Source organism: Dermacentor albipictus, chromosome 7 (assembly GCF_038994185.2).
Source record: "Dermacentor albipictus isolate Rhodes 1998 colony chromosome 7, USDA_Dalb.pri_finalv2, whole genome shotgun sequence".
Classification (NCBI taxonomy): Eukaryota; Metazoa; Arthropoda; class Arachnida; order Ixodida; family Ixodidae; genus Dermacentor; species Dermacentor albipictus.
The window spans coordinates 86,209,671-86,331,566 of NC_091827.1; the positions used below are offsets into that span (position 1 = coordinate 86,209,671).

General features: G+C 47.8%; 2 protein-coding genes across 2 annotated transcripts; one reads left to right on the top strand and one right to left on the bottom strand.

Moving 5' to 3' along the window:
* Positions 1-12,366: 12,366 nt before the first annotated feature.
* Positions 12,367-13,466, bottom strand: LOC135899713 (NPC1-like intracellular cholesterol transporter 1). Its single transcript, XM_065429035.1, has one exon. It carries the CDS (start codon positions 13,419-13,421, stop codon positions 12,738-12,740), a length of 684 nt encoding a protein of 227 aa, XP_065285107.1. The 5' UTR covers positions 13,422-13,466; the 3' UTR covers positions 12,367-12,737.
* A 42,351-nt stretch (positions 13,467-55,817) lies between these two features.
* On the top strand, positions 55,818-120,946 carry LOC135899629 (juvenile hormone acid O-methyltransferase-like). Its single transcript, XM_070521354.1, has 4 exons — positions 55,818-55,937; positions 70,525-71,132; positions 108,970-109,126; positions 120,636-120,946. The coding sequence occupies exons 2-4, from the start codon at positions 70,554-70,556 to the stop codon at positions 120,806-120,808; spliced, it is 909 nt and encodes a 302-aa protein (XP_070377455.1). The 5' UTR covers positions 55,818-55,937; positions 70,525-70,553; the 3' UTR covers positions 120,809-120,946.
* The last annotated feature ends 950 nt before the right edge of the window (positions 120,947-121,896 follow it).

The window sequence follows — 121,896 nt, forward strand, 5'->3', positions numbered from 1 at the left end:
ACTCTCCCCGATTAAAATGTGCCATTACATGCATGTTCAATTCCACATATTCTTTAACAATGTCATATATTTGCATGTACTAATTTTCACACAGCTTAAGACCTTGCATAGCTCACTTGTGAACTATCCATTTCATAGGCCAAATTGTACACTTTGTCCTTTTGTGTTGTATGAAAAGCGGCATCCTGTACAGTTGGATACAACTTCAGACGACAAGAAAGGCCCCGCCCTGATGACCAAAGCGCAGCAGCCGATTGCCTCCACGTCTAAAGAAATAGCCCTCTCCAACGAGCGGGTATTAGTGCGTGCGGCGGCACAACGTCAGTCTAGTGTGCGTGCCCATTCGTGCGGGCTTGTGTTCACCTGCATTTGAAGTGCAGATTCCGCGGCCTCCTAAAGTTGTATCCGACTATACACTCACGTAATGCCTTGCACCGGTTGCATAGACTTTAGCAACTTGATAGCACACAATGATCAGGAACAGAAGTCTATAAATGCATCCAAGCAAAGCTGGCTGGCCCCACTTCCATTATGAGGAGCTGTAAAAAGGTCTCGCCAAATATTCCCATGACGTCTTTGAAAAACAGGTGGTGTTTGGCACTTCATTAGAATCAAAAACAGATTACAGGGAATGTTGTAGACCACGTCAAAATAAACTGAGCTTGGTTATCTGCACAGCATGTAATGGAAGCTTGTGTTTCAGATAGGATACAAACTGCTCTGTCCAGTGCAATTGTTGAGTCCGGTGTGGCACCTATTATGTCAACAGTGTCAATATACAAATGACACTTTTCAAAGGCCATTCATTTTACCAATATTTTTGTATGAAGGTTCTTTCAGTCAGTGCTTGTATTGCATGAATAGGTGGATTTGAAAGCAAAGCTTTCTTTGCAAACATTCAGACTTCCATAATTGGGTGGCAAGGCACTGGCATGTTGTCGAATAGCTTACACTTCCTCAGTCCTTCACCTAAGAAGCCGGATGCTCTATTTTAAGTTGGATCGCGCAACAATTCGACGGCACACAAAGAGCGTTCTGCTGTAAGTATTTTTCTTCTTTGTGTCCCATCGAATTTTTGTGCAATTCAACTTCGAGGTTCTATACCAATATACCCACTCTGCAACCTCACCAACGCTTTAGTTATTAGGCCACAATGGTGCACATCTTTGAAATGTCCCAACTAAAATTAGCTCTCCAAAAAATCACCACAAGCGTTAAATTTTGCTGCACAGGTGTATGCACGTGCCATATTCTTTACCATTAAACTCACAGGAAACAAAGGGGCAAGATTAACCAGCCCCACCACTGCCGTTATCATCATCATCATGATACCAATGAAAAGACAATGCCACGTTTCAGTAATGGGAGTGCCATTGGGAAAGGCGTGACAGCGAGGCTTACAATAAAAATAGCAGTTACAAGACATGTATAATGCCAAAATATCCTGCATGTCGCTTATTCTACTTTGGCATTGCGGCAAGCTTTTACACGTTCCAACATATCACGTTTTGTGTAATCATTGCTCGAAAGCTTTACAAAAGGTCTATTCGCTTTGCAATGTTTATTTTTGTCATGGCGGGTTAAAGACCCACTTTTTATTGGCATCTGCACCACATTTCTCCCGATATGTAATTTTGCCTTGGTGGTTCGTGACATCTTCACGCACACAGAGTTCTGCATAGCTTTGGATCTGCATTGTTCCACTGCTTAAAAATTAGAGCCCCATTATGAGACGAAAATATATGATTTGTCCATCCAAAATAACGCTGCCACCCCCCCCCCCACCCCCCTAAAAATACACTGAACCTGTGGTACATGCATCAACAGTGAACATAACAAACGCTCTGAAGTATTTTCTTCATGCAAGCCAGCACACCCAGATTCTCAACGCATTTTCATTTCGCCACAAATGCGTAGGCACATCTGGCTTGGCGCAACATACGCATCTCTCGCTGCAACGAATTGTTCAATGCCTCGCTGTTTGACAGTGCGGACGATAGATGACGCATGACCAAAATTCAGAATTATGCGTACTAAGTAGCTTCACCCATGAAGAAATCCAAGTTCTTTATGAGATTAGCATTCATAGGGTACTTCACACAATTTCTGATATCCATTTATCCATTTATACTCAATTTACCTATTTCTCAAGAAAGTGAGCAATTTGGAAGGCACCCTGACAGACAAGTAGAACTATCGGCAAGAAATCAGCAACGAGCGAAAAAGCCGCTATCATAGGCAGCCACGTGTTTGTGTCAGCTGCACAGAAGTGACAAATTTAGGTCGGCTACACAGAAGTGACAAATTTGGCGATATGTCGTGTCTAGACGTTGCTTCAATGCTAATCAGAGTAACGCTGACATTGAAGGCACCTTAATTCCTACGTACGTTGCGTCGACACAACCGACTGCGTTCGTAATGTTCCCGTGAAGTAGGAAGCGTTCTTTTATATATGCCCGCTCAGCCGCAGTCTTCAGGAAAGCCAGCCACCGCTTACGCACTGCTGCATCGATAAGTGCGTCAGACACATCTCTGACACAGCGGCTCCCAGTAGTTTGATGACGTCCAATGTAAAGCTCGGCGCCGACGCTTACCTGAAAGCTCCCACTCCCGCAGAAACGGAGGGCGCAGAGGACTTGCTCTTCGACGGTGAGCGAATGAAGCCCTCCATGCTGTCTCCACAGACGAGTGTTCGCCTAGCTCGTCAAGCAGCCAGCGCACTGATGTCTTTGACAGGCTAAAATGGCGCTGAAGCTCACGTCGGTCATGTACGTGAAAGGGTCAAGACGGACATACTGACGCTTGCTGCAGCTGGATGCAATGATACAGGCTGCTACGGCCGCCGCCGTGTTCCCGAGTTGAACTCGGAGGTGGTTTCGCGATGCACGAGTGTAGCACGAGTTCACCTGTCAATCAAAACCAGAGGTGACGCCCTGCGCGAAGCATGTAACGCCTGTGCGCCCACCCACCACGGTTGGGCCACGCCCAACTTATTTTGTGGCAACAGGGAGGCGGTGCCCAGCTGGGAGGCATCAACAACCTTGACCGCCGACGTAAAAGACACACAACGCACTGTCATCGGTGATGTACCGAGCATCACTATCAAAAACAAAGCGTTGACTGTCGCTGGCTTATGCATATATCTTTTTGGGTTGGGAAGGCCCCACAACACGGTTTCATTGCCTGCATTGTGGCTACGTAGCGCACCGTAAATAATTATCGGCACGTCACTGTAGCTGCTTGCAAGGCGTCGATGAGCCGAGGGTGACGACGATGCTGAGAAGCGCGTGTCGCAGCAGTCGTTTGAAATGGCTGCTCTGTCATCGGTGATGTATCGGAGCCACAGCGTCGTAAACACGATCAGCGTCCGAGAATCGCTCGCTTTTCTAGACCCAGTGCAATGGCATTCTGTTCATCATAAGCACTGCGCACTCAACAGTTCCAACACCTTCCTCTGTTCGAAGTCTCATTTCATAACTGCGCACAAGAGGCCTCACTTGCCATAATGCGATTGCTGCGGAGTCGTTACGATATCCATCTGCGATCGCTGCTGGCTCCAGCAGAGGTAATCCGCAAGCACAGGTCTTGGAGTGCACAACACACTCAAATACTGCGTACATGCGCTCAGAGACACCTTCACTGGGCAAGCGATGACAAGTGATGAATTGTGTCGCTGGGAAGCACGCACTTCTTCGCAATGCATCGAAGAGGCTTCGCGCACAAAGATAAACTGGTACATTTTCACTGAACTGCGTCACTACGGACCCTAAAGCAACCTACGGCCGTTTTACAGTGACAGCCCTTGCTGCTGTGTCTATTACTAGCGTGTCGTTTTCAATCGGTAAAGTGTTACATAGTTACGACGCACGTGGTGTGTCTTACTGTATACGACAGCACGCCGTTCGAAGGTTGGAACATGAATCTTTATTCCTTCCATCTCGGGGCGTATATATACGAAAGAGAGATGGGGAAAGGGGAAAGGGAGAACAAGTGAAGGATATCAAACGATAAACGCACTTACCGTCAGCGCTTGCAAGGAAGTCTGATTGCGGCTGACGTCACTTTACAGCATCTCTTCTTCCTTAATACTGAAGTCGCTGTACTAGTTTTCTTTGGCGTGTGGAGCGCCGCAAGGCCTGCGGTCTGGGAGCGCCGCAAGCGGTAAACTGCGTTCCATTATCAGATACGATGGTTCGTGGCACGGCAAATCTGCAGAAGATTCCACGCAGGCACTTGATCGTGCATGAAGCGTTTGCTTGTCGGAATGGCACAGCTTCAATCGACTTACTGTTCGAACCTTCCTCCGTTCGAAGTCTCATTTCATAACTGCACACTAGAGGCCTCACTTGCCATAATTTGATTGCCGGGGTGTCGTTACGATATACATCTGCGATCGCTGCTGGCTCCAGCAGAGGTAATCCGCAAGCATAAGTCTTGGAGTGCACAACACACTCAAATACTACGTACATACGCTCAGAGGCACCTTCACTGGGCAAACGATGACAAGCGATGAATTTGGTCGCTGGGAAGCACGCACTTCTTCGCAATGCATCGCAGAGGCTTCGCGCACAAAGATAAGCTGGTACATTTTCACTGAACTGCCTCACTGCGGACCTAAATATAACGTACGGTGATTTTACAGCAACAGCCGTTGCTCCCGTATCTATGACTAGTGTGTCGTTTTCAGTGGGTAAAGCGGGGGCCTTAATAGCCTAGTGAAGCACCAACGATGAACAGCCGTCCCGCGACGCGGCGTTTTTATTCCCCTATAGAGAAAGAGCGGTCATGACTGACTTTATTGGATGTATGGATGCTATCAGCGTCCCCTTTGGAACGGGCGGTGGGTTGCGCCACCAAGCTCTTGCTATTATACTGCCTAATGTCCTACCTATGTTAAACAATAAAAAAATAATATACATAAACACTATGAGCTCACACAACCAAACTTTCTGATCCCCTATTGCTAACTGTGCTTTTGTACGTCTCCGTTTTTTGTTGTTTCCCTACTTTTCGTCCACCAATCCTCCAATCACCTCTTACTAATGCCTATTGCGGACATGTCTACTTTTCCACTGCTCCCGCTGAACCCAAGGGCTTCAAGGAGGCCAATGGTGCCTAAATCGACCACTGGGTAGACGTCTTCACATTCTAATAAAACATGCTCCATATTTTCCCTAGCTTTACCGCAGCAAGCACATGCTTCTTGTTCCTTCTTATATCTCGCTTTATAAGTGCGTGTTTTAAGAATTACCGATCTGGCTTCGAAACGTAATGAGCTTCCCTTTGAGTTATCATAAACTGTTTCTTTCCTGATTTCGTTTTTTCATCTTAAGTAGTTACTCATGGCAGGTTTCCTTTCATTGCCGCCACCCATGAGATTATTTCAGCCTCTCTGACTTTCCACTTGACCTTCTTTGTTGCTGTGTTGCCCACCCTACAAGCCACATACTTGCTGGTAAGCTTCCTAGTTCCTTTCCTTCACTGTGACTCAATGTTTTTCCTCTACAGATACCTGAACACTCTCCCAGCCCATTTACTTTCTTCCATATTCCTCAGGCGTTCATCATACCCAATTTTACTGCAACCTGCCCTCACTTCAAAACTAGTCCAGCCTATATCACCCTGCACAGCTTCATTTGTAGTCCTCCCGTGAGCGCCCAGTGCGAGGCGAGCCACTGACCTTTGGTTCCCATCGAGTCCTGATTGTACCCCTGATAAAAAGCAAACAACCGCATTTCCAAAAGGAAGTCCTGGAACCATTGCACCTTTCCACATACCTCGGAGGACCCCGTGCCTATTGTATCCCCACAGCGCTCTGTGCTTTATTATGGCTGCATTTCTCTTCCCCTTTAGTGTTATGGTTTTTTCCTGTGTTTCCATATATCCATTGCCCTCGTTAATCCATATACCAAGGTATTTATATTCTGTTACCCGAGGTATTTCGTGGCCCTCTATCTCCACTCTCTGTTCACTGTTTTCATTGAGTACCATAACACCTGATTTTCTAACACTAAATTTCAAACCTAAATAGTTGCCTTCCTGTCCACAGATATTAGCCAGACGTTGCAAATCACTTTGCTGGTTAGCTAGCAACACAATGTCATCCGCATAAAATAAACCTGGGAGCTGCTGCTCTACTACTGTACCTGCCTGTTTGTATGAGAGATTAAGCCCGATATTACTTCCTTCTAGCGTCCTCTCCATCCTCACCATGTCCATCATAAACAGCAGCCGGGATAGATTGAGAATAGCACTGCAGCGCCCCTAGGTGACTGCTCCCCGTATGAACTTCCTCGTGCGTGCGGCCCACTTCAATGTCGCGGCAAGAAGTGCAAAATTCAATAATTTGCTCGATCTCCGTTTGTCGTCAGAAATTTCTAGCATTCAAAACAAAAAACAGACACTTAATTGAAGAAATGAAAATGTTCGCTATTTTATTTGTTGTATTTTAACGTATTCGTTTGAGGGAAAGTGTAGGTGCAAGAATGCGCTGCATGTACCCTGTTCGCGTTCGATGGAGGATAGAAAGATAGTGCCCAAAGGAGGAGGCACGCCCTTGACGCGCCCGGGAAAGGCGTGGCAAGCGGCTCACGGCAAGTGTGCAGGCAGACCGCGCGACAGTCACGGCATTGCTAAGTAGCAATAATCCGTTGATAACGATACGCGGCGCTGGCGCGTTTCGTTGTGCAGCCTCCTGCGCTTGAAACGTGGAAGCAGCATGCTGCGCAGGGTGAGCTCATGTTGTCATACGCGGCTTTTTGTCTACATATTTTTGTGCCTGTAGCTTTCGCGCGTTCCACGCTATCTCCGTTCACTGACTGCCGTCGAGCAAACTCGGGTAAAACTCGGGTGAACGAGAAACTCGGCGCATCCTGCATAGGACCCAAGTACCGAGTTTTCAATCTATGCCTCAGAAGTAAGGAGTGATTTTACTTTTCTGTACACTGCATCTATTAAGGCGTGTAAAGCGCACAAGTTTAAAGGGTCACTAAAGGAAAACATTAAGTTGAGATATATTGATATTGATTCGTCTAAAAATCTACCACTGTTCTTTGTGTGCCAACATGTCACTTTCTTTTGCAGAAAGTAGCCACCGAAGGCACCAGTCCTGCGCATCAGTTTGAGCCGCCCGTGCTGGATCAGACGAGCTGGCGTATTTAAAGAGAGCTCGCTTTAATCAAACCTCGGCATGGTCTTCCTCTATGCGGCATTCTCTGAGTTAACCAGTGCTGACGTTACATACCCGACAATTGGCGGCAGCCAAACTTTTTTTACAGGTTTGTAACTTCTCATTGATAAAAGGTTTGTTCTGCTACGAGTGAAGAAGATTATTACAGATGCCTAATATTTTGATCTACCTCTACGTAATGTTTTCCTTGAGGTTCCATTTAGCGTACAGTTCCCGCCGTGAAATATACCAGTAATTTTCGGGCAAGACTTGCAAAATTCGCGAGAATTTTGCAAGCGCTATTAGGTTGGCTGTAATTTTGTGCAACAAATTTATCTGCTTTAAATGCTGTAACAGATGCAGTTTATGAAACTTCGATATCTGCTTTTGGTGCAAAGGAACAGCTTTGTGTACTTTGAGCCTAATTTTTTTTTTTAACTTGACAATATCCAGAAATTTCTGCTAAAGATTCCAGACCTCCAACTAAAATATTACTTACTAGATTCATTAGGGTTTACATTTCTCTCTGAAATGAAATAAATTTCATTTGAATTGGTGCATCGCTTGACTCTTTAAACATTTTCTACGTTCCACATGTATCTAAATACGGTAATAGGAGTTGGCCTGAGCCAACGCTTCCTCTTACAAATAGCTGGCTGGAAGAACTGCTATACTTTTGTTGTTATCTTTTTATTTTTCGCCGTAAGCTTGGGAATTGACGTCTTCACAAATATTCCGCGCCGCACTTTTGCCCGGTGACGTTGTCTGACATGAGGGTGTCGTCAACGCTACTCCTAAGACTTTCGGCCAACGTCTCGCCTTTTCTCAAAGCTTTCACTTACATTTAGTGCCAGTCGGTTGCTGGCTTGCAAATGCAATTTCCTGAGCCCTCGGCAAAAAATTTCACTGCCTGTAGCATGGCGCGAATAATAAAGCTGGCGAGCTAACTGAATGTGTACCCAGGCGGCCGACAACACGCTGAAAGACACTGCAGCGCCTACTTGGAAATTGAGCAGGAATTGGAACGGGAACTTGGAATTGAATAATTTAGCAGTTGTTCACCTGGCGAGCTGACGTTTACGCCTCATCGTAAAACGCGTGATGATTAAACTTCACGTCAACACGTACTTGTGTTCTTATGCCTTAAAACCATAAAGATCACAGTAAAACAGTGCCTAATCAGAAACAAGTAGGTTCAGACATCGTCACGGGCTTTGTCGTAAAAGACTATTAAATATTAATTTCATGGGTTTTACGTGCCGAAACCACAACCTGATTATGAGGCACGCCGTAATGGGGGACTCCAGAAATTCTGACCTAAATCTAAGTACACGGGCATTCTCGCATTTCGACCCCATCAAAATGCGGCCGCCGTGGCCGGGATTCGATCTCGCGACCTCGTGCCCAGCAGCCCAACAACAAAGCCACTAAGCAACCATAGCTGGTCAAGGAATATTCGTCAGAAATTCCATGCATGTCATAATGCTGACAGGTTTATTAGTTTTCGATTGCGTTTGTTTATTGTTAGCTGCAATAAATTAGATGTTGGTGCCTGTTAGACACAAGAAGAGTAGCCGAAAGAGGAGTAGCGCGGCTATACCAGTTCTTTCATCTCATAAATGCACCTGAAAAAGGTTTAAGCAAAAAATATAAATAAAGAAAAGCTGTAACGACAGCAGTTCTAAAGTTCACATACGCGTAACCAAAACAGAAATTCGGGGAGGATGCTTAAGGTTCGATTTTAAGAGTGGAACGGGACAGTATTCAATAACTCCTGACTGCTTTTCATGCTTCCCGGCAACTACAGCTTATGTGACCGTAACGTTTTCCTGGAAACGCTGGCGGCGACGGCTATGCAGGAAGGCGAGTTTTATTTATTTATTTATTTATTTATTTATTTATTTATGTACATACTCTCAACGCTCGACGGCACTACAGAGAGGAGTGTCGAGTACCAGATGCAGTGGTTGGAAATCTTCTTGAATTTGGTGGTGTCACAAATAGCAAGGGTGGAGGCGGGAAGGTGGTGCCAGTTGTCGGCCGTGCGTGGTGTGAATGATTGAAAGAGAGTTGGAGTTGCATGGTGGTACCGCCACCCTCATTTGGTGATCGTCGGGAGGTTAAGGAATAGGTTAAGGAACGACTAATTTTTAAGAAAGGGATTATTGTAGTAAATCTTGTGAAAGAGGCATAAGCGCGAAGACTTACAATTTACTGCAAGGTCTGGCAAACCAAGCGTCAGTTTCATTGATGGTACGCTTGCGTGCCGTGCATAATTTGATAGAATAAAGCGGGCGGCCACGTTCTGAAGTGAATCAAGAAGTCTTAGATTAGCTTGACCAGGGTCCCAAATGGAGCAGGCATATTCGAGCTTGTGACGCAGCAATGTTTTATAAAGTTGTGACTTAACGTGAACAGTCGCAGTGGAAAAATTGAATATGTATTGGAGATGTATGTTCCAGGAGAGATTACTAGTGAGATGTATATCGGTATATTTGTAAGGTACTACAGCAGCTAATGATGTGTTATGGAGGGTATAGTTGAGGTAAATAGGGAAAGAGGACCTCCGTGAGGCACGCATGCTTTTACACCCAATGATATGGTGGTAAGGTCGGATTGCAGGGCAGCATGGTCAGAGGCGGCAGCCATGACGCGGTAAACTACGCAGGCATCGGTGCGAGGTTTTATTGAAGAAGTAATGAACTTGGGAAGGTCATTAATAAAAATGAGAAAGAGTAGTGAACCTAAAACAGACCCCTGAGGTACACCACACTGCACAAAAGTGACTTAAGAGTCGTGTCCGTTAGCCGATACATATTGGAAGTGGTTAGAAAGGAAGCATTTAATGCATCGCAAGATATTAGTACCGATATTAAGTTCACGTATCTTAAGGAACAGCAATTTCTTTTTTTTTGTAGTGTTGCAAGAAACTGAGCGGGCTGCGCCGCTCCTTCTAAGACAGACCTCAGACGGAAGCTGGAAAAGGGGTTTGTCTTTGAGTTTCCGCGTTAAGGAATTACGTTTACTCGTATATTCCGATTACAATCCGACGCTATCATGCCTGAAGGTTCTGTTAACTCGCATCTGTCGAATTTTCGGACATATTTCACTTTGACAAGTTCACTTAGTTCATAAATGTCCCTGCGTCACGCGGAGTGCCTGCGTGATTCTGGATGATTGTCTGCGACGCAGGCCCCTTAACGTTGACGCGTGAAAATGTTTCTGAGCAATTTGCAAGCGCTCGATTGTTCGTGCGGACGTTCATGCAACCCTCGTAAGTCGAAAACACAGCGCGCACAAACAAACACATCGAGGAGCTATGGGAAAACTGTAACAAGGGTGAATACGGAAATACGTACATGTGGAAGTATCGCAACTGCCTGTCGCTATTGGATGCAGCAATGGCATGTAGCTGGTGGTCGTGACGCTACCGCATAAGGAAAGGGTGGCCCTAACTCTTTGCAAACATTTTTCGCTTTGGCGATTACCATACCCCGGTAGTGGCACTAAGAGCGGACGTTGGCTGCCTGCGTTTTGCTTTTTCTCCGTCACTGCAGTGGCAGCAGAGCAACACACGTAAATTCGCCAAATCATCCTAAATAACAATAAATTGTGCGGTTTTATGTGTCAAAGCAACAACTAGAATTCCGGGGTTTTACGTCCCAAATTCACGATACGATTATCAGCTGCACCGTTGTGGGGGGACCCCGGATTAATATTAAACCCCCGAGGTTCTTGAACATGCACCCGACTAAAGGTTTACGGCTGTTTTGTGCACTTTGCCCACTTTGAGATGCGGCCACCGCGGCCGGGATTGGATACCGCGCCCTCGGCCGCAGCAGGGCTACGTTACAGCCACTGGGTGGGTCGCCAAAGCATCCTCGGTGCATATTATGCTGTGCAAATGCGGAAAAACAGCCCAGTGCCGTGGCACCGGGATATTATTGTGCGAAGTGCGTGCCGCTGATGAGAAAAGCGGCGAGCATAGTATGCAGATTGTCATTGTAGACAGCACAGCAGAAAAGAATATATGCTGCGTACAATATGTGCCGCATCGTGTGCACATGGTGAGCACTTTTATTGCAGTAGCGATTCTATAGACACTCTAGGCGCATCTCTGTCGTCGCCGTGATCTGCCGTGTAATGTCCGAAGGCGATAACGTCGTCGCCGCCTGCCGTATGCTGTACGTGCGAGTGAAAGCGTGCAAGAGTGAGCAGACGGTGGAGGCTCACTCAAGCGCGCGAGGGAGGAATGCAGTGAGGAAGCGCGCCGTCTTCCGTCGCACGCAAGGCACCGGGGTGAGGGAGAGCGGAGGCGTTCTACTCTGACGGCGGCTGCATGTTGCGCGGCAGAGCGGGTCCTTTCTTGAAAGCGATCTGCAAATGGGGACAGATTGCGCCGACATCTGATAGCTTAGTTTGTGCGGTGTTTTCGCCGCTCAGTTCGCACTGAAGTGAGAGGCAGGGCGAAGGTGCGTTCGCTTGCTGCTGCAGACGCGTTTCCTCACTATAGCGTACTTACAGCGCGTTTCCGCGGTCGTGGAGTGAGATGCGTTCATGATTGTTCGTGCGCGCGTGACACCATGCTCGTTAATTTCTTAGAAAGCGAATGTTTACAAGTTTATACTGCCGATGAAACTGCCATCCTTACTTTGTATTGCTCTCTAATGATTTGCCATTGCAATCGATATTTCGCCTTTCGCGTGAAACTGCAACTTTTTAAGGTTTTACTTCTTTTCGCGGATTGAGACATAACCGCCGCTGAGACGTGCACAAAAACCGAACACGAAGGGAAACAAGCAGGACAACGCCGACGGCATGAAGAAGGTTTCTTCATGTGCGTCCTCTTACAGGCAATTATGCCTCACAGCAAGTACCAACCATGACGGATAAAAGAATTCGGGTAGGCTTTATTAAGGACGCAGGCGGAATAGGCTGGGTGAAACGTCTTACACTTCCCGAAGGCAGTACATCAGTACTAGGGTAGAGAAATGACATAACCAAATATACAACTGGCATTTATTCGAACAGTTGAAAGCTTGGGGTAGATCTCTAGTTTATGTTACAGCTAGTGGACATCTTATGGTGCAATTTCGCATTGCTGCATGCTCGCTCCCTGTTCACAGTGGGGCTGTTTATTTTGTTGTGAGTGTAGGAGACCTAGACTATAGAAATTGCGCCCTTACTGGTGCCGCTCCGGTTTGTTCTGCGCCACTGGAGCCTGAAGCATTCGTGGGTGCTTGGGACCTCCTGCACATTTATCAATCTCCTGCGCTCGTGAATTCCGCATCAGTCTGGAACCACCTGCCTACCTCCACTGTCGCTATTATGAATACACTAAAACTGAAAACCGAACCTCCCGAACACCTTTTTGTGAATTCGCACGTCATTATCTTTACTTTGTTTACTTTTTAGACCCACTGCCTGTATTCTGGCTTGACCGACGCTGAGAGTAAATATATAAAATGAAATGAGCAATAGAAACAAATTTCCAGTTTTACAGCTGCTGCTTGTTCAAGTAATAATTTATTGCTTCAACCATTGGTAATAGAGTCCCTGCCATGTCTTATCAGAGAAACTTGGGGTTGAAAGGCTCCAGTTTCTGGCCGGCTACCGTAATCGGGCCCTCGGTGAGAACGTGGCGGATCTTGATGGGCGAGTAGCCGCCCTCCGAGGAGGTGGAGCCCACGAAGTCGAGGAAGCGCTGGGCCGAGCAGCCGCTGGCGCCGTGCTTCCCGCACATGTACGTCATCAGCTTGGTCCAGAAGATGTAGGTGCGGATGCCTTTACAGGAATCGTACACTTTTTCGGCGAACTTCTTGTGCACGGCGTAGACCGATTCCGTGGCCGAGAGTTGGCCGCTTCCATCGCTGCTGGTGCCATTGATGGCGACGAATGCGGACTGCTTGGGCGAGCAGAACGCCTGGCAGACGAGGTTTTGGAAGTTGCGGAAGCACGGGCCTGTCTTCTTAACGCCGAGTTTTACGAGGCTCTTCAACTCAGACTTGAACGCCGCCGCTTGCTTCGCGTCGCAACAGGCGGGCACCGACTTGCCGGAAGAATCGATCAGCGCGGGACACGCGTCCTTGAGGATGCTACTCTCGATGGGGACCGGATCACGCTTGACCGCACATGGCAGCGGCTTGCCAGAGTCCTCGTCTTTGCCGCAGTAGCCGTACGTCACGCACTGAGACAGTGCCGACGACACCAGCGTGACGCTTACAGCGACGGTGAAAAGCCAGCTGCTGGACATCGTGGCGCGTGCTTGTCACGGAGCCCTCAACGGTGCGTCAGTGGAGCTCGCGCCTGCTTCTTTAATACCACGCGACGCCATTGATCTGCTTTCGCAACGTTTGCACTTGGTCAGCAGTGTTTGCCCCGCGAGTTGGATAAAGCTGATCACATGAATTGCCGATAACGCGCGCGGGTCATCGTACGCCGTTCATTAGGCAGACATGCGTTGCAGTTAGCGACCCAATTATCTGATAAAGAGGCAGCCAAATGCTGCGTTGCAGCCAAGCGTTTGGCTACAATGCGAACCCAATTTGTTGCATTGAATATTGCGTTGAAGAAAAGCTCAGGAATATGTCTTAAGGCAGAAACAGCCTGGACAAAAATCTCTGTAACGCATTACATCCATAAAAGTGTTTTATGTCACAACCACTCACACCTCTAGGCACCCTAACTAAAGCTACCGTAATCTTTAATTGTCCAGCACGTTTATGAAGAGCATGATTCCTTACTGCATCTTCTTCTGCAACATCGCGCTTGTAAATGCCGCGCACCAATTACGGCGAAATTTTGTCACTCGACAACACTTGTATTCAATCTTTTGCGCTCATCCTTTCACGTTGCGTAGTGGTGCTTTCCTGTCAAAACCGTTCCCAGGGCCTCGTCGACTTGTAGATTTCTTGGCAGGAAAGTGGCAGCGCACAGCTCTAATGAAAAGAAACGCGCATGCAACTAGTAGTGCTTAGTCGTATCACAAAATTAAGCTGAGAACACCATTCAATGTTTAGAATATGGATGTTTCTCTGCTATTATTTTGAACCTGCAGCTTCCACACATGAACGAAATAGGCTTTCAACGTTTCCTGGACTTGCAAAAAAGGAACTTATAAACTTATGTGAGTCTACTAACTCCGCAAACATAGTGATATACACTATGTTTAGAAGATACATAGTGATATACGCCGTGACGCCATGAAAAAAATATGACGTAAGAACAATTACTACAGTTCACGACAAGCTGAGTGACCTTATTGCGTACAGTTCAGCGTACATAATAACACAACAACAAACAGCAAGCAAGGCCCAAATCGCGCAAGGAAACCCCGCCTTTGAGGACGTCATCAAGGATGCCGTATTGGCCAGAGACAGGCGCACATTGCAGCGCAAATGTTACGACGACGAACGGCCACGTGGTTTGCACGAGTTCGCAGCCCTATGTAGACATCTGCGACATCTACCCATGCATAATCATCTATGCGCATTGACCAAATGTATTATCTCTCTGTGTATGTTCCGTTGAGCACAATTTAGGCTAGTTGTAAGTTCAGAGTAATAAAAAGACATGGTTTAGTCGAAATGATGCAGTATGCCTCTCAATTTTAGTTTCTTTTTTACTGGAATAAGCGTTCTTTCAGGCTAATGCTCTTCAACTATGAAAAAATATACTCATATAAATTACCTTACACTGCAACCCTTGGGTGGTGATGATACATTTCATTAAACGGGTGTCATTGTACTTTTGCGCGCAATATTAATCATCTTAATACAGCTTTAGAGCTACCCCGCCGATTGCGCAGTGCTACGATGTGGACACAGCAGTGTGGCTCAATGTGCTCACGTAAGGTTTCCATGTCTAAAACACAAATAGGAATTAATTTGGTAAAAAACTTGTTTATATATTTTTAGCTCAGCCACTTTGCTCTTCATGTCTAGGAATCTCGGACTTCGAACTACTTCAATGAAGCCAACCTCGTGCGAAGCCATCGGCGTAACTTCATGGCAAGCATTTAAAAAAAAAGCGATTGTTATGCAATGCCTCGTCTTTCGCCAATTGAAAGCGGCACTCAATCGCGACAACTCTCTCGCACTATACTGTCTCATCTAGGTTGATTCGGCAGGCTAAATGTTTCCGTGGGACACTCAGTAGATTCCTTTCATATGCATGGCGGGGTTAATAAAAAGCTGATTACCACGCAACAGGCATTCATCTGATTATTGTACTCTTGTGGCATATACTATGTAGCTTACTCCATGTGTGGGTCCAGTTTGTTTTTATTCTACTATTTGACGGAAAGAGTTCCTCTATCATGTTGAAACTGCGCGATTTGAACGTTCAGCTATGACGCACATACACGCCCTGACGTAGTAAGAACAGGTGAGGCTTTCAGATTCTGCACAATGAAGCGGACCGAATGAGTTTATGGAATAACATACAAGCCTTAAAGTGTGGCAGCGCGTGCTGTTTTTTCTCAAGTTGCGGTGCATGGTAAAGTGTTTTATATGCGTTTTCTTCTCCACTTGCCCGTGTAGATACCCTCTCGTCCTTACCTGCCTTTGGCCCAGCACCTTTTCTTAAGTAATATGCTTCATTTGGTTCTTAGAAAAAAGTGACCTAATGTTCTAGCTTAACTCATGAAAACAAATTGCTAATCACGCTCGATAATCTTGCCTCGCTGTGGCGAAGAACGCAGCAGCGAAAACTGCGCATTACGAAACTAACTCCTTATAGGGGGTACTTGAGCCCACAGAACAACACTCAAGCACAACGGTAGCCGCGGGTACAGGCGGTGATCGTCTAAATAGGATCTGCGAATCAGACGCGTTTGCTATTACACATGGCTAAATGAACCTTCCAGGGTGATCGCTTGTGCTCGCGTAAGTTCTACAATGTACACCAGTAATCCCGTCGCGCACGGAAGTTGTTTACATGAAACTCGGCGACAACACAGACAATGGGTAGAACCATCAATAACACTCCAGGAGCTTCCGAAAAAGAAAGGCGCGTCTTGCACTGAGAGATAACGGTTAACTTTTGTTAGCCGGTGAAATGCGGTCACCGCGTAATGACAAACAAGTGTGCATATCAATATGAACAATGAACGAAGTATCGACACAATAGAACTAAATAATGTAACTGTAGTCACTAGTGATCACTAGTTACTATAATACTATGCCAAGATCTCTGTTTTGCACACCATAATGTCATCAATATCAAATGAAATGTCATAAAGCGAGGGCTACCACATCTACTAGGAACTGGTATCATGAAATCAACAGTGATACTGAATCATTTATGCCACTAGTACATGGGTAGTTTTAATTCGTGCACGTCCTCAATGGTGTCCTTTCTACTGTAATTAAATGAGCATTTTCGTGACCATATGTAATGCGAACAGCGGGTCATTCTTTCATACAGCATGGCGTTATGGACATCAAATCAAAAGTAATTTAAACGGTGACTTAATTATGAAAATTATGTCGCACGGCAGTGCAAGGCAGCCCCGGTGCGCGGCACCCCGTCATGCTTAGAGATGCTGCAGATGAATTTATCTCGCGGCGGCGAGGGTCAGCGTAAGTAGGGCTTCAGTGCACACAATAGACGTAACGATCAAAGAGCGTGCCAGCGAGCGCTTACTGCTTACGCCAAGAGATCGCCGCTTCAGTCGAAGCGGCCGAATGTGCTTGATGAGCATGTGCTACTGCTGCCATGGTGGGAACGCCCATTTGTTGCTGGTGATCGCGCAAGATATGCCGGCGTTGTTTCCGCAAGCTTGGCATTGCCGTATCGAGGGTAACGATTGATATCAGCTGTGAATGACCGACGAGGTGACGTGGCATGGCGAGCGGCGCGAGGAAACGATGAACCTCTGCTACCAGCGATAGTATGGGGAACCAGCGCTGGCCAGGAGGCGCTACGACATTTTTCATGCGTTACTAAAATATGCTGAAACCGTCCGATAGGGAGGCTACGAAGATGGCACGGCATATTTAGCGATAAGAAACGTGCGCCTGTATCAATGTTTGCCTAGCCCGATGCGGCAAGCCAAGTTCTGTCCATGGCCATGCGTGCTGCGTAGAGCGCATGCGCTGCTACGTCCGAGCACGTCGGTTCCCTGCCGTTTGAGGAGCCGTGAAAAGTGTGACTCAAGACAATCGGCGAATTTGCTGACACGAAATCACTGCGTGTGCTACTGGAAACTGTGTCTACCGCTCGCTAGGCTGGGTGTTACGGCGCTGCTGTCGGCACGCGAAGCTTCAGCGCTGGTTGCCCATACAGGGTGTTTCGCGTAACTTGAAGAACAGATTTAAAAAAGACGTGGTTAGTCGCACTTCAGTGAAACCAAAGACATATGGTCTGCCGTCATGTGGCGCCCTTTCGAGTATATTTTTAAATTTCGCCTAATTAGTTAACCAAGATTAGTTATGCACGATCTTTAATAATGACTTTATGGCCAAGTGTGTTTTCGTGCGTTGTAGAGGGGGCTCAGAAATAACCGATCCAATTTTTTGTGACAACGTACTACAAGCTGTGTGACGATTTTTTCTGCGTTTAAAGAAAGCCCGCGAGATATGAAATAAAAGCACATGAGCGCGCTCGTGCGTTATCGTATTGCAGAGCTCACAACCGTGCGTCGAGCCTATTGCTTATCAGGGACAAAATCGACACAATTCCACCATACAGGCCGCATGCATCTGAACGTGCGCCCATTTCTACCACGGAAAAACATGCTGAAGAGTGCCGCGATCCTCCTGGGGACTTCAACTCCAATGACCAAGAGCGCGAAAAGATCAGTCGTGGTAACACCACTTCTGGGCCCACGTTCCTTCCTGGAGCGCTTGGGTGGTTCGCGGTTCCCTCCACTGCACCTGGTCTCTCTTCAAAACTACTCCTCAATGTATGAAGAACCCTACTGTGTCGTTGGACGTGCATGCCTCATCAATTATCTGATCGAACTTGTTAATCCATCTAGGGACATGTGCCGTCGTAGACGAGACAGTGCTTTCTAGTGGCTCCAGTGCTTTCTAGTGGCTCAGCCTCCCCAGCGCATTTCCACTACGAAACGTCGCTCCTGCTGGGAGTGCGTGCTCTGATCTAACGGTCAGGTCCCAAACGCCGGTGGCTAATAAACGCCTTTACACCCTCAACTTGCCACCGTAGCAATCTGTAAAAATGGGTTGAACTGTTTAAAGTTTTAAGCGTGAAATATAAATATACAAATGCCATCGTTATATTACCATGGCCTAAACGTTAATTGTGTGTGAACACTTAGACGCATATGAAGCAAAAATACGCGTTTCCTTTGGTGACACCTGTCTAGCGTCTGGTAAACTCACGCCGAATGACCCACTTGTCGGCTGTCGTCACACGGACGTACGCTGACGTATAAGTATGCTGCATAGACGTCTACCAACAAAATAGTTCGCCTAACACCGACACCGACTCCTGTGTTGGCTGTTTTCGATGCTGCCAGGGAAACTAAAATTTCTTCTGATCCCTCCAAAAATGGACTAGGCGCTGCACTTCTACAGTATCACGGTGACAGCTGGCGGCTGGTTGCGTATGCATTACGCGTGATGAATGAGACCGAGCAACGATATTCACAAATAAAAAAAGAGGCAATGGGCATAACGTTCGGGTGTGAAAAATTTCCCCACTTCGCATACGGGCGTAAGATAATCATAGAGACCGACCACTGCTAGCCATTTCATACAAAGGAATCGGTGACATGCCGCCACGTCTTCAGCGTTTCTTCATGCGCTTACTGAACTACGACTATGTCCTTGAATTTGTACCAGGGAAGCAACTGCTGCTGGCCGACATGCTCTCAAGGTCGACGCCCATCAACCACCCAGGGGACACGAGTGGCTCGACAGAAGAAATGGACGTTCATGCAGTTGGTGCAGTGTCGGACCTGGTAAGCAGAAAAACTCTCAACCACTTAATTGCTGCAACTGCAAATGACCCAGAGTTACAAAAAGTGATGCGCTACATCAGCGGCAGCGGCAATCTTGATGGCTGCATGAAACCTTTTGCTAGTGGCCTGTCGCTAATAGAGGGAGTGGTGCTAAAAAGAACCAAAATACTTGTTCCAAAGTCGATGAGGGACGAAATGCTTCAACGTATACACGAAGGGCACTTTGGCATAAACAAACGCGAAGCACGAACCCAACGATTGGTGTTTTGGCCCGGAATTTATGCAGCTATTGAAACTGCTCAAAAGTGGCGCCGTCTACCGCAAGTACGCATACAGGCAACCAAGCGAGCCTTTTATGCTCAGACCAACACCGGGTCATGCTTGGTACAGAGTCGGCGTTGATATCTTTCAGCACGGGGGAAGCTCGCACTTGTGCGTGTTCGATGCTCAGTCAAACTTCCCGGAAGTGGAAAAACTGGGCAACACCACGTCGAGCACGATCATTGCCAAATTTAGCTGCATTATTGCGCCATATGGAATCCCAGTCGAAGTATGCAGTGACAGCGGCCCCCAGTTCACGTCTCACGTCCAGGTACGATTTGAAGCACGTGACATCGAGTCCTGGCTTTCCACAGTCCAATGGACTAGCGGAGAAAGGCGTCCAGATAGTAAAACGGATCATGAAAAAAACACAAGAAAATCACGGCGACTTCTGGCTGGGCCTGCTGAGCTACCGATCTACACCACATGAGCACGGTCGCTCCCCGGGTGAGCTGTTGCAAGGCAGGAGACTACGAACCAGGCTTCCAGACTTCAGCTCGCAACCTAAAAATTGTGTGTCTAAGCATAGACAACTTGGCGCACACAGAAAGGACCTACCAGTACTCCGAAAAGGGGATCTGGTGAGGATCCGAGATAAAGCATGGACCCGCAAAGCGCAGGTCGTGGGACCGGCTGCGCCAAGGTCCTATCGCATTGTTACTGAAGATGACCAAGTACTTCGTCGGAATCGGAAACACCTGATTCCAACGCGTGAGCTATTTCAACACGATGACCTCTACAGCGATGGGCCGGAAAGCGAGGACGACCAGCCGGTAACATCCCCAACTGGAGTGCCCGCAAACCCGACTCAACTTAGAACACCGATCCCAAGACGGTCTAGGCGGATAACTCGTCAGCCAAGACTGCTGCAGTACGACCACCATTTCCATCAAGTGCATTGCGTATCTCGGCTTTATCCAACTATTAAGCAGAGAAAGATGTATCGTGCAGACTACGCATGCGTCGCACGTATCGGTCTGAACTGACTGACAACACGAAGATTACGGCAACACGTGCCTATGAATGCCAACAACTATATATACCCTGCGTGTTTCCTGAATAAACGTTCTTTTCATTCTTGGATTCCGTCCAAGCGATACACTTTATGGGTTACAAATACTAATTTTGTTTTGTTTGTCTCGGTGCGATTCACGAGGGAATCGTCGTTGGACGCGCCCGTTCCGGAGGAATGGCCAAAATCAGGCACACATCTAGTGCAGCCTACTGAGTGCCTAAAACAAAGAAACACTGTAAATAAAGAATTTCTTTATGGGCAGTTACCACTCGAGTGTTGGATTGGTGTTCTTTAGAGGTGCCGGTAAACCGATAATAAATGTATAGCTCTTAAATAAACTTTTTGTTTTCGCAGTACAAAGGTGGTCATACTTGATGTACGTTTTGCATTTGTGTTCTTTTGCGTTCAGATCGTATTGGCGACCACACCAAGCGGCCACCTCACTGAATTTCATAAAACCTTTGTGTTTCTATTGTTTCGTTGACGAAGTCTTATGTATAGATGTATCGACAATATTTACAAGAGAGACAACGATGCATAAGCAAGATGGTTGTCGAGACCGACTCCTTCTTCACACGCCAAATCATATTTTTCTGATTGGCGCCACTCTTAGTTGCGCCATAACGTAAACCCGCTTGTAGAGGCGCCGTCTCGGCGCCAACTATAACGGAGGCGAACTCCCGTCAATGTGAGGCTTCCGCCGGTACACATGCATAATGTCCGTGGGGACACGCGAGTCCATCGGAGCGATCTCGTAGTTGACATCACCAAGCGGACGCAACATCGTCTAGGGCCCTGTTTATCGCGGCAGCAGCTTTTCGGACAAGCTGCCGCGGGGACATGGTGTCTATAGAGGGAGAACGCAGCTAGGAGGAAATCGAACGTCCCGATGTCGGCTGTCGTATCAGATGTTCTGCGCGGCCTGAGACACATTGAGCCGAGAGCCGGCATTGTGACGGGCTGTGCGAGCCCTGTCGAAGAAGTCTTGAGCCTATTCAGTGGGTGTGTTCGTCGAGGAAGAAAGAAGTGTGTCAAAGGGCAAAGAAGGGTGGCGATCTAACAGAAGGTGGAAGGGTGAAATTCCAGTTGCCTCGTGACGGGACAAATTACAGGCGAACGTCACGAAGGATAACGTGCTGTCCCAATCTCAGTGGTCGTCAGAAATATGCATTGACAGCATATCTGTCAGCAAGCGATTTTGCAGCTCCATCAGTCCATTTGTCTGCGGGCGGTCGGCGGTGGAAAGCTTGTGCTCGACAGAACAGGAGCGAAGTAGGTATTCAACTACTTGGCACAAGAATGCAAACAGGTGAGGCGTGCAGACAGGACACAAGCGAAGAGAATAGAAGAGCAGATAATATTGTACCGGCACAGGAATGAAGATAGGCGTATTATGGTAGAGGCATGGCATACTTATAATGGTGGACGTGCGTGCGTGAGTCAGCCTTCGATTACTTTTCATAAGGAGGAGATTCAGTGCCTTAACAGCTATCTCTCATGTAGACCGGCACATGTGTTGTACTGACACGTGGTAATACCATTTCAGAGCGTGCGTAGATGAGTTTTGTGTCTTCCTTCCTCTGTTCGCCTCAGTGCTCCCTTCAGTTGATAGTCGGCGTTCGTGTTGTCGACTTCTCTTGGGTCCTGTCTGCACGCCTCACCTTTTTGCATAATGAATCCTTAACAACTAGCTCAGCATCGGTCGTTCTTGGTACAGGAAGCTGCGGCCTGCGATCAGTGAGGTGCTGTCGGGTGCGCCGTGATGGAGGATGACATCATGTAAAAGAGAATCTACCACCTCAGCTGCACTGCTTGTGCGCACAGCTCGCGTGATCACGTATCGGGTCGCGTAATCGAGCATAGCCCAACTAAGATTCTTACGTCTGCGGCGAAAGGCGGCACGAGAAAATTCTGGACAGCGTGAATCTTAAAGTTGGGCTGAATGACAGTGACACTAACGAGATGTCCTAGACCCGTAATTCGATGGCGTCAAAATTGGCACTTGGATGAGTTCAAGTGTAGGCCGGCGCGTTATAAAACAGCGAGAATAGCCGATAGACGCGTTGAATGTCTGATGGGAGCTGATGAAAAGAATATGACATCGTCGAGATAACACAGACATGTGGACCATTTATAACTTCGAAGTAAGGAATCCATCATACTCTCGAAGGTTGCCGGGGCCTTACAAAGGCTGAACGGCGTAACGTTGAATTGGTAGAGGCCGTCAGGTGTTACGAAGGCAGTTTTCTCACGGTCCATGTCGTCTACCGAGATTTGCCAATAGCCTGATCGGAGGTCCGTCAATGAAAAATACTCGACTCTGTGCTAGCAGTCTAAGGAGTCATCAATACGCGGCAAGGGGTAGACATCCTTGCATGTACTTTTGTTAAGATGTCGGTAATGCATCCAAAAGTGCCAACTGCCGTCCTTCTCCTTGACAAGGACAAGAAGGGACGCCCATGGACTGCAAGGTGGCTCGATAACCCCTTTAGTCAACATCTTATCGTCTTCTCGTTGTATCACTTCTCGTTCAGCATGTGAAACACGGTACGGCTGGCGGCATATCGGATTGGCATCTCCGATGTAAGTACGATGGGTGACCACCGATGTCTGGGCTAAAAGAGCGGCCGTCCAGATGAAAAATGTCGTGATAAGTTTTCATGAGACGGCGGATGTCAGCAGGTTGTGCCGGAAGATCAGGTCCAATCACCGTGTTAAGTTTGTCCCTGAGAGTCGGTGAATTGAAGATTCCTGTAAAGGGCGTGTACTGTCGACTTCAATAGCCGATATCACGCAATTGTTCACAGGCGAGATGTTGCCCGAAGACATGGCTCTGGGAATAATCTGATTGGAGCAGTTAAAGTTAAGGAGAGGGAGCGAAGTCTCATTGCCTCTAAAGGTGAGCACGGTATGGGGGACGGCAAAATTTCTTTCAAGCAGTATGTCCGCGCTGGGACATAGTACATAGACGCCGGCAGGAACAGAAGGGAACGACAGTAGATTGACGTACGTAGTGGCTTGAGGCGATAGGCGGATGTCTTCGGGAGAGCAGAACGGTGGTTGTGTGACTGGTGGGCTATAGCAGCCGTGGAGCAGTTCAAGATGAATGACACTAGACGCGCAATCCCAGAGGGCTGAATGGGATGATAAAAGTCCAAGCTGAGTATAACGTCGTAAGAGCGTTGTGCCAAAACGGCAAACAAAGCAGTCGTTAGGCGCTCCGTGATGCCAATGCGAGCGGTGAAGATACCAAGCAAGATAGGCGTTTCTCCGTCGGCGACGCGGATGGTGCTTGATGTAGCGTGTGTGAGAACTTTGTTTAGGCTTCGGTGCAGTTGGGCACTCATCACGGATACGCCCGGAAAAGTCGCCGCTCCCGCACACCAGTTAAGGATTTGGGCGACTGTACTACATTAGATGTAATGTGGTACATCTAATGTAGTAGCGGACTTGACCGCACCAGTTCAGGTTGACCATTCTGTCCTTTCTGGCAATAGAATCTTATCTCTTTCTTGCGAGCATGCTGCTGAGTATCGTAAGTGCTTTAATGAAATAAGATTATTGGTATCATGTGTCTAAAGCACGATGTGATTATGAAACACGCTGTGGTGGGGGACTCAGGGTTAATTTAGACCACCTTGGATTCTGGGACGTGCCCTAAAATTTAAGGTAACGAGCGTTTTTAGCGTTAGCGCCTATCGAAATGCAGCCGCCGAGGCTGGAATTGTGACCTGTAGCTTACCATCGTGACGCCATGGACAATAAAGTTATCACAGCGTCTATGGCAAGTCTTTTCTGCACTGCATTCGCAAAGCAGTGTATTGCATTCCTTTCTCCTGCGGTATGTCGTACAAGAAACAAACGGGGCGTTGCATAAACGACAGGCTCGAGGTGGATAACTACATCGTTATACAAGCAGTCTTTGGCAACTGAGCCATTTTTATTGCAATTGTAGATGCGTTGCCTTTTTCCCAAAGAGACTGCTGTGTTATGCAGATTTTTAGATCAGATTACAAGCTAAATAACGGACTCAGGTATAATTGAAAACCCCCAACGTCAGTATAGGTTCTGTAGCGCTAACAATAAAGAGCTAAAAAATGTTCACTTTCTTTCCTAACACGAAATCGCAGCGGTGATTGCCTGGTGACCAAATCTCTGTCATAGTTTTTGTGCCTTCTTCCCGTTGCTTTATTCTGTTATATCCGGCGTACTTTACTATGTGTGCTCGTGAAAAGAAAATCTAGTTTAAAGCTGAGCGCTCGTGGGCACGTGTTATGCATTTCCGTAGATCAGTTTAGACACGAAATCACGGACTCACGTCTAATTGAAAAACCCGAAGGATGCATGCGGCAGCATAGCTTTTACAAGGCTAACAAAAAATGAGTTTACATTAGTCACTTTCTTTCTCACGTGAAATCGCAACAGTGATTACTTGGTGACCTTATGTTTGCGAATGTTCTTGTGTCTTTCTTCCTTTTTCTTATACCCGACGTTATGTACATTCCGTACTTGAGAGAAAAAAAAATCTGTTAAAATTTTAGTGTTCGTGTGTGTCACATTCTCGTCTCGTCACCTGAGTCTTTTCACTTTGAAATACGTCAAAAAACACTGGCATTTCATATTCCCTTGTCGTCTTTACTTATCGTGCCATCAAACCCTCTGCTGCGTTATAGGAACCTGTTATTTTGACGTGCGTATCTTATTAGGTCCCAGAGACTTTTATAGCTCATTGAAGTTCTCCGAGGGCGAAATCCATCTAACGCGGGTCACTGATAACCCGCATGTGATGTGCAATATCCACTTGAAAGTGGCTGTGCTTATCGCGTAGACCTCCCATAAGGTGTTGGGTGTCAGCTGATAATAGTGACAATATGGGGCTCGATATGGTCCTTTATGAAACAGTAGCTGAACGAGGAATTCAGTGCAAGAGTATCTGACTGGTTTCTTATCAGCCGCTAGCCCTTACAGAATTCCCAATAAGCCGAGCTTTAAGGCTACATTGATGCATAGTTTCTAGGGGTGTGCGAATATTGAAATTTTCGAATACGAATCGAATACGAATAAGGCGAAAAACTGTCTTCGAATATCGAATCGAATATCGAATATATGTGTAGTATTAAAAAATTGCAAAACGAGGTAACAATAGCTTTATTACCCTTTTAAAAATAATATTGCATTTTACGAGGTTGCTTCAGGTTAAAGAGGCACTCATTATAGGTAATGCCCTCAGGTACTGTCAGGTAATGCTCTGTCAGGTAAACACTTGTTACAAATTATCGTGAAGGGAAATTGACTGCTCAACATGTTCACGAAGTAAGGGCTCTCTATGCACTGTGAAAACATTTGTCCAGGTAACATTTTCTAGGTGCATATTTTATTGCGCATATTCACAAAGCCCGAAAGTACATCATATATTGTTATGAAAGAGCCCTGGAATAAAGCTTGGTGAAAAAAAAAATCGAAACTGATCATGTCTCACGGGCCTGGTGCAGATAGACTGGAACAGAGCGTACACATTCATAGTAAGGTTCGTTACAGCACTTAAGATCACAGTGCTATAACGCTCTGTCGTCCTTTGGTACCTTCTTTTGTCCTTGTTTTGTGTTGCGCTGTAACGAACCTTACTATGAATCCCAACCAACTGGCCCAATTCGCCATCTTGATGCAGAGCATACAGATAATGAGCGGATCATGTGAAGCTCTCAGTGAATAAACATGTTCTTAGGAGAATGTGGAGCAAACATATAATTAGTTAATTGCTAAATTATTCACAGTCTGTCCGAATATTCGCCGTTTCGACCATTATTCGGCCGTCCTCGAATATTCGGGAATTTACGAATATGCATTTCTCGAATCGAATACGCTAAGAATAAGGAAAATATTCGATTCGTATTCGAAATTTCGAATATTCGCACACCCCTAATAGTTTCAGGTAAAACATATTGTCTGTGCACTTATGTAGTCTTTTGCAGCGTATAGATAGCATTGGCACGATGTTAACGCTGGCTGTGTGCTTGTGAAATAGCGCGTTCTTCCAGTTATCCACTGCTCAGTCAATCGTTTCACATAATTTGCGGCTCACTGGAAGCAAGAAGAATATGCTATATTAACATTGTGAAATCATGTGGAAAGGATTTAGGTTTCATTAGCGTTAACGTTGCGTCACAGCACGAGCCCGGTAGAGCTTATGTGTGAGCATGTGGCTTGCAAAAATATGAGCTCGTTCCCGAAACGAGAGGATTGAACCATTTTTTTTCGAGTTTTGCAGCGCACAACTTAAGGGAAGCTTAAGTTCGGGAGCTTCTATGTAGACATGTGGGAACGGAGAAAACGTTTTGCTCGGCAACCACTGCACTGATGATGTTGGTTGCACTTAAAAGAAAAAAAGTTAAAAAATATGAGTGACTATAGGTAGGGAAATATTTATTGAGATCGTCATGTTATTTTCCCAAAAATGTGGGAAATTGTCAACTTGAAAGAAAAAGAAATAAGAGCCCGAGTACCGAGTTTTTAGTCTATGCCTCAGAAGTAAGGAATGATCTCACATTTCTGTAAACTGCACCTATTAAGGCGTGTAGAGCGAACAAATTTAAAGGGACACTAAAGGAAAATATGAACTTGAGTTAGATTGAAATATTGTTCGTCTAGAAGTCTACCACTGTTTTCTTTGTGCCAACACGCCACTTTGCTGCGCAGAAAATAGCCACCGAAGGCGCCAATCCTGCAGCTCAGTTTGAGTCGCCCGTGCTATATCAGGCAAGTTGACGTATTTAAAGCGAGGTCGCTTTAATAAAATCTCCACAAGGCTTCCTTTTATGCGGCTCTCTACTAGTTATGCAGTGCTGACGTGACATGAGAGGTTCTGATTTTACCACTCTGATTTTACATGTTTGTCACATCTCACTTATAGAAGGTTTGTTCTCGCTATGAGCGAATGATGATGATGAAGCAACATTTACTGGGCCCGAAATAAATCGGTGGTGCACGCAGGCAGCAGACGGGGTGGTTCTCTAGTTACGGGACCCATATGTTTCCAGCAGCTCCTGCCCCCGTCCGTCAGAGCGAGCGGGCGGGGCTAGATAACAAGGTCTCCCGTCGCTCAAGGGGTTGGGAATTGGGGGTGTTGGTGGGAAGGGGAGGAGGAGGGGTCTTGAGTTCTGTGCACTCTTCCAAGACGTGCGGCAGGGTGCCCTTTTCTCTTCTGCGAAAAGGACAGAGCATATCGTATTCCGCAGGGTACATGCGGTTCATCAGTACGGGATGCGCAAGCGATCCCGCCGGCGCTCGACGCAGGATCGTCTGTTGTTGCCTAGTGAGTTTGGGGTGCGGTTCTGGCAGTCTGCACCTTTCCTCTCGGTACATCCGGGTAATGTCCCGAAAGCTGGTAACCGGGTGCGGTAGCTCTTCCGGCTCGTGCTCGGCCCGGATTGACATTTCTCGGGCATGGTAGTCGGCGATGGTGTTGCCTGCTACCTGCGAGTGAGCCGGGACCCACATGAGCTCTATGGCTCTTCCCGGAAGCTTGTGCTTGGCTAGAATGGCTCGGGTCGCGGAGGAGATTACCCCCCTGTGGAAGCTTCTGTAGGCTGTCTTTGAGTTGGTGACTACGGTGTCCGCGCTCGGCTGTGCGAGTGCGAGGGCCACGGCCGCTTCTTCGGCAACTGCGGGGTCTGTTGTCTTCAGGGACGCGCTGACGATCAGCCTCTCTTTTGAAGTAACCACCATGGTTGCAGAACATTTATTACAGATACCTGTTATTTCAATCTACCTCGACGTAATGTTTTCCTCCAGGTTTCATTTAACGTGTAGTTACAGCCGTGAAATATACCAGTAACTTGCGAGTAAGACTCTTGCGAAATTCTCACAAAGTTTGCAAAAACGATTAGGTAGGCTGTAAATTTATGCATCAAGTTTATCCCATTTAAATGCTGTAACAGATACAGTGTATGAAACTGCGATATCTGTTTTTAGTGCAAAGTAACAGATTTGTGCACTTCGAGCTTCATTTCTTTCTTTCTTTTTGAGCTTGTCAATATTCGGAATTTACCTGCTAAAAATTCCAGGCCTTCGATTAAAGTATTGCTTCGTATATTCATTAAAGCTTACATTTTTCTCTGAAATTAAATAAATTGCATTTTAATTGGTGCATCGCTTGACTCTTTAAACATTTTCTACGTTCCACATGCATCTGAATATGGTAATCGAAGTTGGCCCTGAGCCGACGCTTCCTCTTACAAATAGCTGGCTGGAAGAACTGCTATACTTTTGTTGTTGTTTTTTCGCCGCAAGCTTGAGAACTGAAGTCTTCACAAATATTCTGCGCCGCGCTTTTCCTCGGTGATGTAGTCTGGCATGAGGGTATCGTCAACGCTACTCTTAAGACTTTCTGCCAATGTCTCGCCTTTTCTTAAAGCTTTCACTTATGTTTAGTGCTAGTCGTTTGCTGGCTGGTAGTATGCACTCTCCTGAACCCTCAACAAAACACTTTTACGGCCTTTAGCATGCCACAGAATAATAAACCTGGTGAGCGAACTGACTGTGTACCCAGCCGGGCGACAACACGCTGAAAGACACAGCAGCGCCTACTTGGAAATTGAGCAGGAATTGGAAGAGGAACTTGGAGGTGAATAACTTAACAGGTGTTAACTTGGCGAGCTTACGTTTACGCTTCATCGTAAAAGGCGTGATGATTAAACTTCACGTCAACACGTCATTGTGTTCTTATGCCTTAAAACCATAAAGACCACAGTAAAATAGTGCCTAATCCGAAACAAGTAGGTTCAGACATCGTAACGGGCTTTGTCGTAAAGGAATATTAAAAATTAATTTCATAGGTTTTATGTGCCGAAACCACAATCTGATTATTAGGCACACCGTAGTGGGGGACTCCAGAAATTTTGACCTAAATCTATACACGGGTATTATCGCATTTCGCCCCCATCGAAATGCGGCCGCCGTGGCCGGGATTCGATCTCGCGACCTCGTGCCTAGCAGCCCAACAACAAAGCTACTAAGCAACCATGGCGGGTCAAGGAATATTCGTCAGGAATTCCATGCATGTGATAACGCTGCCAGGTTTATTAGTTTTAGATTGCGTTTATTTGTTATTAGCTGTAATAAATTCGATGTTGGTGCCTGTTAGACACGAAAGGAGTAGCCGCAAGAGGAGTAGCGCGGCTATACCACTTGCTTTAATTCATAAATGCGCCCGAAAAAGGTTTAAGAAAAAAATATAGATAAAGAAAAGCTATAGCTACAGCCGTTCTAAAGTTCACATACACGTAAACAAAACAGAATTTGGGGAGGACGCTTAAGATTCGATTGTAAGAGCGGAACGGGATAGTATTCAACGATCCCTGACTGCTTCTCGCAGTTCCCGGCAACTGCAGTCTATGTAACCGTAACGTTTTCCTGGAAGCGCTGGCGCCGAACGCTATGCACGAAGGCGAGCTTTATTTATTTATTTATTTATTTATTTATTTACATACTCTCAAGGTCCGAGGGCATTACAGAGTGGAGTGGCGAGAACATATGCAGTCGTTCGAAATCCTGAATTTAGTGGTGTCACAAATTACAATGATGGAGGCGGGACGGTGGTTCCAGTCGTCGGCAGTGAGTGATATAAATGATTCAAAGAGAGTTGGAGTTGCATCGTAGTGCCGCCACCATCATTTGGTGATCATTGGGTGGTTAAGGAATGGGTTATGGAACAACTAATTTTTAAGAAAGGGATTATTGTAGTAAATCTTGTGAAAGAGGCATAAGCGCTTAAACTTACGACGTACTGCAACGTCTGGTGAATAGATCGTTCGTTTCATTGATGACATGTTTGCGCGACATGCATAATTTGATAAAATGGAGCGGGCGGCCGCCGCGTTCTGAAGAGATGCAATAATATTTTCCGGATTAGCTTGTCCAGGGTCCCAAATGGAACAGGCATATTCGATCTTGCGACGTACTAATGTTTTATAAAGTTGTGACTTAACGTGAACAATCGCACTAGAAAAATTGGCACGCATGTAACCGAGAATGCGGTTAGCGTTATTAAATATATGTTGGAGATGTATGTTCCACGAGAGATAACTAGTCATATGTATGCCAAGAAATTTGAAAGGTACTGGACACGGGACTTTAATCAAGCAATGGAACAGGCGGGCTTCAGGATAGGATTCTCTACAATGGATAACATCCATGTCATTACTCAGGTTATCGAGAAATCTGCAGAGTACAATAGGCCTCTTTATATGGCTTTCATGGATTACGAAAAAGCATTTGATTCAGTAGAGATACCAGCAGTCATAGAGGCATTGCGTTATCAAGGAGCACAGACCGCTTACGTAAATTTCTTGGAAAATATCTACAGTGATTCCACAGCCACCTTAATTCTACACAAGAAAAGTAAGAAGATACCTATAAAGAAAGGAGTCAGACAAGGAGACACAATCTCTCCAATGCTATTCACTGCGTGCTTGAAAGAAATATTCACGCTATTAAGCTGGGAAGGTTTGGGAGCAAGAATCGACGGCGAATACCTCAGCAACCTTCGGTTTGCGGAGGAGATTGTTCTATTGAGCAACACTACAAGCGAGTTACAACAAATGATTGAGAACCTTAATAGAGAAAATAGGAGTGGGGTTTAAGGTTCATATGCAGAAAACAAAGATAATGATCAATAGCCGGGCAAGGGAACAAAAGTTCAGGATCGCCAATCAGCCTCTGGAGTCTGTGAAGGAGTACGTTTACCTAGGTCACTGAGCAAGAAATATAGGAGTGGAAACTCCGCTGTTTGCGGCGTCCAGAAAAGGTCACAAGCCCGCGGATATATTTTCATGCTGGCGGCACCTGGCGGCATGGGAAGAAATTACCGCTGTTTCGGTTGCCAGGGCAACCGGTCGAGTGTTGCTCCCGTTCGGCCGCGCGCGCCTGACTTCTACTGAGGGCACTCTCGCGCGCTTCTTTACCGCTTGTAGCCCGAAAAGCAACTGCTGCTACGCTTCAGCCATTTGAGCACAGTAAAAAATAAAACGCGTTTTCCATGACAGCTATAAGATGATACGTAGCTTCTGGCTTAGCCAGGGCTATCTTGCTCCGTGGCCGGCGGTTTTCGGCTTTTTGCGCTTGCGAAACTGATGGCTATCTCGTTCCTAATCGCTCAAAGGGCGACCGCTTCTTTCTCGCTCTAGTGCTCATAGGGGTGCGCTTAGGAAGGATGCCGCCGTGCATGTGTTTCCGTTCCTTTTCTTTTTTATAAGACTCGCGAAAACTAGTTGCCCTAGCTGCTTGGCGATAAGAGGAAGATTAGCGGAAGTTTGCCACACGTGTTGCTTTTTTTGATGGGCACACAACAAAACAGTTTTCTTGAGTGCGCGCACCTACGCAGTTCGGTTACGGCGTGCCCGCTGAAGCAAACACCCGTGTCGTCTGCTTGTCGTCTGCTTTGAGCGGGTGCCGCCGGTGTAAGCGCCGGGCGCTGCTTTTTTTTTCCGCTGCTGCTTCTACGACGCGCCGCATGGTGCCGCCACTGCATAGGGTAGCGTCGGCGCATGCAACAATTGTGACTTTATCTGGTCGCCCGCGCTCGCTCGCGCTGACGGGAGTTTCACCTCCTATATGTCTTACTCCGTGACCTAGGTCAATTACTAATAGGGGACCCTGATCATGAGAAGGAAATTTGGAGAAAAAAAATGGCTTGGTGCGCATCCGGCAGATATTGTCAGATCCTGGTTGGAAGTTTACTATTATCATTAAAAACAAAGGTGTACAATCAATGCATTCAACCTTTGCTGAGATATGGGGCAGAAACTTGGAGTCTGACGAGGATGGTCGAAAACAATTTAAGGACCGCACAAAGAGCGTCGGAACGATGAACTTTAGGCGTAACATTAAAAGACAGGGAGAAAGTGGTGTGCGTGAGAGAGCAAGCAGGTATAGCCGATCTTCTAATTGACATTAAGAGAAAGAAATTGAGCATGGCAGGTCATGTAATGCGTAGGTTGATAACCGGTGGACCGTTAGGTTGACAGAATGGGTGCCAGGAGAAGGGAAGCGCAGTCGAGGACGGCAGAAGACTAGGTGGGGTGATGAAATTAAGAAATTGGCAAGTACTAGTTGGAATAGGTTGGCGCAAGACAGGGGTTATCGGAGATCGCAGGGAGAGGCCTTCGTCCTGCAGTGGACATAAAATAGGCTGATGATGATGATGATGATGGTGATGATGATGGTGGTGGTGGGGGTGGTGGTGGTGATGACGATGATCATGATGATGATTATGCAATCAGATTACACACGCTTAGGTGACAACAGGCAGCCGAAAGAACCATCGACAACAATCGAGAAACTTCCGATACATGCGGGCGAGTCCCGCGCTGAGCGATAAAATTTGTTGAACGGTGCAAAGTAACCCTCGAAAAAGATAAACAAGTACACGCGTCAATATAACCTGATAAGGAAAGCACCGCCCGATCTACATTAGCAAATTTTCGCCATCGTCATTGCCCTCGGCGTCGCGCTGGGTCTGCGCATGTATATGTATGCTATATGTTTACTCATGCATGTATAAGTGGGCTGCATTGCCACACTACTGAATCATTAAATTTGTTCATACCATGTCCTAGGTTCGCGAAGCTTTAGAATGGCATCCCACAAATAAAGAACGTAACATTCACAGCGCATACCGTTTATCTTAACACTTTACAAATTGCTAAATATTAAAAGTGGAAACGATACCAAGGCTCAATCGTGAAAGTGACGTACTCTTACTGGCGTGTTTCTTTACGGGCAGCTTAGTGGTGCCTGTGCGGTGTCATTAGAGGTTGTCCACGGCGTGTTACTGGCGCCATAACTTTTGGCGCACACGCGTATTGTTGCGTTCACACTAGTCCAGCCGCGTATAGTTCGAACACCACCCAAAAAGCGCGACGTTAGACCTTGCTATCACAGTCACTGCTTCGCCTTTTGGGAGAAGCGGCCAACGTTTTTTTACAAGCTTTGACTCCTCGTCTGGCTAGGCTGCGTTATCCAGCCGTACTCCTGGCATGATAACATTGCGCATCTGGTGCCTCTGAAACAATGGTCATTGCCGTGCCACCCTGGTGATTTCTGTTTATTGGGCGTTAAACGCACATCCTGTGCGAATGTGTGTGCGCGTGCGTGCACGTACGTGTTCGCAAGCTGTCGCTGACGCAAGGTATGTCCGAAAAATTATGTCAATGACTTGACTGAAAAACTGATTGATCAGATAGGTAAAACGCATTTAACTGTTTCAAAATAGGCTCCTACTGCGTCGATACATCGCTTCCAGCGAGACTTCCAGGCATGGAAGACGCGACGGTAGGCCTCCTACAGAATGTCTCTTAGAGCCTCGGTGCAAGCCTCTTTTACTGCGTCAACTGCCCCGAAATTATGTCTTTTTATAGGCGTTTTCAAACGCGGAAACAAAAAGAAGTCTGGGGGAGCCACGTCAGCACTGTAGGGCGGCTGATGAATCGTTTGCACCTTTGAATTGGCCATGAAGCGGGTCACCAGGAAGGCGATGCATACTGGCGCAGCGTCATGGTAAAGTACCCAATAGCACGCGATGTCAGGCCGGGCGCGACGAACCCTTCGTTTGAGTCTCCTGGGCACTTCCGCGCATAATTTGGCGTTGACAGTTGTATCATGTGGTACAAACTCATGGTAGACGAGCCCCCTGGTGTCAAAGAACATAGTAGGCATGGTCTCGACCTTTGAATCGCTCATTCTGGCCTTCTCGGGACGAGGGGATGCCAAGGTATGCCACTCGGCACTTTTATTTTTCTTTCGGGGTCGTATTCACACACCCAAGTTTTGTCACCTGTGATGACATTGTCTAAAAAGTGGGCTTCAGTTTTACACAATTCCCGAAGGTTCTGGCTCGTTTCTACTCGGCGTGATTTTTGGTCGTCCGTTAACACTATGGGCACAATCTTCGCACGCACTTTTCATATCTGCAAATTATTAGTCAAAATCTCGTGAACGGAACTTTTTGGAATGTTTAATGTATGTGGCACTCAACGGACACTCAAGCGGTGGTCTCAGTCCAACAGATCTCTCACACGGGCGCGTCACAAGTTTTGGTGGTGGTAGTAGTTGATTTCCGTCCAGCACGGGTTTCATCTGTCACCTCTTCGTGACCTTCTTGAAAGGTCTTGTGCCACCGGTAGACTTGACGTTCCGACAAACAATTATCACCAAAGGCCACACCGCCTGCGTCTTGGTAGTGCATTTACGAGACACTTTTTTGTACGGGATAAAACGTGTCTCTAGACCGCAGCTTTCTTGTGGCCATCCAGACGAAGATGTGCATCATCTTCTCCTCGAGTGCACGAAATACGATCCACAAACAAGGGTAGTGCAAGCAAATTTATTGATATTACACAGAAGACCATTCACCCTAAAAAAGATACTTGGCCCATGGCTTACTGCGGGCCTTCAGGAAAGAGCACTTCTTGCTCCGAAAAAGTTTTTAGAGGACAGCAACATTTTGGGAAAATATTAATTTTCATATGATCCTAATACGCTAAACGAGTAACATAAATGTTGTTCGTGGTTCAAAATTGTTTTATGTGGGGATGGCAACTTTTACGCAATATGTATTATTCTGTTCTGTACTCGCAGTGTATACATGTGTTGTGTGTTTTGGCTGTTCAAAATATATGACTTTATATATGCGTACGTGTTCTGAACTCATGCTCAAAACTTTGCGATTCATGTACGGGACTGTATATATTTTATTCATCCAATGTTCTACTAAGTGTCATATTTTCTGTCACTATTCTCCCTTTTTATGCAAATTTGTTTACTTTGCCAAGTGACAAGGAGTAGCCGGTGCCACCATAAAGGCGGCAACCTCTCCTTTCATTCATTTCAATAAAAAAAAAAATCACCAAAGGCCGTGTTTGTCCCAGGAAAAGTTTCCACTGCGGACTTGCCAAGTTTCACAAAAAACTTGATGGCAATCCTTTGTTCCAACGAGCGTGGCACGCCTTGCGCAGAAATGAACACGAGTTTCACGAAAAGGCCTTTCCTTACTCTCCAGATAGTGGCAGATGACTGAGCGATCGCGCATGCGTAAGCGAACTTCCACTTTAACCAATTCCAACGGGGCCTTGTGCGCTGGGACTTATAGTTGCTTCACAATACAATCACTGATATGACTTTTCGTACAAACCCCGTACCACAACAAAAAATATGCGCCATAGTACCGGACGCACCAAAGTTTATAGAGGTGTATGCTGCTGATACCAACGCTAGCAATAAATTTGAAAACTGTCGACTCCATTACGCCTACATCATCTGCCATTGGCCTGTGGATTCCGTCTGCGAGTGTTACCATCTCCTGACACTGTCAGTTCCCGCACTTCAGCTTCAGCCACTAAACTAGCACACTGCGGACCGCTTTCATTTACATCATCGACCAGGCAGCTGAGTCTTGGGCCAAATTCACGAATAAAAAACGGCTCTACACTGATATGAAGTGCTGTGCCACACGTGTCAAACATGCTTCTTTCTTTTTATGTTACGTCATAGGCAAGTAGCCTATATACATAGTTCGCTGTCACTGAAATAAAACTGTGCGGTACGTGCTCTTGGATCGTCTCCGTCACTCTGCCACCCGCTACGACAAACACTTCCTGAAGTCGCTACGCACGCCAGGACAACTGGCAATGGACATCAGACGCATATGCACTAAAGCCTGCGAACTGCGTCACATCATTGTGCTGCAGTTGTTACCAGCCCACTGCGGAATACAAGGCAACGTCTATGCTAACGATGCTGCCAAAGCTGGACACAATACTTAACGAGAAGCGAACCAGCTAACTTTCTTGGGAAAAGACGCAGCGACACTGGTATTTGCACACGCTTGACCTCTCCCGCGATCCCTCTGGATAGATGCGAGTTACCAGTACGAACCCCCATACAAAATAGATCCATCGTGTGACTTTTACTTGTCGCAAGGCCCCAATAGACAAGACCAAGCATGCCTCCACCGCACAAGACTCAACGTGGCCTACACAAACTACTTCACGTGTAAGATTAAATTCACGGGTTCGCCAATGTGCTCTGAATGCAACGCATGCATCTGAAGACCTTCAACATGTACTGTGCGACCGCTGCCGCTACGCGTCAGAGAGAGACTTCGAAGGCGGCACTGCACCTTCAACGGGACTCGAGCCCCGCACTACGGCGCACTCTCACCCTATCGCAAAGCAGCATTCGCGCGTTACGCGCCACGAAAGCGCTGCTGACGATCTTGCGGGCATCCCTGCAATTAAGAAACCAAGAAAGCTACTAAGCCTTAAAGTGTCTGCATAGGCGGGCGACGTATATCACTTCAATTGAGAAACGAAGAAAGCTACTACGCCTTTTACGATTGTTTAGAGGACACACTGAAATATCCGGAGCCCTTCTAAATAAGGATAAAAACAAAGCAATCGCCTTTGGGAACATTACATCTACTCTTGACGGAGTAGTCGGATGGTCTGTGGGAGTCCTGGGAGCAGTGTTCCTCGCATCTGGTGAAGTAGCAGAGGACACGTGGGCAGACCTGAGTAAGAACGAAGAAAAAAATATGTCAGTGGCATCAGCGCAGTGGCGTAGCATTAGGGGGGGGGGGGCCATGGGCCCCGGGTGCAAGGGGCCAGTGCGGGGGGGGGGGGGGAGGTGTCATGTACGTCTGAAGACACCGCTCGTTCCACCAGCTTGACTGGCGGCAAATAGCAAAGAATGCTCTGGTATCCAGTAGCCGAGCTCATGTACCCGATGCGTTGCGCCGTCGCTTGCAGCTCTATCAACACCCCACGAAGTAATTGCACGAATGTGCGGGCTATAAATTTTACTTCGCAAAATGGACGCAGAACTACTCGCCTTAGCGGAACGTTTCATGTGGGGTGCGCTCGCGCCGTGCGTTCATGCTGGGAGCAGGCGTCGCTAAACATACAGTCAGGCGTTATAAGGCGTTGAGGCTCTTGGGTCCCTCTTCCGTTCCGAACGCGCAGCGAAAACGAACAAAGACAGCAGCGAGAGGGTGTTCAACGAACGCGCCCGGTAGAGTCACTGGAAAAAAATTTCAGAGTACCGCAAAGGTCAGGATTTGATTGGCAACACTGTGCGGCCACCGCCATATACCTTCCAAACGAATTGCGTCGCGGGAAGGCCGCCGTGTTGGAAGAGCTTGATATTCGGTGACACATCAGGTTGAGTGTTTACTGAAATACAAATACTTTGTGCGCAGAGATAATGGTTGCTAAGAACGAAAATAAAATGTTATGTTGTGCTAAGTAATGCAGCCGGTGGTTGTTTTGCACGCAGATGGTGTTTACAGCTGAAACTGTGCTATGATTGTGGGCAGCAGCTTAGCGCTGCTATCAGGAGCTTATGCACGCATTCTTTTTTTTTTCCCCGTCCGCGGAGCGAGCTACGAAGGAAAAATTTCGTCACTTCGAGCCGGAATGAGGCAAGCTTGCGCTTTTGGGCATGAACATCGTGGACCGCCGTCAGCTTCTATTGAATGTTTCCAAGCAGGACGAAACTAACACCTGACCGTGTCACAGGCACGTACGTTCGTTGTATAATTTCACAAGCTAAATCGGATACATTTAATTTAGTTTGTAAACGGATACCACGCGTTCTCGATTCTGCCGGGCAACTTCGTCCGCCGTATACGCACGACACACTGCGACTGCCGTGTCGCACCGGTGTTTGGCCGTGATCGTAAGACGATCTGTGCACAGCAGGCGTAAAAAACCAACTTCAATGACCATCTTGCACACTAAATCTTGTGGAAGGCCAATATGAGCCATTTGCGTGATTACAGCAACGTATATGTACTTCTGTACACTGATAATGAGCGAGAGTTTGCTACATTGCGATTTATGAACGCGGCTGTCTAGTGCGTTCATGAGTGGATAATCTTCTCAACTTATTTATGACTGTTTTATTAGACTGCCAAGATTCGCTGTCTGTGTAAAAAAAGAAAGCAGGAACGCCCGCTGGCGACGCAGCCCCTTTTTTTTCTAAGTTACATAGGCGATGTATAAAATTCCTGTGCTTATAGAGCGGCATAGTGAAAGAGTGAAACTAAACTACTGTGTGTTCAGTTTTGTATTTCTTGTTATGCATCAACCACAACATTATTTGGGTATGCACCGTAGCATTTCAACATAAAACATATGTATGCTGACTTCATTGCATATGCTCGGCTTACAAGCTTAAAATTTGAAACATGTGTTGTGAATATCAATTGGCCATTGGTTCCAAGCTCGAAACGTGTATGTATAGATGAGCGAAGGATAAGTGGAAGAAAGGAAGTATCATGGGTCTCGTATTGACCATGTTTTTATTGACTGCGATCGTCACGATCTGCGAAAAACAAGTGCCATATGGGTCCAGTGGCTCGAGGCGAGAGCGCGCTCACGTGCGCGGAGAATAACTGCCTGTGTTGAGCAACAAACGCGTACACGTGTACCCGCGTCAAGCGTGCAAGACGCGAACGATCCCTGCAATGAACTCCTATTTTCGTAGCATCGCTAACACCGCGTGCACTTGCTGAAATATCTTCTAAAACAGTGCCGAAAAGCACAAGCAAGGTGTACTTATACCTCGCACACGCGGGTGTTTTCTGTAGGCTTGAAGTTCTCCCGGCCGATTCTGTGTAACCACGCAGAACGACGCTCTCGGTCATTTTTCCCGGTTGGAATCTAGAAAAAAGTCTTTCCAGACTCGGTTCGGTTGCTGCATCCGAAGGCGCAGCAGCCAGGCATGATTTCCTTGCAGTCAAATGCGAGCGTGACAATCGGAACACACACACACAAAAAAAAAGAAAAAGAAACCTAGGGAACCTGCGCTGCCTGCGCTCCAACTCAGCCGGCCCGCCCGGCGCTTGGAAGGTATATGGAACCCAAGAGGTCACGTGGTATGGTTGGGCCAATGAACGCGTCGGCGGCGCGGGGAAAACGAATGCGGTACTCTGAGTGAGTGAGTGAAAAACTTTATCAGCTCTAGATTCGCTGGTATTCTGCGGTCTTCAGATGGAATCGTCCATCTTCTAACACAACGGTCGGTTGCCCTTAGTCCAGGGCTCCGCTGGATGCTGCTGCCAGTTGTGCTCGCCGAATCAAACCTTCTTGGTCGACCTGGCGATCGCTGGAGAGCACTCCCTCCCATTGTACCGCACTCGGGTTTGGTATAACGGGTGCCACGTCTATCTTCTGGCATGCCCACGTTATGTGATAAAGCGTGGGTGTTTCGTGGCACCAGGGGCATTTGTCATTGTATTATGTCGGATAAATTTTGCTGAGTACGTGTAGGTTCGGGTAAGAGCCCGTTTGTAGCTGCCTCCACGCGACAGAGTCCTCTCTGCTAAGGGAGCTGTGCGGTGGTGGATACCGCTTTCTGCAGCCCTTGTAGTAATTTAGTATCGCCGAATAGTCTTGGGGTACAGGTTCGGTCTCCTCGAGGTCGCCTACGTGGGATGCTCGGTAATAAGTGTGCCCTCGAGCTATCCTGTCCGCCTCTTGGTTCCCTGCGACTCCCGTGTGTCCCGGCGTCCATACTATTGCATGCCTAATTGGTTCTTCTTTTGTTTGGCGTTGTGTTATGTGGTCTCCGGAGCGGATTATGCGGAGCGCTCCGTGCCCTATTCTGCCGCGTAGGTAGTTGCGGCACGCTGTTTGCGAGTCTGTAAGGATTGTTAAAGACCGTTTAGAACGATATCCCTCCGCTGCCGCTAGAGCGACGGCCGCTTCTTCAGCCTCGATTATCGTACAGCCTTGTAGTGATGCGCTGGTGATCTCGCGTAGGTTCGAATCAATCACCGTTGCTACCGCGTTGCTGTTGCTCTGCCCCGCTGCTCTGGCGTATGTGGCTGCGTCCACATATACCGTCGTTTCTTGGGGTGCTAGTGTTTTTTGTAGGTATTCAGCCCTCGCTTCTCTGCGTGCTTTGTGGAGGTTGGGATCCATGTTCCGGGGTATGGGTGCTACTTTTAGAGTGTTGCGATACTCGTCCGGAATTGTTTCGGTCCTCTGGATCTCTTGCAGTTGATCGGCGCAGCCTAGTTTCTTCAGGAGCTCCCTGCCAGATGGGGTCTGCTGTAGTCTGCGTTGTTGGGAGACTAGTTGCGCCTCTTTCAATTCGTCGAAGGCGTTGTGTAGTCCTAAGGCTAGGAGCTTTTCGGTTGAGGTGTTCTCTGAAAATGTTCGCAGTGACTCTAAGTGCCCGGCGCTCGCGTTTACGGCGAAGCGCTCGTTGAGAGCGACATTGCGTAAGTGCGGCCGTGAAAAGTCGCGAATGGGATTCTCTGGATCGTCTTCAGACTCGGTGCCTGGAGTTCCGGGAATTTATCGTCAAATGAAACTTCTTACGTACTGTTATCTTTCGCTTGTTCCTCACGATCTGCGTGTGAGTTGCATCATGCGAAAAGAACTTTTCCAAGTTAAAGCTGATCAAGACGTCTCTGCGCTCCACCATGAGTGATGAAATGATGTCAAACTTGGTTATACTGACCATAAAAAAAAACATATAATATATATATATATATATATATATATATATATATATATATATATATATATATATATGTATATATATATGTATATATATATATATATATAATCTTTACGACTGTAATGAGTTTGCAGAAGCGAAGTGTCAGAAAATGAACTTCTGAAGCAAATGTGTCCTTACATTACTTTAGTGCAAAAGGCTCGATGTCTCACCATGGTTTGTGCATCGGCAATATGTATGCTATGTTCTGTTTATCAATCTTGAATCGTTGCATTCGTTCTTTATCAGTTTCGCGGTGTTCAATAAAAGATATTTCTCCTAGTCCTAGCTAACCGTCTCTTTATCATTTTGTTGTTGTGTGACTTCATGTCACAAGTACACTGTCATGTCAGCTACACGGAATTTTGTAAAAAAGATATTATTTTGTAATATTATTTCCCGATATTCTATGACGTTATGTGTCTTTGTCATTACTAGGAACTCGGTAGCGTGAAAAATATGGCATATGAGTTATAACCATATCCTGAATATTCCTTTCATTAGTACTTACAGAGGAAGCACTTCAATTCGAGAATCGAGGACTCAAAGTCATATTATTAACTTAAGAAAAACTTCTTAAACAAAATCGTTTTGGAGGCTATAGCCTGCAGTACTTTGGCACTGTGGGTGGCGCCCAGTATGGCAGCAGCGACAGAACTATTAAATAGTGGACCACTGACGTTGAGCCCTCAATCATCTCCATTGCGAGTGCAGACCAACAGTAGTGCAAGCTTTCACTGGCACGGGTTTCATCACAGCCTTTTTTTTTTATGGTGACGCCAAGAATCGACGCGAAGCGTGCTCTATTCTGCTCCCAATCCTGTGGTGGTACCGCAGCTCGGATAATCACGTTTGTCCGTATATATAGCAGCAAATAAAAAACAAAGCTTTATTGATCAGAATAAAGAGAACTCGCAATTGTCATAGCATTGGCGCCCGCGCCTCAGGGAGGCAGGTGGCATTTTCTAATAGGGTGGGGAGATCAGCGTCACTGACACACAATTTAATTTTAGTTTTCGTTCAGGGCTTCCCACAGCCAAAATACTGCGCGCCATAGTACCTACGACGATTTTTGTGAAGTTGTTGTGGAGCAAGATATCAATGTCAGGCTTCAATTTTGCAAATGCTATATTGCCGTTAAAATTTGTAATTAAAGCTCTGTGAAGATACTTTTTGTTACTTGTGACGTGAGCCATATACCACCATGCCGCATTTGTATCGGCTGCCAAGTCTTACAGTCTGACAGAAGATGTGCACATGCGCTTATCACAAGTTATCAGTGCAGCACCCTGTGTTATTTGGCGCAGAAAAAACGGCGTGTATACCTGCTGCATTCGCGATCTCTGGGAAAGCGAAGGAGAGGGGGAACCAGGGGACGTGCGCGGTATCCAAGGTGGCTGTAGTGGTGCTGAAACCCGGAAATTGTCGACATCCTCGCCTTCCTCGACTACTCCCGGGGGAGTGGGGGGGTGACAAAAGACCTATGGGCCTCGGGTGCAAGACCGCCTAGCTACGCCACTGCATCAACGTTCTCGTTGACGCTAGCTGAGCGCAGCTACATAATAAACATCTGCATTTGAGCGGCATTTTATTACGTGGCGCGCACAGCGCGTCCTCCACGCAGGGCTTCACAGAAGCTAGCTAGAGTCCGCGGTTCTTTCCTATGGCAAGGTAGAACAGAATTGGTGGCACGTCTGAACTTCCGGGTTCGAACGCACCTTGGTGGGTTTACCATACCGTGTAACAAAACAATGAGCTCTGTTTTCGCATTGTGAGGACTCTACGATCTCGAGCACAGTCCCGAATATCCAGGTAGGGAGCTCGAAGAATATTTCCAAGGAGCCTCCAGAAAGCGCTTTATATGGGAAAAAAGGACAGGCCTCACGAAGGAGCAGCCACCGCCATTTTATAGGTATATATGCCGCAGCCTTCATTTCATTAGATCAGCTTTACCAGATGCAGATTTAGTTTACACAGCGGCAACGGAGGTGTGCAAACGTCTAGCAGTTGAACACCTGGCGCATGCAGATCTGAAGAGGTGCAGCAGTGCCGCCTACGTTGGCCGTGCGCGCTGAGGTGCGCAACTTCGGGTCCGGAGGCGAAGGGTGGCGCGTTTCGCCCAGGCGGGACCGCGCTGCCGCGTGGGGTATAGCATCCACCAACCGCTGCCCTCAGTGCGGACAAGCAGAAACGTTGGGACATGCTCTGTTCGATTGTACAGCTGCAAAGGTGTTTTGGGTCTTACTGTGGCGCATGTTTCGTGTTCGCATATATTTAAGAGCGAAACCGCGAGCCCTTTTCGAGGTTGTTTTCTGGTGTGTGGGAGCATTTGTATTACGACATCAACGAGGTGCTGCTCCGCTCCAGGGGCAGCGAAGGAAAGCCATGTACCCGGTACTACGCTACGCGCACAAGCAAACGTACGAACAAGCTTGCGTTTACTTAATTAATGTAAATAAAGAACCGTTTGCGCGAAAAAGGTCGATGCACTTCATAGAGCTTCGCAGTGGGTGCATTACTGCACAGCTGTTATCGCACAACTGGCAGACCAGAACGCTTGCTGGGCTTTTAGGTCACCCAAAGGATTGCTTTTTCTTCATAACGGGCCCTGTTAATGGCATGTGCCATTGTCGCTTGTATTTGGACGTTTTCCCGTAATTGAAAACAAGCTGACATGTATTTTTGTGAATGAGTTCGTCAAAGTGAACTTCTCTTCAGCCGACACCGTATTTCCTGCGACACGGTGCCCTTAAGGCTATCGCATTAAAAGAAAGCTGCGTTATCGGTCTGACGCTTGAAATTGAAAATGATGGCGTATCGGGGTCGTCAGCCGGATGCTTTTGAAAATAGCGAGCACCTGTGATTCTGATCGCTTACACTACCAGGAAGCGTATAAAGAGAACGATCTCCTTCCTTGCGTGGCCAGCGTCCCACTAGTTGCAACTACCCGCTGTGAGCCAGTGAGCCAGCCAACCCGTCTTCCAACTGCCCTCAGATTACAGGTGAGCTAACCCCGTCAAATTAGTTGACAGCGCTATTCCTGTTTATTGCAGCGTGTTATATGAGGAAATTAGAATAGCGTACGCGATTAAAGACGCTGCCCTTACTTTTATACTGGGCTTGATGTTCGGGCGAGTTGGTCAGCACTCTTCTCCTGGCCGCCTCGGCTTGTTTCTTCCCTTCCATGTTGCATTGTACCAGTTTCTGTACGTACGTTAAGCAATCTGTACGTTAAGATCAGATAAGAACAGCTTAACATAGCGTGCGTGATGTCACATAAACCACGACCACCCAGCTAAGATTATTCGCCGGTTCGCGCGTCTGTCGGCCTCACGAGCGGTGTGGCCATCGAAGCGCCATGCTTAATGTATAAAATATATTGTCTTGCTTCTGATAGGCTTGACACCAGGCACCAGACGGTGCCTTCCCCGCTCACATTTTGTGAAACATTGAGTTTATTTTAACGAAAGCATTGGTTCTCGGCAAGTTACTATAGCTATACCGGAGGCTGATCAGATGGCGTTCCGGTACGAAAGAAATGCGATGCCATTCTGTGCAGCAGCCGCCACCCACTCGTTTCATGGCTTGCTGGAGCAGATAAGCGAACTTCCTAATCACAGCAGCAATCCACGCCAGCGTTGTAGCGCATGCCGCATGCACCAATGTAAATATATATCACGTGGAGAACATCTTGAACGTGTAACGCTTCCTCGAAGACATGATTCCTCCACTCGCTAGGCTATGTGATCTGGTGCCGCTGTCCTCATGGAAAGCTTGTGCGTCCTGTGCCCATACATGTTGTACTAGGCACACAGCACGGAGCATGAAGCAAGAGAACAGCCAAGATGCAGAAAAAAGCCACCTGCCAACTGCTTAGTTGCAGATACAAGTAGTACAAACTACAAGACAAGACTTCCACATGCATGGTACACAGAATATGTGAAATAGAACGCACCCTCATGAAAGCTATCCTTAAAGAAAGCAAATTTCAGACGCAAACAAGGTGATAAATGTCTGACTAAAATGCAAGCAGACCCTTTCTTTTTTTATATAGAGAGCTTCCAATAATTAATTTACAGTTTGGAGCCTCTGTTGCCTACAATCTTAACGAGCTCAAAGCATGACACGCATAGGCAGGCCAACCTTGAGCAGGTTTTGAGCGCAGAAAGACATGCGCCGTCCCCTACACAGTACACAGAATACATAGCACAAAAACATAGCGTCACGAAAGCTGCCTTTCGAAAACGCACATTTCAGAGATAAAGAACGCAAAAGATGTCTCACCAACGCAAGAAGACCCTCTCTTGTTTACAGAAAAGATTCCAGTAATTCATTGGCAATTTCGATCCTCCTGGTGCCTACAATCTTAACATGCTTAAAGCGAAGCAGGCATAGACACGATTTTCAGTTCACAGGAAGACCTGCGCCGCCACCTTTATCAATGCTCTCAGCGTGCTGCATCAACGGGTCATTGCTTTAGCGTCCCATCTGACTTATGTAGCAGTGGCCGCAGCTCACGGAGATTTCATACCCTACACCCACGGAACAACGCCTGAAAGGCTTTGCTTGCGTCTTCTGGAAGCCTCGCTCCTGAGCGCTAGTGAGTCGGAGATACATCTGTACCAACTTGTTGGTAGCTGTAAAACTTGTTGGAAGCTAATAGAACTACGGGAATACCATACCTGGTAGCAACCTTCTTAAATACATGACTCGCTCCTGAACATAGGGCACAACCTCTGGTCTGCCTGTCACCGTTTTTGCCGAGCGCATTTCCTCCGCCCCCCCCCTCCTCCTATGTAGGGCGCCAAGTGCGGCTTTGATGGGTGCTGAATTTGCCAGGTGGGTTGCTGTGATGAAGCGTAAGAAATACAGAAGTTAGATCTGTACTACAGTGAAGATACCAAGGAGCAACATGATGGCCTTCTCTGAAGCACAAACAACAGAACTCAAGAGGCAAGGTGGACAGAGAGTGAAGATCTTAGGCGAAAAAAATATATTTCTAAGGACATCACAAATCTGTCTCCGGCAAAGAGCATTGACTAAAAGAGTCCCAATAAAGTCAACCTTGGAACAGCATGCGTGCTACTTATTGGATTGTGAGGAAAACCTCCAGATATTTGCACGCAAGGCCTGAACTGGACGTCATGTGTTCGAACTGGAGCTTGCGGTGTCTCTCTTCACGGTCTTTGCCTAAAGCAGGCAGACGAAGAAGGTGGCTCTGCGATCACGCCTCCGCATGGATTTTAACTAAATGTGTTTACAGGCAGTCAACGAAAATTTCAAGTCTGTACATGTAAGGTTGCCGAAAGTGAAGCATATGTCTAACCTTTGAGTTAGTCATGTTAAACAGTTGAGAGTCAAACAGTTGACAGATCAGCCTGTATTTCTGAATGCATACTTGCTGTAGCAAGTAGCGGGCTGTCTAAAGGACACAGTAATCGGTTTTGCTCTCTGGTTAACTATTTATGTGACAAAAGTTTACGAGCGGTGCACTGGACAAAGAGGGTTTCTTTTCAGTCTTGTCTGAAGAACTTTATGCTGAAAAGGCCTGCACTGCAGTTGCCAAGAATTTTCGGCCTGTTGAATACAACCCGACTCGTCGCAAACAAAAGGCAGCAGCTGTGCTGTTAAAGTTCAATATAGAAGCGCTATCAAAGAAGGTAAAAAAACGCTGAGCTACCCGTTATTGAATCTGTGTTCGCGGCCAAGACGCACAAACCATAAGTCCTTTTCAAGGCAATCATGGCCGAGCGCCACACTTGGCAGATAGTTGTTTCTACGTACTTAAAGAAACATCTGTCGACGCTTATTGTGGCACACTCGCTCCTGCTTCTTAATTCGGAGGAGATCGTAAAGTTCCTAATGAAGGATAACCCAGGAGCATGTTCCGCAAACAGCGCCGCATGTGTGCCATCCTTTATTCTGTGGTTCGGTGTACGTCCTTAGCGCTGTTTTTCAAAATTAAATGTTTGTAGTTTACTGGGAAAAGCCTTGAAGTATCTTGATGTGAACAAGTGCACTTTATTGTAGAAAACCTCTGCTGAGGTTGATGAATGTTTTTTCCACCGTTACGACTAAACAAGTTTGCACTTTTTCTGTCCATGTGAATGACCATTTTTACTCCGTTCCACGTTATGAGCTCCTAAAAGTGGTAAAACCCAGCATTGATGAACATCGCGAGGCTTATTTGTTCCTAAGGACGGAATGTCAGATTCAAATGTTGTGTTCTTACTGGAAGCTTACCTAAATAGCACTTTTGTCTTTTCATGGAGGCATCTATTAGCAGGGAAAGGGCATCTGCGTGGGCATCTGCAATTGCTTCAGGTTGCTGATTGAGTTCGCTGGTTACCATCGCTTGCAAATTGCTAGACCACATAATATTCACCAGGAGTTAAGAAACGCCTAGCAGAGGATGATTTTTTCTCTTTCGTAAATAGCACCACATTCTACAAAGAAGTTCCTGCGAATCATTCCTGTTACTATAAGCGATTCCTGATGGCCGAAACTTCTTATCTGCCTAATTCTAAGTATATGTTGTGTTTGCAGATTTCAAGAAAGCTTTTGAGAAAGTTCCACATATGGCATTATTAAAGAATAATAATATTTGGGGTTTTACGTGCCAAAACCACTTTCTGATTATGAGGCACGCCGTAGTGGAGGACTCCGGAAATTTTGACCACCTGGGGTTCTTTAACGTGCACCTAAATCTAAGCACACGGGTGTTTTCGCATTTCGCCCCCATCGAAATGCGGCCGCCGTGGCCGGGATTCGATCCCGCGACCTCGTGCTCAGCAGCCCAACACCATAGCCACTGAGCAACCACGGCGGGTGCATTATTAAAGAAACTTTCGCACCTAAGCATCACCAGAAGAACCCTCAAGTAGATCAAAAACTTCCTAAACGATCACTCGCAGTGAGTTCTTCTAATAAACAGTTATCTCAGTTAAAGTTAAGTCTGCGGTTCCCCACCACTTGTGTTTCTTTTATACGTGAATGACATAAACACTAATAGATGCTCTACAGTACGACTGCTTGCTGATGACTGCATGATATTCAGGATTACTATGAACACCTCCGATGTAGAGACTCTGAACGATTATCTTACCAAACTTAATGAATGCTGCCAGATGTGACAAACAGAAATAAATGTTTCAAAAAAGAAAAGCCATATTATTTACATCAGCCGTCACAGTGTAATGTCGTTACAAAGTGAATACCATGCTCATTGCGAATACCGTACCAAACAGTGCCGAGCGTAAAATATCTATAAGGTAATTGGACGTGTTATATCTTATAGAAAAATGATATAGATGAGGTGGTTAGCGAGGCATTTTGATCACCGGGTTCATTAGGCACAACCTGCACTATGCTAACACCGATACCAAACTACCAGGTTGCACGAAATAAGTACACTCGAAAGTACCGTATGTTTCTTTAATATGGAATTCTCATCAAGAATACCCCATCCACAAACTAGAATCGCTTCAGAACAAAGCTACTCGTTTCATTGCAAGAACGTACTTGCGAAGATTTAGCGTAACGGGGATAAACGCATCGCTTAACTTACTTTGTCTTGCAAATCGCAGGCCAGTAGTCATTGCTCTTCTTATTAATAAATCTGATCATATTCATTCATCATCTTGCATCCGTTATATCGTGCCTGCTCATCGTGTCGTTCCTCGACTAGGCCATTTATATAAATGATATCTTGTCCACGCGCGAGCCAACCATTTTTTTATCTAAACTTTTTGGTGCTATCAGACATCGTAATGAGGTACAAGAAATATTGCATGTCTTATCAATCATGTTACTTTTGTTAGCAGCCTACAGAGCACATTCTAGTGAATATTATAGCTTGTGTGTTTTTGTTTTCTGTTCTGGGACTAATAGCGTCTTGGTTCGTGGCACTTGTGTAATGTTATTTCCCATGTAGTTTGAAAGCACAGAACCCCTTTTCGCTTCTGTGAATTTGTTGTCTTGTCCGTGCCAACTGTAGTGTCCCTTTAGACGTTTTTTTTTTATTTGTCCCGGGGCTCCTTTTCATTACCTCTAGTTTGTATGACAGCTTCTCTTTCAAGGTTTGCATACTCATGCGTTCATCGCCACATTTTTTTTAACTAGAGTACTTACTATACTTATTGCCTTGTATAACGTTTTTTACTTTTGGTATGGCCGCCACGCAGTAATTTTCGACAATTTACCATCTGTCTTACTTTCAATATTGACACGTGTACTTGTTTACTTTGCTCGGGTGATCGCTGCTCCGCGTCAGCAAATGTTATCGCTCAGCGCAGGACACGCTTCATGTATCGCAAGTTTCTGGAATATTATCAATGGCTCTATCCGCTCTCTGTTGGCACCAAAACTTGTGTGATCTGATTGCATACGTGGCGCGAATGGTGTAGTACTTTCTAGAAGACACGCGGGCACCAGGGATTACTCTGGAACGTTCGATGACCCATGTATAAAAGCCGACGCGCTTGACCCACTGAGCAGATTTTCGACGATCGCCGTATGTGTTCACCACTATCCTTGTGCTTTGAGTTAGCTTTCTTTTCTGGGCACAGGTTCGCCTAATAAAGAGGTAGTTCGGCCATTCACAGCTTTGCTACTGTATGCTTTATCGTCTCTACCATGTGACAATATTGTTTCCTCTCGATGTAATATCCCAATGGGCCTTTAGTTTAACTGATTGAATTAAATAAATAAATATGGAATGTCTGATTAGCTTAAGCTCCTACATTGCACAAACGGGACGCTGTAATAATGAACGGCTGAGGGAGCACGCTTACAGCATTGGTAAGGTTGACTTCGCACATCGTCTTGCCTATATAGGCGCCTCGTTTTGACCACCATAAGCGTGTAATCAGCCGCAGAAAAACGTAACTTCGACGGAATTATTGCAAGTTTCCCCCCCCCCCCCCAAAAAAAAAGAAAGCATCTGCTTGCGTTAATGCCGCGACTACAACGTTGTTATATATTGAAATGCGCTTTATCGAAAGGCAGCTTTGGTGAAGCCGTGTTTTTGCGTAATGCATTATCCTGTAATGCGCGTGCGTGGTATGCTTGTTCCTTTGGCATCTGATTCAGCTATTGAACAGTTGGCATTCGGCACTTCTCTACACTTTTGCTCTTCCCTTGCTTCATACTCCCTACTCTGCGTCATGTACAAAGTATGTGAGTATTATGAGGACCGGTAAATAGTTTTGCTCTGGTCAACAAACGTCATCAAAAATTTCATGCGAATCTTTAAACAGGAAGTGCGCCTCTGCCTCATTTATTTAAGTAGCTTCTGGGACAGTTTACAAGATCAATAAGGATGTGATGCGTTTGTGCTGATCATATGCACCGCAATGTTCTTTGATCGACCTGGCCCGCCAAGTCGCATCGGTCGCTCAAAGTGTTATAGACAAACTTGTTGTGTGATAGCGGTTCGCCGAGGCCTTCCGCAGAAACGATCGTTTCTTACAGCGTATCACCTAGCTCTCATGAATCACGAAATCCAAGTACCCCTAACAAATCGTGCGGTGCGTAAACAGCACGTGCTCGTTCTAAGTACATCAATGGCTTACAGATGGAAATTTTTACTTAGAGTCAAAAAAATTATTTTGTACATTCATGTACTGAAAGCATTTATGGTCCTAAAAAGGGCTACAAGATAGCGCGCTATAGGAGATTGCTCTGGGACCTGCGAGTCGAATTCGCACTTATCACCAAGGCTGACAAAGAAGAAGCTAGTAACAAACCAGGTTAAGCTGACCGTTAGAAACAAATAGACCTCAGTGGAAGCATCGTTTTTTCTCAGTCACCACCCAAGCACTCCGTACAGAAGGTTAAGCAGCGAAGCTGAAACCTACGCCTCGGTGCTTATCACTGGGTTAATGCCGACGGTTCAATAAACGACGACTTTGTCGGCTGCCGGATCCTCGGTAAGCAGGTGCTCCTTGTGCTTGTCTGCACGAGCCTGTTCATGTGCCCGAGCTTCAGCATCGGCACGGCGTAGACGAGCTCGTTCCCCGTTGTGCTCGCGGCGTTGCTGCTCAAAGGCTGCCTGCTCCTCAGAAGTACGTGGGACGCATGGCTTACCCATTTCGGAGCCGGAGGGAAACTGCTGCGCGCACGCTCGGCTGCGACGGAGAGCAGCGACGTGACTACTGGCGCAGCCAATCGCGCGCCTCTCATTCTCTCTCTTCTTTTCGCGCATGCGTATGGGGTGGGCTGGAGATGTTTTCGGCATACAGGCGACAGACGGACGAATTGGCTAGCCGTTTACAGCTTCGCCGTAAAAAGGGTATTCCAAACCTGCTTGGGTAGGAATCTTGATCTCAGCTACATAGCTACATATTCCCTTAGAGGGTAACAAGAAACAGCTATTGCGACAGCAGACAATAGCGTGTCACTTGATGAGGTCGTTATATCGGCTTATACAAGCAAGCCGGCCGGCCTTCAGAAATTCTAGGAATTGTGTCTGCTCGTCGACGTTGTAACGTCTAACATTCCTGTTCCCTGTGCAAACGCCTCCACAAATAACGTCTTTTAGATGGAAATGTCTTTCGGCCTTCACACACGCGAACGTGTTTCGAGTCAAAAGTGAAGCCGAGAATATTTTACCGCGAGAAGGCTCGCTTCGACGCCTCTCGTGTACGGCCACGTTAGTATGAAAACCAAACGAAAACACTTTTTCGTACGCGCCCTTGCAACAGGAGCAACACGCAGGCACACAATTGTTAGGCATGTTGTCGCTGTAACTGCGCGGGGTGAGTTGTGCAGTGTCCAAAACCATATGGTTGATCCCCTATTCGTAGTAATCGGTAGAATGCGAGAATGGTATGAGTGTTCACAGAAGCTGTTGCACGTTCGCTTCGTGAACTCACGGTCCGCTGCAGCGAAACGCGCATGATTTGCGGGTCGGCGACCGTCTAGTGGGTGTGCTTGGCGTGCGGCGTCCTGCTGCCAAGTCGCTTCGACGAAAGTACGAGCATTTTCGTCCGGTTCCTTAGTGTTTTAGGCAGCCAGTTGATTTGCTATGCACACAGCTTTAGGAATGCGAGTGGCAGCGTTCGCATAAACTCCAAGGTATGCTAGTAGCGAAGCTTCCATAGGAGCCCATACGTTCAAAACATGGTGGTTCATCGACGGTTCAAGGGGCTTATATAGTGCCATCTGTATGTGGAGGGAACACTTCCGGCGGTAAAAAAAGAATAATGTGACGCCATATCCGTTAAAAACAGAGGTGACGTCATTTTGTTTTGGAAGGCGCGAAATTTGTTTGGTTGGCCTGCTTTTATAGCTATATGTTCGAATTCCCCGCCATTCGACTTGACGGCCGTTTTGAGCTTCCTGCGCAGAAAGCCATGAAGGAAGAGGCCAGGCATGTGGTTGTTGAACTTGCACCCCTGCACAGAACATACTTTTTTTCGAGGCCTACAAAAGCTTTAGGTATAGAGTGCTGGTCCTATCGTCGGACGACAAGCCCGTCGGTCAGAGCACTAGCACGAAAACAACTAAACAATTATCTGGCGGTCGTAACTCACTACTCTTGACTGAACAAGTTAAGAAGTGATGAAGCTACTCACGTCACCAAATTCAGACAAACGTCGACAAGCAAGAAAGCACGACGTGTGAGGGGAACGTATTTCAACAGGTGAAATTTACGAGCGCGCCTTTCTGCACATTTCAAGAGCTGCGTTGCATTGCGAGTGATAGCGGCGTCAACGCCCCCTGTAACGATGGGCTATGAAATTAAATGTATTTATTATTAATAATAAAATTAAATAAACTTGTATTTTCTTAACTCATCACCAATCTATAAGATTGACGAGAAATATTATTTTATTTGAATGAATATAATTGTGCGGCGCTTTTTCTTTGCCAATGTTTGTTCCCTCAAAACATAGCCACACTTCAATCGCAGCTCCCACAACCAGCCGTGCTTATGTAGGTGACAATTTGTACTAAACCGCTTTTCACCCGAAGCTTCGCGACCTATTTCGATCAACCTTGTAAACCCCATGAATGAAGTCAAAGGTAGCGACATCGTACCAGTACCTTGCCGCCACAGCTGCTGCGAGGGGCATGAGAGAAGGCAGGACTGAAGGTCTGCGTCTCCCAATTGGTTGAGCGCCGTCACGTGCTATATTTCATGCCCTATTCTATATTTGTTCTTCTTTTGCGCGCGTTGGCGCACTGACCACCACAACGGTTGGCCGGCCAGTTGCTGCGGTGGCTCATTCGCGAGGGATTTAGCATGTTTTGTTTAAGTTTCGTGGCTACCCGCTTCACTGAACAACGTTTTTTTTTTTGTTTGTGTTATGTTAGGGATTGCTTTTTAGGGTACTGAAGGAGCAAAAGTTTATGAGTAGAGCTTTTTTCTTTTGTCGTGGCGTACGGAGCTCAGGCACGGGTAACCTTATGCGCGGGTGCTATTCTAGGTGCTCGTCGAGATTTAGGCCCGTATTCACAAACGGAACTTACCCTTAACTTATGACTTAAGTAGCAGATCAACGCTAAACGCCTTTCATACCCCCGTATACACAAATGCAACTTAAGTTGAAGCCCATGCTTGACTTCATCTGAGTGACGCCTATCGGGAACGCGCCGAAGGAAACGCAGTGAGCGTCTTTGGGCACGTTAACTCCAAGCGTCATCTAAATCAAGTCAAGCATGTGCTTCGACTTAAGTTGCATTTCTGCATACGGGGGATAGACAAAGCTTGTACTTAAACTTTAATCGACACTTGAGTGCCGGAAAGTAAAGTACGGTCATTGGCAACCTTAAGTGCGACTTTCGCTACTGTCGCCTAGCAAACAAGATGGCCGCCTGCTACAGCAGCCTCGACGACTTTGCCGATTTCGCCGGACGTGTGCGCAATATTACGGAGAACGAGGCATACCGATACGTGTCGTCATTACGGCCACGGCTTAAGGATCGATAGAATCCCATGGAAGTGTACAACGACGCGGAATTCTCGTGGCGGTACAGCTTTTCCAAGCAAGCGGTGTTACGGCTGTTATAAATGCTGCCACTGGTCCCCAAAGACAACAAACGCGGTCACCCCGTGCCGCCGCTGGTCCAGCTTCTAATCGTGCTGCGATTCTACGGCGCCGGAACATTTCAGGTTGCCACCGGGAACCTCGTTAATGTTTCGCAAGCAACTGTGTCTCGAATCATTGCACGAATGTCAAGAATGATCGCCGAGACTTTGTTCCCGCAGCTCGTCAAGTTGCCAAATGCTAATGATTTGGCATCAGTAATGGAGGTGTTCTACGCCATCGCACGGTTTCCTGGTGTGAGCGGGTGCATTGACTGCACTCATGTACCCATCAGAAGTCACGGAGGAGATGACGCGGAGGTTTTTCACTGTCGAAAGGCTGCGATGGCGCGAAACGAACTCAAGGAGCACGGCGCGTTCTTCCTCGGAAAAGTTTGTTTTCCTTTTTTGCATCGTCCGCGCGGGTTGAAAACAGGCAACGCAAATACACTTTCTGCGCAAGAACTCCGCAAATTTTCAGCAGCAAAACAACAACAAAAAAGTCGGGACGGCGACGCGCAGAACCGCAGTGGCTGCGAGAGCCAACGTGAACTTGTGGCCAGACGAGTTTGAGTAAAGCGCTAAAACCAAACCGTTCTTAGTATTTTACTCAGAAGAATGCGCGAGCAAGCACTGCAACAGTTATATCCACATTACTCTGCTGCAAAAATAATTTTTTTTTGCGATTGAACCTATCGTACACGTAAAATATTTACGTATCCTCGACACCAGACGACATACATGACTCGAAAAGTGTTACATTCGAAAGTGACACTTAAGTGTCGTTTTTGAACTACTGACCTAAAACTTTCCTAACGCTTGTACTTTTCCCTCACTTATAGACGCCCTAGTTAAGTTCTGTTTCTGAATACGGGCCTTAGTTTCCCTTATTGAGCTATCGTTAACGAATGGGGGTGCCTCGGCTGCGTGCTGTTATATATATCGTGCTAAAAGCGTAATACGCGTTATTGATGTGCTATTGAGAGCGTGTAGCTTTGTCAGTTCATGCTTGTGCTTGGCGCTTCAAATATACTTCGCAAGAGAAAGAACCTATTAACGCGTTTTACACCCGCGTTGCAGCGCAAAATGCAAATATTTCTAAGGTGTTCATTGATGGAAAGCATTGCTACGTGTACCTTTCGTCCTTGCAAACTACATCATGACCACAATTGATTGCTCAACCGTCGTAATCACGGTGCATTGATGCAATGATTTCGGCTCGTGGTAAATCAATGGAAAAAGTTTCCCCAGTTTCCCCACACAACATATGCGCTGTGGCGGCTTCGACGGGCAAAACTATGTGAAGCGTGTTTTGAAGCTGGAGCTTGCGCGCGCCGCTGCGGCCGCTTTTTCTCGAGTCACGAGTGCTGACGCATAGGGCCCGGTGGCGAACGCAACAACACATTTTTTTTCTGAGCTGCACCTCTTCGTGGCCAATCTTAGTTGTTTCTTTCTTTTTACGAACGGGGGCTTTTACCCGGAGGAGAGCATTGCAGAAAACGTGCTTTATACAAGGAGACAAGCAAGACGAAAATGAAGTCTCGATTTCCGTTGTAAAGTTTTTGGCCGTCGAAGCCGCCCCAGCGCCAACCGCAAGAGGTGCACCTCGCGGCTACATTCGAATATCGCTGGCGCCAAAGGACGAAGCGCGCAAACATGCACGCTTGCCGTCTCCGTGGGACGCGCACGCGCGCAGGCGTCGGTCTCGACACCAGCGGTGCACCGCTAGAAGGGGAGGAGGGCTCCTTGCCACGCGCTCGCGCGCCCCGCAATATCTTGTGGGCGAGTGTACGTTCTTGAGTCTGAATTAAGCCACTCTCACAAATGCAGGCCAACCTGAAAGCGAAACAATTCATCGGAGTAGCTTGAAAATTGTTCGCGTTTCAATTTTTGAGTACTACAGAGAAGCACAGCGGTAAGTTGACAAGTTTCGCACTCCTTTAATCGCGGTCGACCTAAGCAGCAGCAGCCGGCGTCCACAAGGAAGGCCTAGGCGTCTGTCCGGCGTCCACTTAGCTGCCCGTCCGCCCGGATGCGCCAGCTCCACTTTGCGCCGCTGCTGGCTCTGTCCGATGCGCTGCCATAGCCTTATGTGCGGACCTCACGACCAGGAGGAAAATATTTAAAGACCAGAGTAATCTGCATTCTGAGCTGCGAGTATACAGTTCCTGAACGGTTTAATTGCACCCTAAGGCCTTAAGGAACCGCACTGGTGGCATGTCTCCTTGCCCAGTTTTAAGGGTTTGCGCACATTAAATTCGTCATCATTTTGTTTCCGTTTGCGTTCCCATACGTTACGTTAAATATGTGAATGTTTATATTGATTTATTTTTAATGAAATAGACCTCGAAGGGCTATGATTATCATCATCATCCTGGTTACTCCTACTGCAGAGCAAAGGCTTCTCCCATACTTCTCCAACTACCCCGGTCATGTACTGTAGGGCTACAGTTCCACATAAAGGAATGTAGTATATCGCGGAACAAAGCGAGCAAGTAAACAAATATGTCATCAGCTGAATTCTTCGCAACTGGAAAAGTACATTACGCGTACAGACAAAACAAGCCTCTTTCAACTGAACCCATATGAGTTTGTAGAAAGGTTGGCTGAAATTTACATGATTGCATTTGTGTTGTTGTGTTATTCTCCGGCAGTTTAGGTGGGATAACTAGCGCGCTTCTTGCATAACATACGCCTTGATGGTCTGTGTAACGCCAGACGCTCGCTAGTGAATAACCAAATGACTGTTATTCAGGTTATGCTGGCGAGTGATATATGTTGAAACCATGAGCGTCTGAAAAGCTGACTGACGAGGCATGAAGGTCGGTTTGGTTATGGCATGTAATAGGAACGAAGGACTAGAAGTGACATTGCAGTCACGTGGTGAAGCGAACTTAGCGCATCACCGCTCTGCAGACAATTGGCAGGCTGAAACTTATAATGAATGAATAGAATTTATTGAATAGAATTTATTGAATTGTCCAAACTGTCAGGGGCCCTACGACGATTCACGAAAAGAGTGTCCAAAAGTTAAGCGGGAACTCTCCGTCTTGAACAAAATAGTGAGGAACCGTTCGACTCATCCAGAAACAGCTGCTGACGTCAGGCGAGGTTGTTCTCATTATAGACGCTCGAGGAATTACGCTGTCAGCACACAGAATGCACATTCCGCAGTCTCTTGCTGTCGAATCCGCTCCACCACTACAGCAGAATGTGTCCAAACTGTCTATTGATAATGTAGCAGCTGAGAAGAATGTCGTGGATGAAGCGTGGCCGCTACTGACAAGGATAAGCCCTGCGGGTAAACTACAACAAGAAGTGGCACTACAATGCACTACCCCTCACTCAGATGAGCTGACAAAGCATGAACGCCGAATTGTGATAATGCTCAAGTCTTTCAAAAATGCGATTCGCACGCTTGTGGGCAACAAGAATACGCCTACAGCTCGAAGCGCCGTGCAAGTGTTGGATGCCCTGAACCCTGTGCCTGCAAAACTTGCGTAACCACGATGGCTCTTCCACTGCCTTCCCTGCGTGATAAAGGGCGAAGTGCACAATTTTCCGGTGGAATGCCAGAGGACTTAAATCACGGATATCATGTTTCCGCCAATACGTTTTTACCAACTGATTTCTTATAGTGGTAATACGGGAACCAACAAACTCAGTATACTGTAGTAATGGGCGACTTCAATGCAAAAGTGGGGAAAAAGCAGGCTGGTGAACAAACAATCCGCAACTATGGCGTCGAGTCTATGAATGCTAGGGAAGAGAAGCTGGTCGAATTCGCAGAAAAAAAATAAGCTTTGAATAATGAAACCTTTTTCAGGAAGCGTAGCAAAAGATTATAGATCTGGAAAAACTCTCACGGTTTAACAAGAAATGAAATTGACTTCCTACTTTCTGCTGAAGCCAGCATAGTACAGGATGTCGAAGTGATGGGTAGGGTAAAGTGCAGTGATCATAGATTAGTGAGGGCCAGGATTCACCTAAGTTTGAAGAGAGAATGAGCAAAATTGGTCAAGAAGAAACAGGTCAATCTAGAGCAGACAAATTCAGCCTGGTACTTGCAAACAAATATGCAGCCTTAGGACAGAGAGATGATGATGACATAGAGCTAACGAATGAAACCGTAACTAGGCTCGCTTCAGAGGCAGCAATTGAAGTGGGAGGAAAGGCACCAAGGAAACCAGTAGGTAACCTCTCCCAAGTAACAAAGGACCTAATATAGAAACGACAAAGAATGAAAGTGTTTAAGTAAAGAGATAAGATGGAATTCGCGGAACTGTGAAAACATATCAACAAGGCGAAAATATGTGATATTCGAAACTACGTCAGAACGTCAGAAAGACTGAAGTCGCGAAAAAATGTGCGCTGCCTGAAATCAGTGGGAAAGAAACTTGGCCTAGGACCAATCAAGATGTACGCACTGAAAGATAAGCAGGGTAATATCATTAGCAATCTCGAATATATAGTAGAAGAAGCGTAATAATCCTATACTGAGCTGTACAATAACCCTGAGGAGTCAGGACACCTCCATTAGAAACAGTAATGAACAGGGTACAGAAACTCCTCCTATAACTATCGATAAGGTCAGAAGGGCCTTACAAGACATGAAACGAGGTAGAGGGGCACAGGATAAGATGGAATAACCGTCGATTTAATGAAAGATGGAGGAGATTTATTTCATGGAAAACTGGCGGCTCTTTATCGACTGGAAGGGTCCCAGACAACTGGAAGAATGCACACATTATACTAATCCACAAAGAGGGAGGCGTGTTAGCATTGAAAAATCAAAGGCCCATTAGCTCACTCCCAGTATTATATAAAATATTTACCGAAATAACCTCCAATAGAATAACGACAACACTGAAGCAAGGGCTGGCTTCAGCAAGGGATACCTTACGGTGGATCACATCCATGTCATTAATCAGGTCATTGAGAAATCCGCAGAGTTCAATGAGCCTCTATATATGGCTTTCATAGATTACGAAAAGGCATTTAATTCAGTAGAGATACCAGCAGTCATATAAGCATTACGTAATCAAGGAGTGCTGAACGCTTACGTAAATACTTTGGGAAAATATCGACAGAGGTTCTACAGATACCTTAATTCTACACAAGAAAATCAGGAAGATACCTATAAAGAAAGGGGTCAGACAGGGAGACACAATCTCTTCAATGCTATTCACTGCGTGTTTCGAAGAAGTCCCCAAGCTTTTAAACTGCGAAGGCTTACTGGTAAGGATCGCCGGCGAATATCTCAGCAACCATCGGTTGGCCGATGACATTGTTCTATTCATCAACAATGCAGACGACTTACAACAAATGATCGAGGACCTTAACAAAGAGGGTTTAAGAGTGGGATTGAAAATTCATATGCAGAAGACAAAGAAAATGAGGAATAGCCGGGCAAAAGAACAAGGCTTCAGGATCGCCAGTTAGTGAGCCTCTTGAGGCTGTGCAGTAGTACGTTTACCTAGGTCAATTAATGACGGGGAACCCCGATCATGAGAAGGAAATTCATAGAATAAAATGGGTTGGATCGCATACGACAGACATTGTCAGCTCCTGACTGGAAGCTTACCATTATCATTGAAAAGGAAGGTGTACGATGAGTGCATTTTACCAGTGCTGACATTAGGGGCAGAGACTTGGGGACTGACAGAGAAGCTTGAGAACAAGTTAAGGACTGTGCAAACAGCGATGGAATGATGATTGCTAGGCATAACGTTAAGCGACAGAAAGAGAGCGGTTTGGAACAGAGAGCAAACGGGGATAGACGATATTCTAATTGACATCCAGAGAAAAAAATGGAGCTGGGCAGGTCATGTAATGCGCCAGTTAGATAACCGTTGGGCCACTAGGGTTACAGAATGGGCACCAAGAGAAGGTAAACGCAGTCGAGGATGGCAGAAGACCAGGTGGAGCGATGAAATTAGGAAATTTGTGGGCGCTAGTTGGAGTCTGTTGGGGCCGGACAGGGGTGATTCCAGATCGTAGGGAGAGAGGCCTTCGTCCTGCAGTGGACAAAAAAACGAGCTGCTGATGATGATGCGTACCAAACGTATCAAAAGTGCTAATGCTCTCTGGGTACGAAGTCTTCATGGTGTCGACGTGTGGGGAATCCAGCAAAGTAATCGTTTACATTCGCACAGAACTAACCTACATTCCCTATTCAGTGCAATTTCACGATAGAAACCAATACGTGTGTGTCCACACTACAAAGAATATAGTGGCCTTCAGCCTTATCGGCGTCTACATCTCAACATCTAGTCGGTTCGACGGCGACCGACTGCGAGACATCCTGACGGCGGCTTTGGGCCATGGATTATAACTGGTGACTTTAATGCTCATCCTTTGGTTTGAGGAAGCCCCAGAATAGATTTCCGGGGCCGGAAACTTGTGGAGTTTGCTTCCGACCATGAATTCAGCATTATGAACGGTGGCAGCCCAACGTACATGCGTGGTTCGACTTATAGCAGTTGCTTGGTTATAACTTTGGTGTCACGGCGTCTTGGTCAAAATGTTCGATGGTTCTCGGATATCGAGACTCATGGCAGTGACCACATTCCCAACTACTTAAGAGAAACGGGGCTTGGAAGTTTCTCATTTTCTACTTCCGGACAAGTAAAGAGGTCAACATATAAGGCACACAAACAAGGATTTGCCTGCACCATTGAGGACCTCGCTGCAAGTGTGCTGGAAGCGTTAAGTGCACCTTCACACACACAACAAAACGTAGTGATTTCGACATGGAACTTGAGCGACTTCGAACAATTCGTAGAAGGGCTGAGAAGCGATACAGGCTCACTAAGTTATTTCATGGCCTTAGAGTCACTCGACGTATACAAAATAAAATGCAACGTGATATGTACAGGCTCGAGGAACGACGGTGGAAGACGTTTTTCGAATCACTTGACCCCGTAAGCCGCTGTATATATTATGGAGGATGGTGCGCGGCCTTGGCTTGTCTCCATTGCAACAATATCCATTCTGCACCCTAGCCCTCCATCAAGACATTCGAAGGTTGATATAGGGGAAGATTTATGTGTGAAGATCGCGGGTAGTGTGGTCATCATCAATAGGAAAATTCGGAGTAAAGTTTCTGCGACACGCTTCCCAGAATTGAATGTGTCCTTCTCACTTGAGGAATTCCGCACCACTCTGGCCACATGCAGCGCTCATCATCGCCAAGACCGGACGGTATCACCTACGCTGCTTTTGCCACCTAGGTGAAGATGGCCGAGGTCGACTTCTGGAATGTTACAACCACTCATGGAATGTTGGCCTCGTTCCTGAGCGGTGGAAGTCCAGCCGCTTGATGCCACTCCTGAAGCCTGGAAAGTCGCCTTTTGGCCTAGCATCCCACCGATGCTGTTGGGAAGGCCATGGAAAGAATAGTTCTCACACGCCCGGAGTGGTATCTCGAGTGTCACAACTTATACCCCGAGGCCATGGCTGGGTTTAGAAGAGCGCGCTCCTCTGTTGACAACGTCATCGACCTCGTGACGTCAGTGCAACAAGAAAAGCACTTCAAACGTATATTGGTTGCACTTTTCCTGGATGTTAAATGTGTGTCGTAAGATAATGTACCGGCATGAAGCCGTCCTTGATGCAAAGATCCTTCTTTGTGCAAAGTGCGGGTGGCATAACCGCTGACCATTACACTTGCCGTGGCGTGCCGCAGGTCGCGGTTTTTAGCCGACGTTCTGCCATATAAATTCAACCTTTTCATATATGCTGGCAACATATGCATATGGGCTTTGGCAGTTACGCGTCCTAGGTGCGTAACTATATATATGTAGCCTGACCACCGCAGCTCTCAAGCAAATCGTATTGGAACAGCTGCATTGCTCGTACGCTAACGGAATCCATGTTTACACGGACGGTTGAGTCTCGGAAAGTTCGACGGGCGTCATTGTTACGCCATCTCAATCGGTCGTCATCTAGCTTAAGACTTCATACGTAACGACATCTAGAGGTTTCCAACTTGCCGCTCATCGGGCTGCTGTCGAATATATTAGAAAAACGCCTAGCAAATGTGCAATACTTTGTATTTCTAAAGCAAGCCTCCTAAGCTTGCGAGTTTTTCGACATGGTAATTATGAACAGCTACTGTCCAAAATTAACGAAATTCGCCATTGAGCCTTTGAACGAGTACACGCTATAATCTTTCAGTGACTGCCACAACATTGGTGCAGCGTTGGGAATGATCTCGGGGATGACGCTACCCGACGTGCCCAGGCTGGAGCAGCGACACTCCTTATAATTTTATAAAAAGTAGACGATGCAAGAGAGCTTCGCAGTCTCGCTAGCACTACAACGTTCAATTGCTGGCATACACCGCAGAACTATAACCGTCGTTTATACAGCCTCGACGTATCACTGATAATGAAATTACCAGCAAAGCTTTCAACATGTGACGCAACACTGCTGTGCCGGCTGCGGGTAGTAGTAGCATTCACTAACTCGTGCAACTATCGCATTAGAATGGCGGACTCACCGATGTGCGCTGAGAGCAAGTGTGAAGAGACCATTAGTCATGTTCTCTGCCACTGTTCTCGCTTCTATAACCAGCGTCAGACTCTCCAGTGTGCCTTCAATAGACTGGACGATAGGCCATTTACAGAAGCAGAGGTCTTGAGAGCCTGGCCTCACATTTCATTAGTCCAGAAAGCCATTCGAGCACTTCAGTTCCTGAAGGCAACAGACTTGAGTTCCCTACTGTAGGCATCCTGCACCTAATGAATGAATAGAATTTATTGATAGGAAAGACAGAGAGGTCGACCTGAGCTAGTGCGCTCTAGTCTGCTACTCTGCACTGGGGAAGCGGGAAGGGGAGTGAAAGTATTGGGATGGATGATGATGATAAGAGAAGTGGTGAGTGCTTATGTACATGGGACAGTTGCCTCGCTAGAGCCGCTCGTCGAGTTTGGTGTCCTGCAGGAACTTCAACATTACTTTTGTTGCACGCATTGAAATTGCAGTGTCAGACCATGGGCCGAGGATAGCTTCCTCCGACAGTAGTCGTCTGCCAACGCTGGCTAGGAAACTGTCTAACGTCCTTCGCTCCAGCATATATGCTGGGCAGTCGCACAGTACGTGTTGCAGTGTTTCGGGCATCTGGCAGTGTACGCAATCAGGGTTGTTCGATTGGCCGATGAGGTGTGCGTAGTGACGGCTGAAAGCAACGACAAGCCGAATCCTGTGTAGCAATGATGTTTTGCTCCGTGTAAGCTTCGGGGGCAAACAGAATTTACCGTCTGGGTCAATCGTATGTAGACGTCTGTGAATATTATCAGAGTGGGCTCTGTAAGCCTTTGTAAGGTCCTGCATGAGTGCCTTGATGATGGAGTTGGTGTCAGGTCGCGAGTAGGCAATCCGTACTTCATCAAAGGAAGAGGAGGCCGATCTTGCCTCACTGTCAGCGAGTTCATTACCAAAGACACCACAATGGCTAGGCATCCATTGAAAGGTGATCGCGCGGCCACTTAACTCGGCACTGTGATAAAGTTCGACGATTTCCAGCACGAGCAGATAGTATGGTCCTTTCTTTAAAAAGTATTTTAGCGCCTGTAGCGCTGATTTGGCATCGCACAATATCGTCCATTTATGGGGTGTCTGCGTTCTCATAAAACGGACAGCCTCTCGTATTCCCGCAAGTTCTGCAGCCGTAGATGTCGATTTGTGGTCTAATCGGAATCGTTGAGTAATTCCAAGTTGTGGGATGACAAATGCGGCCGTTGTGGCAGATGGCGTGACCGAACCATCGGTATATACTTGTACAGTCCCACTATATGATGTAAATATATGGGACAGGGTGAGCTGCTTCAAGCCAATGGAGGAAACGTGAGATTTATTCCGAATTCCGGGTATCTGAAGCCTCACTAAAGGTCTCGGCAATGTCCATGGAGGTGTCACGGGGATGTCGGTGGTCTGGAATCTTGCAGGTACAATGCTTGCGTGAGATGCAATAGCTTTAGAAAAAGCACAGTCAACGTTGGTGCTTGGAAGTGTTGACAGTGGATGGTGCGAGTGTCTGGTTAGCAGGCGAAGATAGGTTCGCATAGGTTCACAAGACATGTATATGTCGATAGGACAAGCCCGTGCTTCCGCTACTGTGCCCTTAGTCGACGTGCAGCGTGGCAAGCCAAGACATATTCGTAGTGCTTGTGCCTGAAGGCTCTCCAGCGTGCGTATACAAGATGACCCCATGTTAGATAACACAGGCATGCTGTAGCGTATGTAGCCCACAAAAAGTGCCTGGTACACTTGGAGCAAACTTCGCTCAGAGGGACCCCATCTCAGTCCTGATATTACACGAAGAACGTGTATGAAGTTTGTCAGTTTAGCCCTAAGCGCAGTAACATGCTTGGTCCAGGAAAGGCTGCGGTCTATTATCACGCCAAGATGTCTCTGGTGGGTGACTAAACGGAGCGCTGTTCCGTCGACAACGATTGGATAATGTGACATTGATTTGCACCTGAATGCCATGACTGCACACTTAGTTCCTGAGAGTTGCAGGCCTCCACGGCGCAAGTACTTCGCCGTTATGGTAGCCGCACGTTGGAGCCTTGCACGCACCTTTGGACGTGTGACCCCAGATGACCAAATAAAGATATCATCCGCGTACGTACTGATACGCGCTGTTTCAGGTAGCTCGTCTGCAAGGCCCACCAGTATGATATTGAACAATATTGGGCTAAGGACACCACCCTGCGGAACACCCCTGCGAACGTCATGTCTAGCAGTCTCGCCATCCGAAGTGGACATGAAAATGGTGCGGCCACTGAGGTAACTCTGCAGCCATGCATACATCCGGCCACCAACACCAATATCCTCAAGCGCCTGAAGAATCGAATGGCGGAAGACGTTGTCGTAGGCACTTTTGATGTCCAGAAATATTGCGCATACCAGACGACGGCGTCTCTTTTCCTGTTGAACAGAAGATACTAGGTCGAGCACACCGTCAATTGATGATCGGCCTCTTCTGAATCCATTGATGAAATCAGGAAGTCCACCACTTCTCTCGAGTAGCCATTCCAGTCTGCTCAGTACCATCCGCTCCATCACTTTACCGACACAGCTTGCCAAGGCTATTGGCCGATAATGTGAGAGATCATGTGGGCATTTCCCAGGTTTTAGTAAAGCCACAAGACGACTGCACTTCCAGTGATTAGGCACAGTTGCTGTGTCCCACGTAGAGTTGTAGAGCGCCAGGAGAATTTCTCGAGCTTCTACTCCAAGATGACAAATCGCGGAGTATGTAATTCCGTCTGGTCCTGGACAAGTTGACCGGCGAGAAGAAGATATCGCAGCGTCGAGCTCCTGCATAGTAAAAGGTGCGTCCAGACGGTGATCACTAGTTGACGGGAAAGTCAGTCCTGAATGGGTTGGTATATCGTACGAGGAGCTCACGAGTAATTTGCAAAAGTAATCGGCGACCTCAACTTCATGCCGGCCTTGCCGTGTGGTCACAGCGCTGAATGGGTGAAGCTGTTGTGGAGGCGAGCGAAGGATTCGTACAATTTTCCAAATTCTAGAGAGAGGTTTTCTCGGATCCAGAGAGCCGCAGAATGATCTCCAGCGTTGTTTGTCAAGCCTGTCAAGGTGGCGCAGGACATGACGCTGAGCCCGGCGTGATGCAGTGACGTCTAATGGTGATTTGGTCCTTCTGTATTTCCGTTCTGCTCGACGCCGTATCGCGCGAAGTCGCTCGTACTGGTCATCAATAGATGATCTCGGTGAGGGTGCGCTGAGGCGTTTTGTTGTGTCACGTAAAGTTGCCGCGATGACATCTTCAATATTGGATGGTGCTTGGATGGCTTGACATGCATTGGTTACAGATTCTCGAAATGTTGGCCAATCGATAGAACGCACAGTGTGAGGAGCTGGGGGACGTAACCATTTCAACTGAACATACGTTTGTAGATGGTCACTTCCATGGGTGTCGAGATCAGTACACCATCGTGTAGCAGACAGCAGGCTTTTTGAAACAAACGCAATATCAAGACAACTCCTGTAGTAAGAGCCTCGAAGGTATGTTGGTGAGCCATCATTGATCACCATCAAGCCTTGACTAAGCATGAAGTCAGCCAAGTCTCTACCGCAGGCGTTCGTCGAAGCAGAGCCCCACATGGGATGGTGGGCATTAAAGTCACCGATGACTATGTGGGGACCCGGACAAGCTTTCAGTATGGACAGCAAATATGAACAGTCTATGCTCGATGTTGGGGGTATATACCCGCCAATTACTGAGAGTGTGCGCCACTTGTACTTCAGCGTTATGCAAACGTACTCGTTGGAAGCGTGTGCAGGAATGTCTTTACGAAGGCACGTTAAATTCCGACGAACAAAAGTGAGCACTTTGCTTGAATTGTGATCATTCTTTTACCACAGTGGCACATATCCAGATGCACGTAGTGAAGACGTCATGTTTGGTTCACATATTACAGCCATGGGAAACTGGTATTTGAACAACCATTGCCGAAAGTCTGCGAGGCGTCCTCGTAGGCCTCTGGCATTCCACTGCATTATTGCAGATCTTCGTAATTGGGTTTCAAAAGATAGCGCCATGATGCCTTATTGTAGAGCCGCGAGGAGCGGTTCCAAAGCATCTAGAACATGTAGCGCGGTCTTAGCAACCGGCGTCTGTAGTCCGCAGAGAAGTGAGCGTATTGTAGTTATCAGGTGTTTCAGCATACTTCGTACATTCTCCTTTTCTGTCTTATCATTCTCAACCACCTTTGCAGACACATCACCCGACGCGTTTAAGGCTGTTTGTTTGGGTGGGAGCGACGGCCAGTCAATGTCAGAGTCGGTCGGCGGAGGCGTCGTTTTATGCAGCGCATGTGTTCCACGTGCTGCTGCCGAAGAAGGTACGTCAGGCCCGCATCTTGATCGCAGAAGCAAACTTGGCAAGCGAGGAGTTTGCCATGCGGCCGATGGTCCATCTATACGGGAAGTACTCTTGTCTTGCTGTCGTCTGTGTCGCGATCGACGTCTGCGGCGGCGTATCGATGTAGCAGCCTGTCTGTGAGTGGAGTTGTCCCGCACCATCTTTCGAAGCACTGACATTTCGTCCTTGATTTTCTGGCAGTCTTTTGATGTCGCTTTATGTGGACCGGCGCAGTTGGGACATTTTAGGGCAGTAGCATCGCAGCTATCATTTTGATGGGCCCCTCCACACCGTTGGCATGTTACGCTGCCCTTGCAAGCTGCGCTTACGTGTCCTATTTTGAAAGACTTCCGACACTGCACCAGTTTTGGCACGTAAGGGCGCACACGGTGTCTTACGTATCCTACTTTTACATAGTCAGGTAATGTTTCAGAGTCAAAGACTATTTTAATACACCGGAATTGACCAAAGCGGTGAATCTGTACTATTGGTGCGGTGGAAATCAAAAGCCTCTGGAGGTCAGTGTCTGCGATTTCTTTGTCCACATCAGAGATAACGCCAGTCGAGGTTTCTTTTCCATACGCAAAGAAGGAGCACACTGGGATGTTTCCTAGTAGTGTGGCAGCCTTTAGCGTATCCAGAATTGACTTGTTGTTCACGTCCACCGAAAGGATGTTCCTCCGTGCGTTAATTCTGATCTCGCTGACTTGGCCGGGCGCAATTCGCTCAAAATACTCCGTTAAGCTTTGCCTGTTCAAGGTATTCAGATCGTCGGTAGCTGTGGTAGGGACGTAAGCAACAGTGAATGATTGCTTACCACTGTCCTGCCTGGGCAACGATTCACTGTCTGTTGATGTCCTCCTGAGTTTTCTCTTCAAACGGCGACCCACGGCAAGTGTGAAATCGTTGTCCGATTCCATTTCTTCAACCGTTGAGCTGTCGGAAGATTCAAGGGCGACAGCGGAAGGGCCAGTGCGGTCCCTTGTCTTCGATGCAGCCAGTGATGGACGACCAGGGTCAAACGCTTGGTTGGGATTCCTATCCCCCATCCTGGAGGATGACGTCGTGCCCTTTGCACAGGCTCTGATGTTGAAAAACGTCCGAGACACAGGAAAATGAAGAGACCACAGCTATAGGCGTTCTTCTTCGGAGGCACTTCTTCTTCCTCCTCCATCCTGCACCTAACTTATAGTGCATGTGAAAGTGCGATACAGACTTATGTCTTCTGTCTCTCTTTTTCTCTTTCTATTTAACTCCCCCTCCCTCTCCTCACCTGTACGGTAGCAAGCTGGACTCAGCCTGGTTAACATACCTGCCTTTCCTCCCTCCTTTCTCTCTTTCTCTCTGTTTCGTCCCGACCAGTGCGAAAAATATTTAATAAAGCACATCATGCGTCCCAAACCACCTGTGACCTGCGTCTTCTTCATTGAGTCTGTGTCCTTGCGCTCCTTTATCTCGTTAAAAGGCCCCTCACAAGCCCACATAGCAAATTTCGTTTATGCGCTGGAAGTTGTTATGTGTCCTCTAGGGAGTGTTCTGCCGCAAAATTTTTTCAAATCGGCTCATTTAATAGCCGAGATAGAAATATTTCAGTGCGGCGAACCCATGATTTCAGGATGCGAGCACCACTGCCAACCGAGACACTGACTTTCTGTCCACTTACCCCGTCCAGCGTCTGCAAGCGAAATTGATTTTTTGCGTTCTCTCATGCCGGAGCTCGAGAAACGCGTGTCGCATACGTCACGGGCCCGCCTTTCTTTTTCTTTTTCACCTCGCTTTTTCACAGCGCGACGAGCTTCCGTTGACGGCATCCCGTTTGTCTCGTTTCGCCCGCTGTTCACGAGGATACCTGTCTAGCGGTATGTCAGTGCTACATGAATACTGAGGCAGACAAAAGCCGATCACAGAATATGATCGCGCGCTGGAACACGGTAAAAATGGCATAGTTTCGGCGTCTTGCTGCGATGCATAGTGAATCAAAAACCCACAGACATTAGTTTCGTGTGTTTTAATATTTCTCTATGTTTAATTCGTCTATTCAAGCAACAGATAACAAAAATAACAGATGTTACCTTGAATAATTCTCTAGGTCACGAGTCACTACGAGCGACGTCCGAGCACAAATCCGTGCGTAGGTGCACTAGCACGTGTACGTAACCCTCCGGCTTGTAGCAATTAAAGCCCCTGTATCCACGCGCCACCGCCACTTTCTTAAGTAGCGACAACCTCTGTACTACACCGCCTTTTCTCCTCACACCAAATCTGGTTCTGGTATTTCCGGTTCCCGCATTTCCGTTTCCTGGAGTTGCGCTGCGGCAATTTCCGCTTTGGCTGCTGTTAGACGATGGTGAGACGCCCGCGCGTGCTTAGCAGAGCAGTGGCAGTCACCCTAAGAAGAATGCAAAGGGGACAAGCTGTTGTATACCGCTGAAGTAGTAGTTCGCGGTCACTTTTTTCCAAATTCACGAAAAACGGCAGTGGTCTCCAAGCGTCCAGGCACTACATTCCACTGTACGTTGTCGCTCGTGCCACAACCGGTCGCAGGTTGACGCGAGGCAGCGATCACGAGCAGATCGCTGGTTACAATAGGCGGTGGTTCTTGGATGGAATCGCATTCACAGTTTCAACCGCAGCTGGTGCAATTAAAGCCTCTCCAGCGACGCGAAAGTAAACAACGCTAAAAAACAAAACGTCACTTCCACTCGGAACAGGAAGCTGCAGCTACGTAAGTTCCGCTTGGCGCCGGAAGCTAAGGGGGTGAATGGGAGAGGAGCGTGGAGGAGGAGGGCAAGTTGGCGGTACCTAACCTGGTCGGCGGAAACGTGTAAGGAGGGGCTTTAGGAGCAATGAGGCCCCGAGGGTAAGGGCAAAGGGCGCTCGGTTTTAAATTGAAAACCGTTCCGCGGTGCGCAGTGAAGTAATATTTAGCACACGCGATCGTTAGCGAGCATTGTCTGTGTTTGTCAGCTCAAAGTGAGGGGCCCTTTAAGTCACATAGGCTTCTATAACAGTTAAAAAGCCACAGTGCTGAAGGTGTTTGATGCAAACATGCCATTGCTTACGATAAACATTTTTTTCCACAGCCGGGCTATCATGCACGCCGCAGCTAACTTAAATGTTAGGACCTTAATGTGTCGCATCGAGCTGTGCGTCATGCCAGACGCGCGCCAGTTATCCCACCTAAACAGCCGGAGAATTACACAGTACACAAATGAAATCATGTGAATTTCAGCCAACCTTTCTACATCGTGCTCAACGGCAAAGCGTCACAGCTTTAGTCACAGTGGTGGCAGAGTGAAAGAAATAAAACACGCATGTTAAATATGTTTGCCCCACTTTGCAATCCTTGCACCTCTGCTGAACTATATAGGGCATGTGCGAGTAAATGTATCTTAATCAACACATCTGTAATAAGCCACTCAATCAATCCGAACGCTCTGTACATAGAGAACGACCTCGAAGAGATGGTCTAGATTCAGCCATTTGTGTAGCAAATTATTTAGTAATTGCTCTGTTCCATCGCGTCTCCTTTGTAACTACACTAGCCCAATTTTTGCGCAAGTATGCCTGCGAGAATTCACAATGGTTTCGTTTTCTTTCCAAGCCCGACACAGACTATCTCGGTTCTGGACGATGGCTAGCCACCAGGAAACTACCGCCGCCCTGGTACTCTCACCGTTCACGCAAAGCGAGGTACCGAAGGTATACGACGAAGCCCACAAGCACGTCCGTCAGTCCACAGCCGAGCTGCTGAAGACTTGGCAGGCGTCGTTCTTCACGTCTGGCGAGGAAAACGACGCAAGTGACCATCAGTACCTGGAGATCGGCTGCGGGCCGGGCAATTTCACGCGCAACCACCTGCTTCCCATGTGCCCTCCGACGCTGAAGAGACTCGTATCCACCGACGTGTCGGACGGCATGCTGAATTACGCGAAGCTGGTCCACGGTCATGCGAAGATTGTTCGCCGGAAGCTGGACATCACCGATGACGAGGAAGTATCCCGGTTCATCGCCGAGGAGGGTCGATTTCAGCGGGTCTACTCCTTCCTGGCACTTCACTGGGTCAAGGACAAGTGCGCTGCACTGAAGAACATCGAGCGTCTGATGACGCCTGGTGGCGAGTGCCTCGTCATGTACGTGCCTGTCCCGGGACCAGGACACCTGCTGTATGGCTCTTTACTGGAGAGTGAATTGTGGACAAAATACCATAATGTGAGTAAAATCTTTGGCAAATATCAAACACATTTTCGACGTAACGAAAAAATCTAGATCCACTGATGCGCGATCGTGAAAATAGAGCGCGTGAGCAGCCGGCTCTAGCAGCTAGGAAGCCTTTATGCTTATGCCTAGGAACAGCGCTTGAGTGAGTGTGTGTATGAAGGCTCGCTATAGACTACAGCCTACAAGGGTGACGCCCTTCGGTGGCTGCTAGTTCAGCATTAGTGCCCCAAGCTAGACGCATTTACAAGGCTGCTTGTTTGTTGTCCCAACCGTCAAAGTTTCACGGAGGTGGTAGAAATACGAGGGACGTTCCTAAAGTGATTTTTGTAATTATTTGAAAGAGACGATGGTGCGCGTTGTGAAACGAACAACCGCCATACGAATCCCCGGCCGCTGCTAGCTCGGGAAGGAAGTAGCATCAGCGGAGGAGGAAGGACGCATGCGCAGAGCGTAGCAACAGACCTGCGTGCCCTAGGTTATTCGAGTGCACATCGCGATGGCACATAGACGTGTGCTGAGTACGTGGTCGCCAATGGAAGTGAGTGCTGTTATCCGGTACGAATGTGCACGTGGGACTAGTGTGTCCGTCATCCAGGAACGCCTACAAATCGTGTATGTGCGTGTATGTGAAGAGGTCATGTCTCAGGCCTAGCATCGCAGGGCACTGAGTTTTACCTGAGTACTTTCTTCAAACTGATTGCACGCTGTTACGTTTCGCCTACGACGCGCGCTAAAGCCGGCGCGGATGCAACGTACGCCGGAGCTTCATTCAAAGCGGCGGACATTTTGGCCCGTTCGGAGCGGCCGCGACGCATCCCCGCCGAGCGCGTCCCGGCATGTTCAGTGCCACGTGTCTTTGTGTGTGCGTGTGTGTGTGTGTGCCCACGCTTGTCAAAGCGCGGCAGCCGGGGAGAGGAGCTCCCCCAGTGTTAAGCGAGGAGGTCTGAACGGCGCCGGCCCGGCTGATGCGTCACCTCCTTGTCTCTACATGTCTTTCAGTCCGTCCGTGCGCCGCTGTCACGTGGTGTCGTCCCATGACCTTCCTTCTTGCCCGCGACGCCAAGAGTATAAGAGCAGCTGTCCCCGGACGCCAGGAGAGAGGCTCCGATTTCTTCTGTTGAGTAACGTGCTCTCCCGTCTCTCTACTTCGGTCGACCTGACCGCCCGCTCTTTGCGATGCTAGAATAAACAAGTTGTTCTGTTAGCAGTCGCCTCATACTTTGCTGGGACCTTCGGATGCTTCCAGTGTGCCCCAGGCCGCCAGGCCAACGCTACCCTTGGGGCTTGCGACCCATTTGCAACAACGGGCGCCAACGGTCCGGTTGCAACAACGGGTGTCAGCACTGAGGTTCCAACAGCCGGTGGCAGCGCTGAGATTCCAACAGCCAGTGCCATCGGTGCGGTTCAAACATCTGGTTGCCAGCGGTGAGATCGCGACAACGGAGGCCAGCAGCGAAGATATGCGGTTGACTGTATGCTGAGCAGCACAACGACCATCCGGGAGCAGTGCAACGAGCCCTGTGTGATGACTGGTTGCCTGCAGCGGAACGACTGCGCTGAGTTCTTGGCTGCGAGGTTTGGTGAGTGCGGGACTTTCTTCTTCTGAGTTTTGCCAGGCTTTTGTTAGTGTCAGAAACAAAGCTGGTAATTGTGGTTGTCGTTGCTGCCGGGTTAGTTTGCGGCAAGACAATAGTAGGCAGTAGAGAAAGCAGCATTCAGAGCAGCCATGGATTTGAAGTCGTTGCGCAAACCGAAATTGTTGGAGCTTGCGAGAGAGTTGGGTCTGGATGTCTCAGACAAACTCAGAAAACCAGAACTGCTAAGGGCTATTCTTGAGTTAGGAGCTGAGGATGACGAGCTGTCGGAATGCCTTGAGACCATTGAGGAGAGGGAGACTGCAAAAAGACAGGAGCGCGAACTTAAAGAGCAAAAAGATGAGCTTGAACGAAAAGAACGAAAAGAGAAAGAAAAAGAAGAGCGCGACCGTCAACACGCTTTGGAAATGAAGCGTCTCGAGTCAGAGATGGAACGCGCTCGTAATGGAAGTCAGGCACACGGTGCAGGAGAACGAGTATTGTTTAAAATGACTGACCTGATGCGGCCGTTTAAGCTTGGAGAGGACATTGGTTTGTTCCTGGTTAACTTTGAGCGAACGTGCGAGAAGCAGGGGTTCTCTCGGGAAACGTGGCCACAGCGCTTGCTCACTTTGTTACCCGGCGAGGCGGCCGACGTAGTCGCTCGCTTGGAGAGAGAGGAGGCCGAGGATTTCGACAAAGTGAAATCGAGTCTGCTAAAAAAGTACAGGCTGTCAGCGGAGGCGTTCCGTCGGAAGTTTCGGGAAAATGAGAAAGGCAAAAGTGAGTCGTATACAGAGTTTGCCTACAGGCTTGTGTCAAACATGCAGGAGTGGCTCAAAGAAGAGAAAGCGTTTGGTGACCACGAGAAAGTTCTGCAGTGTTTCGGGCTAGAACAGTTTTATAGTCGGTTAGCTGAGAACGTGCGGTACTGGGTCTTGGATAGGCCAGACGTTAGTACGGTGGCTAGAGCCGCTGAGCTAGCCGAAGAGTTTGTGACGCGTCGGGCTCGCGGAGCTAAGGACGGTCAAAAGGGTGAATTTGGCTCCAAGTTTGAGAGGCCGAAGTTCACGCCCATGAGAGCACAGGGGGACACACGTAGTGCGGATGCGAGTGAAAGCATTCCGACCGAACGTAGGGAGACGGCGGCAGCCGAAGCCGAACGCAGAAAGCGGTTCGAGACGAGGCAAGCGCGCGTGTGTTATACGTGCCAGAAGCCGGGTCACTTTTCGGCGCAGTGTCCGGAAACAAAAACAAAAGTAGTGTTTTTGTCATTATGCAGCACTGACGAGAACATGAAGCTTCTCGAGCCTTACATGCGAGACCTCCTCGTGAACGGGAAGGAGTGCCGAGTGCTTCGCGATTCCGCAGCTACGATGGATGTAGTTCACCCCTCTTACGTAGAACCCGATATGTTCACGGGCGAGTGCGCATGGATCAAGCAAGCCGTGGAAGCTCATAGCGTGTGTCTGCCCGTAGCAAAAGTGCTTATTGAAGGTCCTTTCGGAGCACTTGAGACGGAGGCGGCAGTGTCATCTATGCTGCCCCCCCAGTACCCGTACCTATTTTCGAACAGGTCCGATCACCTCCTGCGCGAGAAGGGGCTTTTGTTTGGTGAGGCTAGCGTTCAGGCCTTAACCAGATCGAAGGTTCGGGAGCTCGCTGCAAAGGCGGTAGTTGCGGGGCCGACGTCGTCGAACAATGAGAAAGGATCAGAGGCGCAGCAAGCTGATATTCAGAGCACGTCCGAACTGAATAAAATTGTGCCTGTAGCGTTGAAGGCACCAGATACTGGAGAGGAAATTCCCGATGCGGGAAAGTTAGAAGAGCTATCTGCAGATTTGCTCATCGCGCCTACGTCAGACGGACTTAATAGGTTGCTAAAAGTCAGCCGGTCGGCTTTGATAGCCGAGCAAAAGGAGGATGGCAGCCTAGAAAACATACGCTGCATTGTCAAGGAAGGTATCGCCAAGAAAAATGCTCGCTTTGTGGAAAGAGGTGGGGTCCTGTACCGGAGGTATGTAGACCGCAGGGGAGTGGAGTTCGATCAGCTGATCGTGCCTCAGTGCTACCGTCAGGATGTGTTGCGCTTGTCTCATGGGGGTTCGTGGTCCGGACACCTAGGAGTTAAGAAAACTAAGGACCGTCTCTTGCAAGAGTACTATTGGCCAGGGTGTTTTCGGGACGCAGACCACTTTGTGAAGACATGCGACACCTGTCAGCGGGTGGGCAAACCAGGGGACAAATCGAGGGCGCCGTTGAAGTTGGTACCTATCATTACGGAGCCTTTTAGACGGCTCGTTATTGATACAGTGGGACCTCTGCCGGTAACAGCCACGGGGTACAGACACATTTTGACTGTGATCTGCCCAGCGACAAAGTTCCCTGAAGGAGTGCCGCTTAAAGAACTCGGCTCAGTTGAGATAGTCAATGCACTACTGTCCATATTTGCGCGAGTTGGTTTTCTTGCGGAAATCCCATCAGATCAGGGCACAGTGTTTACTGGCGCTTTGACGACAGCTTTTCTCGAAAGGTGTGGGGTAAAGCTGTTACACAGCTCAGTGTACCACCCACAGTCGAATCCCGTTAAGAAGCTCCACTCCGTCATGAAGCGCGTGTTTAGAGCATTATGGTTTGAACTACAAACTGACTGGGAGCTGTTTCTGCGTGGGGTGATGTTTGCATGGAGGACCGCGCCGCCTGCGGCTACGGGGTTTTCGCCAGCTGAGCTAGTGTACGGTCGCTCGCTGCGATCTCCGCTTCGCATACTTCGAGACGGACCACTGCCCTCTCCAATGGCTGCAGACTATCTCTTTCACAAATGGCCGCCTCCTGCACTGGAGCCTCGCTTTGCAATAACATTCCTTTGAGGTGCGTTACAAAAAGGGGAGTCTCAACGGTAACGCTGATGGCTTAAGTCGAAGCCCCTAACGTGGGAATCAGCCTCAAAATTGTTTGTTATTGATGTTTTCTTCCTGAGGCAGGATTTTTAACATATTGCTTTTGTGTAGTGTTTCAAAGTGATGATGTGCTTTCTAGTCCAATTTTCCGATTTGTGGACGCGTTCTGAGTGCTGCTAGACTACTGTAAGGAACTAGGCAGTAGTATAAAAGGGGAAAGAGCCTGGCATGGCTTAGTGAGGATTGTGCCGTGCTTGCTGACTGAGCGGCTGAGTTTCGGCGTAGTTCTAACGCTTGCTGGGAACGAGAGAAAAATGACAACTCTCCCGAAGTCACTTTGCAGTGTCCTCTGTGAACCTGAACGTGAGAACGAGGCCTTCTCGGTGCGCTGCGCTCAAGAAACGCCGAGGGACGACCGACTTCGGTTATGAGCATCATCGAGCGACATCCCTCCGGACAGCGGATGCAGTCCCCTGACCATCGGGATGTCCCTCCCCCGGCGGGGCGGTCTGTTACGTTTCGCCTACGACGCGCGCTAAAGCCGGCGCGGATGCAACGTACGCCGGAGCTTCATTCAAAGCGGCGGACATTTTGGCCCATTCGGAGCGGCCGCGACGCATCCCCGCCGAGCGCGTCCCGGCATGTTCAGTGCCACGTGTCTTTGTGTGTGCGTGTGTGTGTGTGTGCCCACGCTTGTCAAAGCGCGGCAGCCGGGGAGAGGAGCTCCCCCAGTGTGAAGCGAGGAGGTCTGAACGGCGCCGGCCCGGCTGATGCGTCACCTCCTTGTCTCTACATGTCTTTCAGTCCGTCCGTGCGCCGCTGTCACGTGGTGTCGTCCCATGACCTTCCTTCTTGCCCGCGACGCCAAGAGTATAAGAGCAGCTGCCCCCGGACGCCAGGAGAGAGGCTCCGATTTCTTCTGTTGAGTAACGTGCTCTCCCGTCTCTCTACTTCGGTCGACCTGACCGCCCGCTCTTTGCGATGCTAGAATAAACAAGTTGTTCTGTTAGCAGTCGCCTCATACTTTGCTGGGACCTTCGGATGCTTCCAGTGTGCCCCAGGCCGCCAGGCCAACGCTACCCTTGGGGCTTGCGACCCATTTGCAACAACGGGCGCCAACGGTCCGGTTGCAACAACGGGTGTCAGCACTGAGGTTCCAACAGCCGGTGGCAGCGCTGAGATTCCAACAGCCGGTGCCATCGGTGCGGTTCAAACAACGCTATGACAAATGAGTCCATGTCGGTGGCGACTATGCGTAAAAATTGCAAGGTGTATACTTCGTGATGCCGTGGTGTGTATTTTGGCGATAAAGCTTCCGTGATAAAATAAATGACGAAACCTGCTTTCGGAACGACCTTCGTATGTTTTGTAGTGAACACGATTGCCGCGTGCTGCAGCCGCATCGCCATCCCTCCGCGTGCAGCAGAGCCCGTGCTTCCCCCCGCAGGGGCGTCTGCGTCAGCAGGCGTTTGGTGTGTTGCGACACCACGTACCCGAGCACACGAGGGTTGGACCCTCCCGCGTGTAGCCGTGCGCGGCTTAGTCGTGTCCGGGGAAAGGGGGATCCCGGAGGTTGAGCCGATGCCGGGTGTTCGGACCTTCAAGGCCCCCCGGCGGAGGCTAAAGCCCCTGAAACTTCGTAAAGTAGTGCCACTCTCCTCCTCCGCCTTCACTCCTCCTCGTTTCTCCTCTCTTTCACGCTCCCTCCTCGACCATGGCACCGCCTACTTGCTCGAGCGCAGCAGACGACCTTTCGCAGAGTGAATGCACGCATAGCAAGGTAGTGCTCTTTAGGCGTTCACGTTGGCTTTCCAGCTCCGCGTAACTTCGTGTACAGCATATAATCTTTAGTCGGATGCTTATACAAATTCGGTAACGGCAGCTTTTGTTTTATTTTTGATAACTATTTCTTTAAAAAGTATCTGACGGAGTGTTAACGCTGTGCGTTGACGATTGCGAATGTATCGCGTGCCCTACAGTTAGGTACGCAACATTTGTCAAGGGCGTGTAGCAAGATCTTGTTGCGAATGGTTGTAAATAACACGGTTACCATCGAATGACAACCTCTTGGCTTCCAGCAAGCCCTCAGCCTAAAGAATCCGCGCCGCCCTTACCATGTGAATTCGCGGCGCGTATCAGCTATGACGTACAAAGGCTGCCGGAGATCACTGCTCTGGAGGCTCGAAAGTGTATTACAAGGACAGTGCCGCCAACGTGCGTGCTTGCCAATCTAAGCGCGCGCAAAGCCTCAGAGGTGGGCGCTGGTGCTATTATGTTTCTTGTGTCTCAACGCCGACAGAAATACGCGCAAAGCCTCAGAGGTGGGCGCTGGTGCTATTATGTTTCTTGTGTCTCAACGCCGACAGAAATACCGCGGCCAATCATCGAGTCGGGACTGTGCGTACACAAGAAAATAAAATGAGTTTTTAGCATTCGTGCGCGAAGCGGGAGCGCGATAACAATGCTTGACCCATTCTCAAACAAGACTACTGTGGCCTTCAGTAATTTTTTGAGGTTAATGACTTATCACGAATAACACTTCATCGTGCGTTGGTTCGTCCGTTTACTAAGTGACGTACTTGTCGCGAACCGAGTTGCACTGAGGTGCATGCATTGAGGACGGTTGAACTCTCTTCGAAGTAACATTTGCGAGATATGACTTTATTAGTGAAGTCATGATCGCGCAAAGAATCCCCCCGCCATGACGCGGCCGAAATTGCGGCAAGTGAAATGGTTTTATCCATAGGTTAAAATGATATGAAACGGCATTCGAGTTGCAAGTTAACAGTTTATTTTCACATAGATGCATTACAGATTTGCCTTTGCAGTCACAAGTCCATGTGCACCATTTATTGTCTCATTGCGTAAATAAACGCACCAGCCTAAGAGTCCTACAGCAAGCGCGTCTCAATAAGGCATAGTGACTGTAGAAACTAATAGCAGAATAGACGAGCAAGCGAACGACTATATGAGCGCGCGAACTAACGAGCGAGCAAACGACTAAACGAGCGTGCGAACGAACGAGCAAACAACTAAGCACGAACGACGACTAAATCAGCCAGGGAACGGGCGGGCGACCGCACGTTTTCTTTGCGAGTGCTGCACCGCCGCATCTTCAGCTTCGCACACTTTAAAGCTCACGCGAATTAGCACATACGTCTCAATTACCTATGATGCGGTCGCTCGACGACGAACGCACCGCGTAACACTGTTTCGGGAAAGCACGCACGCTTTTCATCGGTGCCTCTGTATCGCAAATCCACCGGGCGACCGCCAAAGAGGAACACGAACAAATGTGGCAAACAAAGCTAGTCTGTCTAAAGAAGGCTAGTAAGTAACCACAAAAGGCAGAGAGTTGCTCTCCTGAGGCGCTTTCATGATCGAGACTGAAATTTTATCAAAAGGACTGCGCTGAATCTTACAAATTTCGTAATCACGTTATCGCACGCAACCTCGCGTGCCCGCGAACTCAAGCCGGTTGGCGTTCAAAACGATCAAGCGCACCAACTATGACTAACACGACCACGTAGTGCGCATATAAGCAAAGCAGATGTTGCGTAAAAATCATGTTAAAGCGTGCGTACAAATGACAACATGCACAGTGAACTGTGCAATATCTACTACGTTATTGCCCGCAGCACAATACGCAAGCCTGGCACATACAATACTCTGAGAGAGTCACAACTTACATCACATAGTCGCGCGGAGGAAGTTGGTCGGAAGTTCTCCCTCCCGATTCGGTGAAGCCATGTCTTTCTTCTTAACCCGTTGCGCTTACCGGACGGTATCGCGAACATATTCTTGCCTTTGCTAAAACTATATTGGCATCCAAACGCGCAGCAGGTCATGGTAACAGAAAATGACGTGAAGCGACGTCGCAGTTGCCACAAAACATCCTTCACGGCGCTCACAAGATCAAAACAACACAGAATAGGAACGGAAAGAATGCCGCCAACAAGCGCCGCTTCTCGAGCAAAGATGGTACTGAAGCGCGACTGTAAACAAACAAAGCCGGCGCAAGGGGCCACGTGATGCCATTAGGCCAATAGCGACGCGGTGTCGGCTTCGGCCAGAGCGCTGGAGGAGGAGGCGGCATTCTTCAAAGCGTGGCACTACTTTACGAAGTTTAAGGGGCTTTAGCGGAGGCAACACACCCCTTTGGCCTCTACTTCACGTAGACGGCACCCCCGGACTGACCCACCCGGGGGAAATCGATAGTTGCCGTTTCCTGTCTCTCTCTGCCTATTACCTTCGTCTTTCCCTTACTTTCCACCTTTCCTGTCTTCTTCTGGTTTCCTTTTACTTCCAATTTTTCCAGGCAGCAAGGGTTAACCTTGTGTGGATAGCCAACCTTGGTTATTTCATATTTGGTTATAGTGGTAATGTACAGCTGGTGTTTGCAGGCCGTGTTTCACAGGTCCTGCAGCGTCCCCTTGTAGGACTTCACGGTGGGTGGCTGGCGTTACTGCCGAAATCTCACATATCTTTATGGCTAACTCCTTCCCCCCCCCTCCCTGATCGCCCTCAGAAAAGAGGGCGCACCGATGAAGTATTCAAACTTTTTGGTCGGCAAAAAGAATCTTTTCCTCGTTTCCACGTCATCCATTCTGAAAAACCAGCTAAACCGGTGCGAACAATTTCCCCATTCCTGGTATCGAAGTCCCTTACCGAAGTTTTTGGCCCAGGCTATAAGGCGTCGAGGATGGCTAGCGGTGACCTCCTCTTGGAGCTCCACGATCAGAAACAATTTGAGAAACTGCTTAAACTAGTATCATTTGGGGAGACCCAAATAGTAGTAACCACGCACCGTACGATGAATACCACCCGCGGCGTTGTGTCGGACGATGATTTGCTGGAGCTCTGAGGCTGAACTCTTGGAGGGCTTCAGTGAACAGAATTTTGTAAATGTAAAAACAGTCAAGATGAGGCGAGATGGTAAAGAAATTGCGACCAAACACCTAATACTCACTTTCAATTCAAGTGTCCTGCCCGAGTCAATCGAGGCCGCATACATCAAGCTCCGTGTAAGACCGTAGGTGCCAAATCCCCTGAGATGTTTCAAATGCCAACGTTTTGGCCACAGCTCGCAGAGCTGCCGAGGCCGCCAAACATGTGCCAAATGAAGTGCCCATGAACACACGTCTGAAACTTGCGCGAACTCTGCATTGTGTAAACTGGGATGGAGAGCACGCCGCGTACTCGCGGTCGTGCCCATCTTGGAAAAAAGAAAAAGAAATTGTCATGATCAAAGTGAAAGAAAATATATCATTCAAGGAGGCACGTAGGCGGGTGGCATAGCTGCCTAGGAACACATTCGCCGAAGTGGCGCGTCAGGGGGCAGCGCCACAACGGCCTCCGGCGGCTGTCCGACCCACACCCAGTGAGGCGGCAGTGACGCCATCGGCCCCCTCGGCGGCTGCAGCTAACGCTGCTACGCTAACACAGCAGACGGGGCCATGGACCCCGAAGGTGGGCGCAGCCGAGGCTACCCCAACCTCCCCGGCCCCATCCAGCGCTGGCAACAGCCGGCGCAGCCAGATCCCTCAGGGAGCCTTATCGACCTCCGGGCTGGTGCGCGCAGGGGTCTTGCCTTCCGAGGCAGGACCCTCACAGAAAACTTCTCGCTCGCAAGAACATGTGTCCGGTACCTCACAAGAGGCAATGGACACTACACCTGTCCTCACGGCGCGCCAAGCACCTAAGGAGCGGTGAGGCTCCCTCGAACGCTCCAGAAAGGGCAAAACCCCGATTACAGGGCCTCGTAAGAGCTCTGTAATCTAAGGCATAACTTGCGTTTCCGTACACACAGCGCTAATTTACTTTTAATATGGATACACAAATTATTCAATGGAACATCAGAGGTCTCCATAGAAACCTTGATGAGTTGCAAGAACTCATCCACAAAGATAATCCAAAAGTGCTGTGTTTACAGGAAACACACTTAAAATCCAAACACACAAACTTTCTCCGAACGTACGTTACGTTTCGCAAAGATCGCGATGATGTCGTCGCATCATCGGGTGGTGTTGCGACTGTCACCCATAAAAGTATAGGCTGTCAACCTTTACAGCTACGAACGCCACTTGAAGCAGTGGCGGTGCGAGCTGTTCTGCTAAACAAACTCATCACTATTTGCTCGCTTTATATACCCCCCCCCATTACAAATTAACTAAACATCAATTTCAGTCCTTCATACATAAATTGCCAGAACCTTATGCTGTTCTTGGCGACTTCAATGCACATAACTACCTGTGGGGCGACCCTCGTATAGATGCGCGAGGACGTCTTGTTGAACAGTTCCTTTTTTCTTCTGGTGCGTGCCTGTTGAATAAGAAGGAACCCACATATTACTGTCTTGCAAACAATACCTTTTCTTCAGTTGATCTGAGCATAGTTTCCCCGTCCATACTGCCTGAACTCGAATGGGAAGTTACGAACAGTCCTTACGGAAGCGACCATTTCCCCATACTATTAAGAACACTTAAAGAAGACGAATATCCACCACAGGTTCCTAGGTGGAAGATTGAGACAGCAGACTGGGAGAAATTCCGAAACTTAACTAGTATATCATGGGATGACATGTCCTCGTTAGGAATTGGTGCTGCTGTGGAATATTTTTACAGCCTTCAAAATAGATGCCGCAACTAAATGTATATCACAAGTAAATGGATTGGCATGCAAACGGCGTGTCCCGTGGTGGAACGACGATTCTAGGATCGCTCGTAAGAAACAAAACAAAGCGTGGGGGTTGCTACGTGCCTCCCCCACTGCGGAGAATCTTATCAATTTTAAAAAAGTAAAATCCCAAGGCAGGCGAACCCGCCGACAGGCCAGAAGAGAGAGTTGGCAGAAGTTTTTATCTGGTATCAACTCCTATACAGATGAGGGCAAAGTCTGGAACAGGGTTAATAGGATAAAAGGGCGACAAACATATTCACTTCCTTTGGTGAACACACAAGGTGAAACACTGCAAGATCAGGCAGACTCACTTGGAGAACACTTTGAGAGCGTGTCGAGTTCAAACCATTATTCGCAATCCTTTTTGAAATAGAAACAAATAGAAGAATGTAAGCCAATAATACGAAAATTTAGACAGAATGAACCTTATAACCGGCCGTTCAGTATTGCTGAGTTGAGAGCTGCCTTGACCACATGCAAAATCTCTGAACCGGGGCCTGATAGAGTCATGTACAAAATGATCAGAAACTTACACACTGACACCAAACTTACACTACTCACGCTTTTCAACGCTATTTGGGCGGCGGGATACCTCCCATCCTCATGGAAAGAAGCGATTTTGGTCCCTGTTCTTAAGCAGGGTAAAGACCCTTCCTTCGCGGCAAGTTACCGTACGGTAGGTCTTACAAATTGTCTTTGTAAGCTTTTTGAAAAAATGGTTAACCGCAGACTTGTACATTTCCTTGAACTCAACAATATCCTCGATCCCTTTCAGTGTGGCTTCAGAGAAGGGCGGTCCACAACCGATCACCTTGTGCGCATTGAGGGAAACATTCGCGACGCCTTTCTACATAAACTATATTTCCTCTCCGTATTTCTCGATATGGAGAAGGCGTACGACACTACGTGGCGCTATGGAATCTTGAGAGACTTGTCGGGAATTGGCATCCGTGGCAATATGCTCGTCCTAATAGAAAGCTATTTGTCCAACCGTACATTCCGCGTGAAAGTCGGCAATGTATTGTCGCGACCTTTTATACGGGAAACTGGTGTACCTCAAGGAGGTGTACTTAGCTGCACGCTCTTCATCGTGAAAATGAACACTCTTCGTGCTTAATTACCGCCAGACATTTTTTATTCTGTTTACGTAGACGACATACAGATAGGTTTCAAATCCTGCAAACTTACAGTATGTGAGAGGCAAGTTCAACAGGGCTTGAACAAAGTGTCCAAATGGGCAGAAGAAAACGGATTTAAAGTTAACCCCAACAAAAGTTCTTGTGTGCTTTTCACAAGAAAGAGAGGGCTCATTGCAGAACCCAGTATCAAAATGTATGGTCAGCGAATTCATGTGAACAAAGAACACGAGTTCTTAGGCATCATACTTGATTCGAAATGAACTTTTATTCCACACATAAAGTACCTCATGGTCAAATGCTTAAAAACAATGAACTTACTTAAAGTGTTATCCCACACAACATGGGGCAGCGATAGGAAATGTTTAATGAATCTTTACAAGAGCCTCATCCGATCACGGTTGGTCTGCGGTGCCGTGATCTATCATTCTGCAGCCCCGAGCGCGTTAAAGATGCTAGATCCGGTCCACCATCTAGGAATCCGACTGGCCACTGGAGCTTTCAGAACAAGCCCTATTGAAAGCTTATATGCAGAATCAAATGAGTGGTCACTGCATCTGCAGAGAACATGCATCAGCCAAACATATTTTTTGAAAGTCCACTCTAATCCTCCACATCCGTGTTTCAATACCATTAACGATACGACATATGCTACACTCTTTCATAACCGTCCCTCCGTAAGACAGCCTTTCTCGCTGCGTGTGAGGGAGCTTAGTGATGAAAAGCGTGTCCCAATCCTCGAGCTTCGCCCAATGCATCCAGCCAAGCTGCTACCTCCTTGAGAGTGGCAGCTGATACAATGCGATATATCCATCATGCAAGTTACAAAACACGCTCCAGAGATTGAAATCCAAATGCATTTCCGGGAACTCCAGCGCAAATACTCATGCACGCAGCTCTACACAGACGTATCGAAGCCACACGACGGGGTGTCCTATTCAGCCGTCGGTCCATCCTTCTCGGAAACCGATGTACTGCATCCGGAAACTAGCATCTTTACGGCTGAAACTTACGCACTGCTGTCGGTCGTAAAGCATATAAATAAATCAAAACTCCAGAAATTAGTTATATATACGGACTCCCTTAGTGTTGTGAAGGCCTTGATGTCTTTCTGTAGCCACAAGAATCCGGTAATTAATAAACTCTACTCCGTGCTGTGTAAAGCATATATATCTAACCAACATGTGATTGTATGCTGGGTGCCTGTAGATAGGTGCATTGAGGGAAACCTACTAGCGGACCAGATGGCCACATCCATTTCATTGTGTGTAGTTAGTCCTACTGCTTCGGTCTCTGTCACAGACCTGAAGCCTTTCTTAAGAAGAAAACTGCGAAACCACTGGCAACGCATGTGGGACGCAGAAGTAAATAATAAACTGCACGCGATAAAGCCACAGTTAGGTTCTTGGCCCTCCGTAACAAAATCACGGTGAACAGATGTCCTATTCTGTCGCCTCAGAATAGGACACACGTTGGGCACGCATAACTTTCTTCTCACTGAAAATGATCCTCCAACATGCGGTAGATGCGGGGAGAAGCTGACCGTCCTCCACGTCCTCCTGGAGTGTCGGGCAGCCGAATCTGTGAGAAGGAAACATTTTTCTCTAGCATACCGGCAGCGCATCCCCCTACATACCGCAATGCTACTCGGTACAGAACCTTTATTTGACACCAACACAGTCCTAAGTTTTCTGAAAGATGTTGTCTTGCATGTTGTTAGCCCCATATGTTCGTAGCGGGTCCTCTCTTCAGAGGATGCCGCTGTGATAGCTCTTCCATACAGCACATGCCTAGGCCCTCGTGTTTCAAGGGCTCTGGCGAGGCAGCAGTGCTCCAAGTAATTTTACCATCTTATATATTTTCTATTTTGCATCATTCTTCTACGATGGATTTTAATGTTCATAGTATTCGTCATTAGTCATCGCCATAATTTTATAGCACGTAGATTTTACGCACTTTACAGCGACTATTTTTAGGCCACTTTACAGCCAAGTCACATCTTCCATAATACATCTTCAACATTACCACTTGTCATGGCGCTCTTTGGCCAAACCTGGCCCTTGCGCCATAAAACACCACACATCATCACTGTCATCATAAGCCCGTGCTTCTGCAGCCTAAACCAGGGGCCCTCTAAAGTAAAGCTATTCCAATGCCGTTTTTTCCCTATCTCCTGACGTCAAATTTACATAACCACTGACGCAAGCATAGGACGTTGTTGTCGCAACATTGTTTGAAGAGGCCAACGAAACGCTCTCCTCGATTATTGGAGGTCTTATTTGTTTGCTTTCAAAGCGAATAACAATGCCTTACTTGACCGGTCTTTCGTATTTAAGTGACTGACCAGAGGCAAGGAGCATGCAAAAGTCGAGAAGGTTTCTATGGGACCGAGCTATAGCAGTGAAAGTCGATAACCTGGTGAGAGTGGCGCCAGCATCTACGATTGACCCACTTCTTGCTGCGCTTTCGGTTTCTGGTAGAACATGGCAGCGGCGTGCAACAGCAGGATAAAATGCAGCTAAAACGGATTCTGAACCAAGAAAATTTGGCAGGCTGAGGTCGTGTACTTAATGAAAGGGCTCGAGAACGTTATACTGCCACGAAAAAAAATATTATGCGCAAATAAATACATTCTCCCTGTAGCGCCGAGTAGCCTGTCCTTTTAAGATCGGTGAGAACCCGTACTCTACTCATTTCCGAACTCGGCAGTCCCCGGCTCTTTCCAAACTAATCTAGCTTTGTTCGACATATTATTGCATCTTGAATGCGTAAACGTCACTTTCACGCGGTGAGTTATCGCGTTTTTGTGACGTTGCGTGGCTAACTTGGGAGGGCTGATGGGGAAAAAGGGGTAGAATCATAAAAAAATGATTTTTTTATCTTATCATGTTTAATCAGTGCGTGCATTGTATCAAACGTGCAGCTTTCGTGGCTTTCCTGACATCGTGGGAAAGGCAACAAACTGGCGGCGGCTCGTAAAGGTTTTGACGAATCATGGAGGGTAGACTGCAGAAATGGGAATAGAAAAGTTTGTAGTATCTTTACGTTATAGCGCCCCAGTTTTGTGAAAACGCTGCTGCGGTTGCTGTTTTATTTATTCGCTCTCTTGCATTTCGGTCGATGTTGCTGGCGTTTTTACCCACCCTACAATTGCACAACCGAACTCGGCCGCCCATCATGCCTGCCGACACCAGCTAGACTGCACCACCGGCTTGGCCAGCCATGGTTTGTGCTGGTGCGCAGCGTCAGCGAGATCCTGCAATCTTCAGCGGCACCGATGGCAACGACGTCATCATCTGAAAGCGCGAGCGCCCAGGGCAACTCATTACACTTCCTCTGATACTCTCTCCTTGGGCCTAATATGTCACATTTAATTTCGTAAGTGAAACAAAACGTCTATCAGGTTAATTTATTAGTGTTTTTTACTATCCACAAAAGCAATCATATTACCCTTAAATTTCATGTGCTATAGGTTGAAACTTGACAATTACGATAAGTAAAAATTTACCTTATTCTTTAATTTAGCTATTCTTTATTTATTCTTTAGTTGAAGCCGCTCTCCAGGAAACTGTCGACAGTACAGAGCGCTTTCTAACCGACACGGGACTCCGGTGCTCCCCAAAGAAATCGGAGCTCCTTCTCTACAGCCCAACTAGAAAAGGCCGCAAGCCACAGAACGGGAAACCCCCCCACTGAAATCGACTATAATCTCTACACCAAGTGCGGAGATCCCATTCCCAAGGTCGCGTCCATTCCAACCTTGGGAATGACACTCGAAGGGGCGGGCACGAATAGCATCACCACTCACAAACTAGCAAAGAAGACGGATAGCGTGATCGGTCTAATCAGGCGGGTAGCTAACAGAAAGAGAGGCCTGAGCGAAGAGAATCTGATAAGGCTAGCCCACGCTTTCTTGTTATGCCATTTCACGTACGTAGCGGCCATGCACGTCTGGAAGAGGGCCGAGCGAGACAAGCTAAGTGCCATGATAAGGAGGGGGATCAAGAGCGCGCTCGGACTACGAAAGTACACGCACCGACCGACTCCTGCAGTTGGGTATTTATAATATCCTGGAAGAAATTGCAGAAGCACAAGAAAGGGCACAGATTCTCAGGTACTCCGGCATTAGGAGAGGCAGACGACTCCTAACAGAGATGGGCGTCCCTCCGGCCGCTGTCAAAGACGCCTACCAGGGCCTCCCGAAAGAGCAGAAAGATAACATCATCGTATCGCCCGCCCCGCGCAATATGCATCCCCAGTGCAACGTAGAAAGAAGGAAGACCAGGGCGGTGGCGCTCCTACGCCACGCGACAGAATTCCCTGGCGGCAGCTACTTCGTTGACGCAGGCAAGTATGGCAACAGAAGCAATTTCACGGTAGCGTCGATCAACCACAGGGGTTCGACCGTTAACGCCGCTTCGGTACGAAGCACGTCGTCGCGTGCGGCCCAGTAGTGGCTATTGCCTTGGCCCTCCTCGACGACAAACATGCCAATGCCTTCAGCGACTCCAGGGCAGCCATCCGCGCCTTTAGCGTTGGAGCCGTGTGTAAGGAAGCCTGTAGCATCCTCGACGGCAAAAGCATTGCCACTCACACTCTCACGTGGCTACCCGCTCACATGGGATCCATCATGGGAGGCCCCACAAACCTCAACGAGCTGGTCCCCTCCAAGGCGCGAGGTCTCGCTTTCCGCGATCATTGAGAACTCCAACGAAGAACTGAGATGGAGAACTGGTGGTGGAGGTGGAGAACTGAGATCAGCCGACCACATACAATGAAATTGCGCAGCACCTTTATCTCGGCAGGAGAGACATTCCCCTTCCACACAAGAAGTTAAATAGAGCGCAGGCACTGACCCTCAGATTATTGCAAACAGGCTCGTATCCCAGGCCGGCTTTATCCCACAAGCTTTATCTCAACACCTATGCCACTGGTTCTTGCAGGCACTGCAATGACATCGCTAGCCTAGACCATATGCTCTGGCGTTGCCCCTCGTTACGAGGCACAGAACAAATCAATGAGGACAAGTGGCTCTCCGCTATCAAGAGCCCCGATGCCGGGGCGCAACTACGGGCTGTCCAGAGCGCCAACGATGCGGCGGTCGGGCATGGCCTGACTGTCCCAACGTGGGAGCGGCCCGCAGCGCGTTGAAGTTTTGCATTTATCCATCCATCCATTCTTTCACTGCACAATTCCATTTTAGTTTTCTTTTCTTTTTACCTACTGCCACCCCATCCGTGGCCGATTCCCCGTAGTGGGTGGAGCCGTACCCATAGTCACCAATCCAAATAAAACCAACCTACAAGAAGCGAGACGATGCCGCGGAGCTTACCGACGTAATCTCCTATTTACCGGGTGTCGCCAATCTGTGATTTAGAAACCGCTGAGTCAATCTTCGCACGTGGACCGGCTTCAAGTCAAGCTTCTCAGAATTCTTTGGCCGACCAGCCATGGGCAAGGTTTGGGGAGAAATACGCTGAAGCCGGTCCCAGCAACTCAGTGAGACATCCACCAGTTATACCGAGGACATCAGCAACCTCTGTAGACGTGTCAACATGGCAACGACAAAGGCGGACACGGTACGCCACAACATGAGGCGGATTTCTGAGGATGCCTTTCATATTCTATTATCAAAGAGCCCTGGCGCAGTTTCTGACGCTGTCGTGCTTTGCCAAAGCTTCTACGAGCTCCGCAGGCGACGTCTTCTCATGCGGCGTCCGTCTGTGTCATACGAAGCACTATCCAGCATAACCACCACTCCCAACACTGATCCTCTGCTCTCCGAGATGAAACAGTTCATCCGTGCTGAGGTCGGTCGGCAACTCTGGCTGCTCTCCTCTGCCAGAGAGCCACCCTTGCCGTCCACGTCCTCGGCAGGTGATAACGGAGCAAATTTTCGATGCTTTACCTTCTCCCCGCAAGCCTCTGGCGGCCCCGATTCCCGTTGGTAATGTCGAGGTAACTGCACCTTTCACCTGTGCCAGGGCTGTTGCACGACCACCGGCACAGACATACTCATCAGCAGCTGTAATACTACGTTCATTTCATCGCTTCATTCAGCCGAGGTACCCACCTAGCAACGGGCAATGGTCCACCTCCGACAATCGATCCATCTATTTTGCATGTGGTTTATCTGATCACGTAGCGCGATTCTGCCATCGCAGCGTGATGGCCTCCCGGCAGAACTTTTTCCTGATTCGTATCTTTCACCATACCTGTTGTCCTCTGCTTCCCGGACTATGGCTAGACATGCCTATACCCAGACCCCCGACTTCTTGCTGCTCACGACTCGCCATCGCCTCCATGCCGCCTGCCTTCGCCGATGCGTCTTCATCCCCCTACGGCCGAACAAAAAACTCATCCCCCCAGTTCCCGTGGCAAGAACGCCGTCGTCGACAAAAAGACCAATACATCTTTCTTCTCCGTTGTATGTGATAGACGTAAATATGAATGGCTTTGTTGTACTCGCCCTTCTCGACACTGGTGCAGCCATTTCAATCGTCACTGCTAAACTTTTTCGCTTGCTTCAAGAAGTTGCGCATCCTTGTCGAATGTATCCCTTCGTGAGATGAACTACTCCCTTTGTAAGGCGAGCTGAACATTTCGTCAAAGTGAAGGAATGTTTGGCCATAGTCTAGGCGCTTGGTGATTTTAGCTCACATTTCTGAGGCCATCCATTTTAGGTACTTACCGACCACCACCCGCTTTGCTGGCTACCAATTTTGAAGCACCCTTCCATTCGAGTAGCTCGCTGAGCGCTGCGGTAGTAAGACTTCGACATGCGAGTTATCTACCACTACAGGTACCCCCACATTGATGCCGATGCGCTATCCCTTTCATCCATGTCAACTGCCCGGGCTGTTTCTATTTCACGACATCATTCCTAGCGGGCTGCGACATGGCTTCTGAGCCACTCAAGTATGCGTCAATTAGCGCTCTCCTTCACATTCTTTCAAACCCGTCGACTCTCCTTCCTCCTCCTCCAGAACCGCACTGCCAAGCTTCTTAGTTTGAGATCCAGGAGGGACTTCTCTACTGCAGCAACTATTTAACCGACGGCCTCAAGGGGATACTTGTCATACTTTGCCACATGGATGCACAAGTATGCTCCCTCCACCTCCCGTGCTGTACTGCAATGCACACACGCGGGCATCTTCAAAACGTCGTCGGCCCGGCATCCCTGCAGGTTTGGCTGGCGTGGCACATGTACCCTTGTGTACAAGTATCCGCTGTGTCCGCTTCAGCCAATCCCATGCCTGCTAGGCCATTTGATCGCAAGCGCATTGACGTGTCCAGGCCGATTTCGTGCACGGCTTCTGAAAACCATTGGATAATCGCCGCCATTGACCGCCTGGCCCGTTACACGGAAACAGCTGCCCATGCCAGCCAATGCAGCTCGTGATGTGGAGTCCTTCTTGCGGCAACTTATCCTCCTTTCGCGACGCACCTCGTGAACTTCTCAGCGGCAGAGGGCGCATGTTGCTTCCCGCAGTAATAAACGCGCTCCTCGCTGAGTGTCCCATCGCTCCACCTACTACCACCACCTATCCATCCTCAAACGAATGCTTTGACGGAGCGATTCAACAGGAATCTTGACGACACGCTCTCCAAAAATGTCACCGCACACCACCGAAACTGGGACCTCAGTCCGCCGTTCATGACGTACGCCTTCAACACTGCAGCGTAGACGACTACATGTTTTTCGCCATTCTTCCACTTTTATGTCCCTCAACCTTCTACGACACTCAATACCATTATTCTGTACCTACGTGACCCATCTTAATGTAGGCCCCTCTCTGAAGCCGCCAGCTTGCCCGCTCCTTAACGACCTCCAACTAATGGCAGCAAAGTGCCCGTCATAAAAATGCCCCCCCCCCCCGCCTTGCTGCTTTCTCGTACGCTCTTTCGGGTTCTTTTGAGTCCCCGCTATTTCGACCCGCCTTTCGTCCAAACTTGCCTCCAAATACCAAGGACCTTATAATATTGTTGCACAGACATCACCTGTGAGCTATGTCGGGCAGCCTATCGCGCCCCCTACCCGACAACGAGATCGCGCTCGTGAAATCATCCACTTGCAGAGCCTGAAACAGTACTAGGAGACGCTCGTCCTTCCTTCTTGAGTCACCGGAATGTCTTCTTTAGTAACGGGGGGCGATTGTAGTTATTAGCGATGCCACGCGCTTCAGCCGCATCGCCATACCTCCGCTGGGAGCAGAGCTCGTGCTTCTGGAGCCTAGGCCAAAGGGGAGCGGGTGGCGTGTTGTGTCCACTAGTGGACATGTCCATTTGGTGCTGATTGCTGGTTCATGCTTCGTGCTGATTGCATGAAGTGCTGATTGGCAAAGCCTGGGAAACGCGCGAGAAAGAGACGGGCTCCATCACCGGTCTTTTTACTGGTACAGCTCCAACCACTCAGCAGCGATCGAAATGGACAGTCCACAAGAGGGACACTTACAGAACACCTCTCCGCTTTGTTAAAACGCTGCTAATACCCTAACCTAATACACACTCGCGCGCAAGCGTGCGCGTTTGCTCAACTCGCCTATACATCATCATCATCATCATCATCATCATCATCATCATCATCATCAGCCTAGTTACGTCCACTGCAGGGCAAAGGCCTCTCCCATACTTCTCCAACTACCCCGGTCATGTACTAATTGTGGCCATGTTGTCCCTGCAAACGTCTTAATGTCATCCGCCCACCTAACCTTCTGCCACCCCCTGCTACGCTTCCCTTCCCTTGGAATCCAGTTCGTAACCCTTAGTGACCATCGGTTATCTTCCCTCCTCATTACATGTCCGGCCCATGCCCATTTCTTTTTCTTGATTTCAACTAAGATGTCGGTTACCCGCGTTTGCTGCCTCACCCCATCTGCTCTTTTCTTATCCCTTAACGTTACACCCATCATTCTTCTTTCAATAGTTCGTTGTGTCGTCCTCAATTTCAGCAGAACCCTTTTCGTAAGCCTCCAGGTTTCTGCCCCATATGTGAGTACTGGTAACACAAAGCTGTTATACACTTTCCTTTTGAGGGATAGTGGCAACCTGCTGTTCATGATTTGAGAATGCCTGCCAAACGCACCCCAGCCCATTCTTATTCTTCTGGTTATTTCAGTCTCATGATCCGGATCCGTGGTCACTACCTGCCCTAAGTAGATGTATTCCCTTACCACTTCCAGTGCTTCGCTACCTATCGTAAACTGCTGTTTTCTTCCGAGACTGTTCAACATTACTTTAGTTTTGTGCAGATTAATTTTCAGACCCACCCTTCTGCTTTGCCTCTCCAGGTCAGTGAGCATGCATTGCAATTGGTCTCCTGAGTTACTAAGCAAGGCAATATCATCAGCGAATCGCAAGTTGCTAAGGTATTCTCCATCAACTTTTATCCCCAATTCTTCCCACTCCAGGCCTCTGAATACCTCCTGTAAACATGCTGTGAATAGCATTGGAGAGATCGTATCTCCCTGTCTGACGCCTTTCTTTATAGGGATTTCGTTGCTTTCTTTGTGGAGGACTACGGTGGCTGTGGAGCCGCAATAGATATCTTCCAGTATTTTTACATATGGCTCATCTACACCCTGATTCCGTCATGCCTCCATGACTGCTGAGGTTTCGACTGAATCAAACGCTTTCTCGTAATCAACGAAAGCTATATATAAGGGTTGGTTATATTCTGCACATTTCTCTATCACTTGATTGATAGTGTGAATATGGTCTATTGTTGAGTAGCCTTTACGGAATCCTGCCTGGTCCTTTGGTTGACAGAAGTCTAAGGTGTTCCTGATTCTATTTGCGATCATCTTAGTAAATACTTTGTAGGCAACGGACAGTGAGCTGATCGGTCTATAATGTTTCAAGTCTTTCGCGTCCCCTTTCTTATGAATTAGGATTATGTTAGCGTTCTTCCAAGATTCCGGTACGCTCGAGGTTATGAGGCATTGCGTATACAGGGTGGCCAGTTTTTCTCGAACAATCTGACCACCATCCTTCAACCAATATGCTGTTACCTGATCCTCCCCAGCTGCCTTCCCCCTTTGCATAGCTCCTAAGGCTTTCTTTACTTCTTCTGGCGTTACCTGTGGGATTTCGAATTCCTATAGGCTATTCTCTCTTCCACTATCGTCGTGGGTGCCACTGGTACTGTATAAATCTCTGTAGAACTCCTCAGCCACTTGAACTATCTCATCCATATTAGCAACGATAATGCCGGCTTTGTCTCTTAACGCACACATCTGATTCTTGCATATTCCTAGTTTCTTCTTCACTGTTTTTAGGCTTCCTCCGTTCCTGAGAGCCTGTCCAATTATATCCATATTATAGTTCCTGATGTCCGCTGTATCACGCTTGTTGATTAACATAGAAAGTTCTGCCAGTTCTATTCTAGCTGTAGGGTTAGAGGCTTTCATACATTGGCGTTTCTTGATCAGATCTTTCGTCTGCTGCGATAGCTTACTGGTTTCCTGTCTAACGGCGTTACCACCGACTTCTAGTGCGCACTCCTTAATGATGCCCATGAGATTGTCGTTCATTGCTTCAACACTAAGGTCCTCTTCCTGAGTTAAAGCCGAATACCTGTTCTGTAGCTTCATCCGGAATTCCTCTAGTTTCCCTCTTGCCGCTAACGCATTGATTGGCTTCATGTGTACCAGTTTCTTCCGTTCCCTCAAGTCTAGGCTAATTCGAGTTCTTACCATCCTATGGTCACTGCAGCGTACCTTGCCGGACACGTCTACATCTTGTATGATGCCAGGGTTCGCGCAGAGTATGAAGTCGATTTCATTTCTATTCTCACCATTCGGGCTCCTCCACGTCCACTTTCGACTAACCCGCTTGCGGAAAAAGGTATTTATTATCCGCATATTATTCTGTTCTGCAAACTCTACTAATAACTCTCCTCTGCTATTCCTAGAGCCTATGCCATATTCCCCCACTGACTTGTCTCCAGCCTGCTTCTTGCCTACCCTGGCATTGAAGTCGCCCATCAGTATAGTGTATTTTGTTTTGGCTTTACCCATCGCCGATTCCACGTCTTCATAAAAGCTTTCGACTTCCTGGTCATCATGACTGCATGTAGGGCCATATACTTGAACCACCTTTAATTTGTACCTCTTGTTAAGTTTCACAACAAGACCCGCTACCCTCTCGTTAATGCTATAGAATTCCTGTATGTTACCAGCTATTTCCTTATTAATCAGGAATCCGACTCCTAGTTCTCGTCTCTCCGCTAAGCCCCGGTAGCACAGTACATGCCCGCTTTTTAGGACTGTATATGCTTCTTTTGTCCTCCTAACCTCACTGAGCCCTATTATATTTCATTTACTACCCTCTAATTCCTCCAATAACACTGCTAAACTCGCCTCACTATATACCGTTCTAACGTTAAACGTTGCCAGGTTCAGATTCCAATGGCGGCCTGTACGGAGCCAGGTATTCTTAGCACCCTCTGCAGCGTCACAGATGTGACCGCCGCCGTGGTCAGTTGCTTCGCGGTGGCTGGGGTCTGAGGGCCGGGGTTTGATTGTTGTATTCATATAGGAGGTAGTGCCCAAGTACTGCTCCAGGGTGGCCAATCCTGCTCTGGTGAGAGAGTGCGTTACCGGTTCTGGTCACCGGGATCAGGCCGCACTCTAGGCCTGTTTGTGCAATTTTCTCAACACATGTTTTTTTCTTTGTATTTTCCGGTGGAGAATTGCGCGGCACCAGGATTTGAATCACGGTCCTCTTGCACGGGAGACGGATACTCTACCGTCCCCGCAGGAGTTAACTTAAAAAATAAATTATGGGGTTTTACGTGACAAAACCACTCTCTGATTATGAGGCACGCCGTAGTGGAGGACTCCGAAAATTTCGACCACCTGGGGTTCTTTAACGCGCACCTAATTCGAAGTACACAGGTGTTTTCGCATTTCGCCCCCATCTAAATGCGGCCGCCGTGGCCGGGATCCGATCCCGCGACCTCGTGCTCAGCAGTCTAACACCATAACCACTGAGCAACCACGGCGGGTCCCGTAGGAGTTGTACTCCTCATTTAACCTACAGTGGTGCCCTATTTGATCAGTCAAGGTGGACAAATCTGAGCTCGGTTATACCGCACGGATGGCACTCGGTTAGAGAACCTGGTATTTATGACTTGCACATGTGTGGCCATACATAATTGAGGATATATATAATTTTTAGGAGGGTTTCCGTACAGTGATAAAATGAAGGAAAAGACATTAAAAAGAATGACAACAAAAGAAAAAAAGGCGGGGAAAAAGGAACATAACATGTGATTTGAACTCGTGACCCTTGAATGTTGCCCGGAAAGATAGCTCAGTCGGTTGGTTTGTCAGGCCACAGGTTACTTTCAAGCGCCATACCTCCTGCTCCGAGCCTCATACTTACGTGGAAAGGGAGTGATGATGTCCGCGACAGCATCATTCCCTTGAAATAAATATGGCTTGTGAGACAAATGCTTGTAAGTATTGAACCTCTTAAAAGATGAGGGGGGAAATATGCGCTCACCGAGAGGGCATCGTCCGCACGAGACCACCACCAGGCACCTTAGTGAGATGTGGAGGGCTCCGCGGCCGGAACGACGCCTCCCTTCTCCGCCGGCCAAGAGGGGAAAACGCGCTTTCCGATCGCTCAAGGTTGCGCGGACATGGTATAACTCTAGCGTCTAGGAAAAGCTTAAACAGGTGCGAGGGCGGCACGCATAGCGTGGGAAGTTAGCCGCCAGAATAGCTATCTCGAGGGCTGCTGCGGACGAGGGCGAAATACCTTCGTGTAATTATAATAACCCTACTAGGACTACTTTCAAAGAAAAAAGAAAAAAATGCATATATATATATATATATATATATATATATATATATATATATATATATATATATATATATATATATTGTAAGCATTTATGCGGACTTCATCTTCATCTGTACAAAGTCATCATCAATCATCGGCTCGTGTTCGTTTTTGCGTCGGCGCCATTTTTCCTTCTTGGAATAAAGCGTCGTCTCAACCGTGGTATTTCAAGTGGTGGAGGCGCTTTAAGATCCCTTCGACCTCAATCCACTTCAAGATCTCTCCTGGAGCTACGTTCGGGACGCCGCTTACGCCAAGAGGCCGCCATGTCGCAAGACCAGACCGCAGCATCCACCATCTCGGTTCCAGTGCCAGCCACCCCCACTCCCAGCCCTGCCAACAACCGGTATCGCGACCCTGAAATCTTCTTTGGCTTGCCTGGTGAGGACGTTGAAGACTGGCTCGACAACTACGATCGTGTCAGCGACTACAACAACTGGAACGAGACATCGAAGTTAAACAACGTGCCATTTTACGTCTCTCAAGTAGCCAAGACCTGGTTCCTGAATCATGAGAGAGACTTCCGTGATTGGTCGTCTTTCAGGGAGCAGCTACGGCGGATTTTCGGCACACCCACGGTTCGTTCAGAAGTTGCGAAAAAGAGGCTGTCTGAGCGCGTCCAGCATTATGGCGAATCGTATACCTCGTACATTGAGGACATCCTCGCGCTTTGCCGCCGTGTCGACAGTGCCATGCCAGAACCTGATCGCGTGCGACACCTTCTTAAGGGTATCGGATCTACTGCCTTCAACGCACTCGCCGCTCAAAACCCATCGACGGTGTCGGACGTCGTCTCCGTCTGTCAGCGCCTCGACGCCCTGCAGTCCATCCGCTTGCAACAGGACTTTTCCGACAACCCCCTGGCGAACAGTATTGAGCTCCGGTCTATCATTCGAGCCATAATTCGTGAGGAATTGCAAGCGCATGGCTCAACCCCTTGCAGCAGCGCTCACGTCCAACCTGCTTCTACTGACCTGCGCGGTATTATTAAGGAGGAATTGGCCTCCCTGCAGAACGCCCAGCATACCAACGCTTCTCCTTGCCCACAACCGGCTTCTTACGCCCAGATTGCTGCAATGCCAGCCGCGCCGTCTCCAATTACACCACCTGCGCCTGTTCACGATCACCTGGCACCTTTAGTCACCCGAGCTCCGAACCCACCTTACTACTCTGCCTGGCGTTCCTCGAGGCCTATCTGCTACTACTGCGGCTTTCGAGGACATATCTCCAGGTTTTGCTGACGCCGCCAGCAAGACGAACGTCGTGGTTACGCGGCCTTTGAACGCGATGAGCCACCTCCTCGCGCTTACCGCACTTATGACGATAATCCCCCCGTTCGCCGTTCTCCATCTCCGGCCGACTTCTCCAACACCGCACTCCACACCCGTGCCTCGAGACGCCGCTCTCCATCGCCGCTCCGCCGTTCTGTTTCGCCTCTTCGACCTGTCTCCCAACTCCATGTCCAGCGACCGGAAAACTAACCCGTGCAGTTTTTGGAGGGAAAACTGCATCGCCGCGAAGTGCTCCAAGTCCTCCTGAACGTCCTTCGAACATGTTATTGGTGTCTGTGGAGGGTGTGCCTTTGTTAGCTCTGATTGACACGGGAGCTACTATATCTGTTATGCGTGCGGACCTGTGCTCTCGTCTGCGGAAAGTGAAGACGCCTTATATTGGATCATCCCTGATTGGGGCTAATGGAGCAATCATTCGACCATCAGCCCAATGTACAGCACGCGTCTTCATTGATGGTATCTGTCATCACATTAAGTTCGCGATTTTATTCCCGTGCGCTCATGAACTAATTTTAGGTTGGGACTTTCTCTCGTCAGCGTCCGCTTTAATCTCTTGCCGTCAACGTGTAGTATATATGAGCGAGACAGTTCATTGCAGCGGGAGTACCGATGAGCCACGACTACGTTTTATCACTGCTGCCGATTCTGTACTGCCTCTCGGCCACGAGCAAGTCATAAGTCTCTCTTCTACGGACATCACAAATGGCGACGTGTTCATCACTCCTTACGGTCGCTGTCTTGCCCGTGGGATTGTCTTCGCTTCCTGCCTGGTGCGGTTCAAAGAAAACTCTGCGTTCATCATCGCTTTAAATGCGACCACTGAGACAATCCTCCTACCTCAAGGCTCCGCAGTGACCTGTTATGTGGATACCCAACCAGTCTCCCTGCTTCCTCTTGCTGCCTCGCAAGCTCTTCCTCAACCAGAAAAATCTGCTTCATCTGCCCTTACTTCCGTGATAAGCCCTGACCTTACTACTGCTCAACATGAAGCGTTGCTAAAATTGCTTACGAAGCACCAGGCCTCCTTCGATATGGATACTTCGTCACTCGGGCAGACTTCCGTTGCCTTCCATCGTATCGACACCGATGGCCAGACTATTGTACGCCGTCGTCCCTACCGAGTCTCTTTGGCCGAACGCAAAATCATCGAGGAGAACGTCGCCGATATGCTGAAAAGAAACGTCATACGTCCCTCCGCCAGTGCTTGGTCATCACCCGTCGTTTTGGTGCAGAAGAAGGATGGATCGGTACGATTTTGTGTTGACTACCGTGCGCTAAACAATATCACCCGTAAGGATGTATATCCGATGTCCCGTATCGATGACGCCCTTGATTCGTTGCAAGGCGCGCAATATTTCTCCAGCCTTGATCTTCGCTCCGGATATTGGCAAATCCCAATGCATGAAGCGGACAAAGAAAAGACCGCCTTTTCTACTCCGGATGGTCTTTATGAGTTTAATGTAATGCCTTTCGGTCTCTGCAATGCTCCCGCCACATTTGAAAGAATGATCGACACGGTTCTTCGCGGCCTCAAGTGGAAAACTTGTCTTTGTTACCTCGACGACATCGTCGTGTTTTCCTCGACTTTCACTGACCATCTGCACCGCTTAGATGAGGTGCTCACATGCCTTTCTAATGCCGGACTTCAACTAAACACGAGGAAGTGCCGTTTCGCTAGCACAACAATTAAAGTCCTGGGTCATCTCGTTAGCAAAGACGGCATCCAGCCCGATCCGGATAAAATTTCCGCGGTGCTCAACTTTCCCCGTCCAATTCGTGCAAAAGAACTGCGCAGCTTCGTTGGACTCGCCTCATACTTTCGACGTTTTATCCGGAACTTTGCCAGCATTGCCTCGCCCCTCCACAAGCTCCTTACTAGTTCCAGTTCCTTCGATTGGAATGATCAGTGTGAAGCCGCGTTCCAAGAACTCAAGCGCGCACTAACATCCCCACCTGTTCTTTGTCATTTTGATGACAAAGCGCCCACATTAGTGCATACTGACGCCAGCGGTCACGGAATTGGTGCCGTACTGCTGCAGCGCGACCACGAATTTTGCGAAAAGGTTGTTGCCTATGCAAGCCGCACTCTCACTTCCGCGGAAAAGAAGTACTCTATAACCGAACAAGAGTGTTTGGCTGTTGTCTGGTCCATTCAGAAATTTCGTCCCTACCTCCACGGTCGACATTTCACGGTTGTGCCCGACCACCATGCCCTATGTTGGTTGTCGACGATCAAAAACTTGTCCGGGCGCCTTGGCCGCTGGATACTCCGATTACAAGCATATGATTTCAATGTCATATATAAGTCCGGACGGAAGCACCAAGATGCCGATGCTCTTTCACGATGCCCATTACCACCATCATCGGAGCACATCACATCACGTTGTCAAATTGGCCGCACGGAGGACGCTTCGTCTCTTACACCGATTTCTTCCTTGACTTCATCAAACCGCCTTTCAGTGCTTTCCACTCACCAGCGCGCCGATTCCTATTGCCAAAGTATCATCAATCGCCTTAGCGGTATTTCATCTCCACCCAATGCCAGGCTACGGAAACAACTCAAACTGTTCAAGTTTGAAGACGACGTGCTCTACCGGTCCATTTTTCACCCGGAAGGCCATCGATGGGTTCCCGTTCTACCGCGCTCTCTTCGCGCTGCAGTTCTGCAGGCCTCACACGATGACCCTACGTCAGGCCACTTGGGTTACAACAAAACACACGAGCGCATACGCAGCCGATTCTACTGGCCAGGCCTTTCCACGAGCATAGCTAGATATGTTGCCTCGTGCACGCTTTGCCAACACCGTAAGCGACCTACTACTGCTCCGGTCGGGACCCTACAACCACTTCCTTGTCCAGCACAACCCTTCTCTGTCGTCGGCATTGACCTTTTCGGGCCACTCCCACCTACTCCAGATGGCAACCGATGGATCGTCACAGCTGTTGACCATTTGACCCGGTACGCTGAAACAGCCTCAATACGCTCAGGAGCTGCCTCAGAAGTAGCGGCCTTCTTCTTGCAGTCTGTCTACTTACGTCATGGGGCGCCTCACGTTCTTTTGAGCGACCGAGGCAAGACATTTCTTTCAAGCACTCTTAATCAAGTTCTGCAAGCGTCCAACACCGTGCACAAGACAACGTCTAGCTACCACCCTCAAACCAACGGCCTAACAGAGCGATTTCATCGCACGCTGTGTGATATGCTATCCATGTATATTCAACCTGATCATCGTAACTGGGATGCGATTCTACCATTTGTAACATTTGCGTACAACACGTCTGTTCAACGGACCACCGGATACTCTCCGTTTTTCTTAGTATACGGCCGCCACCCAACCTCATCACTCGACGTTTCTTTCTTCTCTGGCCCCGTCAACGCTTCACCATTCATTTGCGACCAGTTTGTGTCTCGTCTTGCCCAATGTCGTCGTCGCGCCCGTATGAACACTGCAGCCAGCCAAGACGATCGCAAACATCGGTACGATGCCTCTCATCGCGTCGTTTCCTACCGCCCTGGTGACGATGTGCTTCTATGGACCCCTGCGCGAACACCCGGTTTATGTGAGAAGCTTGAGTCTCGATATCTTGGCCCCTACAAAGTCATCGAGCAGACCTCGCCGGTGAACTATCGCGTTACACCTGTTGAGACCCCAACCGACTGACGCTGCCGCGGAACAGAGATCGTGCACGTTTCTCGCCTGAAGCCCTTTCATCTCCGTTCCACCGTCTAATGTGCGGCCAGGCTGGCCGCTTCCGTCCGCGGGGGAAATTAGTGTAAGCATTTATGCGGACTTCATCTTCATCTGTACAAAGTCATCATCAATCATCGGCTCGTGTTCGTTTTTGCGTCGGCGCCATTTTTCCTTCTTGGAATAAAGCGTCGTCTCAACCGTGGTATTTCAATATATATATATATATATATATATATATATATATATATATATATATATATATATATATATATATATATATGTAGTAGGCAAAGAGGGTTTCTTCAGGCTACCTTTCAAACGTAAAGAACTTGAGTGGTGCTACAAGGTAAACAGAACAAGTATTTAATTTCGACAGTTTCGATCGGTGGACCGATCTTCGTCAGGGTTTACAAAAAAAAATTGGAGGACGCTTAAGCTTCGCCTTCAAGAGTGGGACGCGACAGCGTTCCCGTCGACCCGCCAAGGGGTATAAGACAATGCGCTACGGCACAGCAATCACTTACGATGCGCCCCGCATCGGACTTAGCGCCCACCTATCACGCGGTGAGCGTCAAGCAACGCAGCGTTCGGCGCGGCAACGAAACGTGCGCCTGAGCGAACGAAACGAACCAAAGAACTCGGCGTCTCGGAGGGGAAACGATCTACGCCAGCCAAACGTCGTGATCGGCACGGGCAGAGAGATAGATAGTAATCTAAACCGGGAGCACGGCGAAGCGTCGTCAGGGGAGAGGGAGTCCCGCGACGCGCCTGGCAGCGGTCCCAATGCGCGCGCGGCGCGCCTCCTGTCGGGGCAGCGCCGTACATTGAGAGGAGGGGGTCTTCTGTGTTTGCCGCAAGATGGCTCTGCGTGTGCGGAAAGCGCAGATGAAATGCAGCGGAAACGCACTTCGCAACTCGTGTAATTGTGACTTCTGTACGTTACATGTTCATAATTACCGATATACACCGCAGTAGAACTTTCCACGGCTCGTTTCGAAGGCAACACCGCATTCACTAGAGGCGCGTTTGCACCGCTTGAAAGCATCGAACTCGTGGCTGAGTGGTAGCGTCTCCGTCTCACACTCCGGAGACCTGGGTTCGATTCCCACCGGGCCAATCTTGGAAGTTGCTTTTTATTTATGAAGCGCCTGCCGTGATTTATCGCTCACGGTCAACGCCGCCGACGCCGACACCCAACACCGACGCCGACGACACCGGCTTTTCTGCGACACGAGCTCCTTAACGCTATCGCGTTAAAATGGCAGTTCGGCCGTGGTAGGGAAGACACCAGACCGGGTACCCGGTCGTTCTTACATACATCAAACCGAGAGGAACAGTTGTGACAGTGATTGATTTTCGGCGCCTTGGCAGATTTACAGCGGCCTTTGGCAGCTATGCAGGGCAAGAGGAAGGCGGAGTCACATGTATGTAGAGCAAGGAGGCAAGTGAGGAGAAAAAAAAAGGAAGAAAAAGGAAGAAACTAAAGAAAACGGAATAAAAATAAAAAAGCACTCAGGAGGAGGGAGACGTAAGTAAGACGGAGAGGGAGGGGGCGGGAAGTAGCGGCAGCTAGGTTCCCGTGCACCCGAGGAAAGGAGGGAGAAAGCGGTCGCTCCGAGGCTCCAGTGCGTGGGCTGCCGTTGTAGTGGGAGCGGGTGGCGGGGGGCACAATAGAGAAGGGGCCCAGAAGGAAGACAGAAGAGCGGCAACTTGTAGAAAGAAACACAGTGTCAGAGTACAAATATACAAGGCACGGCCCGTTCCGGCAGCTTTGTGGTCCAGCTACGGTGCGAAAGAAAAAAAAATAGTTCCAAAAAAGAATATATGCATGGGATTCGCAAAGCAAGTGCGCCCATGGGCTTAGATTTAGGGAGTCGAGTTACATAGCCTCCTTGTGGTCCAATTTTTGAACGTTTAAGACAACTGACATCAAGTCAGCACGTGCGTATTTCAGGAAGGGCAATAGGTCACTCCGAATGACCACTTCAGTGGCAGGGTCCAGGGAACTGAATTTATTGGTTTTCCGCTCGCCCCCTTGAGGCGCATGCGGAGGAGTGAGCAAGCAGTGAATAGCCAGCGTCTCAATTTTAGAGTACATAGAATGTATTCGCGGTTCCCATGCGCTTTCACGGCATATCCCGGAGGCACGTCATCCGCCCCGGACTCTCATTAATTCCTTTAGTGTACGTTCCAAATTTATGGATGAAAAAAGATTCTCTCTGCTCGCGTGCACGGGTGTGTTGGAAACCAGATTGCAAGAGCACAACGCTCACGCGTTCAAAGGAGTGATCTGGCAGCCGAACGTGCCTGGAGAAGGGTAAATTGGGGAGACTTTTCACATGCGCGCGGTGATTGTTAAACCGCAGGCGAAAAGGGGTCTCTGTTTGGCCGATATATTCCTGCTTACACACCTCGCATCGAATTTTGTACACGACGTTACTGGAATCACAATCAAGATTTTCGGTAATTTTATATACGAAGGGCGAGTTCGATGCTTCAGCCGTGTCTGCTGTTGTCATGTGACGGCATACCTTGCAACGAGGTTTCCCACACGGTCGACAGCCCTTGGGCGTGTTTGACTTCTGTGTCCTCGCCCTGACTAACAAATCCCTTAAATTTTTGTTTCTTCTATACACAACCCGAGGCGGCTGCTTGAAGATAGTAGCGAGTCGGATGCTCTGTTTCATGATATTAAAATGGCGGGTGAGAATGGCATTGACCCGCGGAGCACCGGTGGTGTATGTGAGGACCAAGTTTGGATCTTATTGTGTATTAGTATTGCTAACCTTTTCTCCCATTATCTGTGCTCGATCTAAGCTGCGGGCGCGTTCAATGGCATCGTCTACTATTTTCGGAGGATATTTTTGGCGTATGAGAGCAGATTTCAGTTCCTCCGCGTGTCGCTCAAATTGCGCAGATTCGGAACAGACTCTTCTGTATCTGTGGGCCTGGGAGTAGGGAATGCCTGTTTTGCAGTGATGGGGGTGGCTACTATAGAAATGCAGATATTGCTGACGATCTGTCGGCTTTTTGTATAGGGACGTGGAAATGCGACCGCCACTCAGTGACAGAGTGACGTCGAGGAAGTGAATACTATTTTGGGAGAAGTTGTGCGTAAAGCAGATTGACGGGTGCAGAGAATTGAAATTGGAAATGAAGTTTAAGAGACTTTGTTCATTGTCAGCCCACACAAAGAAAATGTCATCCAGGAATCGCTTATAAAATATTGGTTTTATGGCCGAGTTTGCGAGGAACGGTATTTCTAAAGATGCCATAAAGATATTTGCATAATTTGGCGCCATCTTCGTTCCCATGGCGGTTCCACTGATTTGCAAATAATGCTTGTCCTCGAACTCAAAGTGATTATATTTCAGTACTAGATTTAAAAGAGTCTCAACTGTGTCTTTATCTAATTGCCTAGGTTGGCTGGAGTCAGCGTAAGCTGAAACTGCGGATGCTATGCCCTCGGCGTGCGGTATGTTGGTGTACAAAGATGCGACATCCATAGTGACCAAGTAAACCCCCGCCGATACCGTCAGGTTTGATACCTCCCGAAGGAAATGATTTGTGTCTTTAATGTACGAGGGAAATGAAGATGGGATGTCCTTAATGAGACTGTCAATAAAGCTGGATATTTTCTCAGTCACTGTTCCATTACTGGAAACGATAGGCCGACCGGGATTGTTTATTTTGTGGATTTTGTGTAGTAGGTAGAAACGGCCGGGGCCAGAGTTTCTTGGTATCAATGCTTTGAGCGTCTTATCGGTTATCTGCCCTGCCTTGCGCAGAGTGGTTAGGGCGTCCTTTATTTCGCTTTCAAATTTCTCGGTAGGATTGCTTGGGAGTTCTCTGTAAAATTTAGAGTTTCCCAGTTGACGGAATCCTTCGGCTATGTAAACATTCCGGTCAAGTACCACCACTGCACCACCCTTGTCCGCTGGCTTAATGACAATTGTCTGATCATCACGTAGAGTTCGCAGTGCCTGCTCTTCCTCTTTTGAGAGGTTACTGCGGATGGGACGATGCCTCTCGTACTCTTTTATAATGTCTTTTTGAACCGCACAAATATACATGTCCAAGTATTTATCCCGTGCCTCGCCAGGTGTCCATGATTTTTCGGAGAGTTCAGGTAGCTGGTAAAGACACCCTTCTGTAGTTTTTCGATCATAAAAGTACTCCAGTAGTCGCAAATTTCTCGCGAAGTCATCCAAATCTTGAAACAATTGAAACTCGCTCATCCTTCCTGACGCCGGAAAGGTCGAAAGGTCTAACTTTTTGTTAGACCTTTCGACCTTTCCGGCGTCAGGAAGGATGAACGAGTTTCAATTGTTTCAAGATTTGGATGACTTCGCGAGAAATTTGCGACTACGGGAGTATTTTATGATCGAAAAACTACAGAAGGGTGTCTTGACCAGCTACCTGAACTCTCCGAAAAATCATGGACACCTGGCGAGGCACGGGACAAATACTTGGACATGTATATTTGTGCGGTTCAAAAAGACATTATAAAAGAGTACGAGAGGCATCGTCCCATCCGCAGTAACCTCTCAAAAGAGGAAGAGCAGGCACTGCGAACTCTACGTGATGATCAGACAATTGTCATTAAGCCAGCGGACAAGGGTGGTGCAGTGGTGGTACTTGACCGGAATGTTTACATAGCCGAAGGATTCCGTCAACTGGGAAACTCTAAATTTTACAGAGAACTCCCAAGCAATCCTACCGAGAAATTTGAAAGCGAAATAAAGCACGCCCTAACCACTCTGCGCAAGGCAGGGCAGATAACCGATAAGACGCTCAAAGCATTGATACCAAGAAACTCTGGCCCCGGCCGTTTCTACCTACTACCCAAAATCCACAAAATAAACAATCCCGGTCGGCCTATCGTTTCCAGTAATGGAACAGTGACTGAGAAAATATCCAGCTTTATTGACAGTCTCATTAAGGACATCCCATCTTCATTTCCCTCGTACATTGAAGACACAAATCATTTCCTTCGGGAGATATCAAACCTGACGGTACCGGCGGGGGGTTACTTGGTCACTATGGATGTCGCATCTTTGTACACCAACATACCTCACGCCGAGGGCATAGCATCCGCAGTTTCAGCTTACGCTGACTCCAGCCAACCTAGGCAATTAGATAAAGACACAGTTGAGACTCTTTTAAATCTAGTACTGAAATATAATCACTTTGAGTTCGAGGACAAGCATTATTTGCAAATCCGTGGAACCGCCATGGGAACGAAGATGGCGCCAAATTATGCAAATATCTTTATGGCATCTTTAGAAATACCGTTCCTCGCAAACTCGGCCATAAAACCAATATTTTATAAGCGATTCCTGGATGACATTTTCTTTGTGTGGGCTGACAATGAACAAAGTCTCTTAAACTTCATTTCCAATTTCAATTCTCTGCACCCGTCAATCTGCTTTACGCACAACTTCTCCCAAAATAGTATTCACTTCCTCGACGTCACTCTGTCACTGAGTGGCGGTCGCATTTCCACGTCCCTATACAAAAAGCCGACAGATCGTCAGCAATATCTGCATTTCTATAGTAGCCACCCCCATCACTGCAAAACAGGCATTCCCTACTCCCAGGCCCACAGATACAGAAGAGTCTGTTCCGAATCTGCGCAATTTGAGCGACACGCGGAGGAACTGAAATCTGCTCTCATACGCCAAAAATATCCTCCGAAAATAGTAGACGATGCCATTGAACGCGCCCGCAGCTTAGATCGAGCACAGATAATGGGAGAAAAGGTTAGCAATACTAATACACAATCAGATCCAAACTTGGTCCTCACATACACCACCGGTGCTCCGCGGGTCAATGCCATTCTCACCCGCCATTTTAATATTATGAAACAGAGCATCCGACTCGCTACTGTCTTCAAGCAGCCGCCTCGGGTTGTGTATAGAAGAAACAAAAATTTAAGGGATTTGTTAGTCAGGGCGAGGACACAGAAGTCAAACACGCCCAAGGGCTGTCGACCGTGAGGGAAACCTCGTTGCAAGGTATGCCGTCACATGACAACAGCAGACACGGCTGAAGCATCGAACTCGCCCTTCGTATATAAAATTACCGAAAATCTTGATTGTGATTCCAGTAACGTCGTGTACAAAATTCGATGCGAGGTGTGTAAGCAGGAATATATCGGCCAAACAGAGACCCCTTTTCGCCTGCGGTTTAACAATCACCGCGCGCATGTGAAAAGTCTCCCCAATTTACCCTTCTCCAGGCACGTTCGGCTGCCAGATCACTCCCTTGAACGCGTGAGCGTTGTGCTCTTGCAATCTGGTTTCCAACACACCCGTGCACGCGAGCAGAGAGAATCTTTTTTCATCCATAAATTTGGAACGTACACTAAAGGAATTAATGAGAGTCCGGGGCGGATGACGTGCCTCCGGGATATGCCGTGAAAGCGCGTGGGAAACGCGAATACATTCTATGTACTCTAAAATTGAGACGCTGGCTATTCACTGCTTGCTCACCCCTCCGCATGCGCCTCAAGGGGGCGAGCGGAAAACCAATAAATTCAGTTCCCTGGACCCTGCCACTGAAGTGGTCATTCGGAGTGACCTATTGCCCTTCCTGAAATACGCACGTGCTGACTTGATGTCAGTTGTCTTAAACGTTCAAAAATTGGACCACAAGGAGGCTATTTAACTCGACTCCCTAAATCTAAGCCCATGGGCGCACTTGCTTTTCGAATCCCATGCATATATTCTTTTTTGGAACTATTTTTTTTTCTTTCGCACCGTAGCTGGACCACAAAGCTGCCGGAACGGGCCGTGCCTTGTATATTTGTACTCTGACACTGTGTTTCTTTCTACAAGTTGCCGCTCTTCTGTCTTCCTTCTGGGCCCCTTCTCTATTGTGCCCCCCGCCACCCGCTCCCACTACAACGGCAGCCCACGCACTGGAGCTGCGGAGCGACCGCTTTCTCCCTCCTTGCCTCGGGTGCACGGGAACCTAGCTGCCGCTACTTCCCGGCCCCCCTCCCTCTCCGTCTTACTTACGTCTCCCTCCTCCTGAGTGCTTTTTTCTTTTTCTTTCCGTTTTCTTTCTTTCTTCCTTTTTCTTCCTTTTTTTTTCTCCTCACTTACCTCCTTGCTCTACATACATGTGACTCCGCCTTCCTCTTGCCGCCCTGCATAGCTGCCAAAGGCCGCTGTAAATCTGCCAAGGCGCCGAAAATCAATCACTGTCACAACTGTTCCTCTCGGTTTGATGTATGTAAGAACGACCGGGTACCCGGTCTGGTGTCTTCCCTACCACGACCGAACTGCCATTTTTTTGTAAACCCTGACGAAGATCGGTCCACCGATCGAAACTGTTGAAATTAAATACTTGTTCTGTTTACCTTGTAGCACCACTCAAGTTCTTTATATATATATATATATATATATATATATATATATATATATATATATATATATATCTGTGTTTGTGTGTGTGTGTGTGTGTGTGTGTGTGTCCTAGTGAGCTATGTGCTATGTGGCTTGGTGAGGGGCCCTTTAAACATATTTGGCCATCGGTTTCGCCTCTGATATGCGACCATTCTTTATGCATTGAGAAGAGCACTTTCGGCACCAAAGTAGTGATCCTGTTCACGCTGTTGAATTTACCAATTGTGTATATGACTCACGAAACATTTGCTAAGCTAACTCAAAATTATCTTTCCTGACTATTTGGACGCTACAGGTGATACGCGGCATCATGCCTGTACAGCCTGAGCCTTGCAGCCCTATCGCGTTCAGAGATGGTCTCATCAACCTCGTCAAGCAAACGAAGTTGGTTCCATTGACTTGTGAGCTGCTGCAAATCAATCTCGAAGCTGCGAGCATCGACGAAGCGGCGCGTAAGTATGCCTAAGGCGATTTCGTGTTGTTGAATTTCTACAGCGAAGCTGTTAAGTGCTAGTTCCCCCAGAATTATGTCCGTGTGTAGACGCAAAACTCCTCATACGTGGGCCACCCCGAAGATAGCGTAATACCGGGCTGGCCCGCGGCGGAGATGACGCAGGATTTAAGCACTCCCCATACGTGGAGCGACCCGGAAGATAGTTCAGTGCCGGGCCGTCCCGCGGTGGAGGTGAAGCAGGCGTATGGGGAAACGGGGGCCAACACCGAAGATAGTGCAATGCCGGACTGACCCACAGCTGAGGTGAACCAGGCGTTAAGCACTCTCCATATGTGAGCCGACCCCGAAGATAGTGCGATACCGGGCTGACCTGCGGCGGAGGTCAAGCAGGCGTTAAGAGGAAGCTTTAGCTCGGGTGCTCCTATCTAGATACATGTAAAAGGACAATTCGTTTTTCTCGGCAACCACTGCACCAAATTTAAAGAGGTGTGTTGCATGTAAAAGAAAAACTTAAAATCTAGTAACTGTTTGTTTTTAATTTTCGATTTAGATTCTCAATATTTATTAAAAATTGATAAGAACCGAAAATTTTCAGAAAACAAAATTATCAAGTTTACAACTCTCTAACTCAGCAAGCGAAAATGATATCGCAATTCGGTGAATTTCATCTAATAGTACGTCTGAAGCGGATAAAATTCATATGTTACATAATAATTAAAAAAAATTGAGTAATATGAAAATACAGCTTTTGCAGAATCCTTGTACACAACGTAACAAATTCACATAAGTCATAAATTGACATATCTAATTTGTACGCTTTTAATGATCTAATGGATGCCGTTTACAGAACCGCGATATCTGTTCTGGGTGCAGAGCTATTAATTTATAAAAATCGTGCGTCTATTTTTTTTCAAACTTGCGAATTTTTGAAGATTTTTCTCACAAAATTCAGGCCCTAAATCGAAATCCCACTGTAAACAGTCAGCGTTTTTGCGTTGCACATGTACTTGAATAGGCCGCGTCGAAGTTAAGCCCCGAGCTAAAGCTTTCTGTTTGGCACTCCCCATAGGTGTATTATTATTATTTGTTTTGAACACATATACACATATACACAGGTATTAGGAAAGGGAAAGCGAGGGGCAGGCTGGCAACTGCCACCGGAAGGGGCACAACGCCTGCCTACTCTTCTGAAGGGAGGTGACAGCAACACAGAAATAGAGGATAGGAAGGAGGGGACGAAAACAGAAAGAGGAAAGGAGAGCAAAAAGGACACTGCAACAGGACAAATCTAAAGACTAAAGTAGAGCTCAGCATCCGGAATTAAAGTGACGCCGCGTCCAACAGCCTCCACAATTATCAACCACATTCATGGCTAGTTCGCTATGCGGCTAATTGTGTTCTCCACGATGAGACGCCAAGTAAAGCTGCACGTAATCACCGTTTCACCGTTAGTCGGTTTACAATATACACTATAAGGTGTTTGAACCCGCCACCTCCCATCTTCGAAGGAAGAAGCCTTAGAACACAGTACAGATCACACACAGTAGGGCCGGTCACTGAAGGTCACGCTACTACAGAATGTTCAATGTTCATGCTACAAACGTGAACCTAAGTTAGTTACTTCTATAAAGGTTAGTAGGGCGCGATGGGCCTGATCACGTTTAGATGCACAGCCACTGGGGTATAAACATTCCTCGAGTGTCGCACACCGCAGGCCAAGGAGATGATAGTTTCTCACTAGCGACATGCGCTGAGCACTGAAAGCGGGGCACTCAAGTATAAGGTGCTGAAGTGTCTCGTAGCAGCCACAAGACGTACACAATGGACTTTCCGCACGCCCTTGTCTGTATAAACGTTCGTGCACGTTCACGCAACCAACCCTCAGCTTGAGCAGTTGTGCTCTAGCGCGACGAGGCAAGCCTCGACCACGAATACGGGGCGGGAACGTTCCATTTGCGACGCGCTGATCTGGATGCTGCTTGAGTAGGTGGCGACGAATCAGCAGACGAGCGTCATCAAGCTTGCACAAAATTTCTGGGCAGTCACAGTTGTTATGAACGCAACTTGAAGCGAGCCGATCAGCCTCTTCATTTCCGGTGATTCCTACGTGTGAAGGTATCCATTGAGCAACGAGAGATACCCCACGTGATGTAATTTTGTTCGCAGAGTCATTAATACTGCGCACAAGTGGACAATCAAGCTCACTGCGTTGTAACCTGCTAAGGGCAGCACGGGAGTCCGTAAAGATGACGACCTTCGATGTAATTAACTCCTCTAGCACGTATTTCAATGAAACATTAATCGCTGCTAGTTCCGCAGTTGTTGACGAAGTTGGATGAGGTATCTGAAAGATACGTCGTACTTGAGTTGAAGGGCAGTAAAAAGCTGCAGAGGCGCCTTGACCGTCGTTGTGTACAGATGCATCTGTGAAAACTTGAAGATGATCTGGAAACTTTTCGAACAAGTGTGATTGAGCCAATTGGAATATTGCCGAAACAGCCATATCAGACTTTTTGTGCATGCCAGTGATTGTGAGGAAAATGGGGAATACATGTGTCGTGATACCTTTTGGAGGCGGAGACGTTTCTGAAGCAGCATGATCAGAAATGGTAGTGATATCCATAAATAATGCCGCCATTTTTCCCATGCGAGATAATGGGCGGTGAATCAGACGATCAAGGAGCGCTTGACCATTCGATGCGCGGTGCAGACGCTCAATATGATATAGAGCTCTCTGATCTGCTTGCAGCCTCAGCGGTAACTGATGCGCTTCAGTAAGTAGTGCAATAGACTGCGCCTCACGAGGTAAGCCAAGCATCAGTCGAAGGGCAACGCGATGATCTCGCTCCAGTTGGGCCATCAAACTAGGTGGTATGTTCAAAAGTGGTAATGCGTACAGTATGCCTGAGAGTAGAGATGACTGGTACACCTGAAGAGCCGTTGTTTGGTCGCAACCAGCACCTCGAGCAGTCAAGGCGGCCACATACTTAAGAAGGGAGTGCGATTTGCGTCGTACAGATTTAACGGCAGGACGCCAAGAGATGCGATCATCCACAATTAACCCCAAATAACGGTGTTGTCGCACCCAGTTTATAGGCGTTTCGTCAAGATACAGTCGGCTTATTGTTCGACGAGCGCGTTGTTTAGGGTGATATGCTATTGCATCCGACTTAGCAGGTGATATGAGCAGGCCAACTTCACCCAAGTACTCCGAAGTAGCATTGAGAGCTCTTTGCAAGCTTGCACGAAGCCGCGGACCAAGGTGCGAAGGGCCGCTTATCCACAGAGCAATGTCATCTGCGTAGACAGCTATGCTCACAGGGAAGTCAGTGTCTCGAGGCAAACGACTTGGAAGCGCGGCGAGTACCGCGTTAAACAAAAGCGGCGATAATACGCTGCCCTGTGGAACACCGCACTTCACATTTCGGTATTCACTGGTTACTCCTCCGACACGCACTTTCATGCGGCGCTCCGATAGAAAATTATGCACAAACTGGAGTAGACGACCCGAAATTCCCGCGGTTGCAAGTGCGGAAATAATCGCCTTATGCGGAACTGAATCGAAAGCTTGCTGTATGTCTAGGAAGAGCATGTAGGCGGAATGCTTGTTTTCTTTAGCAAATTCGAGTGCTGAGACAAGGTCTGATATGCTGTCCAGAGCCGAACGGCGGCGACGAAAGCCACTCATGACATCAGGGAAAAAATTCAGCTCCTCTAGCCTGACATCTAAGCGAAACAAGACCATTCGCTCCATTAACTTGACGATGTTTGAAGTTAGGGATATTGGTCGGTAGGACTTGAGGTGTCTTGCCGGACGCCCGGGCTTTAAAATTGGTATTACAACGGACGATTTCCACTCAGCAGGGATTACACCGGTTCTCCATACTTCATTGTACTCGTCCAATATACGGTCATGGAAACTCTTATCAACGTTCCGCAATGCTTGGTACGTCACACCATCTGCGCCTGGAGAAGTGCGCCGTTTGGAGAGGCTCAGCGCGTGTCGCAGCTCCTCAAGAGTGAAATCTGCCTCGTCCATCTGGCAAGCTGGACCATAGGAAGCGGTTACGGTGCTGTGAGTTGTCAAAGAAGGAATGACGCTAATTGTGGTGTCCCTGGATGCAGGAGAGACGAAAATGTCTGCAAATGCCTCTGCTATTACCTTTGGTGACTGGCCAGTCGCTATGCTCAATGTAGCCGTTGGATTCTTGCAGATTTCAGGAGTGCGGAGAGCCTTCAGTATGCGCCATACATTTCCAAAACCACTTCCAGTATGCAACGAGCTACACAAAGCTTCCCAGCTCTTGCGACGAAGCTGTTTTGTATGCCGCCGTATGGCTGCATCAAGGCGATTGTACATAGTCCAGTCGGTGCGTCGTTTAGAGCGCTGTGCCCGTCTATAAGCGCGCCGTCGACATGCGCGGAGCCGCAAAAGCTTTAGATCGGGGTTTGGTTTGCCGATATTCCGTCTTCGTTGTACTGTAGCTTTTTGTAAGCACTCACTCATAAATTTAAATAGGCTGTCTTGAGATGGTGCCTCTGAGATGAGCTGTCGGAACTTGTCCCAGTTAGTAACCGTATAAACGACATCCAGGTGTGCGACAGGTGTGCTGATCTCGAAGATAATGCAATGCCGGGCTTACTCGCGGCGGAGGTGCAGCTCGCCATTAAAGTGTCCACATGCACTGCTTCGCCGGTCACCCTTTTTCACAGAGTGGAAGGGCACTCAGTTTTTTCACATTGTTCAAGCACACGCTACTCTCGAGAGGAGCTCGTAAAACCAACTCCTAAAATCTTGATTTATTCAGAAAAAAAAATCTCTGCGGAACTCAACTCACAATGAGTGTCGAAGGTAAGGCGCTCTGCATTCAGGCATAAAAGCAACACACAATATCACTGAACACGAGTACCTATAGAATTTTGCGTGGTCATTTTTAGTCTTCCTTGTTTCGACTACATGCGACATACACTATCTCCGGTGTCTGCCCACTGTGCTGTGACAATCAATTTCCATAGTCAGATATCAGCATAGTCCGATATCAGCGACGCAATGACGAGGATGAAATAACTACATGGGCGGAACGACGAAGATGCTGCGATGAGGACGGCGTCACGACAATGATGTGAGGATTGTGTAATTAGTACGATGGTATAACGGCGCAGTGTGACGACGAACGGCGTCAACAGAAGGGGATGACGACGAGTGCATAACAACAATGGAGAACGACGACTGCATCCCAGACAGTGTTGACGGCGAAGGCGCGACGACGATAGTATGAGGACAACCGGACGACGAAGCTGGAATTCAGGGGGGCACCGGATTGAGCGAGTACGAAGGCATGATGAAGACGTATGCCAACGAATGCGTGATTACGTCTGTCCCATGAGGACGCAATGACGACGATGGCGTGATAGCGGTGGCATAATCAAGATTGAATGGCGTCAGCATGGTTGCAATAAAATGGCGAGCTCTAATGACGTCGCAGCAAAGACGAAGGCAGTATGACGATGATGACTTGACAATGGTATGACGATGACGACGACGGTCCTTTCATCTCATTCTAGATGACAGCGACATGAGTGCTATGAGATAATGTCGAGTTTATGATCACAGTGGTGTGACGATGTCTGTGCAACGAAACCTGCATGACGGCGATCGCGTGACGACGACGGCGTGATGAGAGTTGCATGATGTAGCCGGGCTGACGACGATGGGATGACCTCGATGCTATCACGACGGTGGTCTGACAATGGAGGCATGATAGCGATTCACAATGATGGCATGGAAAGGGTGGCATAACGATGATTGAATGACAACAGTATGATTGCAGTGCAATAAAGAAGGAAGATTGACGTCGATGGAACAACGAAGGCAGTGTTGAGAATTGCAGGCTTTCGCCGCACGTGTGTTGCACCCGTAGTTGGGGGCCCGACGACGCACCAAGACGGAGCCGGCGAACGGACGAGGGGCACCCCGCTGGGCTGGCGTCCCGTGCGGCGCCTCGATCCGAAACCTGATCTGTTCCCCTTCTTTTCGGCGGACCGCCTGCTGAATGAATCGCCGGCACCTCCTAAAGGGACGAAAGCGTCAGTGCAGCCAACGGAGAACTTGAATTTCGTGTTTTTTTTCTGTTCCTTTTCACTTCACTGCGAACTGCGGCGTGCCTCATAATCACATCGCGGTTTCAGCACGTAAAACCCGAGAATTCATTTCACTTCTGCATTCGATATCTGGCTCTCGAGAACAACATCTGGCTCTCGACATGCGTCCTCGTCGCGCCTTCTACGCCGACCCCATGGCAGAAGTTGTCTGATAACTTGAGCCATTAGGTTTTTGCTCGTGCTCGTCTTGCCGCCAGTTTTGCTGCATCATCGTTACTCTAGTTTTGTCACACAACTGTCGTAGTGCTGTGCCCATCACGCCATCATATTATACAGCCGTCACTGATTTGTTGTCGACCCGCCATCGGAATGCTCTCGCGTGCGTTCCGCAGTCGTCACTCCAGCTTCGTTATCCGACTCTCGTATTCCATTGTCATCCATTGTCCATTGTCATTGTCATCCTACAGCCTTTGTGATCCAGTGGGCGCCATGCTATTGTCGTCATATACTTATTCTCGTCCTATTGCCCTCATACCATTGTTATGCCATCGTCGTCATTGTGTCGTCGTCATACAGTCCTCGCCACGCATTAGTTGTCCCACATCGCCGTGATGCCATCGAGGTCGTTCAATCGTCGTCATTCTTGCTTCGTCATCCTCTCGACATGCCATCTTAGTCACGCCATGACTGTCACACGCTCGTCATCATATGATTGTCGTCATGCGGTCGTGTTCGCGTGGTAGTTTTATCATCGCGCTCATTTCAAGACCATCACCTCATCACCGTCAAGCCTTCGTTGTTTACCGCTTCCCTCGATTCATCGATGCCATTCCTTCTTAGTTACACTACCGCGATCATGCTGCCGTCTTCAATCGTGATTACACCGTGCTTGCCATGCCATTGTTCTCACTGCGTTGTAGCCAGACAGTCGCTATCATACATCTATTTGTCATAGCGTCATCGTGAATCAAGCTTCGTCATCAGGTCGTCGTCTACCATCCTCGTGACATCATCGTCCTCAAACACTCATCGTCATCGTCGCCAAGTAGTTGTCGTTTTACCATCGTTATCATTTAGAAATCGCTCTCACATTGTCGTCAGGCCATCGTCATCACACCGCCTTTGTCGTTCCACTGACTTCATTCCGACGGAATCACCGCGTCGACGTCATACAGTTGCAGTGATGCCGCCATGTTCACTTGCGATAGTGGCATGCGAATGACATCGCAACTGGGATATGATACCGACATATGTCGCATATCTGCGAGCCAACTGAAGTCTCAGAATGACCTGCACAGATCTTAAACAAACACGACTTCGGAAATACGGTGTGTCCCTACATTGCTATAATGCTAATCGCATTATCATTGACAGTCATCGTGAGCCGAGTTCCGCCATAACTTTTTTGTTATGCTAACAACATGTATCTTGAACTTTGTTTTTATTTCTGTGTAACAGGTATGATCCCCTTTGATCTGCCGTTGATATACTCAGCAAGTTTTTTATGATCCTTGAAGGGTAAAAAACAGAATGAAGATTTGGTCTTTGTATCTAACGTTCTGCGTTTTCGAAATAATCGAACAACATAAAAAGAACATTGGTATATAGAACAAAATAGACAATTTTAATTTATTCTAAAATCTCTAAGCTTTGGGGTACGTGAGTTGAGGTCATGCTAGCACTACATTAGAGAACAAATGTAAGGAGCTGAAGGCGTTCGTCATAACAGCAAACTGTCGTGCAACCTGCTCACCGAGAAACGTTGCTAAGTTCTAGCCAAACTCCTTTTCATATTTGTGGAACCAGAATCTGCGTCAAGCATTTTGCGATGATGTGTACAGTCTCTTTGCCATGCTCCGCTAAATCGGTTTAATGAGCCCCTGCGACAACCTGTACGTGGACGTGGACTTAAATAATCAAAGAAAAGGCACTGTGAAATCATCGCCACCTTGCGTTAGTATTACTGACGCTGCCTTGCTCGCAAGTTCTAGGATTATGGGGCGTATGCTGGTGTAGAAATAGTTGGAGCCCCTGTTTGCTAGAAGATGCATGCTCGAGATGGGCCTATCCATTGACGTACTGCACTGGATACACTGGCTTTTCTTATATCCAGCACGAACGTTGAAAGCGTGTTCCGTTTGTGTAAATCAGAAAGACTGCGCCCCAATGAAATCTTTGAGCATACTTGTCTAACTTGGATAAAAATTCCCTGAGGACATATACTGCCATTATTTTTTTTCTTGCAAATAAAACCATCTTGGGGCATAAACGAAACTAAATTGTCAATAACGCTAAGAAGGACAAAATACTCTGAGTTCCATAGCACCGTGAATAAAAGCTCCAATGAACTCCGTGTTCTTGCGCTAACTAGCCACTCCGAAAAACGCCTTCCAAGCTGGCGTCAACATAAACTCCAAGAACTCAGAACCATAGTTTTACCCAGTTTTCTGGCGCAGTCTAGCGGGTGCATCAAGAGTATTTAGTATTTGCACTATTTTCATTAAACAAAACAAAAAAGCAAACCACACTACGCATCGCCGAATACAAGCAGTAACATTGTTTGCAGGTCGTAGCATTAAGGGTCGTTCAAGTTACAGGTCACTTTTACTCCCCACCCAGCACACTGAATAAATGCCAGAGCCGCTTGCGCCATCATTCTTCCCATTCCCTCTCTCCTAATGCTTATTCCGATACTATATGCATTAAGAGCAAAGAGCATCGTACTATCGGACCGTCACCGTCTATAGTCGCCGAAAGGAAAGGCACTGCCTGTCGCATGTGACTCTGAACGCGGTATTACGCAAGAGGGAATGGTAGCAGTGCGGAAGCCGATTTAGGCAGCCACTCAGCAGGTAAACAACCCGCCAAATATTTGCCAAATGCTCAGGTGCGTCCGATCGTGTCGTTGTCTGCAGGTCTTCTGGGGGACCGGAAAGGCGGACTAGAAATATATAGAGAGATGAATGGGGGTGGAAGAAACGGCGCGGTGAATTTTCTCACGCGTACGGAGGGCCTAACCAATTCAAAGGCGTTCGCAAAGGCTAGCGGCCCTCAAGAAAGACAAAAGTACCTTCACAGCTTTGTGGGCCGACGATCGATGGGGACGATTATTCAAAAATTTCGAAAGGAGTAATGCTGTAGTGTTAGCATTCGTAAGTGTCATTTTGGGCTTAAAGTAAGAGTTTCATATTCGATGCCCGAGCTGGTTTCCTAAGGACACAGACGTGCCTAAGCAAATATTCGCAACGAGATGACGCATGTGTCTGCTGCAGCATTAACCCGGAGACAATTCATCTCATTGTAATGTAACGCCAAGATATTCATGCAGCAAGACTCGTAGGGAACGTCCACATTGAAGAAGCGCTGGGTTTCAAATAATATGGGAACATCAACTGCACATGAAAGATCGTAATGAAATAGCGCATTACATTTAGAGGATCCCTTGATTTAGCTAATCGGTATGTGCCACTGGAAGTACGTATTTAACCATTTTTGGCCAACGCTTTCGTCTGCCACACAACCATAGAAATAAAGCGTGCTCCCTCCGGAATGGGCGTACGCCAGAGTGGCACAACAGGTACAAGCATCTTTAAATGCAGCTATGTACGTGTCGTACTTATCGGTGCGCACACGTGTGGTTAATATTTCATACATGAGCACTATATATCGCTTGCAGCCCCGTGACGTCCTTGCGTAGAGGTGGCAGAGTTTGAACCCTACTGATTCGGCGTTTTGCACTTCGACATAGCTTGTGAACAGTGCACTACATCCACAGAAATGTGCCTTAGATTAAAGTTTTGATACACATAGGCATGCATACTACATGGGATGAAAGGGAACGCAGCTGTATGCGTCGCTGTTAGTTGTATAAAATATAATGCACGCCTCCTCTGCTTGTCTAAAACTTCATTTCACACAGCTTGCAACAGGGGCGCTGGATCTGTAAAATTGTTTCTCATAAAATTCAGGCTGATGTACTCCGTTGTCATAGTAGGGCGAAAGCCCAAAGTGGCTCGTTGCAATGACTCATACCGGGAAAAAGCGACGTCTAGTCCAGTGAGACAAAAAATATCTTCATCGGGAATGACTGATACCCAGTGAGCAAGCAAAAGTGGTATGGCTGAATATTACTGAAGAAGCAAAAGAAAGAAACAAGGAAAGAACGAAATAAAAAGGAATCGCATAATTAAAAAAGGAAGGAAGAAAGAAAAAAAAGGAAGTACCTTTAGGTCGTGCATCAGGTGCGCGCATGTGTCGTTGCGAAATTCGACCTACTGCGCCATACGTTTACTTCACACTGTGCTCGTTATGTATTGCAAGAAGGCTGACGCCTTCGATCATATAACTTAAAAGGAAGCTTTAGCTCGGGTGCTCCTATCTAAATACATGCAAAAGCAGAATTCGTTTTTCTCGGCAACCACTGCACCAAATTTGGCGACGTTTGTTGCATTTAAAAGAAAAACGTAAAATCTAGTGAATGTTGGTTTCGGATTTTTGATTTAGGTTGTCAATTTTTTTATTAAAAATTGGCAAAAATCGAAAATTTTCGAAAACGAAACTATTAAGGTTACAACTCTGTAACTCAGCAACGAAAATTGATAATACAATTCCGTGAACTGCATCTAATAGTACATCTGAAGCGGACAAAATTGATAGGTTACACATGAATGTCAAGAAATATAGTAAAATGGAAATATAGGTTTTGCAAAACCTTTGTAAACAGCGTAACAAATTCACGAAAGATATAAAGTGACGTATAGAATTTGTCCGCCTTCATTGACCTGATGGATCTCGTTTACAGAACCGCGATATGTGCTCTTGATGCAGAGTTATGAATTTGTAAACTTCGTGCTTCTATTTTTTTCAAAGTTTTGAATTTTTGAAAATCTTTTTAACAAAATTCAAGACCTAAATAGAAATTCCGCGACCAACTGTCGCTAGAATTTCACTTTCCCTCTCAAATACAACAAATTTCATTAAAATCTGTCCAAGGGTTATCTCATAAAAACGTTTTTGCGTTTTTACATGTATTTGAATAGGCCGCTTTGGATTTGGGCCCGAGCTAAAGGATCCTCTTAATGTATTACCGCTTGTGCACAGTGGCGTAGCTAGGTCGTCTGGCACCCGGGGCCCATATGTCTTCTGTCACCCCCCTCCCCGGGTGTAGCCGGCGGAAAGGGGGGTGTCTTCAGACGTATATGACACCCCCCCAACCCCTCGCTGGCCCCTTGCACCCGGGGCCCGCGGCCCCCCGCCCCCCCCCTGTTGCTACGCCACTGCTTGTGCAGCAGGCTTTGGCCTTCACATGTTACAGGAGTGCAACATGCTGCCGACTTTTTTTATTCCTAATGACGTGCAAATGAGCCGCGTATCACTTGCTTAGGGTGCATGTTTTCACTTCGCAGGTATGTACACTGCTGGCAACGCCCTGTATCCTCTATTGACACAAGAAGAGAAGCCCGAGTTGTTCAAGTTCATTAGGGATGTTTTTCAACGAGGATACAGCCGCGACATCTCCACCATAGCATCACCACAATCACTCAGATTGATTTTTCACGGTTATAAACCGCAGACCTAATGGTTGTCGGTGCTAACACCTTCAGAACTGACCAAATGACTCATTCAACATCAATCTCTTTTCCAGTGTTAATGCAAGTTTCATTACCTAGACACGTATTGACGTGAAGTTGTAAGTGCGGGACTAAGCTTACCACTAGGAGTGGCATTCTGGTTCTTATTAACATTATCCTCTGATCAATAACTTTATCATGTGGATATATAATGAGTGTTTATTGAAGGGTATTAGTACCATGCGAAATAATATTTTGGTAGTACCTCGCAAAAAAATTTGTAATTTGGACGTAATCAACGTCTTTGTTGCAATATTATGCAAAGATTTTGGCCAAGCAGGCATAAGGAGAAGTGTTGAATTCTTGAATTCATTTAAACGCCTCCGTCAGACACCGGTAGAAATGTCCGGCGGAAACCAGGGTAATTAGCACTCACTGCACATCGGATCAAACGCCTTCTGTGCGAAGCGCTTCTCAAGGTGTTCCTTTGCATCTCTATTTCAAGTATTTTTCAACCATTCAAAGTATTGTTTACTTTCAGGTGTTTTTTATTCTTTTTATTCCGTTATTCTTACTGTTATTTTTTACCTAATCTATCTATTCTATTGTTGGCACTGCTTCTCATCATTGTATTATTTATATGTAACCTCGACCGAGGGTCCTGTTGCAATATTGGGACCCTCGTCTGCAGATATTATGTGCTGTAATTAGGCTAGAATGTATCACTAATAATAAACTGATTGAGTGATTGATTGATTGATTGATTGATTGATTGATTGATTGATTGATTGATTGATTGATTGATTAAATTCATGGTTCGGTGCCACTTCTTTTTCTCCCCATACCGTATCAATATCACCCGGCTTGCCGTTTACGAGCTAATGTGAGCTCAGGTTATAAGCCATTCTTTTTTAGAGCGCAGCTCTTTGGCGTCCGTTCCTGGGTTTCGCGTCGTCGTCGGCGTTTTCGTCGGCCTCGTAACCAGCTCCGCCCCCCTTTCATCCCCCCAGCGCTAGCAGCGACCGACTGATACCGCTGGATGCCGCTGACGCCGCTAGAGAGTCAAGATAACGTGACTGCATAGAACACCGTCGCC

Excerpts from the sequence above, each read along its gene's own strand:
- LOC135899629 (XM_070521354.1), top strand. The coding sequence starts at position 70,554 with ATGGCTAGCCACCAGGAAACTACCGCCGCCCTGGTACTCTCACCGTTC. Across the intron at positions 71,133-108,969 it reads TGTGGACAAAATACCATAAT|GTGATACGCGGCATCATGCC; the intron begins GTGAGTAAAATC and ends TGGACGCTACAG. Across the intron at positions 109,127-120,635 it reads GAGCATCGACGAAGCGGCGC|GTATGTACACTGCTGGCAAC; the intron begins GTAAGTATGCCT and ends TTCACTTCGCAG.
- LOC135899713 (XM_065429035.1), bottom strand. The coding sequence starts at position 13,421 with ATGTCCAGCAGCTGGCTTTTCACCGTCGCTGTAAGCGTCACGCTGGTG.